The sequence below is a fragment of the Mauremys reevesii genome, linkage group 5, assembly GCF_016161935.1.
Source record: "Mauremys reevesii isolate NIE-2019 linkage group 5, ASM1616193v1, whole genome shotgun sequence".
Lineage (NCBI taxonomy): Eukaryota > Metazoa > Chordata > Testudines > Geoemydidae > Mauremys > Mauremys reevesii.
In genome coordinates this window covers 4,525,455-4,669,633 of record NC_052627.1, presented here as the reverse complement: position 1 = coordinate 4,669,633, position 144,179 = coordinate 4,525,455, and the positions used below count along the sequence as shown (strand labels likewise).

Genomic DNA, 144,179 nt, shown 5'->3' with positions numbered 1-144,179 from the left:
CCAGCTGAGGATCTGGCCCATGTACTGGAATTTACATTTTGAGATAGGCATTAAAAGATATATGACAACAGAGAGAAGGGGCTGTGGAGGGTTTGTCATGATTCCACAAAGTTGCCTTGACATTGGTAGTGAAAGTAGGATTAGAGAAAATATACACATTCACTTTTCATTCTACATCAGTCTTCAAAAGTGTATCAGTATGTTCAGTCCTGGGTATGCAATTTCTGTGTAGGCCTACTCTCTATTTCATGCCGGCCGTAAGACAGGACAATCCAAGAGAATTACATGAGAGAGAAAAGAGAAGGAAGGAAATGGCTAGTGATGCTTTATAATACATGCAGATTTTAGATAGCAATACTCTGATTTGCAGCGGTGCTGGTTGTCCCAAATCTCCAATTGACTTAAATGGGGATTTTGGGTGGTTGGCATCTCTGAAATTCAGACCACACATTCTGTGAGGCACAGACTGTGTCTGGCTCTAGGTCAGATTTTCAAGCGATTTAAGTCTATAACTGTACTTCTAAATTGCATGCTCAATTCCTATGACCATGCATGTTGGGTAATTGCATGTGCAAATCAGGGGTGTGGTTGTGCTCTTCAGTCATTTGAAAATCTGCCCCTCTGTTAAAGTGCTGTGCCCAATTTCTACACCTTATTAATATTTAAGCAAAATAATGCTTACAGGGAGCAAGTTGTGTTTGCTTTAGTATGTTTCCAGGGACCCCAACTAATGAATATTTAAGCTCAGGTCCCTTTGTTTAATGGGATATATTAGATTTTTTTTCAAGCTTTCCATTTTTGCTCTTTAACAAAAAGATGTTGTAATGAAAACCATACAAATATCTAGCAAAAACATGCCCATGCTTACGGTAGGCCTGGAGATTTAAAAAATGTGGATTTATTTTCAGAAGTGCTGAGCTCCCCACTTCTATTCCATTCCATACAGGTCTATCCCCCTCCCAGGAATTCTGTTGTCTTGGCTGGAGCAAAGTTAAGGTCGTGCTTGTTTTCTGAGGCTATGTCTACACTATTGCGGGATTGACGCACCGGCGATCGACACACCAGGAGTCTAGTTAGCAGGTCTATTGAAGAGCAGCTAAATCAATGGCAGAGTGCTCTCCAGTCAAACTCGGTACTCCACTGGGAACGGGAGCAGCAAGGTAAGTCAAAGGGAGACACTCTCGTCGACCCAGCCTGGCGTAGACACAGCTGTAAGTAGACCTAAGCTACGTCGACTCCAGCTACGTTATTCACTTACTCTGGTAGGGTAGACATAGCCTGAATGTGAGTTGGTGGCTTGGTGGAACATTGTGCCCTCATCTCTGGCTTGGAAATGTACCGTGGGTTTAACTCTAATGATCTTGAAAAGCAAGGTCCACTCGAAAGCACTTAACTAAGTTTGCCTTAATCAAGATGTTTTGTAGGTTTTTTAAATTTAAAATAATGGGACGCCAGATATTGTCAGAGCTAATGTGTTGTAAAATAATGGCTCACAGTCCGATAGCCCTCACGTGGATTAAAACAGTAAAAAAATTATTTATTTAAGTGGACATGCTCTACATTAATCCCATTCAGTCTTGTATCAAAACTCAAGCTTGCTGCTGGCTAGCTTGTGGGAATCTATTTCATTATTAGAGAGGTGCCGATCCAGTTCGCCCTAGTCCTTGGGCAGAAAACCTAGTGGTATCCCGTTCAACGCATCAGTGAAGGAAATGGCAGTAACTCAAGGGCGAGCACACAGTTACTGAGCCCAAGTGTAGAGGTTCATTAAACATACATGGAATTTCTATGAAACACATATATAAGCAGAGATTTACATTCACCGGACTCTTTGTCCTTTTAATCAGTGCGAGCAACCATCAACAATGCTGATTTCTACAAATCTGTAACCCTGCTCACTTGCTTGACTCAAGTCTTTGGGAAGAAATCTGTTCTTTCGTAGCTGCATTTTAAATCCAAGCCTCTGCCATGCTTTTCTCAGAAGCCATGAATTTTGTATGCTGGGTACTGCCCCGTGTAAGAGTAGCTGCTGTGTGTGTTTTGTAAGCATGGCTTTTTAAATGTTTTCCCCAGTATTCGGTTGCTCTAGAACCTGTTTTATGGAATTCATCCTTTGCCATCACAGTTCATAAGGTGGGACTCAGCCAGAGGAGAAGCATGTATACAGTGAATTGCACTGCTGGAGATCACCAAGAAACACCCCTTTGTGTAAATAACTGGTTATGCTTCTGGTGGCACATAGAGTGCACACTGCAGCCAAAGACAATGGCTACATGCTGTAATGAAAGGCTCTGGCAGCAGGAAACTTCTGGACTCCTTCCTTGCTGCCTCTCCCTGCAAGACTCTTTCCCCCTTGCCAGAGCCTTTCTCTGCAGTGGGGAAAGGCTCTGGCAGCAGAACACATGTACTGCTAAAAATAGCAGTATAGACAAGGAAGGTGCTGCTGGGGTGAGTGAAGAGCATGCAGGGCATACACCCGGTGGGTTCAAGCATGTTGGGCAATCTACTCTACCCACTGTGTTAGCTGGGCATGCAGCATCTGTACTCTCCACATCACTAGAGGAGCAGACTTACCATAGTTCTCTATGGGGCATTCAAGGATAATCAGCCTCATTCACACAGTCGCTAGGGGCTAGATTTTGTCACACAGATATAGCCCATAATAACGTGCCCCAAAGGACCCAGCCCAGAGTAGCGTGTAGCTGTGCTTCTTCATCCTCCTCCCATCTATTGGCTCCTTGTGCCTGGCAAGAAGGGGTGCATGGGGCAGGAAAGTCATTAGTGATTTACTGCTAGCCTGTATTAGCAGCAATTTACTGCTCTGCCCCTTTCCCTATGCTGGCTCAGCTGTGCTGGCTAGAGACTAGAAGTTGGAGCAAGGGTTGTTCCTTTCCCAACTGCTCTGAGGGGCCTAAGAGCTCTGCTTACCCCTGCACGTCTGGACCCAAGGCTCAGATAGCCTGCACAGGGATGCATAGAGGGGTCTTACTCCCTTGCACAGACATGCAGTCCAAGTCACAGTCCACCCCCTACATGAATGGTCAGCTACAGCTGTAGCTCACTGCTGCTGGGATGATGCAAATGTTAAGTGAGACAGTCCAGACAGAGACAGATCTAAGTGCGTGAGATATACTATGTCTACCAAGTATGTCGTAGGCATGGAAACACAGAGTCAATATGCAGCACACACCCTAGATTAGGGTAGACAACCTATGGCACATGTGCCAAAGGCGGCATGCAAGCTGATTTGCAGTGGTACTCACCACTGCCCGGGTCCTGGCCACCAGTCCGGGGGGCTCTGCATTTTAATTTAATTTTAAATGAAGCTTCTTAAACATTTTAAAAACCTTATTTACTTTACATACAACAATAGTTTAGTTATATATTATAGACTCATAGAAAGAGACCTCCTAAAAACTTTAAAATGTATTACTGGCAGGCGAATCCTTAAATTAGAGTGAATAAATGAAGACTCGGCACACTGTTTCTCATAGACTCATAGACTTTAAGGTCAGAAGGGACCATTATGATCATCTAGTCTGACCTCCTGCACAATGCAGGCCACAGAATCTCACCCACCCACTCCTGTAACAAACCCCTAACTTATGTCTGAGTTATTGAAGTCCTCAAATGGTGGTTTGAAGACCTCAAGCTGCAGAGAATCCTCCAGCAAGTGACCCGTGCCCCATGCTGCAGAGGAAGGCGAAAAACCTCCAGGGCCTCTGCCAATCTGCCCTGGAGGAAAATTCCTTCCCGACCCCAAATATGGCGATCAGCTAAACCCTGAGCATGTGGGCAAGACTCTCCAGCCAGCACCCAGGAAAGAATTCTCTGTAGTAACTCAGATCCCAACCCATCTAACATCCCATCACAGACCATTGGGCATATTTACTGCTAGTAGTCAAAGACAAATTAATTGCCAAAATTAGGCTATCCCATCATACCATCCCCCTCCATAAACTTATCAAGCTTAGTCTTGAAGCCAGATATGTCTTTTGCCCCCACTACTCCCCTTGGAAGGCTGTTCCAGAACTTTACTCCTCTAATGGTTAGAAACCTTCATCTAATTTCAAGTCTAAACTTCCTAATGTCCAGTTTATATCCATTTGTTCTTGTGTACACATTGGTACTAAGCTTAAATAATTCCTCTTCCGCCCTGATATTTATCTCTCTGATATATTTATAAAGAGCGATCATATCCCCCCTCAGCCTTCTTTTGGTTAGGCTAAACAAGCCAAGCTCTTTCAGTCTCCTTTCATAAGCCAGGTTTTCCATTCCTCGGATCATCCTAGTAGCCCTTCTTTGTACCTGTTCCAGTTTGAATTCATCCTTCTTAAACATGGGAGACCAGAACTGCACACAGTATTCCAGATGAGGTCTCACCAGTGCCTTGTATAACGGTACTAACATCTCCTTATCTTTGCTGGAAATACCTCGCCTGATGCATCCTAAAACCGCATTAGCTTTTTTAATGGCCATATCACATTGGCGGCTCATAGTCATCCTGTGATCAACCAATACTCCGAGGTCCTTCTCCTCCTCTGTTACTTCCAACTGATGTGTCCCCAATTTATAACTAAAATTCTTGTTATTAATCCCTAAATGCATGACCTTGCACTTTTCACTATTAAATTTCATCCTATTACTATTACTCCAGTTTACAAGGTCATCCAGATCTTCCTGTATGATATCCCGGTCCTTCTATGTGTTAGCAATACCTCCCAGCTTTGTGTCATCCGCAAACTTTATTAGCACATTCCCACTTTTTGTGCCAAGATCAGTAATAAAAAGATTAAATAAGATTGGTCCCAAAACCGATCCCTGAGGAACTCCACTAGTAACCTCCTTCCAGCCTGACAGTTCACCTTTCAGTACGACCCGTTGTAGTCTCCCCTTTAACCAGTTCCTTATCCACCTTTCAATTTTCATATTGATCCCCATCTTTTCCAATTTTAAAATAATTTCCCATGTGAATCCGTATCAAATGCCTTACTGAAATTGAGGTAAATTAGATCCACTGCGTTTCCTTTGTCTAAAAAATCTGTTACCTTCTCAAAGAAGGAGATCAGGTTGGTTTGGCGCCATCTACCTTTTGTAAAACCATGTTGTATTTTGTCCCAATTACCATTGTCCTCAATGTCTTTAACTACTTTCTCCTTCAAAAATTTTTCCAAGACCTTGTATACTACAGATGTCAAACTAACAGGCCTATAGTTACTCGGATCACTTTTTTTCCCTGTCTTAAAAAGCTTCTGAAGGTTGCAGACCCCTGACCTAGATACTAGGGTGTGTAGGACACATGGGATCTGATCAAAACTGAATTTAAGTCAGTGAGAGTCTTGACATTGACTTCAATGGCTTTTGGATCAGGCTTGGCAGGGAAGGGATAGCACTGCCATGCACAGCTCTGCTGAGATTGCACCTTACATTCAGTTCCCTGCACATCCAGAAATGTGAAGCGTCCCTGACTCACGAAGCCACACTATCACCTCTTTGTTCCTTGCATTCTCTTGCAGAGGAACAGCATTCTGCAGTGCCTTTATTATGTTCTTTAGGAGCCTCCATCTTTCTTCTATGTAACAGCTTACTTATCCCTCCATTCCACTGAGATCACGAGATTTCTTACGTTTCTGAAATAGAGTATCCATTTACTGCTGCTTTCTGTGAACTCACTCCTTACTCTGGAGAGCTCTGTTAATCTGGGGTTGCTAGCATCAAGCCTTCCTATTATTCTCATATACTCAATCAATGCCTAATTGTTTCAAATAAAAAGCTATTTTAGGGTGGATTCTTTCGATGATTGAAATCTTAGATCATAAAGTTGTCCTCTACATGGCTTAGCAATCAGCAGAAGTAGACTTCTGTAAGCTTATATTTACCACAAGTAAAGTCAACGCCTGAGATTTGCAAAGGAGAGTTGTACAGTTGATTCATGACAAGGGCCCAGTACAACTCCTTTTGATGATGTTGGGCATCTTTCCATTGATTTTAATCAGAACTGAACTGGATCACAAGCCAACAATGTCCAAATGCATCAACCTTCTGTTAACTGATTGTCTTGTTCAAAGATACCAAAATGTACAACTAGAATTATTTGAGTACAACTATAAACAAAACAAATACATAATAAAAATACCAGTATAATATTTTCTGCTTCATTTTTAACCACTATGTCATCACAACTTCTTGGAGCAGTATTAAGGTTGTGATTGTTACTTAAGTTTGTTAGCTCCTTCTCTGGGAACTCTGAATTTCCTGTGTTTAACTTTAATTTTGTTTAACATACTTATATAATAATATGCATGCAAACCACTATGATGTGATTGTACCCTTAACTTCATCTTTATAAAAGCTTTTTTTGGGGGGCGGAGGGGGGATAATTACGTGAAAGGAAACAAAGATGCACAGATTCTCAGATACATAGTTACATAACTGTCCAGAACAATGTTGCTTGTTCAAAACAAGAACATGTTAAACCTACGTGATTGAGTTTATTTAAAAACAATGGAGAGAAAGCAAAACCTTGCACACACAGGGAAATCAGAAAAAGACTGTAACATACTGAACTCATCCCGAATGACCTCCCATTGTACCTTTCGTATCAGCAACTGTCCCTGACTGTATGCAGAGAAGGTTTACATTTACTTTTGTTTCATTTGTTTCCCTTTCAGCCTGCAGTGTGAATGGGAATGCAAGTTAGGTCTGGCAAGCTCTGAGAGTTCATGCTATTCTGCAACATGAAATAAATCTCAAGACCCATGGGCAAAATTTTCAAAAGTAGCCTCTAAAAATGCTCTGAGAAATTATGGCTTCTCACTGCATCTGTGAGATCAAGAGCCATGTTTTGAAATGGGGCCATCAAAACCACACTCACAGCATCTTGAATAAGTGAAATAGATAGATGCAATGGGGCTCTGCAGCGGGCAGGAGAGATTAGAGAGAGAAAGTGTACTAATAGGAGCCAACCCTGACCAAAGTTGCACACACAAAGCTCTCATTTGTAGAGCTAAGTAAAAAAAAAGCACAATTTCCATCATGCGAGAAATTCTGATATTTAAAATAAAACTTGAAATACCATTTTTTTCAGAAAAAATCAATTCAGAAATGTAAAAATATTTCAAGTCAATTCAAGATTAAGCTGCATGTGCCAATACTGTTTTAGTGACTCATGGGAGCTGTAGTTCAGATATCTCTTGCCCCATTTTCTCCTATAGATTGGGCTCTGTGGCTGGACTATGTCTCCCAGAATGCACCAGCAGTCATATGACTCCCATGATGCACCACATAGCTTGGTCAGACAGGCAATTGCAGTGGAGAGTAAAGAAGAAGACACCTGATATTATTAAATTTGTGGAGCCCTGGAGGGAAAAAAAACCAACAACTTGAGGTGTGAGATGGTGTAAGAGACCTATTGAATGGTAGGAATCTTCAGCAGTTACCGCAATGATGTGATGCTAACCCTAACTTTGGTGTATATGACTGCAAGAAGATGACATGCCATTAAGCCTAGTGTACATGATTTACATGTTTAACAACATCCTATTGCTATTTATAAATTTGCAACAGTTTTAATTAGTCATGCTATTAATGATCCCCCACCATGGCATTCAAATATACCGGTTTTACTCTGCCCCAAATTATGGCATTAACATTGGCAACAAATCAGTTCTTTGTGTCATCTTGTAAACTTAATTGGGAATGCTTCTCACTAAGAAAAATTAGTTGATTAAGAAAAAAAAATCCTGCATGTATGCATAGTTAAGGATTGCATTCAGCAGAAGAGCGGTGCTACCAGGTAAGGATAAAATGCCATATGTTGGCAATAAAATTGGCACCTCTCTGTTTTAATGTTATCATTCCTCACTGTCACCTGGTGGCTACTAGCAATAAATGAATGGGAGCGCACAAGGAGCAATCCCTCCAGGACCTAGCGTTTGGAGTGGGAAGGCATGTACTCTGGGAACAGAACCTGTCCTAATCACTCCATCAAAGCACTAGTAATATAAATCTGAAGTGGATGCAAGTTACTGCAGTACATTTACTACTTTCTATCAATAGGGCATTGATAACAGCAGAACACATTCGCCAGCATGTACAGCTTGTTCTGTGCCCATGGAGACCCCACTTTAACAAGGGAGCTGCAAAAGAAAATATAAAATGCCCTTAACTGCTCCTTTATGCTTTTTTATTATTTATATTACAGTAGTACCCATAGTTCCAATTGAAATCAAGGCTCCATCATGCTAGGCGCTGTACAGACACAAACTGAGAGAGAGCCTCCACCCTCAACAACAATTTACATATACAAGACCTAGGAAGGATTATCATCCCCATTTTACAGATGGGAAAACTGAGGCACAAAGTTTAAGTAACTTGCCCAAAGTCACAGAGAGAGTCTGTGGCAGTGCTCAACACAAAGGGAACCTCATGAAGATTTCCCCCAATTAAAAAGATGGTGTGTGTATGGGGAGGTATTTTTCTGCTTAATTTTGACTTGGTATCAGGAAATGTCAAGAAAGAGGAAGCTTCCCTCCTACTGCTCCCCCAAGCTCTTGTCATGAATTTGCCCTAATAGAAACAAACATAAAATGTAAAGGACCTGATGCTGATTGTCACACCAGTGCAAATCCATTGACTTGTAAATCAGGAGCGATTCCAGTTATCAGTGTGAGTCAGAGCAGAATCAGGCCCAGAAAGCTTTAAACAATCTGACTGCACAGCCGTTCTCTTGTCAACTTGTCTGCCTGAATCTGTTGTCTCTTGTGGCGCCATGAGAAAGTCCATTTTCCAGTCCTCTAAGGAGTCCTCCAGAAAAAAAATTCTTCTGTAATGCTCTGCAGAACTGGCTGTACTAAACCTTCTTTTTTTTTCTTTTTTTTTGGTAAACAAAATGGACAGAGGGGAATTAAAAAGCAATTATTCAAAAATCTAGACACAAGCTTTGTTAAAAACTAGGAGCCTGACTTTAAGCTCCTAAGTCCATATTTAGGTACCGAAATCAGTGGCCTGCCTTCAGAAGTACTGAGCACGTCATTGGGAGCTGTTGGATGATCAGTTTGCTTAGCCCCTGACTTAGCCATGTACAGCATTTCAACACACGAGCAGCCCCTCTGACGTTAACAGGACAACTTGTGTACTAAGGGCCAGGCATATGTTTACCTGTCTGGCTGAAGCAGTTTGCTTGTTTAGGAGCCTAACTGAGGACCTTTAAGTTAGGCTGATACTGACCATCTTTTCCAAGGTATGTCTCTAGTTCTCACCTGAACCTCCAAACATTTTGATCCTGCCTCCCTCCATGACTCTCCAGGCTCTCTTCCACCTCCAAGAACATCCCGTCCACGAAGGTGCAGATAGTCTTCCGATGGAGATGGGATGGCACTTACTTTCCATACAGAAAGCCCCATTGGCTCCTCTTCTCCTATACACAGACACTCCATCAGCAGCGGTTCCTTTGAGGGTGACCCAAAATACACCACTTATTGCCATTCCACAACCCCATGCTGAAGTCCTTGAGATGTGGCTCCAGGGACTGAGAAGCCTGCGGACACATTCTGTGGGACATGAGCACCAGCAACTCCAAGAGTGTTCCTAACATTCGAAAAAGGCTCCAGATGGACCCAGCAAGAAATGACTGTGTCCCACAATCCAGATCCTATTGTGAGAAGGACACCCAACCATCTCTCCTTCTGAAGAGCACCCACAGTGCAAGTAAGTGAAGGAAAAGGGAATGGGGGCTAGATAGTGTCAGGGGAGAAACTCTCTGACTCTTAAAATTTTTTGGTTCAGCTTACGTTAAACACTGGGAATTGCACACAAAAAAATGATGGGTCTTGTCTTGCTTGTCCTGGTAACGTTCAATTGTCTCCACAAGCAAGCTGTGCTAATACTAAGTCTCATGCTTCAGAGCATAAGCTGGTGATCATTTCCAAAGGAAGAAATAGTGTGCCCAATATGCAGCACTAAGCCATAACTAAATCAATCAGCTTTTTATTTTCCAACTTCCTCAGAAGTAGCAGACCACTATCAAAGGGGGGAATCTAAATGAAATAGTCCTAGGTACTCTGATCCTGAATGGCTGAAGTCCTGCATTCCTATTTTTCAGTTACCTTTGTGAACATAAGAACAGTTTCAAAAGGAGGGGAGACTAGAAAGCGAAGGATAAAAATATTGCAAAGATGTACAATTTGGAAGTAAATAATCGAAGCGGGCAGCAGCGGGGTTTTGATAAATTCTTCAAGACTCACATGTGATTTGAAATCATAAAAGTAACTAGAAATCATGTCAGCAGTGCCTAGTTTTGATGTTTTCTTTTTCTAAGAGACAGCACGCTTAGAGACAATAGATATATTGCAAGAGAAAAAAAACAAAAGGTGCAGGTATATGGTGGGGTAGATTCACCACTATTCTCTGCCTGCTCACCTGCTTAGTCAAGTCAGATTCAGTTACTTTGCATCACAATGACTGGAGCATGCCATTAAATTTGCCCCAGATCTTGCAATTGGATCCACATGGTGACAGACCACATGGGTGGTCTGATAACATGGATGCAATTGTAGGACTGGGGCCCAGGTGAGCAAAGATTGTTTCTCCACACACACGTGCTACACCAGCTTTGATAACAATAGATATATAGGGCCAGAACCTCTGTTAGATCAGCTATGCCAATTTATACCAGCTGAGGATCTGGCCCTGTGTTTGTAACTTTGTATTTGTTAGTTGTAAATGTTAGTTTACCAGGTGTGTTACTCCTTGCAGGACCTGACGCCTGTCTACGGACAGGAAATGTTCCTAGTGTGAAATATCTGGGAGTTGCCTGAGGGTTTAAACCAATGTGATGTGGATCCTTGATTAAATCAGCGTAATTAATTTTTTTTGGATATGAATTGCACTCTGCTGGCATGGCAGGTACAGATTTGGCTATGCACTGTTAGAAACCTCTCTCCACCCTAGGTGACACAGCTCTATATCACTGCTATGGCTTGAGAACATGTCGTAAGCCTGCAGATGCTGACAGAATAGGAGCTCTTTCTCAAGTTTCTGATAACTATCTGTAGACTCTGTCTATCTTCCAGGTCCATATATTCCTGAACTGTGTAGGATACACTTATATCCCTTGTGGCATGTTTGCTTTGATCACTGGATTAAAGATAACCTGGTTTTTTAATGTCATCGTGGTCTCTTCTTACAAGCAAATTTTTACAACCACGCAGCTGTCACAAGTTCAGTAACATTCAACTAATAAATTAAGGTAATTTATGTCCCCATTAATTCCTTGCTTCACTCATGGAGATGATGTAGCCTTCAAGCCAACTGCAGTACTGCCCTTTATACCCCTGCTGTTCTCTGCAACTTAGCACCTACATACCAGAGACAGTTTCCTTGTAAACAACTTGACAGACAGACACACACACACATGCTCCTTGGGCTGAACCATCTCCACCCCTCCATCTTCTCACAAGTTACAGTCTCTGTACATGAGTTTCCCCGTCCCCCATGGAAGCAGCAGTGGCAGCATCTTGCTGGGAAGTGGCAAGATTTGGCTGTGGAGGATGAGAGAGCAGGAGTAGTCGGGAATGCCCCCCTCAGGAGGAGCCCCTGAGGCGATGGGGAGAATGGTGGTGATACCACTGTGCCAGAAAGAGGGGGAGGGTTTTGGAAGAAAGCGCAGGTGCCCACTCTTGGCCCGTGTCTGGATGCTTACGGCAGGCAGGCTGCCTTCCGCGGCTTGCCTGTGGACGGTCCGCTGGTCCACGGCTTGCTGCCCCAAGCACGCGCTTGGCGTGCTGGGGCCTGGAGCCACCCCCGATGGTAGTAAACGAGTGCCTTACTCCAAAACAGTGTAATCCATTTCAGGAGAGGAGTAAATGAATTTGGAAAAAGGCACTCTTATTCCAGACTAAGAACGCCCGCACAGGGCATTGATCAGGACTAGTTAATCAGAACTAGCTATTCCTGAATAATTTGAGCAGCCTAGCTACAGCGGAATAATTATTTCACTCTAGCTATGCTGCTATAACTCCTCCATGTGGACACTGTGGAATAGAGTGTCCACATAATGGATTTATACCAACATAGCTACAGTGAAATGATTACTCCACTCTAGCAATGCCAGTCAATGTCCCCATGTAGACAAACCCTGAGACATTTCAGAAAGAACCCTTAACAAACAGCTACAATTTCACCGAGTAAAAGAAGTGAAAACAATAACACAGTATGAGAGGTATCAATATCCTAAATCAAAGAGTCTTCGAGGACTAAGGACAAGGTAGTTCCAATATTTCCACATCTTAGAGACACAGCCCAGAGGCTCACCTAAAACTGAGTTATCTCACAGACCACCTTCCTATACTTGACCCAGGAATGGAGTCATGCTCCTTGGCCACACTGAATTTATCAAGATCCAGGGTGAAGTTGCAAAGAACTTTAAAAACGGTCTTCTCAGCAGAGTGCCGTGGGCTATGGAATGTGTTAACAGAAGACTAGTAGACCCATAACGCCTTATGGGTACCATGGAAATCAGACTGCACTCAGTCAACTCCAATAGTGCCCAGGACAAAAGGAAAATTATTTCCTTGGTTTGGCCTTTCCCAAATGACAACAAGCAAGAGAATTGGCATCTCTCTCTCTCTCTCTCTCTCTCTCTCTCTCTCTCTCTCACACACACACACACACACACAGAAGCCTGTTAAAAGTGTGGAGTCCCCTTTTGTGAAGTCACTTAGATGGAATTTTCCTGTGTCCTTTAATTTCCTGTTATGTCACTTAGGTACCATGTTGATTAGCACCTGGATAAACTATTTGAGCAGAACAGAATTAATATTTTTAATGTTATCTGCCGTATTAATGACAAGGAAGCACATGAGCTTTTTATGTTTCAACTCATCTCCCTCAGAGGTTAGTGGCCATACTTAAAGAGCTCATCTTTTTTTTAAACTATAGAGAAATTTGATCAGGGTCACATGATGTCACCTAGAGTTATTGAATCAAATTAATAACTGTACACCATTTAGCTGTAGCCATAAGTTACTATTTAAGGAAGTGACACATTACATAAACATGGATTCTGAAGGAAAAGATCGGGTCATATTTTGAAGGGCGGGTTTTAAAATGTCTTATGAATCCTGTAAGCGTGAGGCAGGATCTTACACCATTCTAGGAGCCAGAGGCTGATCTTGTGCTGGTATTAACCTGTGGGAATCTCCATTGACTTCAGTGCAGTCAGTCCTAATTTATACCAGTGTAAATGAGATCAGAATCAGGCCCGAGGTGACTTTTCCAGATTACTTTTGCCTCAGTCCTTCATTCCCCCTATTTTCTTGAATTCAAATTATCCTGCCACTAGACTGAACACCGCACACCACATAGCTAGGATCACATATACATTCTCACCCAACAGGGTTTATCATTATGTCCTGTGTCAATAATGGATCAGGGTGGCTCAACAAAAGCTCCCGGGTTCATCCCACCCTGAAGGGTTCACATTGTAACAGTGCCCTCCTGCCTCACACAGGAGAACAAAAGCCATATCATAGCTGATAAAAAACCCAGCAAAGACTAATGAATTGAAGCTACCTTTCAGCCTCATCCAGAATCTGCACTTCAACATTTGCCATAATTGGTGGGTAATTCCATAATTTCAAATAAAGATTATTTTTAATCCACTGAAGTACTTTCATAATTGGAAACAACATAGTCAGTTATTATTTGGGGGCTCGTCCGGTTAATGCCCAATCTTTTATTAATTTTGCTACATACTAAACAATTGCACAATCAGTTCACCCCATCTGCCATTGCTTTCCATGCAGGCAACATTTGAAAAAGGACCATCGCCTTTTAAACATGTTTCCTCTGCAAAAGCTAGTGACTATTTTACTAGAATTACTATTATTTAAAGATTACATGGAAAGTCCGATTGCTGAAGAGTTCAAGATTGTGCTAAGTTTGGAGACCAAATTCAAGAAATGAAGTGTGAAACAGTGGATCCCACAGGAACTCTGCCAGCCAATCACCTTATTCACATAGGATTCCAAAAACCCTCTCACACAGGGATAAAGTCACAGAGCCCTCAGTGACCGCCCTGCCAGCTGCCCCCTGTTTTATAATGAAGGGGATGCAGCCCAGGTGCCTGTGCTGAGGACAGATGTGGCAGTACACTTGAGGGACAGAGCAGATGCCTTAGGTCCCAGGACATTTAGGGCTTTCCGGGTCATAACCAACACTTTAAACTCTACCCGTAGGCCAATGGGATAACTGGCTTGAGAGCAGCTGTGCTGAGAAGGGTCAGGAAGATGTGGTGGATCACAACCTCCATGTGAGTCAGCAATGTGATGATGTCACAGAAAAGGCCAATGGAATTTTAGGTTGCATTAACAGAAGCATAGCATGCAAGTCACGGGAGGTGACAATACCACTCTACTCAGCGCTGGTTAGGCCTCAGCTGGAGTACTGTGTCCAATTTTGGTTACCAGTATATAGAAGGGATGTAGAGAAACTGGAAAGGATCCAGAGGTGAGAAACAAAGATGATCGAAGGGATGGAATGCAGCCATATGAGCGAAGGCTGAAGGAACTAGGTATGTTTAGTTTGGACAAGAGGAGATTAAGGGGGAGATATGAAAGCTGTCTTCAGATATTTGAAAGGTTGCCATAAAAAAGATGGAGAAAAGTTGTTCTCTCTTGCCACAGAGGACAGTGCAAGTGGCGATGGGTTCAAACCACCACGCAGCAGATTTAGATTAAAGCTCAGGAAAAAACTTAATAACTGTCAGAACAGTAGGACAATGGAACAGATGCCTAGGGAGGTTGTGGAAGCTCCTTCACTGGAGGTTTTCAAAAGGAGGCTGGACAGAGCTACCTGTCTTGGATGGTTTAGACACAACAAATCCTGCATCCTGGCATGGGGTTAGACTGACCCTTGCGGACCCTTCTAACCCTATGGCTCTGTGACTCTATTCTATGATCTTGAAGAAACAAAAGCCTGGGGATCAGTGACAGGCATAGGTGGTTCTTTTATGCATTTAAAACCTTGGCAATTCGAAAACTCTTTGCCACTAAAATACTGATTTAACTGAAACTCTCCACCCCACTTCAGCACAAGAAGAAAAGAAATGTATGAAAAGAAACTTGCATTGAATTCCAAATGCAGTGCAACTGTATAGTACCTAAGTGTTTGCAATGGAATGTCATGCATCCTCAGAGGACATAAAAGAGATCTCATTTTCTTCTTCTTGCACAGGAATGACGAGGGAACAAAGGACTAGTCCTGGCAGAGAAACTTCATGCCAAAAAGGGAGCAGCAAACCTTCACAGTTCAGCGTCTGTGCAGTTCCACTAATGTCATGAAGAGACAAAATGAGCAGACTTGCCAGAAGCTGGGCAGCAAAGCCTGCAAACCTTGCCTGCCTTGTATCAACAGAGAACAAACAATGGGCTAGGAAGTGAAGCAGACTGGCTGGTGCTAGGGACTGGCACCCATGGCAAGCACACCCAGCTCTATCCAGCACCCATTCCCTATGTCTATCCCCTTCCTTAGCTCCTTAACAAGCTGACCCCACAGCGCCAAATGTCACCCAAGGCTAACCTGTGCAGCAACAAGTCCACTGCTGCACACCCCATCCCCCTCCACGTCCTTCCCGACCCCGCTTCCCATTTCCACCCTGTGCCAGTGCCAGAGCCGGGGATGCCATTGAATGAAATAATCCCCACACAGACCACCGGGACAATCCATAGGCCAAGTCTGGAAGGCATTTTGGGATGCAGCTGGAGGACAGGGGCTGTCTACACCATCATTAGCTCCCCCTTCTGTCATGTGTAACATTATTATTTGCAGTTAGAGCCCCAACCTGAGACCGGGACTCCATTCTGTTAGGCCCGGTACAAATACATGGGGAGGGACAGGCCTGGCCCTCAAGAGCTTAATCTAAATGGTGAAGCCACAAAAGGACTTAGGCGCTCAACTACCACTTTCGATCTTCAACCCTCCTGCTCAGCTGCTGTCCAACCCTGCAGGCTCCTCAAGTCACTTGGTGCCTAAATTTTCACCATGATGGTTTGGCAGCTGGGCCCCGACCCTGCTGTCCCAGACCCTGCCCGGAAGCTCAGCACCTATCTCACACGTCCCATCGGATCCTCAAACGAGGCCTTGGCCTGCTGATCTTGGCTGCTGGACCCAGTCCAGGAGTTGTGCCTAACTCCCACAAAAACGTGTGCAGGGGTGGAAGAAGAGGAGGAGGAGGAGGTGGACAACTCTCTTATCGCTATTAGCCCAGCAGTCAGGGCTCTCTCCTGAGAGGTGGGAAACCTTAATTCTAATCCCTTGTCCACATCAGTTGGGCGGGGGCGGGCGGACATTCACTCAGAGTGCTGGGCTAGAGTTTATTAGGGAGATCTCCTCCTCCACCCCACCCCCCATGCTGAGCATTGCAATGCCGGTGTCCTGTTGTGGACTGAGCCTGAAGTGACTTGCCCAGGATCACAGAGCAGACCAGTGCCCCCTTTAGCATTACATATGCCTCTCAGACACCTTTACATTGTCTTCCTTCGCCCAAAGCAGCCGTTTTCACACAGAGAGAGCATGTGATATTAGTCTTCCCTCCCCCAGTGGGGTAGAAGAATTATACTTCATTGCTTTAAGACTTTGGACCTACATACTAGATTAGGACTAATGTTTTTAATGATCAGCAGGATTAACATCCTAGTTGCTCATATTAGTTCTTTAATGCACTTGGTTTAAACAAAATCCCCAAATGCTATCAATTAACTCTGAGAGAGTAACAGTCGATACCCATGAAGCTTAAGCAGGCCAGGGAACAAAGATGGGAGAAAAAAATGAACAAAAAGGAGGAAGAGCACTGTTTTGTCTTTTGCTCTTTGTACAAATGATCAAAACTTTTCAGATGTGAATTAAGCATCATTGTCATTTACAGTCTGTTCAGGAACTTGCATCGGTGAAAATAGTGATCTTAGCATTCCCACTGTTTGTGATAAATTAGGTGAATTGACACAGAATATTTGGGGCATTTAGAATGGGCATACATAGTCCAGAGTAGTCAACATGGATTCACTGCCACAGAGACATTGGCTAGTGTGGGGGGGTAGCTCAGTGGTTTGAGCATTGACTTGCTAAACCTAGGGTTGTGAATTCAATCCCTGAGGGGGCCATTTAGGGGCCTAGGTCAAAAATCTGTCTGGGGACTAGCCCTGCTTTAACCAAAGGGTTGGACTAAATGGCCTCCTGGGGTCTCTTCCAACCCTGATATTCTACAATATGTAGTGTTTGCTGACCTCCTTGCCATCTTTTTAAAATAGAGAAAGAACAAGTTAAAAATTTCTTAGACAAGTTAGATGTCTTCAAGTCACCAGGGCCTGATGAAATACATCCTAGAATATTCAAGGAGCTGACTGAGGAGATATCTGAGCCATTAGCAATTATCTTTAAAAAGTCATGGAAGATGGGAGAGATTCCAGAAGACTGGAAAAGGGCAAATATAGTGTTTGTCTATAAAAAGGGAAATAAGGACAACCAGGGGAATTACAGACCAGTCAGCTTCACTTCTGTACCCAGAAAGATAATGGAGCAAATAATTAAGCAATCAATTTGCAAACATCTAGAAGATAATAAGGTGATAAATAACACTCAGCCTGGATTTGTCAAGAACAAATTGTGTCAAACCAACCTGATGGCTTTCTTTGAAAGGGTAACAAGCCTTGTGGATAGGGGGAAGTGGTAGTTGTGGTATATCTTGACTTTAGTAAAGCTTTTGATACTGTCTTGCATGACCGAGAAAGCGGGACAATCAGCGAGTTATCTTAAGTGCCTATACACAAATGCAAGAAGCCTGGGGAACAAGCAGGGAGAACTAGAAGTCCTGGCACAGTCAGGGAATTATGATGTAATTGGAATAACAGAGACTTGGTGGGATAACTCACATGATTGGAGTACTGTCATGGATGGATATAAACTGTTCAGGAAGGACAGGGAGGGCAGAAAAGGTGGGGGAGTTGCGTTGTATGTAAGAGAGCAGTATGACTGCTCAGAGCTCCGGTATGAAACTGCAGAAAAACCTGAGTGTCTCTGGATTAAATTTAGAAGTATGAACAACAAGGGTAATGTCGTGGTGGGAGTCTGCTACAGACCACCAGACCAGGAGGATGTGGTGGAAAAGGCTTTCTTCCAGCAACTAACAGAAGTTGCTAGATCACAGGCCCTGGTTCTCATGGGTGACTTTAATCACCCCGATATCTGCTGGGAGAGCAATACAGCGGTGCACAGACAATCCAGGAAGTTTCTGGAAAGTGTAGGGGACAATTTCCTGGTGCAAGTGCTGGAGGAACCAACTAGGGGAAAAGCTCTTCTTGACCTGCTGCTCACAAACAGGGAAGAAATAGTAGAGGAAGCAATAGTGGATGGGAACCTGGGAGGCAGTGACCATGAGATGGTCGAGTTCAGGATCCTGACACAAAGAAGAAAGGAGAGCAGTAGAACAGAGACCCTGGACTTCAGAAAAGCAGACTTTGACTCCCTCAGGGAACTGATGGGCAAGGTCCCCTGGGAGAATACCATGATGGGGAAAGGAGTCGAGGAAAGCTGGCTGTATTTTAAAGAAACCTTATTGAGGTTGCAGGAACAAACCATCCCGATGTGTAGGAAGAAAAGTAAATATGGCAGGCGACCAGCTTGGCTTAACAGTGAAATCCTTGCTCGTCTTAAACACAAAAAAAAAGCTTACAAGAAGTGGAAGATTGGACAAATAACCAGGGAGGAGTATAAAAGTATTGCTCAGGCATGCAGGTGTGAAATTAGGAAGGCCAAATCACACTTGGAGTTGCAGCTAGCTGGAGATGTTAGGAGTAACAAGAAGGGTTTCTTTAGGTATGTTAGCAACAGGAAGAAAGTCAAGGAAAGTGTGGGCCCCTTGCTGAATGAGCGAGGGAACCTAGTGACGGAGGATGTGGAGAAAGCTAGTGTACTCAATGCTTTTTTTGCTCTGTCTTCACAGACAAGGTCAGCTCCCAGACAGCTGCACTCTGCAGCACGGTATGGAGAGGAGGTGACCAGCTCTCTGTGGAGAAAGAAGTAGTTCAGGACTATTTAGGAAAGCTGGACGAGCAAAAGTCCATGGGGCCAGATGCACTGCATCCGAGGGTGCTAAAGGAGTTGGCCGATGAGACTGCAGAGCCATTGGCCATTATCTTTGAAAAATCATGGCGATCGGGGGAGGTCCCGGATGACTGGAAAAAAGCTAATGTAGTGCCCATCTTTAAAAAAGGGAAGAAGGAAGATCCAGGGAACTACAGGCCAGTCAGTCTCACCTCAGTCCCTGGAAAAATCATGGAACAGGTCCTCAAGGAATCAATCCTGAACCACTTAAAGGAGGGGAAAGTGCTCAGGAAGAGGCAGCATGGATTCACCAAGGGCAAGTCATGCCTGACTAACCTAATTGCCTTCTATGGTGAGATAACCGGCTCTGTGGATGAGGGGAAAGCAGTGGATGTGCTATTTCTGGACTTTAGCAAAGCTTTTGATACAGTCTCCCACAGTATTCTTGCCAGCAAGTTAAAGAAGTCTGGGCTGGATGAATGGACGGTAAGGTGGATAGAAAACTGGCTAGATGGTCGGGCTCAACAGGTAGTGATCAATGGTTCCATGTCTAGTTGGCAGCCGGTATCAAGTGGAGTGCCCCAAGGGTCGGTGCTGGGGCCGGTTTTATTCAATATCTTCATTAACGATCTGGAGGATGGTGTGGACTGCACCCTTAGCAAGTTTGCAGATGACACTAAATTGGGAGGAGTGGTTGATACGCTGGAGGGTAGGGATAGGATACAGAGGGACCTAGACAAATTAGAGGATTGGGCCAAAAGAAATATGATGAGGTTCAACAAGGACAAGTGCAGAGTCCTGCACTTAGGACGGAAGAATCCCATGCACTGTTACAGACTACGGACCAAATGGCTGGGCAGCAGTTCTGCAGAAACGGACCTAGGGGTTACGGTGGACAAAAAGCTGAATATGAGTCAACAGTGTGCCCTTGTTGCCAAGAAGGCTAATGGCATTTTGGGTTGTATAAGTAGGGGCATTTCCAGCAGATCGCGGGATGTGATCATTCCCCTCTACTCAGCACTGGTGAGGCCTCATTTGGAGTACTGTGTCCAGTTTTGGGCCCCACACTACAAGAAGGATGTGGATAAATTGGAGAGAGTCCAGCAGAGGGCAACAAAAATGATTAGGGGGCTGGAGCACATGACTTATGAGGAGAGGCTGAGGGAACTGGGATTGTTTAGTCTGCAGAAGAGAAGAATGAGGGGGGATTTGATAGCTGCTTTCAACTACCTGAAAGGGGGTTCCAAAGAGGATGGATCTAGACTGTTCTCAGTGGTAGAAGATGACAGAACAAGGAGTAATGATCTCAAGTTGCAGAGGGGGAGGTTTAGGTTGGACATTAGGAAAAACTTTTTCACTAGTAGGGTGGTGAAGAACTGGAATGGGTTACCTAGGGAGGTAGTGGAATCTCCTTCCTTAGAGGTTTTTAAGGTCAGGCTTGACAAAGCCCTGGCTGGGATGATTTAGTTGGGTTTGGTCCTGCTTTGAGCAGGGGGTTGGACTGGATGACCTCCTGAGGTCTCTTCCAGCCCTGAGATTCTATGATTCTATGACCTTCTCATAAACAAACTAGAGAAATGCTACCTACGTGGAGCTATTATAAGGTGGGTGCAAAACTGGTTGGAAAACCATTCCCAGAGAGTAGTTATCAGTGGTTCACGGTCATGCTGGAAGGGCATATCAAGTGGGGTCCCACAGGCATCAGTTCTGGGTGAAGTTCTGTTCAATATCTTCATCAATGATTTAGATAATGGCATAGAGAGTACACTTCTAAAGTGTGTGGATGATAACGAGATGGGGGTCGGGGATTGCAAGTGCTGTGAAGGATAGGATTATAATTCAAAATGAGCTGGACAAACTGGAGAAACGGTCTGAGGTAAATAGGATGAAATTCAATAAGGACAAATGCAAAGTACTCTACTTATGAAGGAATAATCAGCTGCACACATACAAAGTGGGAAACAACTGCCTAGGAAAGAGTACTGTGGAAATGGATCTGGGGGTCATAGTGGACTAAAAGGTAAATATGAGTCAACAGTGTAACGCTGTTGCAAAAAAAGCGAACATCATTCTGGGATGTATTAGCAGGAGTGTTGTAAGCAAAACACGAGAAGTAATTCTTCCACTTTACTCCACACTGATTAGATCCCAACTGGAGTATGGTGTCCAGTTCTGGGAGACACCTTTCAGGAAGGATGTGGACAAATTGGAGAAAGTCCAGAGAAGAGCAACAAAAATAATTAATGGTCTAGAAAATATAACCTATGAGGGAAGATTGAAAACATTGGGTTTGTTTAGTCTGGAAAAGAGAAGACTGAGAGGGGACATGATAATATTTTTCAAGTACATAAAGTACATAAAAAGTTGTTACAAGGAGGAGGAAGAAAATTTTTTCTTCTTAACCTCTGAGGATAGGACAAGAAGCAATGGGCTTAAATTGCAGCAAGGGAGGTTTACATTGGACATTAGGAAAAACTTCCTGTCAGGGTAGTTAAGCACTGGAATGAATTGCTTAGGGAGGTTGTGAAATCTCCATCATTGGAGATTTTAAAGAGCAGGTTAGACAAACACCTGTCAGGAATGGTCTAGATAAATACTTAGTCCAGCCATGAGAGCAGGGGACTGGGCTTGATGACCTCTCGAGGTCCCTTCCAGTCCTACAATTCTATGATTTGTGTATCAATTACTGGCCACCCCACAAAACTCTTGGGAAGGACATCTACTTTTACAGTCACCAAATGGTCTGCATGTAAATTCATGGTGAACATGTGACCTAAGATTCATAGAAGAACTCTGGTGCTACATGCTGGAAATGGCTGTGTGTGTGCATAAGTCCATCCATTCAGCGTAACGTCAGACATATTAGCCAACTCAAGATCATTAGGTTTGCATTGGAGCCTGGCATTTGTCCTGGACAAGGATTCAACTTGTGCCATATAGAACATAGCCACTGTCTCTGGTCCCATTCAGTATCCTGCTGTTTACAATTGCAAGAAGTCTGCATTCTCTTGTTGGTTGGTGCCCTTGAACTGGATAGCGTAACAGTAAGCACCCAAGAATATTGCCCATCTCTATAACTGTGCTGCAGCCATCACTGTTTCTCCTTTCTTTGGCTTAAAATTTCACCCTAGTAGTTGATGATCTGTGACCAGATAGTTTTCCAGGAGATATTGGCAAATCTCTAACTCCCCAGACTAAACTCAGAGTTCTCTATCAAATTGAGCATAGTTGCAATCTGCAGAGGCAATAGGACTTTCAGTAAGCTCTTCCATCAGATGAGAAATTATTATTCCTATTCCATATGGAGAAGCATCACAAGCTACCGTCACAAGCACAGATGAATTGCAGCGTGCCTGAACCCTTTCAAATGCTGTTAGCTTCTTGGCCTCATCAAAATCCATGGTGCGCTGGGGACCAACACCACTTCTGCCCATTTTGTGTCAGCTTATTTGGAGGATGTAACACTGTCACTATGTTAGGTAGGAAGCTATGGTAATAGCGGATCATTGCCAGAAAGGAGCATAATGGGGACAAATTTGTGTCTGAGGTGCCCTAAGGACAGCTTCATCTTTGTCTTGTGATTTAAGCAACCCATCTCTATCAATGGTCTGATCTGGTCCTCACTCTCTATCTGTAGATAGACTTGGGCTACGTCAACCTTGGAGAAATGTTTACCACCAGCTAATGGGCAAATCTCTCCTCTGTTCTAGGTCAGGGATACTGGCGTGCGTGCAATACTGGTCTAAGGATAACCTTGAAATCACCCCAGGTGTGGACCCTATTGTTTTTTTCATTATTGGCACTGTAAGGATGCTCCACTTACTCCAGTTAACTTTGAATATCATTCCTGAGTCCTGTAAGTGCTGAAGTTTGCTGCATTGCAAGAGGTGATGGACAAATTTTTGACAATTTAGGAATTGGTTCTTTTCAAGCATAGATTTTGCTTTCCAATATTTTAAGGTTCTGATACCATCCTGGAAGACATCAGCCACCTTATTAAAAAGTTCAGCTCCTTTTTGTTTTATGCTGGAGTTCATGAAACCTGCAGGCATTTTATGATTTGTCAGTGCAGGTGAGTCCCTCTCAGACATTCTCTGCCAAATAATGCATGAGCCCCTCGCTTCACAATATAGAGGTTTAGCATAGGCCGTTTACATGTACGTTACCTTCACTGTAATAGCAACCAGTGAATCAAGGACTTTTAGCAGTACTGAGGTTTTCTGCTACTTCATCTTGCTATGTAGCCTCTGATAATTGTGTGAAATTGCAGAAAACAGCAGACACTGTACTGAGCTCCATTTAAAAATCTTATGCCTTCCTCTTGTTTTTTTAAAAAGTCCAAACACCACTTCATTTATTGTCTTCGGAATGAAAGAGCTGTAGAAACACTACAGCGTTCTCAGTGGACTCCATGTTGTCAAGAGTGACTTGATCACACTCTATAAGTACTGACATGAGGAATAGAAAATTGATAACAGAGGGCTCTTCAATCTAGCAGACGATGGCATAACAAGATCCAATGGCTGGAAGTTGAAGCTAAACAAATTCATAGAGCCCTGCACGGAGACAACATTTGTATCCGCATCCAATCCACAAAAATGGTCCATGGATATCTGCAGCCTGCGGATATACATGAATATAAAGCAGATATCTGCAGATTTGCAGGGCTCCACAAGTTCAGATTAAAAATAAGGCAGGGGGTTTTAACAGTGAGGGTAATTAACCACTAGAACAAAGTATTAAGGGTGGTGGCAGACTCTCCATCACTGGCAATTTTTAAATCAAGACTGGATGTTTTTTTACAAGATCTACTCTAGTTCAAAGACATTCCCATTAGATGCTACTGCTATGCTTTGGCTTTTATATATCAGTAACAGGTTAGCATCTGGTCACAATCTATAGTTCTATTGATAAATCCCATCAACATTCAACAGCATTAAATACACAATGCACTTAAATTTGAAGTGCATATCTAAGCCCCTACACTGCAAAACTTAAGCACAATGCTTAACTTTACTTACATAAGTAGTCCTATTGATGCTATGAGTAAAGTTAAGCATGTGCTTAAGTGTTTGCAGGATTGGGGACTTACACTTTCTGGAGTGCTGAATATACAGAAGTTATTTTTTAAGCATACCCCCATTTTGTCTGACCCACGTATTGATCCCAGTTTTTATGCAGTTACAGTAACAATTACTTCAGCAGACATCCAGAACAATTATATGCAAGCTACAAAAGTGCCCACATTTTGATTTTAGCACATGTTTAATATTTGATCTGATATGTGCAATAAATGACTTTTATTGCATGCAGTAATTAATTTTATTCACTGATATTTATGTGTGAAATTAAATATTTCATACATTCATTAATTTTATAATTTTAGAACCCAGCCACTCTAAGGTGCACTAATCAACTTTTCCATTTGTGTGAAAGCTAATTCTTTAATGGGTAGTAATAATTTTCTCTGCATAATGAGTCACGATACGTGCCCTGAATCCTGATTCCTTTAAATGTAGACCCATCTTTTTATCAACTTCAACAATATTGTCTTGCGCTTGTATTCACTGAAATTGATTAATCCCTTCAGCACCCTCCCCTCACTTCAATCTCTAACTAGATTAATCAGATCCTAAAATGGTTTTGCCTTAATAAGTTTCTTGTTTTTACCATGCGTTCATCCCCAAGTGCTCTTGTTCATCTGTCATATATTCAGACATCTTGTTTGATCAGGAGCATTATAGATATCTCTCTATCCCAACAGCGTGAGAACAGTTTAAGGCATTGGATGGGGAATCAGGGGAGTTCAATAGCTCGCTCTGTCATACGCCCTGGGTGACCCTGAGCAAGTCTCTAAGGCTCCATTTACACGGTCAGTTAGGGGAGTGAGTCCCCTGCTCATGTATACACCCTTGTGCTAGTATAAATAGCAGTATAGCCGTGATAGCGCGGGTAGCAGCAGCGGAGGTACCGCTGAGCCGTACCAAGAACAAACCTGCCTGAAACCGGAGGGGATGTACGCAGCACAGCTCAGCCGCACTACCACGGCTAGGGTGCTATTTATCCTCATGTTAGCTTGCTAAGAGCTAGAGGGAGTACATGCACATGAGCAGGAGAATCACACCCTTCACTCACAGTGCGGCTACAAACTAAGGGTGGGAGTTTCAGAGCTCTCGGCATTGGCCCAGTTCCACTCCCATTGGCTGCACTGAGCCCCTTAGAAAATATATGTCCCATAATGAAACAACCACAGCAGTGTATCTGCACACATCATTTACATCCGAATACCCATAAAAGGGAAAAAGCTAGTGGGGGTCCACCAGGGTCATAACAGAGCAGGAGAAGGGACTGCAGAAAAGGCAGGAAAGATCTAGCAAAAGATGTGGTGTGGACTGAGGATGGACCTTAACTGTTCCATCTCCTCAATCATATTACATCATATTTTTTCAACAGAGACACGTCAAAGAGGAGATTGCTCACTCAGAGAAATTAAAACTGACTGTCAAAGCGGGAACCGTGTTCCAAATCATCTACCACCTTCCTGCCAGGAAAAAACAAACCAGCGCTCCGTGTCCATCACTCTCCTGTACTCCCAACATTTGAAAAATAAAGAAAGATCATTAATTATTGGTTAGAAAATAAAATGCAACCTCAACACACAAGCAGATGGGTTTTAACAACTCTGGGGTGTCTTTCTAAAGAGTTCCCTCCTCGCATATGCTTTCCATGCTCTCATCTGATCCTCTTGCAAGTAGCCACCTGGAGATAGTGCAACTAATATAGTAAGCTCCATCCTCCTGAGCCCAAACAAAACCTTTGTGGCTGCAAACAACAGAATGGAACATACATATACAACACTGGGGAGAGCAGCTAGGACCTTTGTCCCCAGAAGTACAGGCCTTCAAGGTTTATATCCTGTGTAGATTTGCCACTAGGGGGTGACACAGTCACATATACCTAAAAGCATGTCACCTTCCCTCCACTAGATAGTGGTAAATATGAACCACAGTAGACAGCATACTGCAAAAGAGGCTACGTGGCCTAAGCGAAACCAGTGGGGCTAAAAGGTAGGGAACTTGACTATAACTCAGGGAACTTGGGTTCTATTCCTGGCTCTTCCATTGGCCTGCTGTGAGACCTTGGGCAAGTCGCTTGATTCCTCTGTGCCTCATTTTCTCCAGCTGTAAAGTGGGGATAATGATACCAAAGAGCAGTTTGAGATTATCTGTGCTCTATAAGAACTAGGTATTATCAGCTGACTCCTGCATTCAGAGACAAAAGATGCATATGTGGAGCATTTGGTCTTATCCTTGGAAATCTGGCCCTGTGCAATCTGGAATCCTAGAATTGATGGCAGAGCTATTGCAGTAGCTTGGATGACTATTGCAGGATACGACATGTCTTTTAACAAGGGATGAGTCAGCAGGCTCATATGAAATGATTTGCACATCTTCACTCTTGCAGCACATACTCACAGCAAACTATGGTTCCCTTTTCCCCTGGAGGTAACCACTGAGCTGGTTGTTCTGCTTCTTTTACATGCTTTGCCTTCTGCAAGTTTTATTAGGCCTGGTCGTTTCACTAGCAGTACTGTATCTATGGACTTCAGTTACCAACTGCAACAACAAGCTGCAGGTGCAAGTCTGTGATTTGAATTTTTCACGTGTGTTGATGTGGGGAGCTAACTTATGCAGGGCCCTGTGCAGAGCTGCTTGGCTCATAATTAGAGCTATGCTCATACCCTCTGGTTTTTGTTTTGGGTTCAAATAGCCAAAAATTCAACACAAAACTCCACCAAAATGATGAAGTTTTGTTTGGATACAATCAGACCAAATCCCCAAGTTTATTATCATTTCCATCTCAAACACAATAATTCATCTCATGTTTTCTAGAAAAAAAAAATCAAAGCAGATTCACTCAAAGTCTGCTAACTGCAACAAATCTGGGAGCAAACCTAATACAAGCACTGGGGTCTGTCACGAAACTGGGAAACAGGCGAGGCTGACCTGATTTCCAGTTCTGCACAACTTTGCTCAAAAGCTAATTCTTTCTCTGTGCTGCTTTGTGTGTAGCACTGGAATTGAATAAAACATACCCCCAGATAATTAATGAAGATATATAGCAAAAGTAGCTAGGGCAGGGAATGTGTCATAAAAATATCTTTTGTGTTGCAAATAAAATCTCTTTTGGAAGTTTGGTCTGCTAGGAAGGAGTGTCTCCTGTTATAAGAGGCTCTATAAAAGAACGACGGCTGTATATAGTTAATCGAATGAGCACCATCTACTGGTACATAAGAATAGGGAGCATTGTGCAGAAGTTGTTAGGTTCATTAGAGTTGTTATGCCCCACAAATGGCTTCCAGTGTGCAGCTCTAAACATGCACCTCCCTCTACAAAGCTACACCGTAGTAGCAACCTGGGGGAAATAATCCAAAGGAGGCGCATCATTAGCAAGACACCAACACTCATTACAAGCTCTGCACAGAGAGAGGATGTTTGTTCAGAGGCTGGCTATTCTGCCCACATCTCTGAGCTAGATGTGACAGCCAATAGCCCTGCACGGCCATGAGTGCATTGTTTAGCGAGTGCACTGGGGGACAGGGATTTTTCATTTCATACACCATTTGCAACAAGCGGTAGTGATTTCACAGGCATCATTGAGCTCTGGAGAGCTAATGATAAAGCAAAGCATTTGTTGTTCTTTTGAAAGCTCTGTGTGTTGAAGGCCAGTACCCAGCTAGGGCAGCTTGGTCCACTGGGGACTGCCTGTCAAATGATCGTTACTTTCAGTGCACCTCACTGGTGACAAAGGCATTTATCATAAGTTTGTAAATACACAGGGACTATCAGAGCATGTGAAATATATTACGTTGGTTTGTAAATCTTGGCCTGTCTAAGGGCTGGCTCATTCCGTGTTTCCTGACACTGATTTTGCAGTGTTGCCATACTCTGAGCATAAGTCAGGCCTCAAATGACTATCGAGACTGGCTCAAAAATCATGATTTTCTTTTAAAATAATACATTTTAGGTTATTTTTATTTGCAGTTGATTTTTTGGCACTTTAGGTCACATTTGGCTCATGTTTTGAAGCTTTTCTTCACAACCAGGAGGCCTAAGACATTTTTTTAAAATGAAAACTGAGGTTCTCTCCTAATCACATGACTCCAGGAGCTGGAGCTATATGAAAGACATTGAATATCACAAGACTTGGGTGAGTTGGCAACAGCATGAACCCATCAACACTAGTCTTTTATGGTTAATATAGTGAAAAAAGAAGAAATAGTAGGAAATGTGTTGTGTTTGAACCTTCCCTAATTGCTAGCTTAGCATATTTCTGGAAGTCCACATACATTATGCTCACCAGGGACCAGGGGGTCAACATACTACACCTATGAACGAGGATTAGAAACTGAGACTCTGTGAATGATAAACTAAAAGCCTTTACTACTCAAGTCAAATGAAAAGTGATATTAATTTTCCTTGGTGTTAAGGGACTGATTCCCCACTCTGTTATTAAATCAGTAACATTAATGTATCCTCGAGTAATGCTATCATGAATCAGGCCCCTAAGCTTTTTATCTCCTACAAGGTCCATAGGCTGCTCTAATTTATGCTGAAGGCCAGCCAGGCCTACATCCAGCCAAGGATCAGGTGACCACAAGAGCCACTTTTGTGTCTCCTTGGCCACCTGAGCTTGTGTTGTGAGCTTCTTAGCTATAGCCAAGGATCTGGGGCCAAGACTTAAGAAAGTTAGGGGCCTTTTCAAGAGTGCTGAACACCCACAACTGAGGCTAGATACTTAATATTCCTTGGCACCCAACAGTGCTCCGTGAGGACAACTGAGTGCTGAGCACTTTTGAAAATCTGACCAAAGTTGTTTAGGTGCCTCAATGGGGAGCTCTGGGATGGCTGCTGAAAACCTGGCCCCTAAATTTAGAAAAGTGCTGAGCACCCAGCAACTCTAGTTAACTTCTAGAGAAAAAATAGGTGCTCAGCACTTCAGAATATCAGGCCATTTATTTAGAATCCTAAATATGGAGTCTATTTTTGACAGTATTGGCCTGCATGATTATTTTTCTTTTGTGCCAGGATGCCTGTATCCTATGTCTAAATCTTGAGCAATTTTCTCGGCATCAGCTGTACTTTGTATGAGATTAGCCATACAACTTTCCAGGAGACTGCTGCCTGAAATACCTCCAGTTCAAAAGTCAATTGGTGATGCTGCGGCAGGTGCTTTTTCTATCAAATGAAATTACTGACACTTCCTAAAACTGTAGTGTGAGAGTGCTTCCCACTTGCGAGGTGATTTCTGTGAACTTGGTAATAATATAGCCCAAGGTACAGCTAACGATCTTGGGTTATTAGAATGAAAATACTAATTACACCTCTACCCCAATATAACACGAACTCGGATATAGCGTGGTAAAGCAGAGCTCCAGGGGGGGTGGGGTGGGCTGCGCGTTCTGGTGGATCAAAGCAAGTTCAATATAACACAGTTTCACCTATAACGCGGTAAGATTTTTTGGCTCCCGAGGACAGCGTTATAGCACGGTAGAGGTGTATATAAAACAAATTAAGTGAAAGAAGCAAAAATAGAAAAGTCAAAATGAGATGTGAAACTTTAGAATCACTCTAAATAAATTTATTGGAATGTCCTTCCCCTCCCATCATTGGCCTTTCATCCTGCCTCAGTTTCCATTCTCCCTCTTCTCCCCAGAATAACAACTCTATTTTTGTTTTCAAAATTGAGTTGGGAGGAAGAGGCTGGGATTCTCCCAAAGTAAACAGCATTAAGACTAGGGATGATTGAAAAATTTCCACCAAACCTGGTTTTGAACAGAAAACTGGGTTTTTGATAAAATGACATCTTCATATCTGGAAAATTTTGACTTTTTGAAAGGGGGTGGGTGAAAACCTTTTGGCTGAAAACTCAATTTTTTTGGTTATTGAACACATTTTCCACGGAAATTTTCAATGGAAGTGAATTTTTTCTTCTTTTATTTTCCTTCAAAAAAATTCAAAAAAAAATTCTTACTATATTTAGTAAAGACAAACATTGTCTCATTTTCGCTAGCCCCTCTTTACACTGGAGGTCTCAAAGTGGGTGTAATGTATTATTTAAGGAATGCCAGAAAAACGTAAAGGGACTGTAGTGTTAATGTTGGACCATTTATGCTTATCTGTAAGGTGAGGAGTAGAAATGAAATTTGAGGAATGAGGGAAGAAAGGAAAGGAGTCTCAAAGGGTCTTTTGTTATCCTAAAGCTCTTTACCTCTCAGCTCTCTGACAGCTCAACTTCCCTTGTTGCTTCGTAATAGCTGTTTTCTTCCCTTCCATGTCGATTCTGAACTTTTTTCGTTTCAGCTGAATGGAGCAAGACACTGAGGTAGCATCTTTGTTCTCAAAAAGGACGTGTATAAGAGCCATCCAGCGCAGAGGGATTACATTAGCCAATCAGTGGTTAGAGATTTGCATAGTCACAAAACAATTATTGAGAATAACCAAGCAAAGAGGATGCAGATTGCTGCATGGTGATTGGCTGACTGTCATTATTAGCCAATCAGAATACAGGTATTTACTTACTGTATGATTACTGAAAAAATAACTGGCCAGTGATTAGGTAAATTGGACACTCACAATGCGAGAGCATGGTATTCCATAACCCAGGAGGTCAAAGTGCTGTGTTAACATTTATGGACTGAGCATCACAACATGCTTGCAAGGCAGTTAAGTATGTTGTGATCCCCCAGTTCTGGGACAGGTGACCAAGGGGACACCAGGGGTGGGGGTGATACAGAGCTATGCTTAGAACAGTAGGACATGGGAAGGCAGAAAGAAGGAGCACGTGGACCTGTGGCACAAGAAGGGCATAGCGGGGGAAAGAGAAAGCTTTACATGCTTACAGTTTCTCTCTATAAAAGCATTTTATATAGTTTCTCTGAGATTCAAAGCCTTGCACCCCTTCACCACTACCACCACATCCCACCCAAGTCTAATCCTCTTCTCATGCACCACCTCTTTTGGACAATAGGAAGATACCCCACTTTGGTGGGCCTCCTAAGTTCTATCAGACCAATCTTGCAGTCCTTACAACAGCCATTTAAACTTTCATCACTCATTCAAACGTGCCAGGGAGAATTCCCCACTAAACACGATAACAAAAGAGCTATGGCTGACTGAATTACACCAGACACTATCAGCACAGTGCCAGCTGAATTATACAATTGGATTAAACGTTACTTACAGAGAAAAAAAAAGGAAAGGAAATGTTGCATCAAGATGAGTAATTTTAGACCATGTGCTTCCTCCTGATACTATGTCTCTTTTTCATGAGAAGACTGGCCTACATCCAACTTTAATTTGCCTTAAATAACGTTATTAAATACATTAAAAACAGACATATTGTGGGCAGGAGATGGTAGCCCTGTCGTGAGTGTAGCCTCCCACTCCATGCTAAGCATCAGAATGATTTGTTTTGTTTACCTTGGTGTTTCTCAACTGATGGGACACAGGGGATCGCAAAAGGCAATCAGGTGATTGTGAGGCATTGATAATTGTATTACAATAAAGCAAAGAAAGTCTCATTCCCCCACTCAGCACTCACACACACACACATGCATACATATGTTATATAGGCTTATAGAATCATAGAACATCAGTGTTGGAAGGGACCTCAGGAGGTCATCTAGTCCAACCCTCTGCTCAAAGCAGGACCCAATTAAATCATCCCAGCCAGGGCTTTGTCAAGTCTGACTTTAAAAACCTCTAAAGAAGGAGATTCCACCACCTGCCTAGGTAACCCATTCCAGCGCTTCACCAACCTCCCAGTGAAAAAGTTTTTCCTAATATCCAACCTAAACCTCTCCCACTGCAACTTGAGACCATTACTCCTTGTTCTGTCATCTGCTACCACTGAGAACAGTCTAGATCCAACCTCTTTGGAACCCCCTTTCAGGTAGTTGAAGACTGCTATCAAATTCCCCCTCATTCTTCTCTTCTGCAGACTAAACAATCCCAGTTCCCTCAGCCTCCCCTCATAAATCATGTGCTCCAGCCCCTAATCATTTTTGTTGTCCTCCGCTGTTTCCAGTTTCTCCACATCCTTCTTGTAGTGTGGGCCCCAAAACCGGACACAGTACTCCAGATGAGGCCTCACCAATGACGAATAGAGGGGAATGATCATGTCTCTTGATCTGCTGGCAATTCTCCTACTTATACAGCCCAAAATGCCGTCAGCCTTCTTGGCAATAAGGACACACTGTTGACTCATATCCAGCTTCTCGTGCACTGTAACCCCTAGGTCCTTTTCTGCAGAACTGTTCCCAACCACTCGGTCCTGCAATCATGTATCAATGATACTTCTTTTTTTCTCCTTTATAGTAAATGTAAGGGGGTCATGACAATTTCTGACTTTGAATAATGGGTCACTGACCTGAAAAGACTGAAATACACAGGTTTACCTCTTGACCAGAGGAGCAACCAGCGATCCCTTCTCACCAGAGCAGCCTCCTGTGATCTGGGCATAAGTCCTATTTCTCTGCTTTGTTGTTACCCATTGTATGTTGGTTCATCTCCACTGAAGTCAGGAATTATGCCAGCAGAAAACTGGCAGACCTGAGTGGAGAATCGGGCATCTAAGGTAGAATCCTGCTAAGATGATAATTCCTTCACTCGGCCATAAAGGCAAATACTTGAAAACAGGAAAGCTGACAAAGATGCAAAGCCAATAGCAGAGTTTTTCTTTGTCAGGCAAAGCAAGAAGAAAACTAGCACCCAATTGTTGGGCAATGGCAGATCCTCCCTTTTCAGGGATCTCTGTCTGCGCATATGCAGACAAATCAGAGCAGTTAAACATGGAGTTCTCTGTGATTTGTAGCCAATCTCCTTGGAAAGGGGTGGGACTGGGGCAGGGGAAGAGCTGCCTTTTAGAAACTTTTCACTTTGCTCCCTTCATTATACAGGGACCTGGAGCCTTCCAGTTCAGGCTCTGACTTGCTGTGTGGCCTTGGGGAAGTGTGTTTTGTCTCTCCCACTTTGTTTTACCGTCAGATAATCACGCTCATGGGCAGGGGCTCTCTTTTATCCTGAGTGGCAGCTAATTGCACTGGGGGAGGGCGCACCACAATACAGTTAAAGTTACCATTAAAGCGCCAAGAACCCCACTGTACGTAAGACTCAAAATTTGAAATCACATTATTAACTGTGACTCCTCACTGTGGGCATTGTCTGATGTTTTCTCAAGCTGCACAGTCTAGCCAGTTACCTGTGGGCAGAAGGAGAATGTTTTATGCCTGTAGGTTGATGCCAGCAGACTTATCATCCATCTTAATTTTCCAAGACATGTTTATCTACTTAATTCATTCTAGCATGAAGGGGAGATGAAGATTATCCACTTCAAATGTGCCTGACAAGAACCAATGTTCTCTCCATGGCACCTCATTAGGTCTTTGCTAATAAAAAATATTATTTCAGAATGGAGTCATTGGAGAATTCACTTTTAAGTCACTGTCAGTACAGCTGGTCATCAAAAGTGGAGACACCTAAGCTGGCGTGAAGATTCAGCCTAAGAGCACTGACTGCATACTCAATGAGCAGCCCTTTACAGAAATCCTGCAGCCATTAAGGAGAGCCTATGGTAAGCAAATTCTGTATGGTTTCTTAGTCACAAATACTACAGCAGCTGGTAGGTGACATGCTTTGAAAGGCATTTGAGCCTTCATCTCAGCAGTATAACTGCAAGTTCCCAACTGCACCAGGACATATTATACTTGTCACTGGTGAAGGTAGAGGTGAGAGGGGCTTTCTTCAGTGCTTGATGAAAATTTTGCATGACTCTTGCTCGGCCTAAGCAGTGCTAGGGTTACTGCATAGATCCTTTCAATGTTTTTGAAGTACAGGCTTCACACCCCTTAACTCTGAATTCTTCTCTTTACACGCAGAATTTCCAAACATTGCTGCACCAACGTGCCTGAACTTCTGGAAGGTCCACGGCTCAGGGCAACAGGGAAACTAAGCTTCCATGCCCATTCCTTCTGCACATCAGGCCAGGGGCGGCTCTAGAAAGTAGGCTGCCACGGCTCGGTTGAGCTCCTGCCGGCATGCCTGCGGCAGGTCCACTGGAGCCCGAGCGGACCTGGGAGCTCCAGTCATGCCTGCGGCCCAAATGGCCATGCCGCCCCACGCACCTGCTTGGCGCGCTGGGGTCTAGAGTCGCCCCTGCATCAGGCACAACCCGCATGCTCTCAATCAGGTGAGAGTCCAGCTGCCCTCAAAGGCCTTTCACCACACGTCACTATATATGGAGCACAGCTACATCAGATGACACTTTATAGTCCCCTTTGTAACCTCTCCCAACGGCATCTTTGAGTTCTCCCACAAGGGGCAGCTGCTACAGGAAAGCCATCCTGAACCAGTCAACCATGCCTCAGCTCTTTCCACCCAGACTTTCTCCAAGAGACCTCGAATGATAATTGACCAGATTTCCATTTCATGGCAACTGTCAACATTTCCAATTTTATTTATGCCAAAACCTTTCAATCATTTTCAAAGGAAATTATGTCAGTGCAAAAAGGTGCATAGTGGATATTGGCCTAGGAGACCCAGGTTTACATCCCCACTCTGTGTGATTCACAGCCAAGTTTTTCATTCTGAATCAGGAAGGACAGAGACCTGAACCTCAGTTTCTGACATCTCAGGGCAGGGTGCGGACCCCCAGGCTATAGATAGTCAGTGATATGCTATCACCCACCCTACTCCACCAGACCCAAAACACCTTCCTTTGAAACACTTCATCACAACCAAAATGTCTCCACTAAATGTTTTGGCTTTGACCAAAAAAACCCCTAAATATTCCATCAACATGAGTTTTTGGCTGAAGGATTCTGACCAGCTCTATCTAACCCCTTCAAAGAGGTGAGTAACAAACAAACATGGACAATGTCAGTGTGGCCAACTCTAATCAGAAATCTCCTGACATTTGTTATATATAAAGCCCCAGACCCTAGAGTCATGGAATTACGAGAGAATAGCAGCAGCTTTATTTTTTTATTTTTATATTCTATTCCTTGTGGTTACAGAGAAAACCATGAAAACGTGACCCTAGTGCACTCTCCAGGCTTAAAGAAGAAGACCGAAGCTGGTACTACACCATGCAGCACATCCACCCCACTGCACAGCTGTGCTGTTAGTGGTGAGTTTAGCCCAGGGGTGGCCAGCCTGCGGCTCTGGAGCCACATGCGGCTCTTCAGAAGTTAATATGTGGCTCCTTGTATAGGCACCGACTCTGGAGCTGGAGCTATAGGCATCAGCTTTCCAATGTGCCGGCGGGTGCTCACTGCTCAACCCCTGACTCTGCCACAGGCCCTGTTGTATCCTTGGGGCAGCCGGTGTAGGAAGCAATCACTTGAGGCCAGAGAGCAGACAGCTAACCAAAACCTCCATTTTATTTACAGAGACAGAGAGCTCACTCAGCCGGTTGAAACCGGCTGAGCTATCCCTTAATAGTCTAACTCAGTTGCCATAGTAACAAAACCCATGACAACCAAATACACAACATATTCCTCCCCCCCTAATAAGAACATCCCCTAAATAAAACACACACTAAACTAGAGAAGGAGGGTAGACTGCCTCCATTTCTGGCTAAACCCTGGGGATTATTTTGCCCCATAACCGTGGGTTCGCCCTAACTAAAGATCCAGCCGATGAGGAGGCCTTCTGTCTCTAGGTGGATTACGGCGAACTTCTGGTGTTGTTGCACCCGAAAGTACTAGGGGCTCAGGGTCCGCAGCACGAATAGGTGAGGAGGTAGGTATCAGCTCGTGCTGGGCAAAGGGGTATCTCAGCTGCCGGCAGTAATGGAGGAGAACAGTCAGGAACAGGTGACTCATGATTCGGTGTCTCACCAGGAGGGGTGAAGTCAGACCCCTCAACTGCAGATGGGTCCTGAAGACTGGCATGACCTGGCAACAGCTGATCTACATGTCGCCGCCAGGTAAGATTCTCTGCAGTCCGGACTGTATAGGAAACAGGTCCTGTTTGAGTGATGACTGTGGCTGGGACCCATTTAGCTCTGGAAGTATAATTCCGAGCCAAAACTGGCTGCCCTGGGCTAAAGGTTCGGTCTTTTGCTCTGGGTGCCCGTCTGATGACTTGATATTGCTGCTGATGTTGCACAGTTTGTCTGGGTTCAGAAGGTTTCAGCAGATCAAAGCAAGTGCGCAGCTGTCGTCCCATCATTAGAAAGGCTGGGGAAGCCTGGGTCGTAGCATGAGGTGTGTTTCTATAGGAAAGTAAGAAGGTATCCAGATGCTTTTGAATGGAGTGTTGTCCCTTTGCTGATTTCAAAGCGTTTTTCATTGTTTGCACAAATCTTTCAGCTAATCCGTTGGTGGACAGATGATATGGTGCTGACATGATGTGGTGTATCCCATTTGCCTTCATAAAATTTTGAAACTCCTGAGAGACGAACTGCGGTCCGTTGTCACTCACAAGTTGTTCTGGCAGACCAAAACGACTAAAGAGTCCTCGTAGTTTTTGGATAGTACTCTCTGCAGTAGTGGACTGCATTATAGAGACTTCTGGCCATTTAGAATGGGCATCTACTGCCACCAAGAACATGCTTCCTTCAAGGGGGCCAGCAAAGTCAACGTGAATACGTTGCCACGGGTTTTCAGGCCAGTCCCATGGGTGTAGGGGTGCCCACTGGGGTGCATTTCTTACACCCTGACATGACATACAAGCTTTTGCCTTCTCTTCAATAGCACTGTCCAATCTAGGCCACCAAAAATAGCTTCATGCAATTTCCTTCATGCGCACTATTCCACAGTGACCGGAATGTAGCTGTTCTAACATCTGTGATCTCAGGGGTGGTGGAATAATGACACGCCTCCCCCACAACAAACAACCAGATTGGACCGATAACTCCGTCCGCCTGGACATGTAGGGAACAAGGTCGGGTGAGACCGGAGAGGTTTGTCGAGATTTTCCATGCATCACCAGGTCCATAACTTGGGATAATACTGGGTCAACGCGGTTGCCTTCTTTATCTGAGCAGCAGTGATGGGTGTATTCTCTACCTGTTCAAAGTAGAAGATTTCCTTTTGGGCACTATCTTGATGTTTGACCGGTAAAGGCAACCTTGAGAGGCCATCTGCATTGCCGTGCAGAGTGGATTTCCGATATTTGATTTCATATGTGTGTGAAGAAAGTATCAATGCCCAACGTTGCATACGACTAGCAGCTAATGGGGGAATGCCTGTGTAGGGTCCAAAAATTGATGTCAGAGGTCGATGGTCTGTAAGAAGAGTAAACTTTCGCCCAAACAGGTACTGATGAAACTTCCTAATTCCAAAACAATTCCTAATGCCTCACGTTCGATTTGGGCGTAGTTAGTTTCTGCTTTGCTTAGAGTGCGTGAAGCAAAAGCAATAGGTCTTTCTTCTCCCGAAGGCATAATGTGTGACACGACCGCTCCCACTCCATAAGGGGAAGCATCGCAGGACAATTGCAGGGGTAAGGATGGATCAAAGTGCGTTAGAACTTCAGAATTTAACAATGCATCCTTAGCTTTGTTAAATGCAACATCACAGGCTTCAGTCCACTTCCAGGCCTTGTTCTGCCCAAGGAGCTCATGAAGTGGTTTTAGCAGTGTGGCTAACTGTGAGATGAACTTTCCATAATAGTTCAGTAGTCCTAGAAATGAGCGTAGCTGGCTTACATTTTGAGGTGTGGGAGCCTCCACAATAGCTTTAACTTTTGCAGGGGCCTTATGAAGACCTGCAGAATCGATGATGTGTCCCAAATATTCAACAGAGGGCTTGAAGAATTCACACTTGTCTTTGCGAACTCGTAGGCCATACTCTTCCAGTCTTTGTAGGGTAGCCTCTAAATTCTTTAAGTGATCCTCTTCATTTCTTCCAGTGACCAGGATATCATCCAGATAGCACTGAACTCCTGACAAGCCACACAAGATCTGGTCCATAGCCCTCTGGAACAGGGCGGGAGCCGATGTGATTCCGAAGGGTAGGCGACAGTATCGATAAAGCCCCTTATGAGTCACAATAGTCAACAGCTCTTGGGACTTTTCATCAATGTGCATCTGTAAATATGCTTGACTCAGATCAATCTTACTGAACTTTTGTCCCCCAGCCAGGCCTGCGAAGAGGTCATCGATGCGGGGAAGCGGGTATTGCTCTGGACACAACACTGGGTTGACAGTGACTTTAAAATCACCGCAAATCCGGAGAGAGCCATCTTTCTTCACTATTGGAACGATAGGAGTGGCCCATGAGCTATGGGTAACTGGTATTAGGACTCCATTGATGACCAGGCACTCCAGGTCTGCTTCAACTTTTGGCCTGATGGCATATGGCACAGTTCGGGCTTTCAGATATTTTGGTGGATTGCCAGGTTTAATGTTCAATGTCACAGTGATTCCCTTCATACTTCCCAAATCATCTCCAAAAACAGCAGCATGTTTCCTTAGTATAGGGGTTAGACTGGTTTCTTCTTTAGTCATCCGGTGCACTTCTGCCCAGTTCAGCTGAATCTTCCCAAGCCAAGACCTACCCATTAAGGCTGGGTAGTCACCTCTCACCACAAACAGTGGCAACTTAGCCGCCTGTCCATTGAGCTCCACCTTAACATCAATAGTGCCCAACATGGGCACAGCTTCACCTGTATACGTCTTCAGAACAGTTTTTGTTGCCTTAAGCGGAAGATGCTGTAGCTTTTCCTTATACACAGTCTCCGGAACCAGCGAGACAGCTGCACCGGTGTCTAGTTCCATGCGTATAGGTTTGCCCTCCAATAAGGGGGTTACCCAGTATTCACGTGAGCCCGCTGCCAAAGACAAAACATGCAGTGGCACTTCCTCTTGTGAGGAGGTGTCACCTTGATCATCCTGGGTCTGCTCTAGGGTATGCAAGGTTCATCTTTTTGTCGGCCAGACCACAGGCCTCTTTTTCTTTTGTTTACAGGCATACTCAATGTGTCCCTTTTTGCCACAGTGTCGAAACACCAGGTCCTTACACCAGCATTCTGATGCCTGGTGACCCAGCTTACCACAGCGGTAACATTCTTGACTCTGCACCGTTTTGTGGGTCAGTTCTTGTGACACTTTTTGCACCCTAGGGGATGCACCGATTTATTGTGCCTCCCTTGTAGCCAGTTCCATGGAGACAGCAATATCAACAGCCTTCTGTAATGTAAGCTGAGCCTCTGTCAGTAGGCGTTTCCGTATAGCTTCACTGCAGAGGCCACACACTAACCTGTCACGCAGGGCATCATTTAACATCTCTTTAAATTCACAGTGTTCTGCTAGCTTTTTTAAAATGGCTACAAATTGTACAACTGTTTCATCTTCCTTTTGGTCTCTTTTGTGGAACCTATATCTTTCAGCAATTACCAGTGGTTTTGGGGAGAAAGGAGACCCCAGGATTTCCACAATGTCACTGTAAGATTTAGTTTCAGGCTTAACAGGGTGTAGTAAGCTGCGTAGCAGAGAGTAGGTTTTAGCCCCTACAACACTTAAGAATATTGGCACCTTCTTCGCTTCTGTAATGTCATTTGCAATACCAAAAAGCTCAAAACGCTCAGTATACACATGCCACTGCTCTGTATTCTCATCAAAAGGCTCCAGGGGCCTGGTCAGAGTTGCCATGATTTTTAGTTTCACTTTCACAGTCAGTGCAACAAGCAGCTTTTTTTCTTTGTTTGGTCTTTACCTTGACTTCTACTTCCTTCTGTTACTGGAGCAGCACCAGGATCCCACCCTCGTCGCCAGTGTAGTGTCCTTGGGGCAGCCGGTGTAGGAAGCAATCACTTGAGGCCAGAGAGCAGACAGCTAACCAAAACCTCCATTTTATTTACAGAGACAGAGAGCTCACTCAGCCGGTTGAAACCGGCTGAGCTATCCCTTAATAGTCTAACTCAGTTGCCATAGTAACAAAACCCATGACAACTAAATACACAACAGGCCCTGACCCCACTGCACCCCTTTCCCCCTCCCCAGCCTGCCGTGCCCTTGCTCCTCCCCCATCCCACTCCCTCCCAGAGCCTCCTGCATGCCACGAAACAGCTGATTGGGAAGTGCAGGGAGAGAGTGGGAGGTGCTGATTGGCGGGGCTGCTGGTGGGAGGGAGGAAGCAGACGGGGGCTGCTGATGTATTACTGTGGCTCTTTGACAATGTACATTGGTAAATTCTGGCTCCTTCTCAGGCTCCGGTTGGCCACCGCTTGTTTAGCCCCATTAGCACCTAACAACTTCCTGCCTCTAGCAATGCTCTTTACACAGTTTTACATCTAGAGGACAGGATTCAAGGCAAGAGCTGTTTCCTTTTTCATTTAGAGACATAAGTAACGTATGACATCCACTTTTCACTGAGAAATGCGAATGACATATTAAAATGAAGACAAGATTTGTCTTGGAATGATCCAAGACATATCAAAGGAAAAGAGCTTCATGCCCACACTCAGTCCAGTGTAAGAGGTGAAGCCACTTTTATACCATCAAGTTCAATCTGCACCATCTGTGCTGCTATGACATATCCCAAATATGTGTCAGTTTACACTGAAAAGCAATTATCTAAGTGGTGGCACAGACAAAAATGAAGAAGGAGCTTGAGTTCCATTTGCATTTGTGCTGATTTATTTGTCTATCAATGGACCTCAGGCTTATTTTATGGCTTATCTACATTACAATTGCTGTCAGATCATAAACAAACTAGGGAAATACAACCTAGATGCAGCTACTATAAGGTGGGCATATAACTGGTTGGAAAACTGCTCCCAGAGAGTAGGTATCAGTCATTCAGACAAGCTGGAAGGACATAAAGAGTGGGGTCCCACAGGGATAAGTTCTGGGTCCTGTTCTGTTCATTGTCTTCATCAATGATTTAGATAATGGCATAGAGAGTACACTTATAAAGTTTGTGGATGATACCAAGCTGGGTGGGGTTGCAAGTGCTTTAGAGGATAGGATTAAAATTCAAAATGATCTGGACAATCTGGAGAAAAGTCTGAAGTAAATAGGATGAAATTCAATAAGGACAAAAGCAAAGTACTCCACTTCAGAAGGAACAATCAGTTGCATACATACAAACTGGGAAATGACTGCCTAGGAAGGAGTACTGCGGAAACGGATCTGAGCGTCATGGTGGATCACAAGCTAAATATGAGTCAACAGTGTAACACTTCAGAAGCAGCAAACATCATTCTGGGATGTATTAGCAGGAGTGCTGTAAGCAAGACACGAGAAGTAATTCTTCTGCTCTCCTCCGCACTGATTAGGCCTCAACTGGAGTATTGTGTCCAGTTCTGGGGCGCCACATTTCAGGAAAGATGTGGACAAATTGGAGAAAGTCCAGAGAAAAGCAACAAAAATGATTAAAGGTCTAGAAAACATGACCTATGAGGGCAGATTGAAAAAAATGGGTTTGTTTAGTCTGGAGAAGAGAAGACAGAGGGGTCATGATAACAGTTTTCAAGAACATAAAAGGTTGTTACAAGAAGGAGGGAGAAAAATTGTTCTCTTTAACCTCTGAGGATAGGATAAGAAGTAACAAGGGAAGTTTATGTTGGACATTAGGAAAAACTTCCTGTCAGGGTGGTTATGCACTGGAATAAATTTCCTAGGGAGGTTGCGGAATCTCCATCATTAGGGATTTTTAAGAGCAGGTTAGACAAACACCTGTCAGGGATGTTCTAGATCAGTGGTTCCCAAACTTGTTCTGCCGCTTGTGCAGGGAAAGCCCCTGGCGGGCCGGGCCGGTTTCTGCACCTGCTGTGTCTGCAGTTTCAGCTGATCGCGGCTCCCGCTGGCTGCGGATCGCTGCTCCGGGCCAATGGGCACTGCTGGAAGTGGCACGGGCCAAGGGACATACTGGCCGCCACTTCCAGGAGCTCCCATTGGCCTGGAGCAGCGAACAGCGGCCACTGGGAGCCGCAATCGGCCGAACCTGCAGACATGGCAGCTGCACAAACCGGCCTAGCCTGCCAGGGTCCTTTCCCTGCACAAGCAGCAGAACAAGTTTGGGAACTACTGGTCTAGATAATACTTAGTCCTGCCACGAGTGCAGGGGACTGGACTAGATGACCTCTTCCAGTCCTACGATTCTATGAATATTACAAAAGTTCTTATGTTGGGTTTTTTTGAAAACCAGTATAATTCACAGAACAAGGTGTTAATCATTTCATTTATTTAATGCACCTTCCTGGTGCTCTAGGCACAGAGAATCCCAATTTCAAAGTACATTGACCTGATGTCAGGACTAAATGCATCAAAATTAACCTCCCACCACACTCAGTTTCCTCCAGTGCAGCACCCATCCCTCCCACCCAGAGACAGTCTGTGTAAACAGATGAACCCTGCCATGTTCCCTGAAGTTCTTTTCCACAACTGAGGTCTGTCTGTCAATAAAGCCCTTCTCCCACCCCCAAAGTGAATACATATGTGGAACTGTCAGCTCAGGCATCCATCATCTCAACTATCTGGGTAAAATATTATGAGGCAACATGGCCCAGATTCACAAAGGTATAGAAGCTAGGGGCCTAAATACCTTTATGGATCTGCACCCATGTCTCTAAAATACACAGGACCCATTCTTTATAGGAAGATCAACCCTTTCACTTGCACTGTGGTGCTAGCTGGAAGCTATTGTAGCCGCCGAAGCAGAGGTGGCATGTGCTAGCAATGAGAAGCCCTGCTAAGTGCGTGGGCAGCTACATTCTCACAGCTGAGGATTCTGGGGGTTCCAGAGGTTTCCCTGGAGTCATTCCCATTGTGGTAATCCAGTCTGAGGGTGCCAAGCGCACGAATAACTGGGAAGCTCCTCATTCCAGTGGAAAGGAACCACCATCCTGCCTGGTGAAAATGTATTCTCAGTCACTGCTGCTGTCTGGGCATCTAGAGACAGCCAACCAACCAGCAAGTCCCCTAACGAGCTACAAAAGTTGGGTGAACTGCCTCAGCTGAAGGGGCAGGTGACACTTCTACCCCTTTTTCCTGCTTTCTTTTCCCCATTTCATTATTGTTTGCTGTAAATGGCAACTCTGTCCACAAAATACTGTGTTGATCTCAGCCTCCAGGAGAGAGAGGCCACGTCACTAACCCACTGTGCTTCCTGGGACATCTGCTCTCCCATCTCTTGCCAGCAAGTGTGTCATTTGTTATCTTCCAGGGGTGTAGTCACATAACAAAGCCACAATGTGATTCAGTCAAACACAGAAAAGTTCACATCAGGTAAAAATTCACTGTTCCAAACTCACCTTTTCAGCTTTTCATGCCCCTTTGTAAATCATGCTCTGGTTTGCAATAATATGAACAATAGGAGAATGAGGCTCATACTGATTATATCTCCATTGCTGAGCACTGCAATTGGCAAAAATTATCTAAATTAGCAGTGTCAAAGCATTTTCAGACATTAGCATGGCTAAATTAATTGTCTTGTGTTCTTGCCTGATCAGTGCTACCCATTCATACAAACAAAAATAGTTTAAATTGCTAGTGTCTAGGCGATGCACTAGATAAATTAGTTGCTGAGTTTACTGAAGTCAGGCTGCTAATAAATGGGTTCTCTCAACAATATTTGTAAATTAAATGTGCCTCACAGAGAGTCAGGGATGAAAATTGAGAATTGCTTTCTTCTTGTACCAAGACATAGGGTAAAACAAACAAACCCTGGCATGTCATCTCCCTTTCTGAGGTTGTGGATCATGCATTCATTTAGAGAAACTGTTTTAATTTTCCAGGTCTGTTGGAGAAAAAATAACTGATTTCCTAGGATGCTTTAAGGAATGTGAAACATTTGCAATAGGCCAGCACCCTGAAAAACCATGTGATATGAATAATATATTCCCAGACAAAAGCTTTGTTAATGTAGAGTTAATGGTGAGAACATCTTGTCTTCAGCAGGTTGTTATAATTAAAAAAACAAAAACAAAAAAACTCACCTCAACACTTAGAAACTCAGGAAAGTTTCCAGTCCTGAGCTTCAGTCTGTCTACAGACCCTGCCTACCTTCCATCTAGAAGAATGTTTCCCTCTGAAATGTAAAACTTGTCTGTCTTTTTTTTAAAGCACATTAAACCTATCATCATAGAGTGGGAGTCTCAAGAGTTCTCTGTGGGGCCTAAATCTACTTCCATTGAGAGTAAAACTCCCACTGACTTGAATGGGAGCAGGTTTAGGCCAATGCTGAGTGTTTTTGAAAACCTCACCTGGGCTCTTAATCTGTATAATAATAGAAGCCATGCTAACCCATCCAGTTGGCCCTAGATATAGCACATCCTCTGCCATGAGGGTTTCAGGCGGGATTACAGACAGATCGTTGAAGTCTGGTGCCACAAAGGGCATCTGATTGCAAGTGCTTCTGAGTAGTTTGGTGGTAGCCACCTGCCTGCTGCCATGTGCAGGACCCAGAGTGAGTGCTCAGAGAAACAGGGGATGCCCCCTACACTGAACACTGCCTTAGTTTGTTACCAGGCATGTGCCTTCAAGAGAGACCCTATTTCTTGCCAGTTCTACAAAAAGTTTCCTTCTTCCCACTAGCATCACCTACTTATGCCAGGGACTTTTAATCCAGATACCAATTTCTGTGAGATGCTGGGCTAAGTGGGACACACTGCTTTTATCTGAGCTTAATGAGAAGGAGATGGAGAACTATAGGTCACCTATATACAAGCAGCATCTTGTCACCTCCCAGTGATCTAAATGAATATGCATGTTCCAGTACAGCAATATGGACCTGCGTATGAAAAGGTAGCCAACAATACAGAGAAACTTTGAGACAATGAAAATGAACATTGCCGATACATTGTCTTTAGCAACTCTGCTTTGCTCATCTGAGTCTGCAAGAAACACATTAATCAAGTTCTATTAAACACTGGAATTAATGCTCATTTTCTCTCCCTTGCTGCATACTTTTGTTCTGAGCATCGAGCTTTCAGAGTTGATCAGGATGATATTTACATGACTTTGATCTACTCTCAAAATTATTCAGTGCTCAGGATGTAGTGTTGTATCTGACATCCCCATGAATAATACCAAAATAATTCATCATGATTAATGCTTTTACAGTCAATCCCAAATGAAGTACAAGTAATTTGCCACTTGTTGTAAAGTGTTACTGGATTATCTCTCAGTAATATTATGATCGTATACATAACAATACATTCTTCACCATCTGTATAAATGGAACGATAAAATCCAAAGTGCAGGTATGGACAAGAAAGGCAGACGTGCTGAATGGATGCTCTGAGTTCTCTTCTCTTCTCGGTGCGGATTTGGTGCTTGAGAAATTTGTCAGCCTGATAACCTTGAAAACCATGGAGGAGACTTTTAAAAGTGTGTATAGGATTTAGAAGCATCTGTCCTTTTGAAGATCATTGGGGCTTGTGCTTCTAAATCCCACAGATGCTTTTGAAAACTCTCTTGAAAGTTGTGTAGGTATGTTGGTTTTTTTGGAGGGGGGCTGTTCTGGTTTTAACCATAGATTAATAGGTCCAGCATGATGACTGGCAGGGCAAGCTGCCTATATGGACCAGCCAAAAATGACTTAAAAATTTGACCATGCTTAAAGATGAAAAACATAGTTCAGCCTTCATTCCCAGTCTAGTCAGTGGTCTCCCTGCTGAAACCAGAGGTGTCTGTTTACTGCCCACTATGTTATATGTGCTCAGTGCCTCTGCTCACTAGTAAGTGGATTGACACTATTCATTCATTTTACCCAAGCCTGTGAACAAGGACTAGATGAAAACAGCTCCTAGCACCTACTGACTGGGGTTGGCTTTCAATGAGCATTGTGATGGTAAAAGGCTGGTAGTTGATTGCCAGTGTCAACCCGCTAGGATGCTCAATCCACTCCCAACAGCCTTTTTTTCTGTCTTCAGTGGGGGAAGGTTTAAAAGGCACAAAGGATAGGTAGGCACCCAGATCCCACTGGATTTCAATGGGAGTCAGACATCAAACACCTTTGCCAGTATTTGCTAATCGCACTTCTAGCAGAGCCCTTAGATAAGCATCTAGGATGACTCCCTAATAATCAGTGATCAAAGGCAACCCCCGCAGTCGAGTTTGGGGCTGAAGAGCACATATGTAATGGAGTCGATCTGCTCCACACTAGGGGGGTAGGGGTTCTGCAACAACTCTGACTCAGGAAGCCCCACCCCAGCAAGCCAACTGGGCATGCTCCAGTTGGAGGAGGGGCTTAAAGGGGAGGCACTGCAGCATAGGGAGACAGAGCAGTAGTCACTGCCCTAGGGAGACTACACTAGGAGGGTGCATCTCCACTGCGGGATTCCCTAACCTGCACATGCCTGCGGGCCGGGATGCAGGGGTCAACCACACGGAGGGATACAGCAGTAGCAAGAGTCCCAGGAGCGGGTATTAGTCAGATCGCAGGTAGACAACACTATCCTCATGGGACTAAAGAGGGCGTCCTGAGTTGAAACCCAATGGAGTGGGAGGGACCAGACTCCCCTATCCCCTACTGCTAGTCAATCTTGCCGCCAGCAACTCTAACTACTAGGTGGGGCTGCCACTGTGAGACGTGATCTAGATGCTGAGAGGAGTCGACGAGGGCTCATCCATGCACAACATACTTTGCACTTCAGGATACCAAAGCGATGAGCAGGGGCACGTGCAGGAATTTAAATTTGACCGCTTTTGGAGAGGCACATTCTGTGAACTCACAAGGGCCCCAGGTCTGGGGGAGTTCTGTGCCCCCACCTACTATTGGGGGGGCAGTGGCCCTGCTTGACACCTCCTCCCCTTGCGCACACCCCTGCTGATGAGAATTGGGGTTTAGCTCACTCCAAGTTAGCTCACTCCAAGTTAGCTCCAATCACTCTTGGAGTTGCAGCTAACAAGAGATGTTAGGAGTAACAAGAAGGGTTTCTTCAGGTATGTGAGCAACAAGAAGAAGGTCAGGGAAAGTGTGGGCCCCTTACCGAATGAGGGAGGCAACCTAGTGACAGAGGATGTGGAAAAAGCTAATGTACTCAATGCTTTTTTTGTCTCTGTCTTCATGAACAAGGTCAGCTCCCAGACTGCTGCACTGGGCAGCACAGCCTGGGGAGGAGGTGACCAGCCCTCTGTGGAGAAAGAAGTGGTTCAGGACTATTTAGAAAAGCTGGACGAGCACAAGTCCATGGGGCCGGATGCATTGCATCCAAGGGTGCTAAAGGAGTTGGCAGATGTGATTGCAGAGCCATTGGCCATTATCTTTGAAAACTCCTGGTGATCGGGGAGGTACCAGATGACTGGAAAAAGGCTAATGTAGTGCCCATCTTTAAAAAAGGGAAGAAGGAGGATCCGGGGAACTACAGGCCAGTCAGCCTCACCTCAGTCCCTGGAAAAATCATGCAGCAGGTCCTCAAAGAATCAATTCTGAAGCACTTTGAGGAGAGGAAAGTGATCAAGAATAGTCAGCATGGATTCACCAAGGGCAAGTCATGCCTGACTAACCTAATTGCCTTCTATGAGGAGATAACTGGGTCTGTGGATGAGGGGAAAGCTGTGACTTTAGCACGGTGTCCCACAGTATTCTTGCCAGCAAGTTGAAGAAGTATGGGCTGGATGAATGGACTATAAGGTAGATAGAAAGCTGGCTAGATCGTCGGGCTCAACGGGTAGTGATCAATGACTCCATGTCTAGTTGGCAGCCGGTTTTGTTCAATATCTTCATTAATGATCTGGAGGATGGTGTGGACTGCACCCCCAGCAAGTCTGCAGATGACACTAAACTGAGAGGAGTGGTAGATATGCTGGAGGGTACATAAGAACATAAGAACGGCCATACCGGGTCAGACCAAAGGTCCATCTAGCCTAGTATCGGTCTACCGACAGTGGCCAAATGGGATAGGATAGAGAGGGACCTAGACAAATTAGAGGATTGGGCCAAAAGAAATCTAATGAGGTTCAACAAGGACAAATGCAGAGCCCTGCACTTAGGACGGGAAAATCCCATGCACTGCTACAGACTAGTGACCGAATGGCTAGGCAGCAGTTCTGCAGAAAAGGACCTAGGGGTTACAGTGGACGAGAAGCTGGATATGAGTCAACAGTGTGCCCTTGTTGCCAAGAAGGCTAACGGCATTTTGGGTTGTATAAGTAGCATTGTCAACAGATCAAGGCATGTGATCATTCCCCTCTATTTGAAATTGGTGAGGCCTCATTTGGAGTACTGTGTCCAGTTTTGGGCCGCACACTACAAAAAGGATGTGGAAAAATTGGAAAGAGTCCAGCGGAGGGCAACAAAAATGATTAGTGGGCTGGAGCACATGACTTACAAGGAGAGGCTGAGGGAACTGGGATTGTTTAGTCTGCAGAAGAGAAGAATGAGGGGGGATTTGATAGCTGCTTTCAACTACCTGAAAGGGGGTTCCAAAGAGTATGGATCTAGACTGTTCTCAGTGGTAGCAGATGACAGAACAAGGAGTAATGGTCTCAAGTTGCAGTGGGGAGGTTTAGGTTGGATATTAGGAAAAACTTTTTCACTCGGAGAGTGGTGAAGCACTGGAATGGGTTACCTAGGGAGGTGGTGACATAGCCCTGGCTGTGATGATTTAGTTGGGAATTGGTCCTGCTTTGAGGAGGGGGTTGGACTAGATGACCTCCTCAGGTCCCTTCCAACCTTGATATTCTGTGATTTTTGACAATTGGGCTCTATGACCCAGCTCCTAGCTCCCACTGAAACCAATGGGAGTTGGGTATCTAAATACTTTTGAGGATCCGGGCCTAGGAGCCTAACTTTAGGCCCCCACTTTTGTAAACCTTTAGCCCTGGTGGCTTGCTAAGAGCAAATGCAATCCCTTGTCCTCAATCAAGTGAGCAATCTGACCAAACTGTCAATCTCTGGAGATCCGTAGCAGAAAATCCATCAACAATGGTGCTGGAACAATTCAAGTGAGAGCTAATGCACACGTTTTAGAGTTTGTGGCGGAGAGAAAAGGTCAGTCTTGAGATATTTCCCTGGTATTAATACAAGATTTTAACAACCTGGATGCACTTCAAAAATGTCAGTGCCACAAACTCTATTATAAATACCAACAGGCAACATTTCACCTAAAAATTGCTGTTAAAAAGGCAGTTTAAGTGAGAATATGGTTTTTAACAATAATATTTAGAGACAGCTTTTGCACTGAAAATATAGAGTTTATGCACTTCAGGCCTTGGATAAAAAGAAAGAGTTGTAGATCTGTGAGTGAGTGGGCATCTTTTGGACTTAGAGTGGGATTTTCAAAAAATGCCTCATCGCCCATCTACACCACAAAAAAACCTCAAAAACCTGACTCAGCTCGTGGGCGTCGTGCTATGGATAGCATTGTAGACATTCCCACTTGGCTGGAGCCCAGGCTGGGCTTCAGAGCCGGGTCACCTAACTCGGCTTGTGGGCGTCGTGCTATGGATAGCAATGTAGACATTCCCACTTGGCTGGAGCCCGGGCTGGGCTTCAGAGCTGGGTCACCGGACTCAGCTCGTGGGCATCATGCTATGGATAGCAGTGTAGACATTCCCACTCAGCTGGAGCCCGGGCTGGGCTTCAGAGCTGGGTCACCTGACTCGGCTCATGGGCGTCGTGCTATGCATAGCAGTGTAGACATTCCCACTCGGCTGGAGCCTGGGCTGGGTTTCAGAGCTGGGCTCCTGGCTGGGCAGGAATGTCTACACGGCTCTTTTGAACGCTGTAGCATGAGCACGAATCAGGTGACCCAGTCCTGACAGTTGCTGCCGCAGGGTTTTTTGTGGTGTAGATGTAGACTAAGACTGAGATCCTCACAGGTATTTTAACCAATGAGAGTTAGGCATCTACATAGCTTTGTGGCTCTCAGCATCAACTCCCATTGATTTTAATGGGAGCAAAGCACCTAATGCACCTGAAGAGCTGGGCCTAAGTGACTTAGGAGCACAAATCCTATTGATTTTTCAATTAACTGTTCTCACACATCTGCCTGCTGTGGGGCCTTCCCCCCTCTCCCTCTGAAGCAGCTGGTACTGGCAGTGTCATGGGCAGGACACTGGTTTAACTGGACTTAGGAAAGGCCAGACTGGAGAAGCCCCAGTGTATTGTGTAGCAGCACAAGGAAGAAGTATCTCTGAGTTCAGTGACGGTCCCCAGTAGCAGCTGGACCATGCAGCAGGGAGAACGGTTACACCTCCGGATACTATAGGAGGAGGAGGCATCACAGAGACTGAGTCAGGGATGGCAGGAGAGTCATGCAAGACAGACAGGGATCAGTGCAAAGCTGTTCTTCCTTTTCAGTCCGTGGGGCCCCTCCCACCACAGATTTCATATTGAGCTCGAGTTCCCTCCAAAACCCCAACAGAATCCCAAGGCAAAACTCATGCCAAACTGCTGGGCTTGACATGGAAACTCTGCCTTCCATGGGAAATCGTAACGAGCCCAATCTCATACCCAGTGCAAACTGGCTCCCTGCAGCAGCCCTCGGGGGCATTTCACCAACCGAGGTCTGAGTAGGGGCATTGTAAAGGCACCTAGCCACAGCCCTATTTCATGGGACTGTGGGTGCCATTACAAGCAACTTACGCAAGGCTGGGAAGTAATTTATGGATGACCAGAGCTCTACAGGGCAGTTCCTGAGTGGTGCTGAGCACCTAGCTGACAGTATAAGCCCACCCAATGGGGCATGCTATCACCCTCTAGTGGTGGCTGGGCCACACAGCGGTTGATGAGTCTGCTACAGCTTTGACAGAGTTGGGTCTTTTAGCTCAGCTAGTGGAGGCTTCTGCTTTTAGAAGCTGTGGTCCCAGACTCAGTCCTCCCTGCCAAGGATGCACCCAGAGTGCAGCGTAATACTCAGCCCCTACCAGGCTCATGCACAGCTCATTAATGCCAAGGGTATCTGGATGTGCTCAGGAGTAGTTTCCCAGGGCCCGATCCAGCTCCCAATGGGCCAGATTCTGATACCCTTGCTCTCCCATTGAAATCAGTCAATGAGACTATTCACAAGGTGAGGTACTACTAATTGTCAGTAAAGGTGGCAGTACCTGGCCCACTGGGAGCAGGATTGGGCCCTAAGGATTGAAAAAGAAAAAGAATAGGGGGAAAAAAGGAAGAAGCAGGAACCTGCCATCATGCTGAATGGTTTGTTCAATCATTTTAATGGTAATGATTTGCTAACCCTTCAGCATAGGTACGTTCTGCATTTTACACATTTGCCAATAAACCGGTAACGATTTTGGAGCCTATGAGCCATAAATTTCAAAAAGTCATATAAAATGTTAACGTCGTCCGTAAACAAAAACATTTTTAAAAAATCCTTCCAGTGGGTGACCCATTAAAAATGAAACCGCTTGGTCTGTTCATCTACTTATTAAAATTAATTCTGACATTAATAAATAATTGACATAATATATTATTCAGGTCCTTAGGTACAGAATTAAGTAGGATGTAAAGTGAAGGTAATTTATTTAAAAGGAAGTAATATATATAATATAGTGCTGTCATTCTGAAATAGCAGCAAAGTTGCAGATATATTGAACTCTAGCTAGCCCTGTTCTAGGAGGCAGGCCAGGTTCTGTGCTATTTAATGATCCCTTTTTAAAGTGTTAGGTAAGGAAAGAATCTCAGGTCCAGCACTAGGAAATGCACCAGTGCAACTCCCTTTGCTAAATCCTCCCTCCAGAATGCTGGATGAATTCTGGAAACTCATTAAGGACGCCAGTATGACTTTTCCAGAAACTCCTGGCAAGAGACAGTGCCTACCCCATATCCGTAGGAACAGATCAGGGGCCATTTGTCACAGTTTAGTCTCTCCCTTCCCACGTGACCCGGGGTGGAGCTAATACATATCCTTCACCCCACCCAGGAACCAGTTAGTGAGCTCCTCTGAGCTCTGCCAGTACTAAACAGGCCCACCTGCAGAGCCTTCTCCCTCGGAGGAAGGAACCTTAAAAGGGCAAGATTGTCACAACAAGGGGTAGCAACCAGCAGGAGAATATTTAATGGCCCACAGCTGGGCAGATTGTTGCCAGTACCAGTGAAAATTTGGATTCAATTTGCTCAATGCACAGCAGTTTATTGGAGAAAGAATCACACAAGCAGTAAAAGGTTATATAATATGTCTTCCTAATAAGGCTCAATTCCCCAAGCATAAACCCTCAGTAACTATGTTGGCCTTACACAGTATTGTGATTGGCAAACAAAGCAGGTATAGCTACCACTTCTAGATAGAGACTTCTTCTCTTCTCTGCTCTTCCCCTCTCAAGTACTTGGTCTGTCAATGTCCCCTGAAGCAGGGTTACCCTGAGGCCCTCTGGTTCAAAAGTCCTAAAAAAGTCCCTCATAGCAGGGTGTTGGCTACCCTAAGACCTTCTGTCTTACAGCATCACGGACCTCTTCAGATGTAAATTGGGGAACTAACTAACTCTGCTTAGTATTTATACCTCTGGCTCTCAAAGGAGTCACATGTCCCAGAAATAGACCCTGTGGGTGTTCCATTACTTGTTTTTCTAATTAATCTTTTAAAAGGGACTGCAAAACAGACAGAGACCAAATACCTGCTGATGTTTACTTTTTTTTTTAAATAATTGGAGATATACACCAATCTCCTAGAACGGGAAGGGACCTTGAAAGGTCATTGAGTCCAGCCCCCTGCCTTCACTAGCAGGACCAATTTTTGCCCTAGATTCCTAAGTGGCCCCCTTGAGGATTGATCTCACAATGCTGGGTTTAGTAGGCCAATGCTCAAACCACTGAGCTGTCTCTCCCTCCTCTCTCATCAGTCATTCACTTGGGCTCTTAGTGTGACGCTACCCAAAAGGGTCATTTTGACCTAGGTCAGCCTGTGCCAAGCTCACTGATGCTGTGTTTTTGCATTTTCTTTACTTGGTGAGCTGGCCACCAAGTCCTATGCTGAAACACACACACAGATAGAGCCTCTAATCACTCTCAGTAAATTTCCGTATCAACTGTCTGATGCCAAGAGAGCCTTGCTCCCAGAATCTTCTAGCAAATGCAGATGTACCAAGCCACACTGAACTCATGCTCACCACATTCACTCACATCAATCACAGTAATTTATAATAATAATTTGGCACTGTCCCAACACTGCCCCAGAGTTCGCTGCCCCTTGCCCAGGGCCTCTGGGGAGAATACTGCTTGCAAACCTCTGCCACCCCCAAGGACCCACCAGGGCAGCAAAAACCTGATTGCAGCTGGGAGGGATTGAAGATAAACTGTGCCTGGGGTTCTAGCTGTATTCAACGTTCATTGATAAGCCTCTTCAGCTTAACAGACAAAGGTCCAACGGCTGAAAGTTTTGACATTTGAACAGACTAATTAACCATTGGAACAAACTACCAAGGCTTCTGGTGGATTCTGCATCCCTGGGAAGCTTGAAACCTAGACTGGGTGTTTTTCTAACAATTCTGCTCTAGTTCAGCCACAGCTATTGGACTTGAAGCAGGAATAAATCTGGGGAAGTTTTCTGGCTGATGTTATGCAGGAAGTCAGACTTTTGGATCACACTGAACCCTTCTGGCCTGGGAATCTATAAATCACATCCCTTTACTCTGAGTTGGCTGGCACATTGCCTACTCCCCATCCACCTGTGTGGAATAGGGAATATTGCTGCTCTGCACTCTAACTTGGCATGTGGGTAGTCCACTCTTTTATAGGGCCGTAGACCAAGACACAATCTCACCCTAAAGAATCAACTCCCAGTTAAACAAAGAGACATATAAACCATGCAACAGCATTAACAGGATAAATGCAAACCATATGGATCTAGCCCATAATGTGATAAAACTGCAGTGCAACTCCTTCTTGAGAGGTGGATGCTATTGCATTGTAAAAAGGATAGTCCAAAAGATTAATAGCCCAAACCTGCTGGCATTGAAATCAACAGCAAATCTATTTGCTTCTAAGGAAGATGTATTGAATCCTAACCCCAGGGAATATTTCATCTTCTGCAACCCAGCCCACAAACAAAAGGAATATTCCATATACTGCAAATATACTGTGAGCAGTTGTAGTCTCCATAAACTAGTGGGAGGGGAACATTGAGAAATACAGGGGAGGGGCAGCTCAATTATTAGGCTCTAGACTGGCAGATGGGAGACCTGTGTCCAGTTCTCTTCTCTGCCCCAGAATGTGGGACCTTGGCAAGTTGTTTAGTCTGTTTGTGCCTTGGCTTCCCATCTGTGCAATGGGGCTAATGGCATTTCCCGATCTTACAGGGGTGCTAAGAGGGTAAATACAGGGGTTTGTAAGGGGCTCAGATACTGTGGTAATGGCTGCCATATAAGTACCTAAGATATGGGAAAGAGACACAGGCCACTGGAAAGGAGATGCAGCTCTTGTCCAGTGTTTCTTTCATCAGTACTGGTGGGGAAAAGGGAAATATATTTCCACAAATTAAAGATTTAATATTCTTCCAGTGGTTCTTTTTGTTTTTTCAGTTTCTTTCAATGGGTGTGTGTGTGCTTTCACTCTCCCCCTCAGGAAAAAGAGGCAGGAAAGTTTAATTAACAACAACAGCAACAAACCGAGGAACAGTGGGCCCCACCAACACACAAGGGAAAAAGTCAGAATTTCTCCTTCTGAAATGTTTGTCTAACATTGAAAAATGTGGATGACAATTTCTGACCAGTTCTAATTCCAAATGCAGAGCTCAAATTGACTGAGCTGTTTCTTTAGCCACCGATAAATCAAAACTACCCAAGGAAGAGTAGCCTTGAGGGCTCGGCTACTGTCACTTGTATCATGGCATGCTTAGCTAGATGAGGCAGCAGGTCCATACTAGACATTTAGTTTCTGCCTGTGGATTGCTGCCTCGCTCCAATAATGCCCAAGCACAGCTCACTAGAGCAGGGGAATAGTGTTAGTGTTCAGGTTTTCTGGTGGTTCCTGGTGGTTCTGGACTGCACAAAACGCTGTACACCAGCAGGCTGCAGCATATTCGAAGGTGCCCAGGACTGGTTACCGCCAGCCAGACCCACTGTGGGTGATGATACTTGAGGAATAGGAAGCATAGTTTTACTCTTTGCATTCATTATTCAGAGGCTCCTTTTAATTTTTGATTCCTGCCAGGATCTCAGAGAGCTTTACACATTAATGAATTCATGCTAAAATTCAGTGATGACTTGGTCACTGGAATTGAAGCTGAATAGACTGACAGGTAGGCAGGCAGGCAGACAAATAAGCAGACCAGGCACTCTTCTGAGGTACCAGTAGGTCAGTAAATATTATTATACCTATTTTTTTGACTAGCCGAGGGTCGCACACCATTTGCCAGGGGTCAGTGGGTTTCCAGCACTGTGCTCTAACTGCTAGGTGTTGTTCTTGTCCACTCCGATTCACGTGTCTATATACAGTGAAAGACACCCAGTGTAACTGTCACCAGACTGTGAAGAATGGGTCAGAACCTGCTCTTTGTCTTGGTGAGGAACAAGGACAGTTACACTGAGCCTGTGGAAGAGAGTAGCAGAAAGTCAACTGAAAGGGAGGGGGAAACTGGGTTGAAGAAACAAGAAGTATCTTATTCATATCTCCACAGACATAAGGCTCATTGATCAAACGCCTGTCACTACACAATGGGCGATTTTTGAGTGTGACCCAAGTCTAACATGGGTCTCATTAGGAAACATGCCAGGATCTGGGAAGAAAAGCTGATGTGCACTGAACGTGCTGCAGCAGTAATACAGCGCCGATGGAATGAGACTCTTGACTGGACATCTGTGGCTCTTGGCTAACATCCTCCTTTCCCCCTGCTAAATACGAAACCATATTTACCTCCTTACTTTCCATCCATGTCCTCTCCATCTCATGTCTTTGTTCTCCTCAGGCTACAGCCATGGCTCGGCATGCTGATGAGGTGGAGAGACGCTCTTCCTGAGCCAGGCAGTTTTAGATTGTTAGATTGACTACTGAACGTCTAACTTGCTTGGACCCAAATCAGATCAGGTGACCTGCAGATGTTTCCCTGCTACCTGGAACTAACACACATTTAATTCTTGATATAAATAAAATAATTTCTTCATTCATCTCTGTTATCTCTTTAATAAACCAAATTATCAACTCAGAAAGATAGAGGGAGGTTAAACTAAACAGCGTAGTGTGCTTTAAACCTCACAGCTTCAGCTGTGAGTTAGAGAGGCTGGAACATTGTAATTATTTTGATTACCAGTTATAATTATTTTAATTACACCAATCTATCTGCCATAAATCCCTTAAAGCTGAAACCTGAAAGATCAATTGGATTTCTTCTTGCTCTGTTTAGATGGATTGATTATCTACTTCAACAAATCCAAAATCCCTCAGATTAAATCTCAGGAAAAACTTCCTAACTGTAAAAACAGTAGGACAATGGAACAGATGCCTAGGGAAGTTGTGGAAGCTCCTTCGCTGGAAGTTTTCTAAAGGAGGCTGGACAGAGCTACCTGTCTCAGATGGTTTAGACACAATAAATCCTGGATCTTGGCAGGGGGTTAGACTAGAGGACCCTTGTGGTCCCTTCTAGCCACATGGTTCTATGATTCTAAGTCTTTGCTGTTGATGTCACATTGAGTGTGTGTTGTAGTGCTGACTCCCGCGATGAGAAAACCCGTGCTATACTCCCGGTATAGGTATTGAAAGCACCTTTTGCACACTCTGATATACTCAACCAGGGAAAACAAATGCAAGACTATTTGGGACTAATTGTAATATTATATTTATAATATTTCATGGACATTAGGGAATACTGATGCATACACTGATGCATACACTTTGTTTCAAGAATGCTCCTCACAGAGGGTGAAAATCCTGACCCATGCGGTGTAACATGCTGTCCCTTTACCTTTCTTCTGCTTTTCTATAGTCTATATCCCATAGAGAATCCTCTATGGTCCCATGGCTCAGGCATGAGCCTGGCACTTTAAAAACCTGAGTTCAAGTCCCTGCCCTATCACAAACTTCCTGTATGATTCTGGGCAAGTCACAGAATCAGAAAGATAGGACTAGATGGGACCTTGAGAAGTCATTAAGGGCAGCTGCAAGGCTCAGTGGCCCTGGCAGATGTTTGTCCAGCCTGTTCTTAAAAACCTCTTATGACAGCGGTTCCGAAGCCTATTCCAGAGCTTGATTACCCTGATAGATATGGGGGTGGGAAGAATTACTAATTTACATCTCCCTTGCTGCAGATTAAGCCTGGTATGTCTCCTCCTACCTTGAGTGGACACAGAAACCACTTGATCACCATCCTCTTTAAGCCAAGTTACTTAATCTCAGCTTGACTCGATTCCCCCATGTGTGCACTGCCCTGCTTCACAGGGTGATGTGAGGGTGAATGGAATGAAGATTGCGGAGTGCTCAGATACTGTGGTGATGGGGCATAGAAGTACCACTGAGAGACAGACAGAGCAGGGTCAGAGCAATCAAAGCGGTGAAATAGCCTAAGGCTTGTAGAAAAAGGCTGTATACCACCAGAGGTGACCCTACAAGATAGATGTGCTCTCTTCAAGCAAATATTCATAGCTATTAACCAATGGGAATATTAATAATAAGCAAATCAGGCAGCTAATTTCAGCCAAACATTTTTTACACCCAGTGCTGCCATGAGGAGGTTTAAGCAGACTTTCCAGCAGTAACAAACTTCTGCCATGGGGGAGGAGAGCCTACTTTGGAGCCATTCACTGAAGGCCTGATCCATTGCCCACTGGAGTCAATGGAAAGACTCTGACTGACGTCATGGGGCTTTGGCTCAGAGCAGTAACAGTGAAGACTGCATGCTCAGACCCTGAGTTACTGACACTGTCCAAAGACAAAAATTCTAGGCAAAGTACTAGGGTTATTTAAAGGAGACGTGATGTTTAAAATAATCATTTCTGAGGGGCAAGGCATCAGGGTCAGTGCCTTCAACATTCAGGCTGGTTGGAGAGAGCAAGAGTCTCAGACAACCCTAGAACCAGAACACACAGAACCAGCTTTGGTGGAAAGAATTGTGTAAAGGGCCCATTTCTCATTTAGGTACCTGTTATTGTTCTCAGTGAGAACTGCTGCGGGCCGAGCACTTCAGAAAATCTGACTGTTTCATTTATGGAACTGTTGAAAATGTGGCCCATGGTTTGCAAACATCCTATGGGCTAAAATTTATTTCCACTTAAAGTACCCATGGAGCATTTGAAAATCAGATAAATGACCAAAAATCAGTCTTTTCATAGACAAAAATGTGTGTGCGGGGGGGAGGAGAACAGAGAATGTGTCCAAAAGTATATCTAGGTTGAAAAAAGAACAGATATGTTCATGAAGAACAGGTCCATCAATGGCTATTAGCCGGGAAAGTCAGGGGTGAAACCCCATGTTCTGAGTGTCCCGAAAGCTTCAACTGTCAGTAGCTAGGATGGGATGATGAACCACTCAATAATTGCCTCGTTCTGCTCATTTCCTCTGAAGTATCTAGCCCTGGCTACAGGAGGGAGGGATAGCTCAGTGGTTTGAGCACTGGCTTGCTAAACCCAAGATTGTGAGTTCATCCTTGAAGAGGCCATTTAGGGAAGTGGGGTAAAAATCTGTCTGGGGATTGGTCCTGCTTTGAGCAGCAGGTTGGACTAGATGACTTTCTGAGGTCCCTTCCAACCCTGATAGTCTATGATTCTACAGTTAGAAGACAGAATAATGGGCTAGATGGACCATTTGTCTGACCCAGTATGGCCATTCTAATGATGAAATTATTCAAATAAATTGTTCTCAGTAAATACCTTGGCCATCTCTGCACTGGAGGATGAAAAATGCCCTGCTTACTTTTCCTTCCAATGCTATAAAAACCTGTTTACACATGTTCTGTATGGTATGCAGGTGTCTGCTATTTGGTTTGAGTAAAAGCTTTAGAATACCTCTGCTTCAATGATTAGTTTAAACTGCAGCCCCATGCGGTGGAGATGGCTGGAAGGGAACGGACAATGGAAGCACTGGTGTTAGTTGTAAGCATGATACGTTTGATCATCTCAGCCTTTGATTTGTCCACAGAGTAGCATACCTGGCATTGCTTGAAAGCATCTCAGTGTCATGCCAGAGCCAATCCTTGTACAATAGACCACGAAGAAAAGAAGGACTGCATTTTCTTCAGAGCCTGGGGAGGTATTAAATGCCTGGGTGGAGCTGGCTTCTATGGAGCCAGTGATAATGCAGGGAGCCCAAGTGGCCCCTCCCCTTTGCCAGTGCAGAAGCTTGTGGTAAATTGTGGCAGTCAATGGAGCCAATTTTGGAGCTCTGGCTCCAGGATGCTATGTTCACCTCCTCACCCCCTCATTCATCTTCCTTGCTTCCTCCCTCTCCGCCTGAATGTCCAGCTGTCCCCAGTCTGTGCTCTGGGGACGAAGCCCTAACTCCTATCCCCACAGTCTGCTGCGAGTTTTGTGTCACAATAGCTACAGGAAGGACGGATTTCATTCCTGGACATGTTGGATGGAAGGGCTGTTGGTCATGCTGGGATGTCTTTCTACGACTGGTAGCAGAGAGAAAGTCCAAAGGTTGGTTGTTTTTCTAAACCAATGGGGCACCTCTCGTGGTTATGTCCCTGTAACCTATGACTGCAATTTCCAAAACTGCAAAGGGAATTTTAACATCCAGTTCTTGTTAATTTTCATAGGAATTGGGCATCCAAACCTGTTAGGCAGATTTGAAACTCCCAGCCTATGAATTCATGTTGTATGAAGTTCCTTCTCCCTGCCCTTAGTGTTTTTGCTAAGTCTGCCACATTTATAGACCTAGCTGAACCTGACTAAAATCAGCAGATAAAGTGGAAACTGGGGGTGGGGAAGCGGGGAGAGGAGAAATAAGACCAGTCTTTAAAACAGTGCAAGATGAGTCTTTAGAGCCTGGACAATGCATGGACCTGGTAGAGAGTCATTTAGGGACGGATTCAAAAAGTTACTTTGGTGCCTAACTCCCCTTGCAATTAACATGGCTAAGGATCTTTGTGAATCCCAGTCTTGTTTGTTTACTCTGGTACCGGGCTAAAAAGGCTTCAGATTATCTGCCAGATTCACTACTGCATTGCTCTGGCTAGTGTTGCGATTGAAATCCACAGGCTTAAAAGGGGAGTGACCCAGTGGTGAACCAGGCCCTTGTAAGTAGAAAACCATGTTGCTGTGCTCAGTATTCAAAATTCAGGCAAATCCAGTTCAGATTTCCTTAACTGAATGTCCAACTTCCTCTGCTTTCTGTCTGCAGATTAACGAACATTGCTTTAATCTCCACACGGTAGCACCTCTGAGTTACGAACACCTCAGGAATGGAGGTTGTTCATAACTCTGAAATGTTCGCAACTCTGTACAAAACGTTATGGGTGTTCTTTCAAAATTTACACCTGAATATTGACTCAATACAGCTTCAAGACTTTACTATGCAGAAGAAAAAGCTGTGTTTAACCATCTTAATTTAAGTGAAACAAGCACAGAAACAGTTTCCTTACCTTGTCAAATCTTTTTTTTTTAATTTTCCTTTTATTTTTTAGTAGTTTACATTTAACACAGTACTGTACTGTAATTGGTTGTGGGTTGTTGTTTTTTTTTGTCTCTGCTCCTGCCTGATTGCGTATTTCCGATTCCAAATGAGGTGTGTGGTTGACGGGTCAGTCCATAACTCTGGTGTTCGTTACTCAGAGGTTCTACTGTATTTTTCTTTTTCTTTGCCATTATAGAACAAAGGATTTGTGTGTGTGTGTAGGCACTCCCCATCTTGTTGATTATATTCAGTTTAGAAATTCCATTTTGATCTAGCTAACTAGAAGTTCCATTTAACATTCCAGCCAATGGTAGAGTGCCTGCATAGTCACCATTCTGTGCATTCCATGACTGTTTCATCTTTGTCCTCTCAGAGATATAGCGAAACCAAACATGGGCTAACCAGTTTGGACGGTCTATTTTTTTTAATGTTTCATTTGCCCAAAGGAAGCCCAATTCTGGTATATAGGTCAGTTGCAAAATCAAATGTTATTTATAGTTTATACCAAGCGAATTAGACATAGGTCAAATAATCAGAATACTAATTAACTTACCAGAACATTTATCTGGCACCATGATCCTGACATAGTGGTATTTGAATGCCCCTCTCTCCTTTAGCCGGGCAAGGCCTAGGAACTCTGGCAGGTGGGAAAAAATGTTGAACCTGTTTTTGAATGGAAGATTGGGTTTTCAACAAAATGGATATTTTTGCAAAAAGTGTCTGGTTTCCACAGGTGGTGTTTTTTTATTTTTTTTGGTCAAAAACCTGAATATCCAAAGAATGAAATATTGCTGTTCTAAAATAAGTTTTGTTTAGAACAGTCTCCTCCCTGGGCTGGACTTGCCGGCTGGACTTCATCTCCCAGGAGGCACTAAGAGACAGCCATGATGTACTGCGCCCACCCACCAAGAGAAGAGAATGTAGTGCATCATGGAAGATGTAATCCAACAAGTGACCCTGGCTTATAGAAGAGAAGGTGAGCATGAGCGGGAGGCGCCGTGGTGGACGATAGGGGAACGGTATAACTCATAGTACAGACATACCTAAATTATTAAAAGGGTGTCATTAGTTGTCTTCCTGGCTGCAGGAACTCCCTTGGTGCTCACCAGCTTGTACAAGGATATGATTCTGATGTGACCTCACAGAAAATAGGTAAGATCGTTAAATTGTTGAGCGCCTTCAATTACCAATGAAGACAGCGGGGAACACTTTGCTGGAGTGTTCTGCACCTGGAGGATCAAGCCCTCTGTGAGTGGAGGAGAAATATTGAGAAAAGGCTGAACAGTCACACAAGAAGCCCCAACCAGGGGCTCTCTACCTTTTTTATTTGTGATATGGCAGCACCTAAAAAAAGATGCAAGTTCCAGATTTAAACAAATGCAGAATTACAAAGCCAAAATTAGCCCCAAAATATCACATTTCCTTAGCTTTGCATCAAAATAATATAAAATGAGAAAATTAGCATGGATTTATTGCAAAACTATAAATCAGCCTAAAAGTTATTTGAGTTTGGGGATAGAAAAGTGAATTTGTTGAGCTGTGTTCTGAGTTCCATGCCGGTAAATAAACCTGAAAGAAACCCCATGCTTTAGAGTTTCAGTGTGAATGTTTTGCACAGCTCTTTTGATAGTCTTGAGTGAGAGGCCAATTTTCTATTATCTATAGCCTTCGCAGCCACAGCCCTGATTCCTGATGGCTTCCCAAGGAGTAGAGCTCTTGACGTGGGTGTTTTTGAGGATGACATTGATTCAAGGTCAGGGAATAGTATCTGGATTCTGGCCCATCTCTAATCAGTGCTAAAAAGTGTCACTTTGCTCTGCAAAGTTCCTGTTCACTTGCAGAACTGTATTTATTGTAACAGAACCAGAAGTATCTCCTAGGCAACGCCAGCAAACAAAAGAGGAAAAAGTAAGGAATCAATACAGGGCAATATAGGAGACAGTCAATAGCAAGAGGCTGCTGCAACGCAAATGGAGATATGGCACATATGCAAAAGAGATTACACTTACCCTAGTCCTTGAAGAATAATCCCTACTTTGTCAAAGTACTAAATGGGATTTTAGCACAATCCCCATTCAGATCAGGGGAGGAGCACGTGACTAGCTGTACGGTGTGAGGTTTTGTAGTAAATGTCAATTCTCAATAAAGAAATCAGAGTCTTTTATTCTCCCATAAAAATGTTAGGTCTTTGGGGCTGGCGCTGTCATTTTAGCACATGTTTGCCCAGTGTCTAGCACAATGGGGTCCTGATCCTTTTCGTTACTATTCTAATTATCATCATAATTAGTACAAGAGAGAGCACAGGAATGGTGACATAACCAGCTCATGCTGACTGTATTCCTATTCATCAAAGGCAATGGTACTGTGAAGATTCCCACTCCTTACTGGGCACCCCCTGTGGCTGGGTGCCCTAATACCAGGGTTACCATCCCAGTTCCTCTCTCAGGCCCCTAAGCACTCCCTGACAGGTTCACTTGCATCACTAATACCTCTCCTTGGGGCCAGTTTGTGACAAAAACCTAGTGCAAATAAATAATCCATAACAAAAGTCCCCAAACATAGTCTATTTATGAGCCCCAGTGCATTTAGCCCTTAAAATCCCATCACATCTAGTTCATCAAAGTAGCACATACCTCACTCTGGTGTCTTCCACCACACCCAGGCTCTTCTTTGATCCTCTCCTGTCCCTCTCCAAAGACAGCCAGCTCAGCCCTTCCAGCTGGAGTGCGACCCCCCTCTTCGCTCTGAAGCCTGCAGCTTCTTTGCTGGGAGAGGGTCCTCACCAGGACGCTCCCTCCCATTAACCTCATCTCCAACAGGCCAGGGGGTATTTCCCTGGGCCATGCCCAGCTCACTGCAGCTCTCCAGCATGGACACATCAGTGAGGAAGCCCCTTTGCTGCTCTCCCGCTTTCAGCCCTCTCCAGCCCTCAGCTCCAGTTGTCTAGCTTGGCAGACAGCCGGCAAATCCCTCTGCTGTCTTCAGCCTTCCCACAAGAACATCCTCTAGCTTCCTACAGGGACCTCTTCTTCTCCTTTGTCTTCTTGGATTTTCTGGCGGAGCAGACTCACTTCCTGAGTCTATGACCACTGTGCACTGTACTTCGTATCTTGTTCATGACTTAGAGCCTTGCACAGTTCCCAGTATTCTTAAAGAATGGTAGAAGAGCTTTTTTATTGGGCTCCATTTTCCTTGTAAGCCTCCTCCTCTCAGATTCTCCCTGATCCTTTACAGCCCCAGGTGCTGCCACATCCTTTTAATTGGCCAAAGTAGGAACACCTGTACTGGCACAAGAGCACTGGACCTGCTTCATTAAAAGGGACCAGCCACCCTTTAAATGACAGGGGCGTTTATACCTTCTGATCTTCTTTCAGATAAAATGTTAAGCTAATGCTACTGGAAGGTAAATATCCCATGATGCTTTTCAAAAAGATAACCCAGGGATAATGATCTGCTCGCCCTCCCTGAATCAAAACACCTTGCATCCAAAGCGGGGCGTGAGCTGTAGCTGAGCACAGAACTGGCATTTGCATACAGTTATAGTATTATCATAATTTAAGTCATTCATTTGTGAAATTCTTTTGGGGTGCGTTGCATATGAAAAGCTCTATATAAAACCAGATTCCACTCTGTCTTAGTACAGAGGTCCTGAACAGACCATAAGAGAAACATTTAAAGACATAGGTCCCCCCTTGAAGTAAAAAATGTCTGACATTCCTTTCCCTCTCCCTCTGTGTGAAGAAATGCCTGTCAAATGCTCAACGTGCTGATGTATGTCTGTTTGCAAGTCTGCTGGAGTTTCTGCTGTTTGGTACTCTGAGGAAGAACTTTATTATATAATGAAGACTTTCCACCGACAGTCTGTGCCTGAACAGACATGCCTGCTGCTTATGCACTTCAGTCAAGCAGTGGAAGCAGTAGAAGTTGGCAAAAATACAGCTTTTAGGGAGAAATCACACCTGAGTGGTTGTAAAGATGCACATGTAAAGATGCACATGCACCATTTTTGAAGATATCTGATGACTCCTGGAAAAGTTTGAAAGCCATTCTATTTAAAAGCAATTCTGCTTGGATGTCCCATATTGTATAATTCTCTCTCCAGATCGTTTGGTTTTGTGACTATGGGGCATTTGCATGCAAACTGGATGTTTGTTGCTTAGGAATGCATTTGCTCTGGCTGCTTATTTCTCACCTGAAGTCATAATCCTCTCTTCCCAGCATCATAATCATCTGCACAGCAACCAATGTTGATGTCACCAACCAACAGGTTATGACTTCAGTTGAGTGAGCAGCAGGAGCAGAAGGGCTGATCTAAACAGAGATCCTGTCTGCATGCAAATGGAACTGCTTGAGGCTGGTCTTCAAATGGAAAGAGGTTAATTAATAGAGTGGTATATTAGCAGAATGGCATCTTATTTTTCAGATCCCACAAAGTGTTCAGTGGGTACATATTGGGCCCCAAATCTCTGCTGTCATAAATTGGTACAGATCACTTGATTGAGGCCCAGCTGCAATCTGTACAGTCAATTGTGGTTTCTCTGTTGCTCATTGTACTTGAAGACTATGGATTCACATGGATGTATATATCAGTCAGTCCCAATGCTAATGCCTCTCATTATCTGAAAACCCTGTGCTCCAGGGCTGGCGTGTGCCAAAAAGTTACAATACAGCTTGGCATCATCTGAGCATTCATTAAATAGAGTAGCTGAGCAGCAGATGGGCATCAGAGGCATGGCCTGCTCACAAGGCTAGTGCCACGTGAACCTTAATGCCGCCGTCTATCTAAGAAATAATGTGTAATGAAGCTGGCAGTGATGGTCAGGCTGTCATTCTCACTGCTTTCATTCAGATGCAAGGGCTGTAAGGAATTCCCATGAACTTGAGAACATAACCCTTCTTCAGTCACTTCATCCTGATGCCAGTAGAATGGATGTGCCCCTTCCTGGCTCAGGATGAGATAAAGAAGAGCCCTTTTCATGAGCACTATCATTAACCCTGTTCTACAGAGAGGGAAACTGAGGCACAGTGACTTATTCCAGGTCACCAAGCAGGCCAGTAGCAGAGCCAGGATTAGAACCCAGGTGTACCAAGTTTCAGCCCAGAGCACTACCAAGCGTTTCCTACCTGCTATAATGTTTATTTCTGCAGAGCAAGAATACTGTTATATTGGAACCTGCGAAAGCCATATTCTTTATTGTGAGAGGGCAGGGGCTCTACAACCACAGGACTGGGAACTGCCTCCCTGCCTTGCAGCCTCTCACGGCACTGTCCGTCTAACTGGGAAGAATGGAATGGGACTCCTCCGCAGAGCCCTTTGGCTTCATTAATCAACCTTTACTATAATAGAAAGATCGCTGTTGAGACATGCAAAGCACTCCTGGGTCCTAGGGTGAGTTCTGACCAAGCAACAAAGCTCTGAAGGATAATAAATTCAATCCGATATGGGCAAATAAATCTTGTAAGTACCTTTGAAGAACCCAGCCTGAGGTTATTTCAGTGGGTTTAAGGAATTTAAGTATGGTTGGTTGAAATTTTTCCATGAAAACTTTTTCCATTGGAAAATATGATTTTATCAAAATTTTCTGTGGAAAAAAATATCAATGCTGACAAATACTTTGATTTTTCTAGTCAAGAGAAAGAAAATGATTCTGAGTCAACATTTTGGAACAATTTTCATTTCAGAATGTCATTCCAAAATGAAAAAATTCAGACTTTTTCACCTCTACATTTCCAATTTGAAATTTTTTGGAATTTTCATTCTCAAATTTTGGCTTTGCATTCTGATTTAGAACAGAAACTAATTTTGAAATGTCAAAAGTTCCATATTATAGGAATACCTATTTATTTAAGGCCTAGCAACTCATGCCTTCCTGATAGTCATAAAAGTAGTTGGAATTTTCTAAAGTTTGATTTTTCAAGGAAAATTTGTGTCCAAATTCCAATGAGGGGAAACACAGAGAGAGAGAGAAAATTTGGAGAAGTTTTGAAGACTTTTCATGAAATATTTTTCCTGTTTTTAGAACAGCTCTAATTAGTTGTTTTTCCTGCTACTTGACTTCTTTGCAGCCACTTAGCGTGTATATTACATCTTAAGCTCCTTTGGATTTAGTAATACAGAGGTGATGTGGAAGAGATGTAAGTTACATATAGTAAGCTGCAGAAAATATAAATGATTCTGAGACTATCAGCTTTGCCTGCAAACAGTTTTCCAGCTGTCCAAGAAAGACAGACAATCCCTGTGGGAGATTCCATACTCAGAAGAATCAAAAGAACAATCTGCAAGGGACAGGTGAACAAGAAGTTGGTGTGCTACCAACCAGGAGCCAAGACACAGATGTCATCTAAGATTGGGTAGGCTTTGGAAGTCAATGGTGAGGATCCATTGGTGATGGTTCATATTGCTATTAATGACATGGTGTCATGGGATCTCTCACAGACAGTAGATGGCTTCAGAGAACTCGGAAGTGTGCTGAAGAAGAAGTGAGTCCAAGCGATATTCTCTGAGATCCTTCCTGTCCCACAAGCAAAGGAAGACAGAAGGCAGAAGATTCCAGAAGTGAATCACTGGTGAAGTAAGTGGTTTTGGTTTTGTAGAATGTTGGTCCACTTTCTGTGGGGAAAGGGAGCTGTATAGTTTGGTTGGCCTCTATCTCAGTAGAAGGGAGACCGATCTGTTCACGAACAGGCTGGCAAGAGTAGTCAGGAGGGTTAAACTAATAGAAAAATGGAAGGGTAAAAAAGAGGGAAGATATGAGCACTCAGTTAACACAAAATCAAGATGTTGAGAACAAAATGAGTCAAGAAACCAAAGGACATAAGGAGAAGGAATTATTGAATTGCCTGTACACCAATGCTAAAAGCCTGAGTAACAAACAAGAGGAATTTGAATTGTTCATTTATGAGCATAAATTCAATCTATTTGGTATTACTGAAACCTGGTGAGAGATGATGCAGACAACTGGAATGTTAAAATCAATGGTTCTAATCTATTAGAAAGGATTGATTGGGCAAAAGAGGAGTGGGAGTGGCACTCTATGTAAAAAATGGCATCACCAGTTTCCGAATTATTGATAACTCAGAGAAAAATAATCTTGAATGCTTATGGATCATGTGCTAACTGACACAGTGCGATATGGAGTATTAGCTTGTGTCTGCTACAGACCAGCAAATTCAGAGAAGAGCCACGAGAATGACTAAAGGATTAGAAAGCAGCTCTTATAGTAATCGACTCTAGGAGCTCAATCTATTTAACTTAACAAATTAAGGGGTGACTTGAATACAACCTATAAATACCAACATGGAGAACAAATATTTAATAATGGGCTCTTCAATCGAGCAGAGAAAGATATACCACAATCCAATGGGTGGAAGTTAAAGCTAGACAAATTCAGAGTGGAAATAAGGCATAATTTTTTAACAGTGAGAGTAATTTGTGATGAAGTGGGAATTTTTGCAATATTTTTATTAAGCCTCTGTGTGACTCAGTTTCCCCTATATGCCAGATTGTTACTTAGTGGTTGAAAAGGGACTGATTGCTCTGAAGGCAGGCTAAGACACAGCTGTAAACAGTGCCTAGCTGTCTGAGGCCTTAGGTCATATATCAATGGCACTCGTGAAAATACAGTGTCACATTCTACTGCCCGGACATAGACGCCGAGCAACCAACAACCATGGATTGCCCCACTTCTCTGCAGGAAGCTGAGCAGCATGTTCCCTGGTGGAGAACAAAGGGATATGGGGTGAGAGGTGGGTGTATAAGTGTTGGCTGCTAAAAGCAGCCCAGGGACACCTGGGAGTCTGACTGAGGAGGCCAGACTGAGTGACAGAGGGACAGATAGACTTATGTGTAGTGCTGGGGAGAAGCCGGTGGTCATGGTACATGTAGGTACCAATGACATAGGGAAGGGTAGGAGAGATGTCCTGGAGGCCAAATTTAGGCTGCTAGGAAAGAGACTGAAGTCCAGGACCTCCATGGTAGCATTCTCTGAAATGCTTTCAGGTCTATTCGCAGGGTCTCAATGCATGGATGAGATGATGGTTCATGGAGGAGGGGTTTAGATTTATTAGGAACTGGGGAAACTTTGGGGAATGGGGGAGCCTATACAGGATGGATGGGCTCCACCTAAACCAAAATGGAACCAGATTTTTGGCACTTAAAATTGAAAAGGTCATAGAGCAGTTTTTAAACTAAGTTGAAAAGCCCACAGGTGCGGAGGAGTACGTGGTTCAGACAGATCCCCTTAGGGAAGGCTCTATTAATGGAGATTCTCTATGTCCTAGTAAGGAGGAGAAGATGGAAGATGACAAAATACAGGTAGGATCTGTAATGGCAGACAGCTGAAAAGTGACAAGTTTTTAAAGTACTTACATATCAATGCTAGAAGTCTAAATGATAAGATGGGTTGACTAGAGTGCCTCATATTAAATAAGGATATTGATATAATAAGCATCACAGAAACTTGGTGGAATGAAGATAATCAATGGAACACAGTAATACCAGGGTACAGAATATATCAGAAGGACAGAACAGGGCGTGCTGGTGGGGGAGTGGCACTATATGTGAAAGAAAGGGTAGAATCAAATGAAGTAAAAATATTAATTGAACCAAACTGTACCATAGACTCTCTAGGATAGTAATTCCATGCTCTAATAATAAGAATATAGCAGTAGGGATATATTACTGACCACATGACCAGGATGGTGACAGTGACTGTGAAATGCTCAGGCAGATTAGAGGGCTATTAAAATAAAAAAACCTCAATAATAATAATAATAATAATAATAATAATAATAGATTTCAACTATCTCCATATTGACTGGGTACATGTCACCTCAGGATGGGATGCAGAGATAACGTTTATTGACACCTTACTTGACTGCTTCTTGGAGCAGCTAGTCCTGGAATCCACAAGAGGAGAGGCAATTCTTGATTTAGTCCTACGTGGAGCACAGGATCTGGTCCAAGAGGATCTGGTCCATAGCTGGACCTCTTGGTAATAGTGATCATAATATAATTACACTTAACATCCCCATGGCAGAGAAAACATCACAGCAGCCCAACACTGTAGAATTTAATTTCAGAAAGGGGAACTACACAAAAGTGAGGTCAGTTAAATAGAAATTAAAAGGTACAGCACCAAAAGTGAAATCCCTGCAATCTGCAAGGAAACTTTTTAAAGACACCATAATAGAGGCTCAACTTAAATGTATACCCCAAATTAAAAACATGGTAAGAGAACCAAAAAAGTGCTACATGAGAGGGAAAATGGCATCCTTTAAAAAGTGGAAGTTAAATCCTAGTGAGGAAAATAGAAAGGAGCATAAACTCTGGCAAATGAAGTATAAAAATATGATTAGGAAGGCCAAAAAATAGTTTGAAGAACAGCTAGCCAAAGACTCAAAAAGTAACAGATTTTTTTAAAAGTACATCAGAAGCAGGAAGCCTGCTAAACAACCAGTGGGGCAACTGGACAATCGAGGTGCTAAAGGAGCACTCAGGGATGATAAGGCCATTGCGGAGAAACTAAATGAATTCTTCGCATCGGTCTTCATGGCTGAGGATGTGAAGGAGATTCCCAAACCTGAGCCAATCTTTTTAGATGATAAAATCTGAGTAACTGTCCCAGATTGAAGTGTCGTTAGAGGAGGTTTTGGAACAAATTGATAAACTAAACAGTAATAAGTCACAAGACCAGATGGTATTCACCCAAGAGTCCTGAAGGAACTCAAATATGAAATTGCAGAACTACTAACTGCAGTCTGTAACCTATCATTTAAATCAGCTTCTGTACCAAATGACAGGAGGATAGCTAATGTGATGCCAATTTTTAAAAAGGGCTCCAGAGGTGATATCGGTAATTACAGGCTGGTAAGCCTGACTTCAGTAGCGGGCAAACTGGTTGAAACTATAGTAAAGAACAAAAGTGTCAGACATATAGATGAATATAATTTGTTGGGGAAGAGTCAACATGGTTTTTGTAAAGGAAAATCATGCCTCCCCAATCTACTAGAATTCTTTGAAGGGGTCAACAAGCATGTGGACATGGGGCATCCAGTGGATATAGTGTACTTAGACTTTTAAAAAACCTTTGACAAAGTCCCTCACCAATGGCTCTTAATGAAGGTAAGCTGTCATGGGATAACAGGGAAGGTCCTCTTATGTATTGGTAACTGGTTAAAAGATAGGAAACAAAGGGTAGGAATAAATCGTCATTTTTCAGAATGGAGAGAGGTAAATAGTGGTGTCCCTCAGGGGTCTGTACTGGGACCGGTCCTATTCAACATATTCATAAATGATCCTGAAAAAGGGGTAAACAGTGAGGTGGCAAAATTTGCAGATGATACAAAACTAATCAAGATATTAAGTCCCAGGAAGACTGAAGAGCTACAAAAGGATCTCTCAAACCTGGGTGACTGGGCAACAAAATTGCAGATGAAATTCAATGTTGATAAATGCAAAGTAATGCACATTGGAAAACATAATCCCAACTATATGTATAAAATGATGGGGTCTAAATTAGCTGTTACCACTCAAGAAAGAGATCTTGGAGTCATTGTGGATAGTTCTCTGAAAACATCCACTAAATGTTCAGTGGCAGGCAAAAAAGTGAACAGAATGTTGGGCATCAAAAAGAAAGGGACAGATAATAAGACAAAAATATATTGCCTCTGTATAAATCCATGGTACGCCCACATCTTGAATACTGCGTGCAGATGTGTTCGGCCCATCTAAAAAAAAAAAGATATATTGGAATTGGAAAAGGTTCAGAAGAAGGCAACAAAAATGATTAGGGGTATCGAACGGCTGCTGTATGAAGAGAGATTAATAAAACTGGCACTTTTCAGCTTGGAAAAGAGATGACTAAGGCGGGGGATGTGATAGAGGTTTATAAAAACATGACTGGTGTGGATCATGACTGGTTCATAACACAAGAACTAGGGGTCACCAAATGAAATTAGTAGGCAGCAGGTTTAAAACAAACAAAAGGAATGATTTATTTACAAAACTCACAGGCAACCTGTGGAACTCCTTGCCAGAGTATGTTGTGAGGGCCAAGACTATAACAGGGTTCAAAAAAGAATTAGATAAGTTCATGGAGGACAGGGCCCTCAATGGCTCTTAGCCAGGGTGGACGGGGATGTTGTCCCTAGCATCTATTTGCTAGAAGCTGGGAATGGGCGACAGGGGATGGATCACTTGGTGATTCCCTGTTCTGTTCATTCCATCTGGCATTGGCCACTGTCGGAAGACAGGATATTAGGCTAGATGGACCTTTGGTGTGACCCAATATGGCCGTTCTTATGTTCTTATGAAATCTATCTACGCGCACAGGCAGAAGGTATGCTGTGATTCACATTTTCACATTCTTTACCCCTGGATTGCATTTATCTTTGATCTCTATTTGTGTGGATGGCTTTAAACATAATACACCAAATACAGGGTTTGACTACTTCCTCTCAACTTGCATTCACTTATATTCATTGCCTGTACTTTCAGCTGAATCTTGCACTGCCTTAAAGTGTTAGAAAATTAACTGAAATACACTATATCATTTTAACTGGAGAAGAAGCTCCCTCTTTAAAACATGCAGGTCCCAGGCCCTACACAAAGCACTAACAGGTGACAGTAAAAGGGGAAAAAATGAGATGACTGGGACATCTATTTTCTAAATGAAGGACATTACAAGAGATAGTAAATGCTAATGTATGCAATGGACTCTGCTGATGTAGTGCCCATAAAAATAACAGTGAAGTACTCTGTGTACCAAAGAAATGTTAAACCAAGGGAGACTGTTAGAAAAAGATATGTATCTCAGGACTGAGATGTAGTATGCAAGAGATATACCTTCAAGGCCATAAAAGTTTTTCCCTCTAGCACATTAGCTGTAAACCTTCTGTGGAAGAAAGGGGCATTATTCCACGCATCCCAGGAAGACTATGCTTTAAGGGTATGTATTTCCATGTTATCTTCTGGAAGCAATAAAGGAGCTGTCACTGTGGGTGATTCTCAGATCTGTTAAAAGACATTGCCTAGCGAGAAGGAGGTCTCGTCCTGGGATACAATACAGAGAGGAGAATCCCTGAGAACTGGAATGCTACCATTAGTATTCTCCCAGGAGAAGCATTGGGAAACAACTGAAGAGCTCTGTTCTGTCTGTTGTCTCCACTCAGAAAGAATTCATGGTTTTCTATAATGTTTCAATGTTCAACTGACTCTCAGAAATGCTGGATTTTAATCAAAGAAGGAAGGAAACTTTTCACAGAAGATTAAAGACTTCAAACATCAGAGTTGGGCTGAAATGTCTGCTGTCTGCTTTGCCAAATTTTTGTGGGGAACAAAGCAGTGTTGTGAATTTCACTCGATGTTTTTGTGGTGTGAATGATCACAAATTTGTCCTCCCCCCCATTGCAAATGGAGGGAGTAAGGGCCAGATTGTGATCTCAGATAAGCCAGTTTTTATCCAGCATAACTCAACTGACTGGATATGCACTTCTGTAAATGAGAGAAAATCTGGCCCTTATTTTTTTGAAAATGTCACTTTGGGGATGTTTCCATTCCCTTCAGTGCTTTAATTATTAATTATTATCATTATTTTATTATTTGGCAGAAGAAAAATATTCCTTTCTGGAAAAAAAAGAATATTAATGGTGTGTCGGAGGAACAAATGCAATGGAGATTGTCAAGGAGTAACAGATGAAACCAAAGGAAAAACAGAAACAGAATGACAGGCTGGAAACAAAGGCGAGCAATATTTCTGGTAAATAGCACGTAGCAAGAAGTGGATGACGATGTGGTCATAAGCAGAAGAGGAAACATCCAGGCAGTCACACTTGTTGGCAGTCTTCACAATAGTAAGTCATGAGCTACTATGGACCCATTCAGAAGACCAGGCAATGCTGAGTGGGAATGTATTAGCTGGCCAACTGCTTTCTTCCTAGACAGATCCCAAAGAGCCCTGCTGAACAGCTGTTCCATTTCCATGAATCCTCCCACCTGTGGGGTCCCATAGGGCCTAATCTTGTTCTCCCCATTTACTCAACATACTCAGTAATATCAGTGTTTTCCGCCTAGCATCACAAACCAAGAAGCGAGTGTACACTACTCCAGTGCTTAATGCTCTGCAAGGCATTCCCATATTCACCCCCAAAGCCTCAGGGTCCTAGTGCTACTCTCAAAGGCCTTATTGAGCTGCTATCTTGCCAGAGGCTACATCACTCTCTCTGTGTATCCCGCTGCACCAGCTGAGATCCGTATCAATACTGTAGCTGACAGGGCACAATTAAAGCTTTTGGAAGATGAGTCATTTCAGCAGCAGGCCCCTGACTTTGGTCTGCCCTGCTACTGGACATCATGCAGGTTTGTATAATTTTTGGTGGTGCCCAGAATGGATCCGAATCCAGCCCCCCAAACACCTGCCTAAGGCTCTGGGAGGGAGTTTGGGTGTGGGAGGGGGGTTGGGGTGTAGGCTCTGGGGGGAAGTTTGGGTAAGGGAGGGGCGCAGGCTCTGGGATGGAGTTTGGGTGCTGGGTGCAGGCTCTGGACTGGGGTAGGAGTTTGGGGTGCAGGACGGGGTGTGAGATGCGGGCTCTAAGAGGGAGTTTGGGTACAGGAGGGGGTTTGGCTGCTGGGTGCAGGCTCTGGGAGGGGGGCTGGGTGCTGGGTGCAGGCTCTGGGCTGGGACAAGAGGGTTGGGATGCAGGAGGGTGTGTGGAGTGTGGGGCTGGGCCGGGCCTGCCGGAGATGAGGAATTTGGCGTGCAGCAGGCAGACTACCCTGGGGCTGGGGGCCAGAGAGGAGGACTCCCCCCAGCCCTCTCCCCACCGGCAGCAGCAAGCTCCGGGGGAGGGAGGTATCGGGGAGGCCCTCCCCAGAACCCCTGGCATGACACTCACCCAAGCCCTCCCCCCCAAGGCTGCTGCTCAGGAGGTCCAGCCAGGATAAGCCTCCCCATCGGCGTCGACTCAGAGTTGCCTGCTTGGAGGGTGGGGGTGGCTTCCATGCACCTCCTCCCCTCCTCTCTCCACAGGCACAGCTGCTGCCTCAGCCTGTCCCTGGCGCTGTTCCCTTGTAGCCAGCTGTGGCAGCAGCCGGTGAGGGAGCGCAGTGCGGAGCTGCAGGGGGCAGCTGCCCGCTGCCCAGGGCAGGGAGAGACGCCTGCGGGGAGGCGTGCGGGGGCAGCAGGCTGGGCCAGGGGAGAGACCCGGCCCCAAACATTGGTGGAGCAGGGCCCTCCAGGCCCTGAATTTGCTGGAGCCCAGGCACCATGGGCCCATACAACTCGCTGCCCCTGAGATCACGGCTTGGATCCCACCACATTTAGGATGCAATACAAGACTCATCTGTATGGAGAAGCCTTTCCACCATGACTGGCCAATAACATACTTCTCCTAGATGCAAACAAGCAAGAGCAACCAGTCTGTAAAGAATGAAAACAACAGAGGGATAGAAACTATAATCCATTTGGAGGAAGTGGTGTTTCCCCTAGCTGCTCATGTGCACTGATTCCTGCACTAATGGACACATTAGATTAGAGTGAATAGACTAGAAAACAACAAAGGAAATTAGATTATCACCATTCAGTGGGTAAATTTTTAAAAGCGACTAAGTTGTACTTTCAAAAGAAACATAGGCTCAGTTTTCTAAAGGTATTTAGGAGCTACTCCATCAGCATTGCAAGGACTGAGTAATTTAGATGTCCAAGTCCCATTTTCAAAAGTGGCTTAAGGACTTGGGGCTAGATTTTTAAAGGCATTTAGGCACAAAGGTGCTTTTGAAAATCCCACTACAATCCTAAATACCATTAACAAATCTGGCCTAACAACCTCCTAGCAGCTAGATCCACAAAGGGACTTAGGTGCCTAAAGTGGCAGTGAGGCACCTAAGTCCAGCATGGGGGTGTCATGGAGATACAAAACTAAAGATACAAAAAAGTTTTGATACAAAACTACTCAAGATAGTTAAGTTCCAGGCAGACTGTGAAGAGCTACAACAGTACCTCTCAAAACTGGGTGACTGGGCAACAAAATGTCAGATGAAATTCAGCGTTGATAAATGCAAAGTAATGCAAATTGGAAAACATAATCCCAACTATACATATAAAATGATGGGGTCTAGATTAGGTGTTACCACTCAAGAAAGATCTTGGAGTCATTGTGACTAGTTCTCTGAAAACATCTACTCAATGTGTAGCGACAGTCAAAAAAGCAAACAGAATGTTGGGACTCATTAAGAAAGGGGTAGATAATAAGTCAGAAAATATCATATTGTCTCTCTATATAAATCCATGGTACACCCACATCTTGAATACTGTGTGCAGATGTGGTTGCTCCATCTTAAAACAGATATATTGGAATTGGAAAAGGTTTAGTAAAGGGTAACAAAAAGCTGCTGTATAAGGAGAGATTAATAAGATTGGGACTTTTCACCTTAGAAAAGAGACAACTAAGCGGGGATATGATAGAGGTCTATACAATCATGATGGGTGTGGAGAAAGTAAATAAGGAAGTGCCTCATAACACAAGAACTAGGGGTCACCAAATGAAATTAATGAGCAGCAGGTTTAAAACAAACAAAATGAATGATTTCTTCACACAACTCACAGGCAACCTGTGGAACTACTTGCCAGAGGATGTTGTGAAGGCCAAGACTATAACAGGGTTAAAGAAAGAACTAGATAAATTCATGGAAGATAGGTCCATCAATGGCTATCAGCCAGGATGGGCAGGGATTGTGTCCCCAGCCTCTGTTTGCCAGAAGCTGGGAATGGGTGACAGGGGATGGATCACTTGATGATTCCCTGTTCTGTTCATTCCCTCTGGGGCACCTGACAATGGCCACTGTCAGAAGACAGGACATTGGGCTAGATGGACCTTTGGTCTGACCCAGTATGGCCAATCTTATGTTCTCAAAACCCTTGTTTAGTTGCTGCCTAACCCTGTAGACACCGACATTTCCACTAATGAAGTCCTCTTGGTACCTAGTTTCTGCCAGTGGGCTCACACAAAACCACTGAAGTCCTGAAGCCCCCGAGCTGCTCAGGGCTGTAGCTCAGACCTAAGCCCCAGGAGGATTCACAAACTGGGTATGTTCTCACCTGTTCTGCCCACTCTGGTAGCTCAGAGCACACCCAATATGCACAAAACACTGCTTGAGGTGAGCAGTTCGGCAATTCGGGGGGGGCGGGGCGGCGGATGTGTGTGGTTATACCAATAACCCATGGCTAGAGCATTCATCTAGGAAGTGGGAGACCCAGGTTTAAATCCCTTTGTTGTCTAATTTGGAGCAGGGATTTGAAAGCCAATCACCCACAGGTCAGTGAGTGCCCTACGCCCTGCGATATAGGGCATTCAGGGTGAGGCTGTCATAATCAGTCTTAGTGAAACTGCTCCACTGTACAGTATCCAGTGGGCTAGTGAATGAGAATGACCCTGTAGCCAGATAGCTAAGGCACTCAGCTAGGTACCCATCCTTGTACCAGTGAATCCTTATTTACTTATACACAATGGAGCAACTCCAACAGGAGAGACCGGGAGAGCACCACCACTGTGTAACCAATCGCCTGACGGCTAGGGCACTTCTCTGGGCTGTAGGAGAGCTGGGCTCAAGTCTCTGCCCCCAATCAGGCAGAGCAGGGATTTGAAAACAGGTCTCCTGTGTCCCAGGGGAGTGCCCTTTCCACTAAGCGAATGCCTGTAACGAGTGGGGCTGTCTCTCCCCTGTGCTGCTTCACAGGAAAAGCTGACCTGCTTTAGGCATCTAACTCCAGGAGATGGTCCTGGCTGAGACTCCAGAATGGTGGGATATGTCTGTGATGCTGACAGGCCAGCTCAGGTCAGTGTCTTGGAACAATTCACTTAGGTCTGAATCTCAAAGAAGTGGTAAGTGTAACCTTTCAGCTCTTAGTCCAGCTTGTCTTGACTGGAGAGCCTAAGGAGGACAGTTTGGGACTCCATGGTACGACTAATACAGTAATCCAGGAGTGCACAGTTGTTACTGGCTTGGTGAAATCTAATTATCGAATATATCACCAGTTTGGGGTCTCTGTCCTGTTTTCTGACAGTCTGCTCTGAGATTGGCACTCTCAGGTGTGAGCCACGGGGCACGTAGGGCGGTGCAGTCCGCGACACAGTACCTGTACGATATTTATAGCCAGGACGCCGTACCGGAAAGACACAGGAGGAGCAAAACGTGAGGCCGCTGGGCGACCCCACACCGGCAGCTCCTCCAGTGCGGCTGTATCACCCCAGCCCTGCCCCCCCAGCCCTTTCATGCAGCTACGTCTCCAGAGTCCTGTCTGGGGTCCGTACAGCAGCCCCGCTGGAGGGCAGGGTTGGGGGCGGGGCTGGGCTGGAGGTGGTACAGCTGGGCCAGAGAAGCTGCTGGCAGTTCCCTGCTCCTTTCGCTACTGCAGTTCCTGGAAGAGCCCTACACCACTGTGGAGAAAGGAGCAGGGAACCGCCACGGCAAAAGGAGAACGTGGGACCGCTGCAGGTCCTCCTGCACAGCTGTACTGCACCTATCCCAGCCTCACCCCCAGCCCTGTCCTCTGAGGTACAGACCCCAGACAGGAGATGCAGCTGTGTGGAAGAGCTGGGGGCGGTACAGCCGCACCAGAGGAGCTGCCTGGCATGGGGCCGCCCAGCAGCCCCACGTTCTGCTGCTTTCGCCGCTGCAGTTCCGGAGAGCCCTGAAGTTCAGAAGTCTCCGTCGCAGTGGGAGGAGGACAGAGATCCCCCTCCAGGTAACGTGGGATGGATCATAGGGAGGGGAGGGGGAGAGTGCAGGGCCCCGGGAATGGGGCAGGGCAGGGTGGAGTCACGGGGGGAGTCACATGGGCAGGGCACATGCCCCTGCCCCCCCATCCCTTAGCTGGTGCAGCATACTGCTAAGAAATGAATTCTACTTGCACCACTGCTCATCCGGACAGCGTGACAATGTCTCTCTCTGGCCTGGGGCTAAGCCGGGCACCTAACTTGGGGCTGAGGATTGCACTGAGCTGTGGGGTGCCTAGGAGTTAGGCGGTGCAGAGTCTACATCCCTTTGTGGCTCTAGCCCCAAGTGCTTATGTTACTTTTGAAAATGAGACTTAGGCTCCTAAGTCAGTTAGGCCTTGCAACACAGAGCACAGAAATGCCTTTAAAATACTTGTAGAATTCTGGGCCTAAGTCTTGTGAAAATAGGCCTTAGGCACTTTTGAAAATGCTATCCAGTGTGTTTTGAATACGTTTATGAATCAGGGTTAAACTCAAACTTGTCTTTAAGAACCTTGTCTTTAAGAACATATGTATGATCCGTGTTCTTATTATCCTGCCTTACAGGGGAGAATTAGCCGCTTTTATGGCTGTACAATGCCATAGGCTATGCTCACCACTGATTTAGGAATAAGAGGTGACATTTTTTCCATGACTTGCACACAGGACATTTTCGAGACTCGTATGGGAAGTAAAAAAAAAAAAAAACCTGGGCCAGATCCTCATCTGGTATCAATTGGTGTAGCCCCACTGCAATCAATGGAGCTACGCTGATTTACATCAGCTGAAGATCTGCCTCTCTGGCTTTCCACTAATGAAGAATTGCCATAGATGCGGATACATCATTTCTCACCTGTAAGAAAATAAAGTACAAGAGCTGTTGGGGAGCTCAGCTGTAAAAGTCAGGGAGTGGGGTGGCAAATGAAGTTGAGTAAAATGAAGACAATGCAGGAGAATGACAGACCATCTGAAATGGAGATGTGACTGAATTAATGGGCAGAAATGCATTTAATTCAGATAGACACTGAAACGAGAAACCAACCCAAGGGACAGAATACAGCCAGACACGGATGAAAGGACCAAGAGAGTGAAACTCCAATAGGCAGATCATAACCTGAAGGACAAATAGATTTAGACATTGCAACTTTCTGGAGACAGGGTATCTATGAATGGAAACATCAAACAATGTCACCCAAATACTTTAGGTGGTGAGCAGTACTGGAATAACTTGCAGGTGTAGAGTGATGGAAAAGAGGTGAGTGGCTAACAGTGGGGAGGCTCCAACAATGAACTAACAGGTGATTTTCACAGCATGTTTGTTTCACATGGGAATGGTTCTGTTCTCCTCTAACCACATGTGTGTAGGGAGTGGATTCCTGCAGTTTAGTGATAATGGAATGGGGAGGGGGAATAGAATGTGTAGTATGTGTATTGTAAGGTACCTTGGGGTGAATATTATTAATTATTTATATCAGTGTGGTGCTCAGAGGCCAGTTCCAGCCAAGAGAAGAGCCCCATTGTGCCAGACACTGCACAGACTCATAGGGTGGGACAGTCCCTGCCCTAAGAGTTTACACTCTCCACAGGCAAGTCAGACAATGGGAGGGGAAAGAGAAGCACAGAGAGTGGCAGTGATTTGCCCAAGGTCACACAGCAGGTCAGTGGCAGAGTCAGCAAAGAAGCCCGGGTATCGTAACTCCCCGTCTGCTAGGTCATGCTAGGTCCCTCTAGAGCAGCGGTTCTCAAACTGTGGGTTGGGACCCCAAAGTGGGTCACGACCCTGTTCTAATGGGGTCACTGGGGTTGGCGTTAGGCTTGCTGGGGCCCGGGGCTGAAGCCTATGCCCAAGCCCCACCACCCGGGACTTAAGCCAATGGCCGAGCCTCACACCCTGGGGCTGAAGCCGAAGCCCAAGGGCTTCAGCCATAGGCAACGGGGCTCAGGTTACAGGACCTTGGACTTTGGCTTTGGCCTCCCCACCCACAGCGGTGGGGCTCGGGCAGACTCAGGCTTGGATCCCCACTTCTGGGGTCAAGTAGTAACTTGTTGTCAGAAAGGGGTCATGGAGCAATGAAGTTTGAGACCCTCTGCCCTGGAGGAAGGGCTGTCTATTCAGGATAAATCCAAATAAATTAAATAACATACAATTTTCAATCTCCTCTTATACAGTCACTTTGCAGCCAGGCCGGGGTGTGGGGTGGGGGGGCAGAATGTTCTCAAATGAACGGCTGCAGAAATATATTTTCTGCACATAATTTGATTTACTCAATTGGGCTAATCCAATGAGCTAGAGCGGTGCCCCTGCAGTCTGTACAAAGTGGACTGTGCTTGGCTTCCATGTTGGAGTACATGGGTAGGGCCCTTGTGCAACATCCTGTGACCCTCTTGTGATGAACCCCACACTGGTGACGCAAGGGTAAGGAGTTGCTCTGCACACAGAAGGCCCCACCCCGCTGCCCCTGCTGGGCATGCTCACAGTGGAGGCAGAGTTCGAAAGGGCGGCTCAGCTCAGTCTGGGTGCACAGAGCAGGAGAGCAGTTGGGTGGTGCAGCCTCCTGCAGAAAAGCTGCCGAGGCTCCAAGTGGCCGGGACCAGGCCTTACAGTCAAGCCACCACAGACCCTTCAGCTGCAGAGGCTGAGGATGATGGGCTATCGCAGATAGAGGGAGACCAGAGAGTGGCCCAAGAGATCTCAAAGGGGGACCCCAAGGCAGATCAGTGGCACTCAAAGAGGAACTGAAGCCGGGATAGGAAGTGGCCCAGAGAGCAGGCGGAGGGGTGCCCAGCTCCTAGGCTGCACATTTCAAATGACTGTTTCTTTGGGCCCTGGGTAGAAACCTGGTGGAGCATGGAGGGCCGAGGTACATCTATCCCTAGCTGTTGACTCTCGCCATTGGGCAACACAGCCACAGGCTCCAACTGCTGGGCGAAGCAGCTACTGACTCTCAATACTGGGCTACGCAATCCAGAGTATTCTCACTCGGCGGTCTGGCTGGCCTTGGATCAACCCCCCCGCCCTTTGATATGTGGTGGAGAACGTGGGCATTGCCCATGTCCTGTTAAAAGGACCACCGTAGTACTGAGGGGACAACGCTAAAGAGAATCATGGATACGGAAAAACTGCTGAAACAGATGCTGGAGAGCCAGCAACAGCAGGTGGCCCAACAACACCAACAACAGGGGCAGATATTGCAGCTCAGCAACAACAGCAAGCAGCCCAAAAGTAGCAGCAACAGCAAATTTGGGAGCTGGCGGCCCAACACCAGGCACAAGAAGAACACCTGATCCAGCAGGTGATGACACTACTACAGCCCCAGGGGCATCCCACACCCCCCTACTAGGATGCCCGTATGGCTCATGAAAATGGGCCCCAGAGATGACACCAAGGCTTTCCGGGTCACCTTTCAATGGGTGGCTACTGCGGCATGTTAGCCACCAGAACATGGGCTATCCTGATTGCCCCATACCTGACCAGCCTTGCACAAACACCATATCAAAGCTTGGACTCCACTGAGGTGCTGGATTATGCCAAAATAAAAATAGCCATCCTCGACTATCTAGGTATCAACCCTGAGAGGCTTTGCCAGGAGAGATACCTACCAAGAGCCCTGCTCCAGGTAGTGGCCCAATATCTGCAGGACCAGTGTTGGTTCTGGTTAGACATGGAAAAGCAGACTGGAGTGCAAGTAGCAGAAGCATTTATATTGGAGCAACTAACCCAGATTCCCCCAGGCAGAGGAAGGGAGTGAGTGAGGTTCCACTAACCATTGACCCTCATGGAGAACTATGTATCCGCAAGCATCCGGCCTCACCAACACTGAAGTCAGGCACCCCCGGAAACAAAACTCCAACCCCTAGTGGAGGCCAGGCAAAGAGGGAAAATCAAGGACCACTAAACAGGCTAACACCATGAGAAGTGCCTTTAGCCAGAGAGCAAAACCTGACCACCAAAGCAGAATGGAAGGGGGACCAGGGCCCCAGAAGAGAGGGATATATGGACCCAGAAGGCCCACTGCCTAAGAACTGAGCCAGCCAGCTGTGACCTTGAAAGGCCCATGCTTTGAGTGTGGACAAAGGGGACACTTTAGATAAGACTGTCCCTTCAGGGACTAGTTATGGACAGGCATGGGTGGCAGGCCCCTGAGCCTGGAAACAAGGCCCATCCAAACTGTTGCTGCTGTTACAGGTTAATATCATCCAAGTGATGGACCTGATGGATTGTCCAGACAAGCTTGGTACGGGGTGCTCCTATCTACCTCCAGTGTATCCATGGTGAGGTGTGGCCCCACCTAGTGACCAAAGTATGAATGGAAATAGAGGTCCACACAGAAACTTGCTGAGTTGGTTTAACAAGCGCCCTGGCCTGCCCTGTGATATTGGGGTGAGACTGGAAGTGGTTTGGGGAGCTCCTGAAGTAGTGGAGAAGAAATCACCCCACAAAAACTGATGAAATCCCATCTGTTGAATCCAGCCACTACACAAAGCAGCCACTGGTTCTCGCCACTGGGCGACACAGTCTGAAGTATCGCCACTAGGTGGCATTGGACTCAAAACCCCCTTTGGCACCTCTAGGTATCTAACAGGAAGTAGGCTAGAGAGAGACATGGCTCCAGACAGTGTTTAGGGGCTGTCTGGCTCAGACACTGAATACACAGTCATCCATGTTGTGAATGTAATTGTTGTCTGAAAGCACTTCCCTGAGACTCCTGTCTTCCTCATTCCACCTCCGTGCACCAGTGCGAGACTGACACAAACATTTTGATTCCTGGAAGAGAGAAGAAAGGACATTCCCTCTGCATGAGATGTTAACATAGGCATAAAATAAATAAATAAATAAATAAATACATAAATACATAAAATAAACCCTACACAAGGGACCTGAATGACAGAGGAACATAAACCTGCCAAGTGAAATCACTTCATGAATGCCAGCAATTGTTTTTCATCTTATTTAAAATGCATGGGATTGGAAGGTTTGAACCTTTCTCAAGAAAGACAATAATTATTTTGGAGTCAAACAATGAACATTAGGCAGCCAGTGGGCTTTTATGAAGAACTAAATTTTGTTTCCTTCCTGTAGCTGACAGTTTATCTACACCCTGTTTGTTTTGGGTAATCTGAGTGGTTTCTCATTAAGAGGTAGGAAAACACTATTTACCAGAAGGACTCAAATTTAATAAGAATAGCTGAGGTAAACTGAATCTAGCTGTACACAGTAGTTTCCGCACCGCTATCCCAGTCTAACTCTGCATTGCTTTTGAAATGTGCAATCACTTCCAATGCATACATTCATTACACAAGAGTCCAGGATATAAATAGTGGTACAAAAGTGGGATGCACTTTATGGATTCATTTTGGCTGAAACATATTGATCGGTGTCTACACATTGTCCTCTGACATTGAAATTGATAGTACGTAACATAGGTGGTGGGGGTCCTGGGGTGATTATCAGTAAAGAATTTTCCTTCTTATACTCGTGAACTGCTTTTTTTTCTTCTTCCCTGTGATTGCTAGCCTACAGCAATGATTGCACAGTGAGCACTCTGTTAATTATCTTCATTCACTGCTGTGAATGGTGCGGGTTGTGTGTATTTCTGATGCTTTCAACTGTTATCAACCCTGAAGGAGAAAACAGCAGGGAAAAAAGGAAACTTTTGTTAAAAGCCTCTGACAAAATGAAGAACATATTTAATTAATTATTTTGTGATTACCCTCTTTGAGAATAATATGCAAGGTCAGCAGCTATATGTCCCTGAGAATCAGAAAGAGGCACTGTGGATCTGGAATAAATTGAATAGTCTTCAAATGAGACAAAGAGGTTAAATCCATGCTTTACATCAAAATCTCAACTAAGTCTTAACTTGGGAGCTGTGACTTGCTGCTCATAATCTACTCATATGCAAAAGTTTCCTTTATTTAAAATAGGAGGAAAGGAGAGATGTGTTTCGCAGATTGAACAACTTCCTTTGATTATCAGGAATGAAAAATATATTACGGTGGCACCCTAAGGCTCCAATTGGGATAGAGACCCTGTTCTAGGTGCTGCACAAACATAGATGGGAGACAATCCCTGCCCTGAAGAGTCCACAATGTAAAAACCCCTAGTGTACACACAACTATGCTGACCGAAGTACTTTTCTGTCAGCATAGCTGATATTGGTTGGGAAGATAGTTTTTCTTTCAGCTTAGTAACACCACTTTTGCCAGCATACACAGGATCTGCATTGTGGAGCATTGCTGATATAGCTATGGTGACATATCTATGCTGACAAAGCATTTGTAGTACAGCAAAGGTGTGACATGGTTCACTCACTGCTCATGGCGCCTCCTCCTGCCTGTCCTGGGAATTAGCTCTGCCAGGTGCTGGGCCCTCCTCAGCGGTCTCTCTACCTGTCTTCTTCTCTCAGTCCGTAGCCTCTCGCTCTTGGAGCGGCAGCTTCTGGTCTGTGGCTTGGCCCTCTGGCCAGGCCACTAAGTTCCTCCCCTTCTGAGGAAATCGCAGTCCTTCTGGACCAGCTGTCCAGTCACATCTTCAACGCCCTGTACCACTACCCAGTAGCTGGTAGGGGAACCCAGGCCCACCCTCTACACTGGGTCGCAGTCCAGAACCCTATAACATGCAGCCAAGGCCTGTATTATCATAACCTTTGCTGCTGTTTCCCTGGGCTTCTTCCTACATAACTGGCTCGCCTCCCACTTTGGGTTTACCAGCCCTCTCCCCTCCTCTCAGAGAGTGACTGCAGATTCCTTCTCTGCAACCCCCCTTTGCTGCTTGCAGCTCCTGGTCTTTACATGGCCCCTCCTGTTCCTGCCCAGCTGAGCCTGCTTTTAATTAGGAGACTGCTTGTAGCCTGCTTTTAATTTGGGGCTTGCTGGCCTGGCCTAATTTACCCTCTCAGGCCCAGTGTGGGGAATACACCCCATAACAGAAGGCCCGAAACTAAAGCTATCCTCAGCTTGAAAATTCTCAAAACCCATTCCAGAGACACACAGGGCAAAAAACTAGTACATTAAAATCAGTGCAACCCATCGAGGGAACTTTTGGGTAACACATTCTGGGAATTAAACTCAACACAAAATCCAATTAGTATCTATTCTGTTCATTATTAGCAGCCTGTGCGGTAAGCCTGGTGTCAGTTTCTAAACAATCAAGTAATGAAACAGCAACTCAGGATCTGTCTGTCTGCGCCTTTTAACAAAGAGGAAAAAAATCTTTCAAAATGCAAGTGCTTAGTTATAGCGTGTAAAGCAAGGAGTCTGGGGAGCTCCCCCTCTGTCTCAGTCTCACCTCACTCTGCCCCTGAGCAAAGGCAGACATGCCTTATTAACTGGGTTGCTGGTTCTTGATTGGTCATTATTTCCTCTGGCCCTTCTAGGGCTCTGGAGGACTGTCTTGTCGTTTGCCCAGTCTGAATGGATTTTCCTTTGGAGAGAAGTGTCAAGGTGCTGATGCCTCCAGCAGGGGTCAGGAAAGGCCCGATACAACCCGTCATACTATGGTAAAGTTTGAGTGGGTAAAATGGCAAGGTTGATGTGCAAGATAGCACAGGCCCTGAACCTACACGCTCTAACTGGGAACATCTGAACTGAGGGGGATGAGGAAAGACAGTCCCATGGAATCATGACTCCAGCTTTCCCCCGTGAGCAGGAGAGTATGATCCGTTCATTAGAGGGTGCAGTACTTTATGGGTTTCCACCATGCATTGGGAACTCAGGATGACATTCTGCCTTTCTGAGTCAGAATACCCATGGAACTAGCCCTGGGGAAACATGGGTCTTTACAGCCCCTAACAGGACTGTGCCAGCCTGGCATGATCTAGCCCTGTGCTAAATGGCAATATCTAAAAGGTGGGAACACAATTTTGCAATTATGAAAATGGCTTTGCTTTCCTATAACACAGGAAGTACCTCCATTAACAGAGTGGGCAAAGGCATGACAGCATGGCCAATGGCTGCCTCTACTGTATCCCCCTTCTGTCTCATATTGGTCAGTATTTCCTGGTAGCAAACTGGGAGAACGAGGCTCTTTTGGAGTTGGGGGAGGAGATCTCCATTTTCCTCCCATTTGGGATAGGAGCCAGACATAATAGGAGACAGCAGACAGATCACAACTGGGCTCAGCCTCCTGCCAACACAGAGAGAGTTTATGGGTAAGTAATTAGTTCCTGAACCTAAGTGGCTGCCAGCTAAATAAATACAAATGACATTTCCTATAAAAAACAATGATAGTTTGGGTTTGGGTATTTTCTAGATGTACGGTGATGAATACCAGGCATTTATTAGATTTTTCTCACACACACACACACACACACACACACACACACACACACACACACACACACACACAGCAACATTAAAAAGACAGCAGTGAAAGAACACAAAAAGCTTTGTGTTACTTTCTTTGGAAGCTATCTTTCTAAAGCATCTGAAATCTAAATTAGCTCCACTCCATTGATTAAAAATATTGCTTACTGAGATTTGCCAAAAAAATGTGTTCTGAAATTTAAATTAGGTTAAGTATTTTGTAGCAGACTGCCATAATAATTTTCCAAAGCAATAAAATCAGTTATCAGAATTAATGATACATAAAATTCATTTTATGATTTTACTTACATTACCTTGCTCCCCTCCCGCATCTGTTTTCAAACCAAGTCCCATTGCTTTCTAATGTGCCTTTACACTGTTTGGTGATCCTGCTTGAGGGTACATGGACCACAGGATTCACAACAGTGCTTTTAAGATCACTGAGTTATACATTTATGATGAAGTCATGGGGAAATGCAAAAAGCAATAGTGGCAACTTTACAGAATTTCTGTGCTCGTACTACCATTATATGGTCTTTGAGGTGGCAGCTGTCAAATCAAATGAGTTCCTTTGATGTCATAAAGATAATTCCTGGTTTCCCCAGTGCTTTTAACAGAATGGATGAAGCAGCTGCTACAGTAGAGGGATCAGTGAATTGGTATCCAGTAGAAGAACAACTATCTGGGTTGCAACTGGATTTTCTCTCTGGCAGGAAGTGGTGGCTGCTTCTCCACCACTGTAGAAAGCCTCCTTTCCAGATAGTCCATAAATGGAGACAATGGATGTCTTTATTACTTGACATCCTGATTCTGGCTTACAAGTGAAACTAAATGTTGAGAAGTATTTCTGAAATAATCTCGCATTTGCAAGATGTAATGTGAGTGCAAAGCTCCCCGAAAAGATGGCCAGAGTCTCAGAGGCACTGCTATAAAACTAGTTTCAAACCCTTGAGAGGAAGATCCATTGGTAGACAAAGATAGTGAATCATTGGGCTCACAATGATTAGCAATAATGGTCCATACTTATCCCTGATGGGACTCTGTGGTCCATACTGATAAGCGATGTTGGTAGGATAGGGGAAGCAATAGATATGATTCTACCTGCTCCTTTAATTTACAGTGTTTCTTTCCCAAAGCCACAATGGCTTCCAGCAGCGGTTCTCAAACTGGTGTCTCCTTGGTTTAAGAGAGTGAGTTGTTGGCCAGAATATTAGGGTCTTTCTCTTTTATTTTTCAAAAGTATCCCAATGGGCTTTTATTTGTCACCAGATCATGGAAACAACCATTGTTTAATGTCTCACAAGATTAACAAATACAATTTACTGATATGGAACTTTTCATGCAAGGACCTTAGAACATCTTCCCAACAGAATTGATGAAGGGCTATGTTTTCTGAAGTGACTAGTAATTTTGGGGGCTACATTTCTGGGGATCCAACTTTAGTCACATGATTTTCGGAAAGTGCTGAGCACATGGTCTCAGAAAAAACCAGAGGTATCTCAAGCAGGGTAAAATCACTGCACAGCTATGGGTTTCAGTGACCATTGGAAGGGTGCAAAGTGAGTCAAAGGCAGAGTTGAGAACAGTCTATCTAGTTCCCAGGAATTTTGATTCCCTACTCTCTAACCACTAAACCCACTGCCTTCCACAATACCCGCAAAGGGCAAAAGGTATTTGTACATGAGTAATCTGTCACCAGAACATCTCAGTTGGAACTTTGGTAACTAAATTCAACACGTTGCAATACCTCTGTAGTAAAGAAAGGAAGAGACATCAGATTTACGTAGTTTTTGTACTGAAGCTCACATGAATTCCAAGCCTTTGTTTCTTATGAAGGTCAATGGATCTTAATAAAAGTTAGGACTTCTGTTTTAATAAAATAATAATAAAAAGGCATGAGTACAACATGTATATCTTTTCTTACAAAATCAGATGGCAACTATTTTCCCCAGATTGCAGATAATTCTAATCTTTGTGAATTAGTTCCATGATGATACTTCATTTCATACATTTGATGATACATTTTACATAATGATAGCCATGCTTCTTACTTCTATGGCTGTCACGGGTGTGACTCTAAACTACTTTTTCCAGCTGGCTGGGTAGATCATTTCAAATACGTTTTTTTTAATATTCAAACAAATAGATAAAATAAAACCACCAAGATAAAAGATATTGCTTCAGACCTCATGAAAGAGCTGTTGGGCTGTGACCCTTCAATCTCAACTAGGACATGAGTCTAATAATAACCAGAGGTGGGATCCTTTATCACCTGAACTACTTCCGCCCAGACACAAAAAAATACATAAAAATTTGGAGGGAATGGAAAATCTGACCTAATTTTTTTGGCAGGTTTGACAGGTTTTCTTTTAAGTTAAAAACAAGATGAGACTGAAGTCATTCTGTGAGATGTGTTACAGCACTGATGTTTCAATACAGCAAATTCCAAAAGATACTTCGGTGGAACAACTCCAGTATGAGTGCAAAGCTACAGCTTGAAGGAGGCGGAAGGTTTAATAAACCATGCCATATATCTATGGCGGGGGGCAGAGGGGTGGATTATTTTTTTCTGTAGAGGAGGGCTAAAGAATTGGTGAGGATGAGACGTGTAGATAGGGATCTGTGCTCAGGGCCGCCCAGAGGGGCCCCAGGCCCGCGCCCTGCAGGGGCCCCACGAGTGTTTTCTGGAATTCTCTGGGCGGCCCTGTCTGTGCTTCTGGCTACATGTAGACCAGGGCAAATTGGGGTTTACACATGACTTTTATATAATCTCACAAAGGACTCACTGACTTTGGTGTGAGTTAAAGTACAGTAGATCAAAGCTTACTCATCTTCTGATCTAGTTCTGGTTCCAACCAGAATACTTTTGAGTCCTTCCAACCCTTTTAACCCCTAAAGTACTCAATTTTTTAACTAATGCAGAGCAGAAAAATACCATATATTATATTGGGAAAACTTGCATACTGCCTGTGTATTTGTATTCATTTCTCAAACTCTCTCTCTCTCTTTCCGTTCACCCTGTGAAGGCTTAATGGTTTCACCATGAATACTTGTCCATTCGCATGCAGATTTAGTATGCAGATAAAATATGACAATTTTTCTACAAAGAAGAGATTATATTTTACGCTGTGACATTTCTATTCTTTTCTTCCTAGGATGTTAGTAGCTTTACTGAGATAGAATAGATAAATGTAATGAGAAAACTTTTGTTTCAGAGGGGAAACGTTGCTGCCTCTTTAAAAATGAAGGGAAATGTTAAGATAAAGAAGAAAATAATTAATAATACTTTGCATTTTTAATACAGCTTTCATCCAAGTATTTCAAAAGCACATTGGAAATAGTCACCAAGCTTCACAACAACTGTGTGGAAGGCAAGAGTTCTTTGTAAAATGGGTGATCTGTAGCCTCAAGAAGTTGTGGCCTACATTTTTGAAAGCTTATGGGGTGCAACAAAATGGAAAATGAAATTTAATGTGGATAAATGTAAAGTAATGCACATTGGAAAAAATAACCCCAACTATACATACAATACGATGGGGGCTAATTTAGCTACAACGAGTCAGGAAAAAGATCTTGGAGTCATCGTGGATAGTTCTCTGAAGATGTCCACGCAGTGTGCAGAGGGGGTCAAAAAAGCAAACAGGATGTTAGGAAGCATTAAAAAGGGGTTAGAGAATAAGACTGAGAATATATTATTGCCCTTATATAAATCCATGGTACGCCCACATCTCGAATACTGTGTACAGATGTGGTCTCCTCACCTCAAAAAGATATTCTAGCACTAGAAAAGGTTCAGAAAAGGGCAACTAAAATGATTAGGGGTTTGGAGAGGGTCCCATATGAGGAAAGATTAAAGAAGCTAGGACTCTTCAGCTTGGAAAAGAGAGGACTAAGGGGGGATATGATAGAAGTATATAAAGTCATGAGTGATGTTGAGAAAGTGGAGAAGGAAAAGTTATTTACTTATTCCCATAATAAAAGAACTAGGGGTCACCAAATGAAATGAATGGGCAGCAGGTTTAAAACAAATAAAAGGAAGTTCTTCTTCACGCAGCGCACAGTCAACTTGTGGAACTCCTTGCCTGAGGATGTTGTGAAGGCTAGGACTATAACAGCGTTTAAAAAAGAACTGGATAAATTCATGGTGGTTAAGTCCATAAATGGCTATTAGCCAGGATGGGTAAGGAATGGTGTCCCTAGCCTCTGTTTGTCAGAGTATGGAGATGGATGGCAGGAGAGAGATCACTTGATCATTGCCTGTTCGGTTCACTCCCTCTGGGGCACCTGGCATTGGCCACTGTTGGTAAACAGATACTGGGCTAGATGGACCTTTGGTCTGACCCGATACGGTCATTCTTATGTTCTTATGCAATTCCCCATTAGAGCACTTATTCTGGATCCCCCATACAGGACTGGAAAGAGTTAAGGTGGCCAGGTAGGCCTATTAACTCTACAGGCTGCACCTGGAAGGAGCACCAGAGAGGAGGGAATTGATTGCAAGCAGGTGCAGCTGTGCAGAAACAGGTGGGACCTATAAAGCCAAGAAGCTGGCAACAGACAAGGGCTGCTGCTGGGAAAGGGCAGTCAATCTCTGGGAAAAGGGTGGAAGGTTGTAGGAGCTGCAGAGGTGTGTCGGCTGTAGTCACTCCCTGGGAGGAAAGCAGAGGGTTTGGAGCTGATACACCCAGAGAGAGGAGGGGAACCAGGAGTGGTAGGAAGCAGTTCAGGTAAGGAGCAATGAGGACTGGGATAAGAAAGCCCAGAACTGTGGATTTAGGGTCCCTGGACTGGGACCTGGAGAAGAAGGCAGGACCAAGTTCCCCTACCAGCCACCAAGGGTGTGGCATAGAACCAGCGGGGCAGTGAACGGGAAGACTGCCTGGGTCACTGTGGTAGTGACAGAGAATTGAAGGACAGTACCCCAGAAGGGGGAGAAATATGGAGTGACCTAGCTGGAAGGCTGAGTCACGAAGAGGATGCTGAGGGGTGAAGGATGGTGGGGGCGGAGGACCTCCATGACTTTAAGATTAAGCTGGATAAGTTTATGGAGGGGATGGTATGATAGGATAACGGGTTTAGTCAATAGGTCAATAACGTGCCACACTGGTAATTAGTACAAAGGGTCAATGCTGGGATATTGTTAGCCTTTTCCAGAGGGTCTGGCTGGAGAGTCTTGCCCACATGCTCGGGGTTCAGCTGATCGCCATATTTGGGGTCGGGAAGGAATTTTCCTCCAGGGTAGATTGGCAGTGGCCCTGGAGGTTTTTCGCCTTCCTCCGAAGCATGGGGCAGGGGTCGCTTGCTGGTGGATTATCTGCTACTTGAAGTCTTTAAATCATGATTTGGAGCATTCAACAGCAGAGTCAAGGGAGAGAATTATTTCAGGAGTGGGTGGATCGGCTTATGTGGCCTGCATCTTGCAGGAGGTCAGACTAGATGATCATAATGGTCCCTTCTGATCTTGAATTCTATGATTCTATGATTCTAGGTTCCAGGGCAGAGAGGACCTGCAGACCTCTGAGATAGAGAGACGGAGCGATGGTGTGCAAACCACGGAATGGGGTGTTGACCTCAAGAGCTGGAGGAGGCACCAGACATGGTGAGTGGAATATCCTGTGACTGGGTGCTCAGGGAATGTACGTGCTGAAGGATGGACATCTGCAAGGCCGGATTGTGAGCATCACCATGGCGATAAGCCAGTTGTGTGAAGATCATACGGGCTGCTTTGGGTAGCAAATGCTGTAGTTGTGCCAAGCTATCCAAGATCTGTGCAGCTCTACCAATGCAGTTTTAAACAAATTCTTTAATATGCACCTCAGTCCACTAATTAATTTGCATATTTGCTAATAATTTGCATGTGACCATCAACTCCAGTGTAAATCAGTACTTCCTGTCCCTAACAATGGCAAGGGTAGGACATGAAGCTGCCCCAAACCTGGTAGCAGTGGTAGGTCATTGGGTGCCGAAGAGTTTCTGAGGAGGAGGTGAGTGCCGGGTGGGGGGACACGCCCAGGGATCTGGGTTTGTGGGGGTGTCTGGGTGGCAGGGGCAGCTCTAGCCATTTAGCCGCCCCAAGCACGGCGGCACGCAGCGGGGGCACTTTGCCGGTCGCGCGGCTCTGGTGAACCTCCCGCAGACGTGCCTGCGGATGCTCCACCGAAGCCGCGGGACCAGCGGACCCTCCGCAGGCACGTCTGCGGGAGGTCCGCTGGAGCCGCGAGCCGTGCGACCGGCATAGCACCCCCCACGGCATGCCGCCCCAAGCATTTGCTTGGTGTGCTGGGGCCTGGAGCCGCCCCTGCTGGGTGGGTAGTTATTTGGCCATGGCTGAGGGTAGCTAGGTTGGTGGTTTGTGGTAGTAGCTGTGAGAGTGGCATTAGCTGGTAGAGAAGCTGGGGGAAATTAGGGAGTATCCAGGGGGTAGCTGGTGAATGGGGGTAGAAGCTGGAGAGAGCTGGATTTGTGAGGAGTGTCTGGGGCGACGTTATAGAGCTGGTGTGACATCTGGGGAAGGTGGGAGTAGTGGCTTGGACCTTTTCAGAAGGGGCTGGCTGGTTGCTGTGCAGAGAGCCTGGGTCAGAACTGGGTGCCCCTCCCTTTCCATACCCGCTGCAATTTGCCTGCTCCTTCCCCACTCAGATCCAGCGTGGGGAGCAGGGAGGTGGAGCCTGCATAGCTGCCTGGCCTCTGGCAGCTGTGGCGTAATTGCAGACCATTCCTGTAGCCCTGCTGAGCATGTGAGATGCAGTCAAGCTGTGGGTGGGGACTGTGAGGACCAACTGCATGCATGAGTGTTGCACAAAAGACCTAACACACGGCAGGTCCAGCTTTGGCCAGAAGGTGTAAGCCAGGCAGCACAGCGGGAGATGGTCTCAACTCATCCCTCTGCAGGGATAACCCAGTACAGCTCCAAAGAGACAGCACTGGATGGGAGAGAAAGGAGCAAAGGGTGATCTGATGCTGCATGAAGGTCTTCTCTGGAGGAGTCTGGATCAGAGGTCTTGACTGGTGTGTTCGGACACACTTGCGTAGTGTAGAGAGGGTGAATATTAATTCCTGGCACTGCTCCGGCCTGCTGTTTTTTGTGGCCAGGGCCAATGGGCATATGTTAATCATTCATTAGTGGATACTAATAGAACTGCCACAGACATGGCCAGGAAGACATGGACAGCCAGGTTCATTGGTGCCCACAGGTGCCTGCAAGATTGCTACACTGGTTCCTCCATGGGCAGAGTTTGCAGGTCAGCTGGCTACCCAACAACCATGTAACAAAGGGGAAAAACTGTCCATTGATCCACAAATGCAAAATGGCCATTTTAATCCAACAATACACTCCCAGGAGAGTTCAGCGGGATGTCTACTTTAGCAAAGGCAGGTGCTTTGGCTTCTTCCGGTGAGGTCCCAATTCACACTCTGCTCTCAGGCAAAACTCCTGTTGGAGTTCAGGACAGTGAGTGTTTGGCCTGCATAAGGAGTGCACTAAATGGAACAGGTCAGAAAATAATTTTTTTCCATCAAAAAATTCTGACAAAATCTCGTTTTCATTTTTTTGTTTTTTGTTGTTGGAAATCTGAACATTTTCAATGAAAACATTTTTTTTGGAAAAAACAAACTTATTGTCAAAAAAGCCATTTTCTATTAGAAAAACATTTTTAATGGAAAACTGATGATTGTCTCTAATACTAAATACTCTACCTCACTCCATCATCTCTAGTAACCAAGGGAGTACAGGTGTTCACCAGCCACCAGCATTTTTATCACTCTGTCTACTAGACACAGAAAATTCTAGCAAACAGTTTACAGTATTGCCAACACCAGTTGTTCAAAAATCATAAATCAGGCCCCAAAATCATGAGATTGGCTTAAAAATCATGAGACTGTAAAACATAACTTGGAGGTGCTTTTTATTTGTTTCTTGGCTTCTAAGCCTTTCAGGCACAGTTGCTTCACATTTCCATGCTTTTCCCCACAACCACAAAGGCTAAACACTCCCCTTTTTAAAAAATGAAAGCTGAGATTCTTCTTCAATCTCCTGATTCCAGAAGCTGGAGCTTTAGGAAAAAACACCAAACATCTTTCTCCCTCTTCTCACTACAGTCTTAGCCCACGTGAAATAATTAAGTAGGAAGATTAGAGTCAGTATCAATAGTTCTTTTTTGTGTACCAGTGATAATTATTTGTTTGTATCACAGTGGCACTTAGAGGCTCCTTCTGAGATGGGCGCCCTGTTGGGCTAAGGTCTGTACAGACACATAGGGTTTGTCTACACTGTGCATTAGTCCGCACCAGAAGGGTATAAATTCTAATGCACATGAGGGTGTTGGACACCACCTGACCCGCGTGGACCCGGCTGGCATTCACTAAAAGTTCCCTAGTGCACATTAATGTAGTCCAATTTTAAACAGAACTACATTCATTTGCACTAGGGAACTTTTAGTGCATACTTGCAGGGTCCACATAGGCCAGTTAGTGTGTGACTTGCTATCATGCACTAGAATTTACACCCCTCTAATGCAGACTAACACACCGTTTAGATGAGCCCGTAGTTGGAAATGGCTCCTGTCCCAAAGAGCTCACAATCTAAGTGGACAAGGCAGAAGGTGACAAAGTGCTGTTATCCTCGTTTTACTGATGGGGAGATGGAGGCCCAGAGAGGTCAAGTGACTTGCCCAAAATGACACAGGATTTCTGTAAAAGAATTGGGCATCAAATCCAGATTTGCTGAGACTCAGTCCAGCGCTTGAAGCACAATACCATGCTTTGTCTTAGAGGGAATCAGTGAACCAGCCAGAAGACTAAAATCCCTGTGGCTCCCTTGTCTGATATGAGCATGCTGCTTTGCCTTCATTATTATTCTTCATTTTTAAAAGAGAAGGGAGTTCTTCCCACTATGTATTTGTGGGCCTGCAAGTAACTACACAAGAGAGCCCAGAGGAAATGGGCAGAGCATGCTGAAATCCTTGAGATTTCAAAATACAGATCCTCTCTGTATTTTGTGTACATCAATGAAAATGTTCTGTTAAAATTGACTTCAAAACATAACTTGGAGGCTGTTTCTTGGCTTCTACTTTCAGGCATTTTTATTTGTTTCTTGGCTTCTAAGCCTTTCAGGCACAGTTGCTTCACATTTCCATGCTTTTCCCCACAACCACAAAGGCTAAACACTCCCCTTTTTAAAAAATGAATGCTGAGATTCTTCTTCAATCTCCTGATTCCAGAAGCTGGAGCTTTAGGAAAAAACACCAAACATCTTTCTCCCTCTTCTCACTACAGTCTTAGCCCACGTGAAATAATTAAGTAGGAAGATTAGAGTCAGTATCAATAGTTCTTTTTTGTGTACCAGTGATAATTATTTGTTTGTATCACAGTGGCACTTAGAGGCTCCTTCTGAGATGGGCGCCCTGTTGGGCTAAGGTCTGTACAGACACATAGGGTTTGTCTACACTGTGCATTAGTCCGCACCAGAAGGGTATAAATTCTAATGCACATGAGGGTGTTGGACACCACCTGACCCGCGTGGACCCGGCTGGCATTCACTAAAAGTTCCCTAGTGCACATTAATGTAGTCCAATTTTAAACAGAACTACATTCATTTGCACTAGGGAACTTTTAGTGCATACTTGCAGGGTCCACATAGGCCAGTTAGTGTGTGACTTGCGATCATGCACTAGAATTTACACCCCTCTAATGCAGACTAACACACCGTTTAGATGAGCCCGTAGTTGGAAATGGTTCCTGTCCCAAAGAGCTCACAATCTAAGTGGACAAGGCAGAAGGTGACAAAGTGCTGTTATCCTCGTTTTACTGATGGGGAGATGGAGGCCCAGAGAGGTCAAGTGACTTGCCCAAAATGACACAGGATTTCTGTAAAAGAATTGGGCATCAAATCCAGATTTGCTGAGACTCAGTCCAGCGCTTGAAGCACAATACCATGCTTTGTCTTAGAGGGAATCAGTGAACCAGCCAGAAGACTAAAATCCCTGTGGCTCCCTTGTCTGATATGAGCATGCTCCTTTGCCTTCATTATTATTCTTCATTTTTAAAAGAGAAGGGAGTTCTTCCCGCTATGTATTTGTGGGCCTGCAAGTAACTACACAAGAGAGCCCAGAGGAAATGGGCAGAGCATGCTGAAATCCTTGAGAAACTGCTCTCTGTGTTTTGTGTACATCAATGAAAATGTTCTGTTAATGAGTCTTGGCTAGAGTACTGAAAGTTGGTATACTTCCCAGATTGCTTGTAATTATGTGCCCTTATTATGAATAGATATGGAATTATAATGTGCCTAATCACAGTTCAGTTGCTGATACAGAAATGTATTTTCTTCTATTGTCTTCTTGAACATTTAGTACTTTATGGGTTAGCTACTAGTATATTTCCACTTAGCAAAGGGTTCAATTAATGGGTCAATGAAAACAGAGCTAATGGATGACTGTAAAACTCTACTTATTATAAAGCATGAAGAGTGGGTTCCATGCTCCAGTGCTGAACCTCAGTTCAACTGATGTCATTTGTTAGGGCAACAGTTCTCTGGAGCTTCCATGAGATTAAATCCTTTTAGAGGCTTTAATTAATTTAAACAGCCTTGTGATTAATTTCTAATCCATCTCCCAAATGGCTTGTTACCAGCAGCAGGGTGGCGTAATTAGTGTCACCCTAAGAATATGAGAATGGCCATACTGGGTCAGACCAAAGGTCCATCTAGCCCAATATCCTGTCTTCTGACAGTGGCCATTGTCAGGTGCCCCAGAGGGAATGAACAGAACAGGGAATCATCAAGTGATCCATCCCCTGCTGCCCATTCCCAGCTTCTGGCAAACAGGCTAGGGACACCAACTCTGCCCATCTTAGCTAATAGCCATTGATGGACCTATCCTCCATGAATGTATCTAGTTCTTTTTGAACCCATTACAGAACATATATAATGGATTCTGGGTGGGAGTAATCAGTGACAGGGCAAAAATACCGGGGATCTTTATTTTTGGTTTACGGAACTCATCCAAGAAGGGGAGTGTGATGGGGCGTGCTGAAAGGGTTAACTCCACTCTCTGGCCCGAAAAGGCCCTCGGCCCTGCTGGGCATACTTCAGCTAGAGACTAGGTATAAAGGCTGACCGCCGAAGAGTGAATACTCAAGCTGTGAGCTCCAGCCCAGGAACCCCAAAAACCCCAGGCGGCAGAAGCCAAAGATGCTGAAACTCCAGCGGATGCCCACGGAGTAGCGGAGCTGCTGGGAGCTGCACTGCCTAAGGAGCCGAGAGACCAGAGAGACCCTGGGACCACGGCATCAGGAGCCAGGTAGAAAGTTGCTCAAAGAGACTAGTCGTGGTGCTGAGTGGGGTCAGCGTGTTTTGGGGGGATTCCCTGCTGACCTCGTGGTGGGCATACTTGCCACTGACAGGGCCTGCACTGGGGACCAGTGAAGCAGGGAGGGCCTAGGTCCCCCTACCTGACTGTCATACATCCCGGGATGGCGGCCCATTCCCCTGACAGGCCACTAGACTACGCAGCCCAATGGAAGGGGCAGTTGTACTGATTCAGGCCACTAGGCCACACAGCCCAGAGAAGGGTGACCTTACTGACTCTGACCATTGTGCCAAACAACCTTGAGAGAGAGTGTGGCCATATTGACTTTTACCATTAGTCCACACAACCCCAAGACAATGGGTGGTCTATGTCATATTATGATATGATGTCAGATTATGCATTATTCCTACTGACATATCATGAAATAATTTAAAATAATAAATATAAAAATGAAATAAGTAAAATAAATTTAGAAATGAAAATTTTGTTTTAAAATGAAGTTGTGAAATTTTCCCAAAATGAAACTTACCAAACAAACAAACAATCATTTCAGCAGAATTTGTTTTCATGATATACTTTGTCAAAAATAGATATGATTTAGGAAAAACAATTTATTTTTGTGAAAACAACATTTTCCAACAAAGACTTGTTTCAACAAAAAATTTCTAACCAGGCCTAGTTAATAGTGATGAAAAAATTGGTATTGTCTGAAGACTATTGATTTCTGAATAGTGATGCATATATTCTTCAAATAAATGAACAAACCTGGAAATGTCAGGTTTAATTTTTAACTACAATTTTTTAAATTGTTTGCTCTCATCTCTGTGATTGCTTTTCACAAATTCAGAGTTTACTGACCGAAATGGTTGCCAAAAGAGTGAATTTTGAGCCAGTGTTGCAGAAGTTTAAATATAGCATCAGGAGTAATCACACTGGAAACCTGATGCTCATCCCATCAGGAAACAGAAACATACCATGTATTCTGTGTGTCCAATGAAATAAGCTCAGATTTACAATGCACTACTGGCGAGCTATAATAAACCAATAATTATTCATAGAAACTACTCTGTGAATAACGTTTAATATCAAATACAGTTGAGAGACTCACCATCAGTTTGTGCACAATGCAGGAAAAGAGGTTACAAATTGGATGTTGTTCTAAAAGAGATGCTCTTGTTCAAACAGAAATTGTTTAGGGGCAGTTCTCTGGCCTGTGCTATACAGGAAACGAGACTAGATGACCAGAGGGGCCTTGAAATCTGTGCATTTGTCAAATAACTGTTTGTGGTGAATTATTCACCCAGAACTAGCAAGGTATTGTTGATTTTAGCTCAGTTTCTAATAAACTCAGCTGAGATTTTTGAAAGGGCCAAAGAGAGTTAGGTGCCAAAATGCCATTGAATAGCAATGGGAATTGGGTGCCTAACTCCCTTAGGCTGCTTTGGAAATCCCAGCCTTTTGTCTAAATCACAAAACACTGCCACCACACTGGCAGAGGTGCCAACTTATCAAGTTCTCAGGGGGTGCTTGACCCCTGCTCTGCCTCAGGCCCTGCCCCCACTCCCACCCCACCTTTTCCTGCCCCCACTCCTTCCTCTCCCCCGCTGCACCCGCTGCATGTGGCTGAACAGCTGATCACGGTGGGTGGGAGGCACTGGGCGTGGAGGAGCTGATCGGGGAGGCCCGCTGTCAGGTGGGAGGGAGGGGGAGGAGCTGCTCCATGGGGTCCACTGTCAGGTAGGAGTGCTGGGGGAGGAGTTGATTGGGAGGGCGCTATCGGGTGGGAGGGCCGGGGGAGGAGCTGATCGGGGGGCTCTGTCGGGTGGGAGGGAGGGGAAGGAGCTGATCCGTGGGGCTGTCGCTGGGTGCTGAGCACTCACTATTTTTTCCCATGGGTGCTCCAGCTCCAGAGCACACACGGAGTCGGCGCCTGTGACACCTGGACTACGTGGCTGTACTGGTTCCGTGGGGTGGGGTGGACTAGCAGGAGCTCAGAGCACGCTTAACGAATATGGAGAGCATGTCATTGTAACCCAGCAGCCTGCTGTTAAAGGAGACAAGGGCTGGGGCTAGCTGGCACTATTCCCTCAGCTCCTGCTGTGTCAAAATCAGCTGTCTGCAAGCCTAAGGGTCTGCACTGATTGGGGTCAGCTGACAGCCCGTTAAACGCCTAGGCCGGATAGGAGGGCTTGGAAAAGGCAGTTTGTGAGGGGAGCCATGGGGACCTAGCCGGGCTGGTGTGCGGAGCCCTGAGGTGGGTCTGAAGGGCTCTAGGGAAGCAGCCTGGGGCTCTATCCCAGAGTCAGTGACAGGGCCGGCTCTAGAGTTTTCGCCGCCCCAAGCAGCGCGCCGAATTGCCGCCCTTGGCTGGGGGGTGGGGGGGCAGTCCGTGTGCCCTTAGGGTGGCAGGCGCGTTTCTGCGGCGGCGGCAATTCGGCGGCAGCGTCTATGTTTAGCTGAAGCCCCCCGGACAGCTAAACATAGAATCTGCCCCCAATTGCCGCCACCGTGGAAACGCGCCTGCCGCCCTAAGGGCACACAGACTCCCCCACCCACGAGGGCAATTCGGCGCGCTGCTTGGGGGCAAAACAACAGGGACTGCCGCCCCTTGCAGATTGCCACCCCAAGCACCAGCTTGGAATGCTGGTGCCTGCAGCCGGCCCTGGTCAGCGAGACGTGCTAAGGGAGGGGGAGCTGAGCCTGAATGCAAGAGGAGCACAAGTAGGGCAGAAGACCCTTTGGTTTTCTTGCAACTTCAGTTACTACTGAAAGGGGATTGGACTCTTCTAGTTCAGTCATGTGAATTGCTGCAAGAGATGGAAAACCTGGGTGTGGGAAACTGGGGCAGGGAGCGGCTTTGATGCTGGCCTGCAGGGGAAGCTATAAGGCTGGCACGCCCTGTGACAGTAACATATTGTCTTAAGGCACGATCCTGTTCTTATTGAAATCCATGGCAAAGCTCCCATTGCCTTTAATGGGAGCAGGACCAAGTCTCCCATTAGTGCTCATGTCTCCCGCTAGCAGCTTGGTGCAGCTGCTAGAACAGCTAGCTGAGTTTCCTTTACTTCAGCGGCAGCTGCCTTTGCTTTTGGCGCTGAATATTCCAGGTTTGACCTTTGCAGACAATGGTCTATATAAATGCAGCCACAGGACACAGTTCCCATGCTCCATGTATGGATCGTACATGGTTCACCAGAACTTGGGCAGCCTTTGTGGAGCAGGTTACAGTCTTGACTGTTGACATCTGTGAAAATTGTTAACTCTGTCACCCAATCTGCATCAGTTTAAATAGGTTACAAACTGCCCACAAACAAGCTGATTTGAATACTATAAATTCCTGTGTGTCATTAATAACGTGTATCCCTGTAATGCCCCATTTATGATTATAGCAAAATAATAGGGCCTGACTCTCTAGCTTCTCCTTTTCTCACTGCCCATCAGCCAGCAAGATACCAAAAGGGTAAATCATTGCATAAACCCCAGTTCCATAAATCACTGTGCTGAATCAAGTAGCTTCAATTTCAGCAATCACCCCATGCACTGCATGCAAAACGCAGCAAATGCAGCTCAGTTTACTACCTGGGATGTTAACTATACCTTTACTATAAACCTGGATATCTGCAGTGTTGCCTATGGCAGTGCATGTGCTGTGTAATCATCTTAGAGAAAGACCCTTTTGTAAGGGTAATGAATACATGCCAAGCTGATGAAGTTACTGCAAGAATCCTAGTACTTGCTGGGGCAGATTAGCAACAGAGCTCAGTAACCACTAGCTCCCATTGACTATAATAGGATCTATTGAATGCTGAGCCCTTTTGAAAATCTGGCTCTTTGCGCCTGATTTTTCCCATTGCCGAGCACTTTGTGCACACTAACAACTGTGCAAAATGGATTTGGCAGTAACTCATACCCACTTGCAAAGTTGCCTTTCAGAAGCATACAACACTCTTTGTATTCATGGCAAAGAGCTGTTTGCTTAAACAGATGACAAAGTAACTTTGGGTTTCGGTATATGACTTGGCTACGTCAAAACCTTTGCCTAGTTAAATCTGTTCATTTTTGTCCTTGAATACTTAGGGTAAACCTCCATCTAGCTGCAACAACCTAGCTGCAAGTGCTGCTGTTTTGCATGCAGTGTGACCTCTGAAATTTAAGCTCCCTGATTTGGCAGAGGATGGAACTAGTGTGGGAGTCTGTGGCTGGGGTGCGGGGGAGGGAAGTGATACAAATCTGACATCTCTTACAATGTGGTTGCCCTGGGTAGGCTTTGTATGTGTCTGTGGGATCCAGGAATTTCAGCTGCTGACCATTTCTAAATTGTAGTTTGTGGTGAGTGTGTGTGGGTTGGTGGTGTTTTTTTTTTAAAACATCTTTCATTATCTCTAGTTCCTGCCTTATTTTTTTAACTGGAAGTCAAAACAAGAAACATTTAACCTGAGAAGTTGTCCAGATTCATTTAACGCAATAAGACATTCAGCACTGCTTGTACTAAGTAGGTCAGAAAATTCCCCACGGCACTCAACATGCGTTTTGAGTAAACACGGGATGGTGGGCAAATGAGCTAAATAAAAAAAAGGGACACCGAAGATTTATCATGCAAACATTGGGCTCTGTCCTTGGAATTAGAGGGGAAGACTTGGTATACAGTCACCAAACTGATACTGCTGCAGGGAAGCAGTTTGGCCTGTTGGACAGGAACTCAGGACAAAGTGGATTTAATTCTCAGCTCTGCTGCTGGGTGAGCTTCGAAAAGTTATTTCACCTTCCTGTGCCTCCATTTCTCTATCTATACAAGGGGGATAATGATTGTGCCCTCCTTTGTAGAGTGCTTTGAGAGATCGAATGATGAAGAGCACCAGCTAAGAGCTAGTGGTTACTGTTATCCTACTTCCATGCACTGGAAGTGTCTCTGAAAAGAGCCAGGGCCTCTCTCTGTGTGTGTAATACATAAAATATCTACTTTGTTAAAGGTTCATCTCCACTATGCCATGAGTAGAGTGGAATGGCCCATTGGATAGACAAATTAAACTAGCCATAAAGGGAACCAGTTTTTTCACTTCTAAGAAGGAATTATTTTCCATCTTATTTTTCTCATGGGGAACAATATGGTGAATCTAAGAGCATTGTAAACAGTTAGCCAGGGCTAAGCTTCTCAGATGTTAAGGCAGCGGGAAGCCATTAAGGTCATGTAGTCTGACTTCCTGCATTACACAGGCCAGAGAACTGTACCCAGTCATTCCTGCAGCCAGCCCAATAGTCCTGTGGTTGAGCTACTGCACATATTTTAGAAAAACTCTCAGTCTTGATTTAGACTTCAAGTGATGGAGAATCCACCACATCTTTTTGGAAGCTGCTCACAGCTTAATCATTCACTGTGCCTTATTTCTAGCAGACGAAGGCATAATGCTTTCTCCCTTTGTAAGTGATCACATTGGTTTTTTTTAATCCTTTTCTTCAGTAAGGGTTTGTCTAGATGAGCAGTTAGTCTGCTGCAAGTTGGGTGTGAATCTACCCTGCAGCAAATGGCCATGCATTGTGTCCGTGTGAACCCTGCTGCCGTGGACTAACTATTCATGTAGACAAGCCTTTAGCTAGATAGACTGGGCTCCTTTAGTTCCTCATTGTAAGGCAGGCTTCCCTTGAATCATTCTTGTAGCTCTTCTCTGAACCCACCCAATTTATCAACATCCTTTTCGAAGTGTGGCTACCAGAGCTGGACAAAGAGTCCCAGTAATGCTCTCACCAATGCCATATACATTAGCCCACTGACATGAGACTCACTCTGCTTGGAGTAACCTCCTGCAGCATGACAGGGCAGGTGCACCTGCCTTAGTTTCCCCTTCATTTGCCCCTGGAAAGGAACATAGTCTCCATGTCCAATTCAAAGGCCTGCTTCTATGCATAATTTATTTATGTACACTAGTCCACAGAACCCTTCTGATAAAATTGTTCTTCCCAAAGAACAGGTAACATCCCAGAAGATTTTCATGCCTCCTCCAGGCTCATCACTTCCAGCTTGCCCACCCAAGCATCCATCTCCAGTCTGTCCCCAGCGCCTTTGCCCTGTTCCAGGGCTTCACTTTCCAGGCACCCACCAGAGAGTTAACAGAGTCTCTTCTCTCCCATGACTCTGCTACCACATCCCCCATGACAAGTCCTCCTCTCAGAGGGCTTCCCACAGGGTTCCATACACCAGCCCTCCCTGCCGGCAAGTCCTACCCCTGCTCCTGGGATCTACTCTCCAGCATCAGCACTCTTTTTCCCAGGCTTGGCTTCCCCTGACCAAGCTACGTTTCCCCTTTGCCCAGTGACCTCTGCATGAGATTTCCTGCACCTTAGCAGGGTTCCCCAGCTCTGGCCAGTCTTCCCAAGCAGCTTTCTTCAGCTCCTGTTGTTTCAATAGCTGCCTATACCAGCTCGCCTGGGACTCCTGTGGTTCTCTGCCAGTAACTCTTGCCAGTTGTCCATGGTTCCACCAGCTTCTTCCTGGTGCTTCTGGAACACTAGTTGCCACAGCAAAGCACTGGGAGCTCACAATTAGTGTATCTACAAGTAGAGGGGAACAGAAAAAGTTTTGGACAAATAGATTATTAGCTGAAAATGCAGTTTGGGGTCAACTGTAACTATTCACAAAGTGGGGTTGATTTGGCAAATGGTTTCACAAAACAAAAGGGGGAAAGACAAATCAGTTCATTTTAACCTTTTATAAATGAAACCTTTTGAGTTTTTTGTTTTGAAATGACATTTCATTTTGAAATCTAGCTAGATTTGGTTTAAAAAAACCCACCCCAAAACTAAAAGAAATTAGATTTTTGGGGGGTTGAACAAAATGTTTTCTTTGACCTGCAATGCATGTTTTTTTCCCCTACTTTGATGAGATAAAACAAAGAATGTCTGTTTCAGGTTCAACAAAAATACAACTTAAATTTCTTTTTAGGTTCAGCCACCACACCAAAAAAAATCACCTATTTGCTCAGCTCTGTCTCCAGTGGTCCCACAATCCTTTCCAGTGGTTTCCTGCTTTTCATAATATAGTTCTGTAGTTGTGGCCTGCATTCTTTGTTCCTAGATGTCTGATCTTCCACTTAGCTGTATTAAAATGCTCATTTGATTGCATCCAGCCTACCAGCATCACCCCTCTGGCACTTATGAAAATAAGAATGGCCATACTGGGTCAGACAAAAAGTCCATCTACCCAGTATCCTGTCTTCTGACAGTGGCCAATGCCAGGTGCCCCAGAGGGAATGAACAGAACATGGAATCATCAAGTGATTCATCCCCTGTTTCCCATTCCCAGCTTCTGGCAATCAGAGGCTAAGGACACCATCCCTGCCCATCCTGGCTAATAGCCATTGCACTTAAGTATAGCAAAGGAGTTGGAAAAAAACTGCAACACACATTCATAGACTATCAAAGTTGGAAGGGACCTTGGGAGGTCATTTAGTCCAATCTGCTGCTCAAACCAAGACCAATTCCCAGGCAGATTTTTACCCCCGTCCCCTAAATGGCTCCCACAAGGAGTGAACTCATAACCCTGAGTTTAGCAGGCCAATGGTCAAACCACTGAGCTATCCCTCCCCACAATCTTTCTGTCACAGGAAAGATTCTTGAGGCTTAATTGTGCTCTGTGCAATTAAGCTGGGATTTTTTGAAGCACCCCAAGAGAGTTAGGCACCCACATCCCATTAATCTTCAGCTATAGCCCCTTGTTATTCAAACAACTCAGTCTCAATGTTTCCCCTTTATTCTTCCCTCCAATTTATCCCTCGTATCAGTCACTCTTCTAATTGACTTGCAATATCTTGAAAAAAAAGACTTACATTTTGGTCTCTTCTGGACAAACAATTCCAAGTTATCAATCACTTGCAGACAAGCTGGAGAGTGGATAAGACCACAGCAGGTAGGTGTGTGTGTGTGTGGTGGGGGAGGGAGTTATGTTTTTCTTGGACATATTTCTATTTTTTCCCTAGGAACAGTTTCTTCACATCTGAATTTCTGGGGGAAAGAAGTGGCTTGGCTGACATGTTGTAATATGACATATCTTGTCCTGTTTAATATAAGTCATCTCAATTTTATGTTCCTTCAAGTGACACAAATGGAGTTGATGATTCACAAAATGATGCCCTGGTTTAGAAAACCTGAAAATATGTTTTGTTTTTCCATCACTCAGACAAGTTCTTATATAAGCTACAAAAATTGGAGGAATAAGGAGCTGGAATTGCCCAAAGAGGGCACAATTCAGGTAAGTATCACTCTTAAGACTTTCAGCACATTCTCAAGTCCTATTGGAGTTTATTGGACTTAAGCATTTGCTTAGTGCGCTGTCCTGAATTGGGGTTTGGATATGTTTTTTCCTGAACCAGGGCTGGAATTGTAGCACTATGTACCCAACCATGGAAGATCAGGTGGGTAGATGAAATTAGTTGTAGGAAAGTGGTAACTAGGGAAAGCTTGCTTGGTGGCTCCACTCTTTTTGTATGGTAGACATTACAGCTACAATATATAAATACAGGAGCGCACTAAATCCCCAAATGGGGAAGAAATGCATCCGAATGCATCCGAAGAAGTGAGCTATAGCTCACGAAAGCTCATGCTAAAATAATTTGTTAGTCTTTAAGGTGCCACAAGTACTCCTGTTCTTTTTGCGGATACAGACTAACACGGCTGCTACTCTGAAACCAAATGGGAAGGATGATCTTGTGGCTAAATCAGAGACCTAGTAGTCAGGAGAATTGTATTTTACTCCTGGCTCTGCCCCAGACTTAGAATCATAGAATCTCAGGGTTGGAAGGGACCTCAGGAGGTATCTAGTCCAACCCCCTGCTCAAAGCAGGACCAATCCCCAACTAAATCATCCCAGCCAGGGCTTTGTCAAGCCGGGCCTTAAAAGAGATTCCACCACCTCCCTAGGGAACCCATTCCAGTGCCAAATGATTTCTGGGGCAAGTCATTTGATTCCTCTGTTTCCCTGTCCGAAAACTGTAATGATCCTGCCCTACTCTCCAGGGTGTTGTGTGGCTTAATTCATGTTTGTAAAGTGCTTTTGAGATCCATTTATAAATGGTGTGTTTGTGCTTGGCAGAACTGATTTTTTTTATAATTTTCATGGGTTTGTCAAGCATTTTTTAATTTTTATTGATTTACACTTCCACAGTTGCAGGAAATTATGCTGGTTGTCAGGCAATAATTATTTAATGACAAACACTGAGAATAAAAAAGTTAAAGCTCTAACTGTTTAAAACACACATTGTCAACATCACATGTCAAAATAGACAAAGTACAAACCCTTACATCAAATCAAGCAGCATTTTTCTTGCTTTGTCTATCCGTTCATTTCTATTACAATGGAAATATTATGCATGTGTGTACGGTGAAATTGACGTTTACTGATAAAAATCTAATCCTTCCAATCCTAATTATATATGTGTATGAATATTCATTATGTTTTATATCCCTCGTTCATATGGGTTCTGAAGCATGGGCCTAACTTGAACCACTTAAGTACATGCCTAACTTAATGCAACTTAAATAACTTGCTAAATCTGGGGGCCTGTTACTGCTGCTGTCCATAGTCACAGTATAGTAAATACTGCTTTCTCTATGCGTGGCCTCCCAGCACTTCCCAGTAATGGACAAGTTGAAACCAGGCATTGACATTGGCCCCCATTGTTATACCTGGAGCAAGGCAGAGACATGAACTGATTGCTACACAGGCTGTTGCTGTTTGTAGACGGGTTGGACTCACCCCTGCGGCGCCTCCTGCTGGTTGCTCTCTGAAGTTAGGCCAGTCCAGCCCTGGAGCACCCTCTGCAGGCTGGTGATCCACCTGTTCGTAGGCCCCCGTGTCCCTCCCTGGACCCGGTGCCCTTTTACATGGGGTGCTGCCCCCTAGCAGTAACCCCTTTCTCTCTGGGTCTCCCCTTCTTAGGTAACCCTCACCCTCTATCCCTACCTTGCCTCAGTGTATGGCTACTGCCAGTCATTGTCTAGCCCCCACTCTAGGCAGACTGCAGTCTCAGCCAACTCATCCCTGGCAAGGAGGGTTTGGACCTGCTGCTTTATCCTACCCCTGGGATGCCCTCTGCAACCCCCAGTACCTATTGGCTCACTGCTAGGCCGCAGCCTGGGGCTCTCTAGGCTGGAGCTTCCCGGCTCCTCAGCCTTCCCCAGCCCTGCTGCACTCAGGTATCCAGTCTCACGCTCTAAGCAGCCAGGCCCATCTCTCTCTATAGCCAGAGAGACACTCTCTGGCTTCCTGGCTGATCCGGCCTTTTATAAGGCCCTGCTACTCAGTTTGGGGCGTGGCCCCCAGCTGTAGCCACTTCCCCAATCAGCTCAGCTCTGTCAGGCCACATTTTAAACCCCTTAAAACCCTGGAGCAGGGTCCACCCTGCTACACTGTTATACTTTTAAATCAGGTACCTATCGTGATGACAGCAGTAATGCCAACTGCAAACATTCAAAAATCACAAGTTAGGCCTCCCAAAATGATGTGATTGTATTAAACCATAATTTTCTTAATAATGAATTTGGGCTTTTTAGTTGTCTTCAGGTTTTTCAACCTTTAGGGGTTACAGATGGGTTACATTTTCAAGTTTTTCTCTTCAGCCATGAGAATGATAAATATACTTCTGTTCTTTAAAGTGATGCTAAGATTCTCTCTCAAACACATGATTCCAGAAACTGGGGCTTTAAGAACATAGCCAATATCATGAGACATACAGTAAACTGGTGAGAGAGGGCAACATCAAAAGACACTTTATAAACACTGATAGATAGGGCTGGTTGAAATTTTTTCAAACAAAACTTATTTCATGGGAAAATTGGGGTCTTGAAGGAGCTAAATGGTTTTGCAAATAAGTGTCTACTTTCTGCAGAACTTCTATTTTTTGCTGAAAAAATGAGTGCCCCCAAACTGAATTTTTGGACAAACAATTGGAGGAGGGGGGTCAGAGGGGAGGAATACCATTTTTATTCAGATTTCTGTTGAAAAAATAAAAATTTTCAGTGGGGAGGAGGGAAATTCTGACCAACTCTGATAGATACTTGACTTTACATCTGTATTTCTGGGAGATACCCTAAAGTTAGTGTGGAAGATTGTTCTGAACTATTGTGTTCTAAGGGGAAAATGTGTTCTATTTCTGAAACTGTTTTCCCTAGAGAATCTGCTCATGACATGCATTGTACAATCAGTGCAACTGATCAAATCAATAAAAATAGTTTCTTAAACAATTAAATATTGGAAAATCTGAGAAACATTTTGGCTTGTGGTGCAGAGCATGGGCTTATTTCCAAAAGGCAATGAGCAACTTCAATTCCTATGAGAGTCAATGGACATCCAGGATGCTCTACACATCAGAGGACTGAGTGAAGAGAGATTTGAAATCAGCTGTTTGTGAAGCAAGAATTCTATTTATTTCTTTGGTGTACTGTTCAGGCTTGTTTTGGCAGTGCATTCAGCAGAAAGGCTGCAGATATGATGGATAGCTGAACCTGGCCTGGACAAAACAATCTAGCAAAAGTTATCATTCTAATTCAGAGGGATTTTGTATTTGTAAATTATTCCAAAATCAAATAATATATGATGGCTATCTCTGTCACACAACTTTTAACATTATAATAACACATTTTCTATCCACTGGAGCTGCAGCAGAGTTCATCCAAGATCTGAATTCTGGGAAACAAGCAAAGCTGAAAAGTGCATTGTTGTTTCCCTGCTTGCTCTTGGGGCGTTCAGGGTGGTAATAAGAATATACTTAAGTCTGGACCTTCAAAGGCATCAGGCCCAACAACTGGGGCTAGAGTTTCAAAAGAACTCAGTGAGAGCTGCTCTGTGAAGCTCTTTTGTAGGTTTAGTTGCCAAAATAAGGGCACTTAGGGATTCAGATCTGAAAATCTGGCCCTATATGTTCAGCTATATTTTAGCGGTTTTTTCTCCTTATGAAGGAAGCCCAGGCTGGATTTTCCCCCTCCTTAGCATCCCAAATCCTAGCAATGTGAAGGAGTCTTTCGCCATACTAGAATAGAAAGCCAAAGTCTTGCTCTCTTCTTAATAAAAACTACCTGTGGTGTGTAATCAGCCAAGCCATCAGTTGTAATTGGAATATAACCTTTTCAACACCATTTTGTCTGCCTGCAAGATGTGTTTATACATCTACTGCTGAGCCCTGGAGAGACAATCAGCATTTAGCATGTTTGATTCTGCAGATTTTCAGGGAATTCCTCACTGAGAACTTTTCTTCTAAATGGAGATGCCATGAACCTCCCAGCAGCCAGGCTTGTCCTCTGTCTGTGCCTCATGAGGTATTGGTTCAACGAGAGATGGTCACTCTTTTGGAACTCTAAAAACTCCATTTGCAAGTAGTCCCTTCTCTGCCACAGACGTGTGTGACCTTGGGCAAGTCACTTAGCCTCTCTGAGCTTCAGTTCCCCTTCTGTACAATGCAGATAACAGCCTGCCTTACCTCAACAGGGTGCTCTTAGGATAAAAACATTACAGATTATGAAGTGCTCAGATACTTATATGGATGCCATTATTGTAGTAAGATCACTAGCTAGATCGAAGTAATGAGTAGAGCTGGGTGATTTTTTTTTCAACAGTGAATTCGCTGAAATTCATTCTTCAGAGCACAAACTATTCACAAAATGAGGTTGAATTTGGCAAATAATTTTGGCAAGAAATACACAATATCTAAAGTCCAGATACTGTGTTTCATGTCAGCCATGTTGAAACAAACTGTCTCAACTCTTCATTTCAAAATGGCATTTTGTTTTGAAACTTAACTAATTTTAAACAAAAAAATCACCCAAAAAGGGGGTTAAATACCTGAAAACCAAACCTAAAACAAAACATAGTTTTGGGTCAAATGAAATGTTTCGCTCAACTCAGAATGAAATATTTTCTTGTTCCTTTTGGTGACAAACTAAAAAAAATAGAGTTTTTGGCTTCTCGGTTCAACCCCCAAACTGAAAAATCCCAAAGACTCACTCAGCTCTAGAAATGAGCCATTGACAGGAAATAGTCTTGTGGTAAAGGTTGCTAAATACAATTACAGACCCTTACCTGTCATAAGTTAGGTAGCCATATATGGAGTCTTAATACTTGCTATTGTGTGTGTCTCAAGGAAAAGCTACAGTAAAATCTCAGTTTGGGGACAATAAGTGACGCAGAAGGCCTGAGCCATTCCCCAGCCTGAGCCATCCGGCTGTCACCGGGAGCGTTCGGTGCTCGAGGGAATTACTGTGGTGCTGATGATTAGAACACAAAGCCATCCCATCAAGGAGAAGCTAAAAGCTCCACTACACGTTAGTACCTACTGCTCCTCTCATTTTCTCTTCAAATCCTCTTCTCTCCCCCATTTCAAATCGCACAGGCTGAGCACTGGGCTTAAACGAGAGTATTTGCTGAGAACAAAGTATAAACATTTCCATAACCACCTGATGTGGGGCTTCCTCAGTCTTTCCTGCTACAGCAGTTCCACTGTGGATAAATAATTAAAAAGTCATTAGAGCAGTGGGCCTGGATCCTGTGTCTCCCATGTGAGTGATCAAACCACCGGGCTAGAGATTCACTTTCCTGCTCTTTCTTGCACCTTCTCTCTCTCTCTCTCTCTTTCTCTCCCCCCCCCCCAAAAAAAAAAGAAAAAAAAAGATTCTCTTATTATTTAGCTCGGTGGAACAGCTTTTCTCGGAAGAGACTGAGAGGACACCCCTCCACACACACATCACAATATCTCATGCCCAGTGGTTAGGACACTCTCCTGAGAAGCAACAAAGCCCTATTCAAAGCCCCGATCCCTCCCATATCCCAGCACTGTGCTAAAGGGTGAGGGACATCCTCCTGCTGTGGCCATTTTGTGTAAGCTCACCGATAAGGGCCTGATCCAGCAGGTGAGCTCTGAGCATGCTTACCAGAGTGGGCCCCACATTCAGGTAAGGTGTAGGAATGCTCGTCTTCCCCCAGTTCTCTTTCACCCTGGTACTGAGGTATCTGGTTGCCTGGCGTGGGGCTGCAGTGCACATGTGCGCAGAGAGAAACATAGGCTCCTAGGGAAGGCTTTCTGCAAATATGTAGGTGCTGAGTGAGTTAAGGTGTTGGGTGGCAGCTGAGCAGGGATTTTGTGAATCCCAGTGGGGCCTGATTCTGGGATTTAGGTGCCTAAAGTGGCAAGTAAGTGCCACGTCCTCTTGTGAATCTAGCTCCAGCTGCCAAGCCATTGTGAAGTGTCTTGGAGGCATGCCGGCAGAGGAGGGGGTTACGGAGAGATTTAAAGGACACAGGTGGCTTTGTGGATTTTTACAGAGGGCTCCTTCCAAATATGAAGGGTGGCCTGGCATGATGGTGCTTAAAGGAAAATGTAAAGGACAGTCACAGCTGGCATCTTGGCTGTGTGGAAAAGTGAATCTGTGTCTTGCGCTACACCTCAAATTTAGGTCAACATGCTACAGCATTCGGGGATAGGAAAAATCTGCACCCTGAGCACCATAGGTAGGACTACATAGCCCCTGGTGTAGACACTTCTAAGTCAACGGAAGAATGCTTCTGTCGAACTTGCTAGCATCAGTCTACAGGTGAGGTTCCTACAGGGACAGAAAACTCCCTTCTCTTGTATTCTGTCTAGACTACGGGGCTACAATGGCATAGCTACAGTACCATGATGTTGTAATGGCTATAGTGTAGACCTGGCCTACCTCTCTAGAGTGTATGAGAAACAATGGGGTGGGCAGGGACAGGTCTTCAATCTGAAGACCAATAGGTCTGTGCTTGGTGCAGTGGAAAAAGGGAGCCTTGTACTCAGCTTGAGCACTGACACTCTCTCCAGCTATCAGCCATGGTCCAAATCTTACATTGTGGGATAAGGTTATGGGAACAGTGCCAAGACAGCTCTCACTGTACATTAATGACTGTGGTTTCCTCAGTCTTTGCCTGTCTAGATTCTAACCTCTGCATGGCACAGAGGCTGTACTTGTCAAACCAGTCTGGTGGTTTGTTTTGGTTGGTTCGTTGGTTGGATTTTTTTCCCTTCCTGGCAAAGCATAAATATTAGATGTCCAAACCAATATTATTAGATCTGTTGCCTGCCTCTGATACTGTGGATTATGCTGTGCTGATGCTGGTACATCTGTGGGCCTTATGGGAAGTGCATGGAACTGGTCATCAGTCGTCTTGTTCCTGTCTTGGGGTTTGATCACTGAGGGTAGATTGGGGCGGTTGCTCTTCTGCCTGACGGGCTGTCTCCTGCGAGGTACCATGCCATCACCCCACTGATTCAATAGGTATGCAAGGCCCCTAGGAGAACATGCAGGCAGCAGCAGTGCTTTCAGTATAGTGATAGCTCAGCTGGGCTTGTGCAGCGGAGCAGCTCTTCCAGGGTCTGGGTCAGACTGGGGCACAGATAAGGACAAACTGGCTGAGACTCATAGAATCATAGAATCTCAGGGTTGGAAGGGACCTCAGGAGGTCATCTAGTCCAACCCCCTGCTCAAAGCAGGACCAAACCCAACTAAATCATCCCAGCCAGGGCTTTGTCAATCCTGACCTTAAAAACCTCTAAGGAAGGAGATTCCACCACCTCCCTAGGTAACCCATTCCAGTGCTTCACCACCCTACTAGTGAAAAAGTTTTTCCTAATGTCCAACCTAAGCCTCCCCCTCTGCAACTTGAGACCATTACTCCTTGTTCTGTCATCTTCTACCACTGAGAACAGTCTAGATCCATCCTCTTTGGAACCCCCTTTCAGGTAGTTGAAAGCAGCTATCAAATCCCTCATTCTTCTCTTCTGCAGGCTAAACAATCTCAGTTCACTCAGCCTCTCCTCATAAGTCATGTGCTCCAGCCTCCTAATCATTTTTGTTGCCCTCTGCTGGACTCTCTCCAATTTATCCACATCCTTCTTGTATTGTGTGGCCCAAAACTGGACACAGTACTCCAAATGAGGCCTCACCAGTGCTGAATAGAGGGGAATGATCACATCCCTCGATCGGCTGGAAATGCCCCTACTTATACAACCCAAAATGCCATTAGCCTTCTTGGCAACAAGGGCACACTGTTGACTCATATTCAGCTTTTCGTCCACCGTAACCCCTAGGTCCTTTTCTGCAGAACCACTGCCCAGCCATTCGGTCCCTAGTCTGTAACAGTGCATGGGATTCTTCCGTCCTAAGTGCAGGACTCTGCACTTGTCCTTGTTGAACCTCATCTTATTTCTTTTGGCCCAATCCTCTAATTTGTCTAGGTCCCTCTGTATCCTAGCCCTACCCCCCAGCGTATCAACCACTCCTCCCAGTTTAGTGTCATCTGCAAACTTGCTAAGGGTGCAGTCCACACCATCCTCCAGATCGTTAATGAAGATATTGAACAAAACCGGCCCCAGCACCGACCCTTGGGGCACTCCACTTGATACCGGCTGCCAACTAGACATGGAACCATTGATCACTACCCGTTGAGCCCAACCATCTAGCCAGTTTTCTATCCACCTTACCGTCCATTCATCCAGCCCAGACTTCTTTAACTTGATGGCAAGAATACTGTGGGAGACTGTATCATAAGCTTTGCTAAAGTCCAGAAATAGCACATCCACTGTTTTCCCCTCATCCACAGAGCCGGTTATCTCATCATAGAAGGCAATTAGGTTAGTCAGGCATGACTTGCCCTTGGTGAATCCATGCTGACTGTTCCTGATCACTTTCCCCTCCTTTAAGTGGTTCCAAATTGATTCCTTGAGGACCTGTTCCATGATTTTTCCAGGGACTGAGGTGAGACTGACTGGCCTGTAGTTCCCTGGATCTTCCTTCTTCCCTTTTTTAAAGATGGGCACTACATTAGCTTTTTTCCAGTCATCCGGGACCTCCCCCGATCGCCATGATTTTTCAAAGATAATGGCCAATGGCTCTGCAATGTCATCGGCCAACTCCTTTAGCACCCTCGGATGCAGCGCATCCGGCCCCATGGACTTGTGCTCGTCCAGCTTTTCTAAATAGTCCCGAACTACTTCTTTCTCCACAGAGAGCTGGTCACCTTCTCCCCATACCGTGCTGCAGAGTGCAGCTGTCTGGGAGCTGACCTTGTCTGTGAAGACAGAGGCAAAAAAACCCTAACCCTAACCCTAATCCTAGCCTGGAGAAGCCTGAGATTATTTGGGTGGGTCGGGAGGAGTCAACTGGAGGCTTTGTCTGAGGCTATCCCAGCCCTAAGAGTGGAGCTGTTCATTCAGATATATAGAAATGACCCAAAGGAGCCTGCATATAACTTACATACATCATAAGTGCAGCTGTACGCTCAAAGACAGCCTGCGACCAGTGAGGCAGGAAGTTTCAAATCTCAAATTCCCTCCCTCCACTAACAGCTCCCTAGCCTTACAGCTCCCAAATACACACAGAAAAACAGAAAGCTCACAGTTCCTTTAGTGACTAAGGAAAAATCAGCTGTTTTCCCTATGAACCTTCCTAAATATGAATGAAGAAAGAACAGGTGGGGCAGTCCAGCCCAAACAGCCCTTTTTAATTGTAGTGGTTCAAATTAGTAGAATAGTTACCCCATAATTATCTCAGAGTCAGATGTTTCCTGGCACATAGCGACTGTGTGAAGGAATGAGGCCCACGGTTCAGCCAAGCTTACTTCACTGATCTGGTCATTAGCTGCCAGGCAATGCCTGACCCAGAGGGCATCACAGCTATTATACACCACGAAAGTATAAAGATGTAACGAAAGAATAAAGCAATTACCTTATTTCGTGAAGGAAAGCTAAAGGTAGAACTGCTGGTTGCCATGGATATGGGGTTCTGTTGACCCTGCTGGTGTCTCCTTTGCAGATAGAAGCCAAGGGTCAAGCTGTTCCCTGTAGACCTGTGTGCAGCCAAAGGGAGCCTGGGTTCCATGCAGCAGCTGGCCGCATCGGGGAGTGACACGGTAACTCAACCTGGCCAGAAAATGTCAATTATTTTTGTAGTAAATCTTTAGAAATTAAAAAAAAAAAATCCTGAGAAGTGTTTTGAGTGGAGGTGGAGAGAAGAAAAATTTCGGGTTTTTAGAAACCCAAACTGTGACCATTACCACCAAATAACTGCCAAAATGAATTTTTTTGTATCCAGAAAGCCATTACGTTTACTGAAAATACCAATCAAATATCTGTTGGCAACATTTTTCTTTTGGATGAAAAGCCAGTTTTGATCAAAAAATTGTTGATCAAATATTCTCACTAGCTCTGGGAGGAGCTAATAGGACAGTAGGACTCCATGCTCATTGTTTCATTTGTTTAATCCGGTTCTGGTGAGGCTTGCGTGTGCCTTTGCCTTTTGACTGGTACAGGCTTTTTGCAGTTGGAACGATATGCAAATCAAGTTAGTTTTTTCTGAGGAAACTATCTCCCTTTGAATTCTGGTCCCAGTTTGATTCTCTGTGTTCTCTCCTATTCATCTGCAACGGTTTTAGGAAGTTGTTTTGTTAAATATATATTTCGTCTGCTGATTACCATAGGCACATGTGGTACAGTATTATAGGGCAGGTGAAACATTTAACTCGATCGCTACTTTGTGCTCTGTATTTACAACGAAAGTTGCAGCGGCAAGAGGAGATTGAAGATCCCGGTTATTCTAGCAGACTCCCCATAGCATTGCCCATTACATACTAAGCTATGTGCTTTCCCACTCCCAGGTAGTATTGCTGTTGATGGCTGGTAGCAAATCAGGAATGGGAATGGATATGTGCAGACTTTTAACATCGAGGCTCAGGCTAATATTCTAGTGCTGTATTGATTTTCTTTTGTATAGTTTCAGTGTTTTGTACACTGTTGCAAAGAGATAATGGGTTTTCACGGGTGGATGTCAGAATTACACTCATGCTCAGCTCATATAGCTGTGAGTCAATGAAGCAGACAACCATTCTGACTAAGACAGTCTCCTAGAAGTTTAGAAATCCTGTAAATTCCAGAAAGAGTGGCCCAGCCACTCAGCTGGAATAAATCAGTATAGCTTTACTGAAGGCAATAGAAGCTATGCTGATTTAGTCCAGTTGACAACCTGACCAGTATTAGCCTAGCAGATCTAGTCAGTTTGGGGAATAATCTCTCCATGACCCAGTCCTTTAATCCCTTCACACATATTCTGGAGTTCAGAGTATAAGTTTTGCACCAGATCATTAATCTGAAAACGTTTTCTAATTCAGATTTACAGGCTGCTATAACTCCCCACCAAACCAAGTTGTCCCAAATCACAATTTTAACAGTGGGGAAGGGAGGAAGTAAATGTCAGTCCATTTGTAAACTTTAGCCGTCTACCTAATCCTCAGTGGTAATGCTGTGTGATTTAAATTTGGCTGGAAAGTGTATTTGGACCAAAACTGTGTGGAAGCTTCAGGCCAAAACTTGAAACCTGCTGAAAATCCCTGAAGTTGCCAAGTTTTGGCCCAGGTTCAGTTAAATGTCTAGGAGGGCTCAGGCCCCTCCCCCTTGCTGAACTTCTGCAGTCCCTTGAACAGAAGTGGGGGTGGTCGGGCATTAAAACTGTGCTAAAATTATTAGCTATCACTCTAACTTGCAAACTACAGGGCTCTGAAGAGAAGCATGTGATCAGTCAGTCTGCAGAGTGAGCCTGGAGTAAAGTGGGGTGAGGTGTACCTCTCTGTTTTAGGGAGCAGCCTGTTTTGTCTCTTTTTGGGGTTGAGGTTATTTCTTAGAATTCAATACACAAAAGAAAGTAATGTTACATTTCAACCTTCAGCAATAATATATGTTTTGATCTAACTTCTGTGTGTATGCCATGAGCATAACAGGGACCTTTCCTCACCCTTCTTTCCCAGGTGTTGCAGTGCTTTGTGAAACGTATTAAGGCTCTTCTACCTGTCTGTTTCCAGTGGTATGAAATGCTCTCAATTAGGGCCAGATTATGGCACAAGAGATGAGGAGAGTGCAAGGAGTCTTCCTTTCCTTGCTCTGAACCTGATCACAACTGGGTACCCTTGCACTCTCCAGTGAGAGCTGAGCCAGGGTTGGTGCTGCTCCAAAAGGGAAAAGGAGGACAGGGTGGAAATGAGGTTATGGCCTCACTCCTACTCCAAACTCTGGACCAGCTAGTAGTGCAGGCTGGCTATGGAGGGGAGCGCACACTCCGGGCAATGCCAGCTGGAGCTCTCTTTGGGGTAGGGCAGTTCTGCACCATGCCTTAACTGAATAGTCTGATCCTTAATGTCTGGGTGGCTCTGCAGCAGTGCTTGCTCACTGAGTGGTGTTTGGTATCACCCAGCCAGGGCACAAGGGCACTTCACAGTGCAGGGGAACACAGCTTCCTATGAATGCATATTACAGTAGTGCTGAGTGCTCAGATACTGCCGGGCAGGAGCAAAGCCAGGAATGGAGTCCAGGAATCTTGATCCAATGGGGCTCATTGTAACCATTAGACTGCACGGTGCATCACAAGATGAAATCCCAGACTCCAGCAATGTGGGGTTCCGCTTTGTTTCCATTTGCAGATTCAAACTCTAACTGGGGCGGCGGCATGGGGGACGGGGAGTGATTAGAAAAACACTTACAATGGAGCTTTAGGAGGTATTTAAATAGGGCAAATGCCCTGTGCTGGCCCTCTCCATGGAGTAAATTTCAGCCATGGTGTTTATTCATAGTCTCCTACATTCCTTATAAACACAATGCACTTACAGGCTCTCTGGGGCGCTCTCACTGTGGGTTACAGAAGCATTCCCAGAATTCTTTGCTCCACACAGGCCTTTTACTGTATAAAATGTCCATCACCTTCAGCATTGTGAGACACTCCCACAGTGAAGATGTATTTCTCCAAATCCCTTGTTAGTAAGAGTTAGGCTCAGATCCTCAAAGGTATTGAGGGCCCTAACTCCCATTGAAATCAATGGAAGTAGAATCCCAAATACCTCCCCCATCTCAGACTAAAGAGGTAAGAAAGAGGAATACAAAATCTTACTTAAAATGGGTAGAAGAAAAGCAGGCAGGAAATCAGCCACAGGGACAACATCCAGGGAAGGGACAAAGAGACTGAGAGATTCAGCAATGAATGGAGAAATCAGCAGCAAACCCACAAGCCATCAAACGCAGAAGGAGGAAGAATCAAGAGAGTTTTTGTGAAAAAAAATGGCTGCCATGAAATGCTGCTTCTGGAGGCTAAAACCAACAGAATTAAATTCAAGCAGCCCAGTGATGCTAGTCTTGCAAAGTCTGTCACACACAGGGCTGGGATAACTAGGTTGCATGATGACCAGCTACAACAAAGTATTGAGACCAAATCAGAACCTGGAGAGAAAATCTAGGGGAACAATTCTAAAAACCTCCTGGACATTTTTGTGTAATTGCTATTGTCCAAACAGAAAGTCAATTGATCTTTGGATAATCACCATTTTTTAACTTCCAGGTTTAATCCACACTAAGGCCTGGTCCACACTAGGACTTTAATTCGAATTTAGCAGCGTTAATTCGAATTAACCGTGCACCCGTCCACACCAGGAAGCTATTTAATTCGACCTAGAGGGCTCTTTAGTTCGAATTCGGTACTCCACCCCGACGAGGGGAGTAGCGCTAAATTCGACATGGCTATGTTGAATTAGGCTAGGTGTGGATGCAAATCAAACTTACTAGCTCCGGGAGTTATCCCACACTGCACCACTCTGTTGACGCTCTGGACAGCAGTCCGAGCTCAGATGTTCTGATCAGCCATACAGGAAAAGCCCCGGGAAAATTTGAATTCCTTTTCCTGTCTGGCCAGTTTGAATCTCATTTCCTGTGTGGACGTCGTGGCGAGCTCAGCAGCATTGGCAGCGATGCAGAGCTCTACAGCAGAGGAGTCCATGCAATCTCAGAGTAGAAAGAGGGCCCCAGCATGGACTGACCGGGAAGTCTTGGATCTGATCGCTGTGTGGGGCGATGAGTCTGTGCTTTCGGAGCTGCGCTCCAAAAAACGGAATGCAAAGACCTACGAGACAGTCTCCAAAGCCATGGCACTCAGAGGATACAGCCGGGATGCAACACAGTGCCGCGTGAAAATCAAGGACCTGAGACAAGGCTACCAAAAAATCAAAGCGGCAAACGGACGCTCCGGAGCCCAGCCCCAGACATGCCGCTTCTACGAGGCACTGCATGCCATTCTCGGTGGGTCTGCCACCACTGCCCAACCAGTGACCGTGGACTCTGAGGATGGGATAGTGTCGACGGGCAGTTTCTCGGCGATGTTCGCCGATGGGGAAGATGAGGAAGGGTTTGTGGAGGACAACGCAGGCGACAGCGGTTACAATACTGCTTTCCCCGACAGCCAGGATCTCTTCATCACCCTCACAGAGATCCCCTACCAACCCTCCCCGGCCGTTAACCCGGACTCCGAATCAGGGGAAGGATCAGTCGGTAAGTGCTATAAACATGTAAGCATTTATTTCTTAACAAAACAGGAATAAAAACTATATAAAAAGAAGGTCAATGCATATAGGGATCGAACAAAAATCCTCTTGGGACAGTTCAACGAAGCTCTCTGAGAGGTACTTGAAAAGCCTCCTTAGGAGGTTCCTGGGGAGAGGTGCCTTGTTGGGTGCTCCGTGGAAGCACACTCTTCCGCGCCAGGCCATCAGGAGGTATAATGGGAGCATCGCCTCGACCAGCATGGCAGCATAGGGTCCTGGTCTGTGCAGGGATTCACGCAGCATTCGCTCTCTCTTTGTCCTGGAGACCCGCCTCAGGGTGATCTCGCTCTGCGACTGCTGCATCTAATTAGGGGAATTACTTTAATGTTACTATTGTGAATGCTTGACTTTTCCTTTGCATAACAATGACTGTCGTTTAACAGCCACGTGTTGTAGGCTGCAGAGGAAAAGCATACAGGGATCTTTCCCGGGGACAGCCGCGAGGGGCTGGAACAGGGTCAGACTTTATGCTTTCCAGATTGACTGCAGCAGGAGGGCCCTGCTATCCATTAACTGTTAAGCAGCCTAAAGTTTCCGGCTTACCAGGCCTGGCTGCTACACGGATTCTGCTGTCCTGCCCCGCTTGTCCGATCTCCAGTGCAAGACCCCAGGCAATGAAAGCGAATGCCGAAAATTTGAACTTGTCCTGAGAGCACATGAGATTAGGTGCCCTGTATGGTCTTGTTCACAGAAACTGAGTAGACTGTGTTCAGTGTTAGCAAACATGTATCTTTGGAAGGAAATCACTTCCTTTTTCCCATCACACAGCTGCGGCTCTTTCCCGAACTGCCCCGGCATCCCCCTCACAGAGGCTGGCGCAGATTAGGCGGCGAAAGAAAAAGACTCGGGACGAGATGTTCTCTGAACTGATGGCCATCTCCAGAGCCGAGGTGGCACAGCAGAGCCAGTGGAGGGAGACCCTCTCTCAGCAGCAGCGCTCACACAGCGAACGGGAGGACAGGTGGCGGCAGGAAGACCAGCAGGTGACTCAAACGCTGCTTGGACTAATGAGGGAGCAAACGGACACGCTCCGGTGCCTTGTGGATGTTCTGCAGGACCGCAGGCAGGAGCAGAGAGCCCCCCTGAACTGTATCTGCAACCGCCCTCCCCCGCCACAAAGTCCTGTCCCCCCCTCACCCGAAATCACAAGAAGGAGGGGCGCTAGGGGCCGTGAAAACTGTCACTCCACCCCAGCAGAGCGCTCATGTACCAAACAGCTCTCATTCCCTAAAGTATGAGAGTTCCTTGCCTTCCTGGCTCACCCGATCCCAAATCCCAGTTTCATCCCCCAACTGTGTAGTTGAGTATTAAAAATAGTTTGCTGTTCATTACTGTTTCCGTCATGTTTCTTTGCAGAAGACTTTGTGTGAAGGGTGGGGGAGGGGTTTGTTAATTGCATAGGAGAGCCACCATTAACAGGGTACAGACATGGGGGCAGGATCAACAGCAGGTCACACACAGAGTGCAGTCACTAGGCACCCGGGTCACTGTGCGAGGTGTCTGCTGCCCCCGGTCAGTCTGGGAGGTGTATGTTGCCCCAGGGTCCGAGCGCCTGGCATCCACAAATGGCAAGGCAGGCTGCCCTTACCATGCCCTTCCACCCTAGCCATGAACCTCTCCGATGCCCTGAGCCCCAGCCAGAGCCATCATCCAACCACACCTACTCACCCTTCCCACACACCCCTCACCCCTTCCTGCAAACCCACCCCTTCCTGCACACCCTCCGGTAACCGTCCTCCCCCCAGAGACCGCTGTAGGAGCAGGAGCCTGTCAGTCCTCGAGTGTAGAAGCGGTATGTACATCACTGCACACCGTACCCACCACAGTCTGCGTCCCTGTTGTAACCCTTGAACGAGAATTCGTTAGTAAAGAAAACTTTGTTAATTAAAAATGTTCCAATAACTTTATTTTTAAACGTCTGTTGGAAGGGGGGAAACCTGGTGAACGGGGTATGTAACCGCTGAAAAAAGACAATAGTAACTGAAACAGGGGCAGGCTCAGCTTCTCTGTAAAGAGACTGGACAGTCATAGGTTACCCTGCTCTCTGAGGAACCTAGCTTTCAAAGCCTCCCGGATGCACAGCGCTTCCCGCTGGGCTCTTCTAATCACACGGGTGTCTGGCTGAGCGTAATCAGCAGCCATGCGATTTGCCTCAACCTCCCATCCCGCCATAAAGGTCTCCCCCTTGCTCTCACAGAGATTGTGGAGCACACAGCAAGCAGCAATAACAATGGGGATATTGGTTTCGCTGAGATCCGAGCGAGTCAGTAAGCTCCTCCATCTACCCTTGAGACGTCCGAAAGCACACTCCACCACCATTCTGCACTTGCTCAGCCGGTAGTTGAAGAGCTCCTTGTCACTGTCCAGGGCGCCTGTATAGGGCTTCATGAGCCAGGGCATTAGCAGGTAGGCTGGGTCCCCGAGGATCACTGTAGGCATCTCCACATCCCCAACACTTACTTTGTGGTCCGGGAAGAAACTACCTTCCTGCAGGCGTCTAAACAGACCAGAGTTCCTGAACACACGCGCGTCATGAACCTTGCCTGGCCACCCGACGTAGATGTTGGTCCACCAGTGCTTGCAGCACCATTGAAAAGTAGCCCTTTCGGTTAATATACTGGCTGGCCTGGTGGTCCGGTCCCAGGATAGGGATGTGAGTGCCATCTATAGCCCCACCGCAGTTTGGGAATCCCATCGCGGCGAAGCCATCTATGATGACCTGGACGTTTCCCAGGGTCACTACCTTTGAGAGCAGTAGCTCAACGATTGTGTTGGCTACTTGCATCACAGCAACCCCCACGGTAGATTTGCCCACGCCAAAGTGGTTCGCTACTGACCGGTAGCTGTCTGGCGTTGCAAGTTTCCAGAGGGCTATGGCCACTCGCTTCTGCACACTCAGGGCTGCTCGCATCCGGGTGTCCTTGCGCTTCAGGGCAGGGGACAGCAAGTCACACTGTTCAAGGAAAGTGCCCTTACGCATCCTGAAGTTTCGCAGCCACTGTGATTCATCCCAGACCTGCAGCACTATGCGGTCCCACCAGTCCGTGCTTGTTTCCCGGGCCCAGAATCGCCGTCCCATAGCATGAACGTGACCCATTGCCACCATGATCTCCATGGCGTGGCGTACCGTGCTTTGTGAGAGGTCTGTGCCACTCTCACACTTCACGTCCTCACCGTGCTGCCGGAGCCTCCTCGCCTGATTTCTCAGCAGCTGACTGTGGAAGAGGTGTTCGATAAGGTGCGAGGAGTTGACAACAGCCATAAGTGCAGCGATGATCGCAGCGGGCTCCATGCTCGCAGTGCTGTGGCGTCCGCGCTGTCACTGACCAGAAAAGTGCGCGAACAGAGTTCCCGCTGGTGCTTTCAGGGAGAGAGGGCGGGAGTGACGGTTGAATGATGACAGTTACCCAAAACCACCCTCGACACATTTTTTCCCCAGAAGGCATTGGGGGCTCTACACAGCATTCCAATGGGAAGCGGGGACTGCGGGAACTGTGGGATAGCTGCCCAGAATGCACCGCTTCCAATGTCGACGCTTGCCCCGTTAGTGTGGACTCACAAATTCGAATTAGTGTCCTTAGTGTGGATACACAAATTCGAATTCATCAGGTCGAATCCACAAATTCGACCTAAGTTAAATCGAACTACTCCTGTAGTGTAGACATACCCTTAGACTAGCCCATTTTCTCTGCCCTAGTGCACTGCTGCCTTTGACTTGGTGGCTACGTCAGATCTCTCATGCTGACAAATGCATCACATCATAGAAATATTTCCATGACTAGATTGTTACATCAGTGATGCACCAACTGCTAACTCCTTTCTCCGGGAGATCAGTTGTAATGTTAGTGGGATTGGTGCTGAGTGCTTCCAAAGCAGGAATTCTAAGTTTTGACAGCAATATTTCGATGGGACTGAACTTGATTCAGTACACAGCGTATTTCTATCAGACTTCTAATTTCAGTTCCTCCAGCCACCTGAAAGTAGCCACAGTGGGCCAGAACTCCAGCTAATATTAATTTGCATAGCTCCATTGAATTCAGTGCATCAGCTGAGGATCCAACCCAGTGTTTCCATTTGTCTCATTCTGTACAATAGTCAGACAAATGCCCCTCCTATACTGAGAGGTTCATGGAAAAATCCTTAAAATGCCTTTAGCCTTTTGCTGACCCTGACTAGGAAAGAAGGAAATATAAGAAATCAGAGTAGTCACAACTGGCGGCAACAGCATCCTCACCCTTAAGGATGGTGCACTCAGCGTAACAGACCCCTGAGAACAGAGACCCTGAAAGAGGAGACATTTTGTAAGATAAGAGGCCTGCCATTGTGAGATGTGCTTTACATTTTCAGTATGTGCCCTGTGATAGTGTTTGTTTACAGGGGAAAATACCTTTCCCCTAGCATCAAAATTAGAGCTGGTCAAAAAAAGCAAAAACCCTGTTTCTGTAAGATACCTGGAAATGTTGAGGCTTTTATTTCAAACGTTTTGAAATGGGCCCCTTTCATTTTTAACTGTTATTGATTAATAGCCATCTTGCTGGTTTTGATTAAAAAATACTTGAAAAAACCCAGGACATGGATTGTCTTTGTTTTACCACCCCTCTCTCCCTCCACCAAAAGTCCACGTTGTGTGGGGCATGGGGCGGGGGTGGTGAGACCATTTGTGGGGGAGGGGGAAAGACCCCCTTTCAACACACATTTTTGTTCAAAACATTTTGACCAGCTCTAGTCCACCACAGGATTAACCCTTTGTCACCTGTGATTTATACCCTCTGCTTTGCATGGCTTGTAATAGTAATTGGCCCAAGCTGGAACCTCCTATCCAAACCCTTTTGAATTTCATAGGGATTCTTATTTGAATCCTCACATCCAACCCTCTTCCTAAAATCAGATCCAAATCTGTTTTCCATTGCACCTCAGATGAGTCCAAAATCTCAGCAGAGAGGATGATATTTCCACCACTGGGGCCTTAATCTCTCAAGAACAGCTAGTGAGATGTCAGAGTTATTGAATCTGAATCTGAATGTGAGCCATTTTCCTGATTTACCCTCAGCCTCAAAATACCTAACCCTGACCTCACAGCTCTCGAGTAATGGAGCCAGCTCATGGTGCTTCAAGCACATCCTTTACTTACAAGCTGTAAGATTTTTGGAAGCTTTGTTTCTCATCATTCTTAGTTTGTCCCCTATCCCTGAAATGTACCCACTTTAAAATGCCACTTACAAGACTAAAAACACAAAGGCAGGGAGCATTCTTCTGTCTCGTTGACTCCTCCAGAGCAGCAATTCAATTGAAAGGCTTTAGCTCCCATTCCCCTCTTGGAGTGGGCCCATAACTCTCTGCATTTTAGAATAGCTGAGGGTTTGAGGGGATGATAGCAGCATCTTTGCCACACATTTGATTCACTAGTGTTCTTTTATCTTCTGTCTGGATTGGACAGGCATAATAAAGCACCAGGGTTTAAAAATACTGAGAAACATACATGGTAAAGACTATATGTTCATTTTCTTCTTTCATATGATGTCCCTACTCCCTGTGTCACAGGAGCTTCTGTCAGGATGCCTGAAATGTCCTGGCTTGTCATTTCGTCAATTGAAACATCTAGCTTTTTAAAATTATTATTCAAGACTGCACTCAGCGGAATTGTATTTATAAGGAACAACAACCAATTGTTGAGTATTCAGGGTGATGGGCCGTGTTTGGAATGAAGAGAAAAGCATGTAGAGTAGAGTTGGGTCATTTCTCTTATGCAGACAACATCTGTTGTGGTACCCAGGCCTGGACGTTTCACAAACTTGATGCCACCTTAAACCGGGACATGATAAAGTTAGCTGACCACTGTAAGACTTGGCGCCTCCAGCCAAATGTCATAGAAACAGTCTCCAGTTTGTTCCACCTTCATCACATCAGCGTAACCTGAGAATTAAATGTTTATCCAAATGGCTAGAAGGTGAAGCATAAAGTAGAACTGGTCTATCTAGGTGTGACCTTAGACCGTACACCGAGTTGCCGTGCCCACCCGAAAAAGACAGCAGCTAAAGTTCAGACATGCAACAATCTTCTTAGCAAACTGGCAGGTCCGTTATGGGGTGCTCATGCTCCAACTTTGCAGACGTCAGCTCTTGCCACCTCGTGTTCAGTTGGAGTCCTGCACACTGGTTTGGAGTCGATCATCACACACTGAACTGGTGGATACACAGTTACATGCTGCCATGCGCATCATCTCTGGCACCCTGCGTCTGACTCCACTCTCATGGCTCCTAGTTCTGAGCAATATTGCTCCTCCTCAGATCAGACGAGACGTTGCCTCTGGCAAGTTACTAGAGAAAGTACACGCCAATCCAAGCCTGCCACTGCACAATGACCTTTTTAAACCACCAGCTGCACATTTGCGGTCACGTCGCCTATTGTGGTCTCATCTGCCACGCCAGGATGTTGGGGTGGAAACACTCTGGCGAGAGGAATGGATCTATTATAATCCCTCATCGCCGACCCCACAATTTGCTCACCTGGTTTTGACCTGCCCCGTCACCAATGTCCCTGTTGAACAGGTTCGGACCGGGCAAGGTCTCTGTGCAGCCAACCAGTATCGCTGGGGCCTTCGTGACAGCCCTTTGTGCAGCTGCGAAGCAACACAGACAATGACGCACATTCTTGATGAATGCCTGCTGACTAGGCTCAGCAGTGGCCTAGAAGAACTGCATCACACCACTGAAGATGCTATCGCTGTGCTAAACAACTATGCACACGTTAAATACATTTATCTTATGCAAAAGTATTTTTTTTAGCTGAAAATGTAGATTTGCATTGAAACAATTTGTGAATTTGGTGGTCGATTTCAGTTAATTGTTCTGGCCCAAAAAAATGGAGGGAGGGCAGAATTGTGGCAGTTTCCCTGTTCAAATACCTTCTCATCTGGGGGAAGGCGAGGGGGCTTGAAACAGTGTCCCTCACATGCTGGGTGAGTCTCCCTAATCACTGTGCAAAAACTTAGAATGGAGTCCCTCTTCTTTCCCTTCCGCCATGTTGTGTGGAGTTGGACAGCCTCTGTGCATGCCTATGGCCTGGGGCCCACAGGTGAACACCTGTCTCCCATGGCTTAGCAATCATTCCAGGCTTAGGCAGGAGGTAGGCATTGGGCGGGGCATTCACTCAGGCCAGGGCTTTATAAAGCCGCGCACAAGCGACCAGGGAGCTTTGCGAACAGGGGCTGCTAACAGGGAGTTTCGCAAGGGAGTTTGAGAAGGGGAGTGGGAAGGGAGTGGGAGTCCCTCGCCAGCCCTAACCCCTTCCCTGTGGTCCCCCTAAAACTTATAAACCGAACCACATTTCAAAACCCCTTTCTGTAAACCACCCTACCATTAACTAGGAGACAATGCAGGCAGAAGTCCAGCAGCAGAGTGGGGGCTATCCAGTTTATTGCGCTGAGTGTTGCATGTATGATTACCTGCCCTGTGGGTGGGTGGCGTATGTGTGCAGTCGGTGCAAGGAGCTCCTGGCCCTCAGAGACCATGTACGGACCTTGGAGGCCAGGGTGGCGGAACTGGAGGAGCTAAGAGAGGCAGAGAGGTATGTTGATGAGGCTTTCCTGGACACTGTAGAATTGTCCCACCTCCAGTCAGACAGCCCCTGCGCTGTTGAGGAGGATGAAAGGCCCAGGGAAGCAGAGCAGTCAATGGGAGCAGAGGGAAACCTTCCCATAGTTGGGACCGTCCTTCCAGATGGTGCTGGGGTTGCCTCTCGCACTGAGGTTGCCTCTCCGTGGGAGGGAACTCCAGTTTCTAGGAAAAGGCAGGTGTTAGTAATGGGAGATTCAATTATTAGAAACATAGATAGCTGGGTTTGTGATGACCGGGAGAAAAGTATGCTGACTTGCCTGCCTGGTGCGAAGGTTGCGGATCTCTCGAGGCATCTAGACAGACTTATGTGTAGTGCTGGGGAGGAGCCGGTGGTCGTGGTACATGTAGGTACCAATGACATAGGGAAGGGTAGGAGAGATGTCCTGGAAGACAAATTTAGGCTGCTAGGGAAGAGACTGAAATCCAGGACCTCTATGGTGGCATTCTCAGAAATGCTCCCATTTCCACGTGCAGGGCCGGGTAGGCAGGCGGAGCTTCAGAGTCTCAATGCGTGGATGAGACGATGGTGTAGAGAGGAGGGGTTCACATTCATTAGGTACTAGGGAAACTTCTGGGATGGGAGGGGCCTATACAGGAGAGATGGGGTCCACCTAAACCAAAGTGGAACCAGACTGCTGGCACTAAACATTAAAAAGGTTGTAGAGCAGTTTTTAAACTAGGAGATGGGGGAAAACCGACTGCTGCAGAGGAGCGTGCGGATTGGACACAGACTTCTCTTAGGGGAGAGTCTGATGATAGAGAATCTCCAGGTTATAGTCAGGAGCAGAGGACTGAAGAGTATAATGTAAGGGCCGGATCAGATGATAAACAGTCACATAAAAAAGAATCTGGCACATCAGAAAAAAGCGGGCTAATAAACAGGGACAAGTTTTTAAAGTGCTTGTACACAAATGCCAGAAGTCTAAATAATAAGATGGGTGAACTAGAGTGCCTTGTGATAAAGGAGGATATTGATATAATAGGCATCACAGAAACCTGGTGGACTGAGAGCAATCAATGGGACACAATCATTCCGAGGTACAAAATATATCGGAAGGACAGAACAGGTCGTGCAGGGGGAGGAGTAGCACTATATGTGAAAGAAAGTGTAGATTCAAATGAAGTAAAAATCTTAAGCGAATCCACATGTTCCATAGAATCTCTATGGATAGAAATTTCATGCTCTAATAAAAATATAACATTAGGGATCTATTATCGACCACCTGACCAGGACAGTAATAGTGATGATGAAATGCTAAGGGAAATTAGAGAGGCTATCAAAATTAAGAACCCAATAATAGTGGGGGATTTCAATTATCCCCATATTGACTGGGAACATTTCACTTCAGGACGAAATGCAGAGATAAAATTTCTCGATACTTTAAATGACTGCTTCATGGAGCAGCTGGTACGGGAACCCACAAGGGGAGAGGCAACTCTAGATTTAATCTTGAGTGGAGCGCAGGAGCTGGTCCAAGAGGTAACTATAGCAGGACCGCTTGGAAATAGTGACCATAATACAATAACATTCAACATCCCTGTGGTGGGAAGAACACCTCAACTGCCCAACACTGTGGCATTTAATTTCAAAAGGGGGAACTATACAAAAATGAGGGGGTTAGTTAGACAAAAGTTAAAAGGTACAGTGACTAAAGTGAAATCCCTGCAAGTTGCATGGGCCCTTTTTAAAGACACCATAATAGAGGCCCAACTTCAATGTATACCCCAAATTAAGAAACACAGTAAAAGAACTAAAAAAGAGCCACCGTGGCTTAATAACCATGTAAAAGAAGCAGTGAGAGATAAAAAGACTTCCTTTAAAAGGTGGAAGTCAAATCCTAGTGAGGCAAATGGAAAGGAACACAAACACTGCCAACTTAAGTGCAAGAGTGTAATAAGAAAAGCCAAAGAGGAGTTTGAAGAACGACTAGCCAAAAACTCCAAAGGTAATAACAAAATGTTTTTTAAGTACATCAGAAGCAGGAAGCCTGCTAAACAACCAGTGGGGCCCCTTGACGATCAAAATACAAAAGGAGCGCTTAAAGACGATAAAGTCATTGCGGAGAAACTAAATGGATTCTTTGCTTCAGTCTTCACGGCTGAGGATGTTAGGGAGATTCCCAAACCTGAGCTGGCTTTTGTAGGTGACAAATCTGAGGAACTGTCACAGATTGAAGTGTCACTAGAGGAGGTTTTGGAATTAATTGATAAACTCAACATTAACAAGTCACCGGGACCAGATGGCATTCACCCAAGAGTTCTGAAAGAACTCAAATGTGAAGTTGCGGAACTATTAACTAAGGTTTGTAACCTGTCCTTTAAATCGGCTTCGGTACCCAATGACTGGAAGTTAGCTAATGTAACGCCAATATTTAAAAAGGACTCTAGAGGTGATCCCGGCAATTACAGACCGGTAAGTCTAACGTCGGTACCGGGCAAATTAGTTGAAACAATAGTTAAGAATAAAATTGTCAGACACATAGAAAAACAGAAACTGTTGAGCAATAGTCTACATGGTTTCTGTAAAGGGAAATCGTGTCTTAGTAATCTATTAGAGTTCTTTGAAGGGGTGAACAAACATGTGGACAAGGGGGATCCAGTGGACATAGTGTACTTAGATTTCCAGAAAGACTTTGACAAGGTCCCTCACCAAAGGCTGTTACGTAAATTAAGCTGTCATGGGATAAAAGGGAAGGTCCTTTCATGGATTGAGAACTGGTTAAAGGACAGGGAACAAAGGGTAGGAATTAAATGTAAATTCTCAGAATGGAGAGGGGTAACTAGTGGTGTTCCCCAAGGGTCAGTCCTCGGACCAATCCTATTCAATTTATTCATAAATGATCTGGAGAAAGGGGTAAACAGTGAGGTGGCAAAGTTTGCAGATGATACTAAACTGCTCAAGATAGTTAAGACCAAAGCAGATTGTGAAGAACTTCAAAAAGATCTCACAAAACTAAGTGATTGGGTGACAAAACGGCAAATGAAATTTAATGTGGATAAATGTAAAGTAATGCACACTGGAAAATGTAACCGCAACTATACATAGAACATGATGGGGGCTAATTTAGCTACAACAAGTCAGGAAAAAGGTCTTGGAGTCATCGTGGATAGTTCTCTGAAGATGTCCACGCAGTGTGCAGAGGCGGTCAAAAAAGCAAACAGGATGTTAGGAAGCATTAAAAAGGGGATAGAAAATAAGACTGAGAATATATTATTGCCCTTATATAAATCCATGGTACGCCCACATCTCGAATACTGTGTACAGATGTGGTCTCCTCACCCCAAAAAAGATATTCTAGCACTAGAAAAGGTTCAGAAAAGGGGAACTAAAATGATTAGGGGTTTGGAGAAGGTCCCATACGAGGAAAGATTAAAGAGGCTAGGACTCTTCAGCTTGGAAAAGAGAAGACTAAGGGGGGATATGATAGAAGTATATAAAGTCATGAGTGATGTTGAGAAAGTGGAGAAGGAAAAGTTATTTACTTATTCCCATAATACAAGAACTAGGGGTCACCATGACACGCCCCCACACTCGAAATACTGTGTGTACAGGTCTCTCCTCCCCCAAAAAGATATTCTAGCACTAGAAAAGGTTCAGAAAAGGGGCTTGGAAAAGAGAGGACTAAGGGGGGATATGATAGAAGTATATAAAGTCATGAGTGATGTTGAGAAAGTGGAGAAGGAAAAGTTATTTACTTATTCCCATAATACAAGAACTAGGGGTCACCAAATGAAATTAATAGGCAGCAGGTTTAAAACAAATAAAAGGAAGTTCTTCTTCATGCAGCGCACAGTCATCTTGTGGAACTCCTTACCTGAGGAGGTTGTGAAGGCTAGGACTATAACAATGTTTAAAAGGGGACTGGATAAATTCATGGTGGCTAAGTCCATAAATGGCTATTAGCCAGGATTGGTAAGAATGGTGTCCCTAGCCTCTGTTCGTCAGAGGATGGAGATGGCTGGAAGGAGAGAGATCACTTGATCATTGCCTGTTAGTTTCACTCCCTCTGGGGCACCTGGCGTTGGCCACTGTCGGTAGACAGATACTGGGCTAGATGGACCTTTGGTCTGACCCGGTACGGCCTTTCTTATGTTCTTATGTTCTTAGTGTGCGTGCCCTAAGGCAGAGGGGACTTTTACAATGAACATTTAGCTTCTGGGTGAGTTTAGGCATGTACAGAGTGAGGCGGCAATTGAGGGGTGGTTTTGTGGACCACTTAGTGCCTAAATCCCTAGGCTTTGGTGCCTACCTCCCTTTGTGGACCTGGTACTCATTTCTCTCTCATCCTGTGCAGCTTGAAAGCTGCTGTAAGAATGCACATTGCTCTGTTCAGCTCCCATGTCTGAAAATGATCCCGTTTGGTGTGAGAGAACCCATGTGGGGTTGTGCCACTTTGGCGGAAGAGCAGGCCTAAATGCGACTGTGAGCCCACAGATCCTTTACTCTTTGCTTTTCAATCCAAGGCAAAAGTCCCATGTCCTAGCTGAGGGTTGTTTTTCTTCCTGAGAGGCTGCTCCACTGACTCTTAATTAAGCTACTTTTTGGAAAGCTGTTCAAATAAGAAATGTCGGCTCTCCTGAAGGTGAACTCTGCTTGAGTATGGTGGGAACGAGTTAGGAGGAACCTCAAAATGTTGATTCAGGGAAGCATCTCTTTGTTTGGCTACTTATCTGAAACTGGACTGACGCCAGCCTTTCCAGGTTTTTGCATAGCGCTGTGAGGAGGACAAGAGTTCTGTTCATGAAGGGTTTCGAGATTGCAAAATCTGGTTTTGTTCCCAGCTGCAATAAAACCTGAAAATTTCAAATTCTCCATGAAATGAAGCTTGGGGGTGGGGAGAGTTTCAGGTAAATTGATTTAAAAATAAAATAAAATCAGAATGTTTCTTGATTTTAACTTTATTTCATATTATATTATCATACAAAAATTTTGAAATGAAAAGTAGCTTCACAATGAAATATTTTGGTCTGAAAATGTTGACATGGAACAATTCTGACATTGTCAGAACTGCTTTTCTGTTTTTTTCTTCTTTTCTTTCAATTGTGCTGAAATTCACCTGTTTTTAATTTAGGTGGGCACACCTGTTCCAACAGAGCATAGCTCTGTTGACATTCTTCCATCAGCTCAGCCCTTGGCTCCTCTCTGCTCCATCCACATCTTCTACCCCTAAGCAGTGGCCCTCTGTTGGACCAGGTACTGCCTTTATGGGCCAGATCCACAAAGGGACATGGGCACCGAAAAACTAGACTATGGTATGCTCTGACGCTGGAGTCTCGAAGCCATTCCACTTTGTATTAAATATTAAGTGGGCCACAGAGTGTGTGGATGACTCTCTAGCTCAGTGGTTAGGGCACTTAGTTGAGATGTAGGAGACTCCTGTTCAAATCCACTCACCTCACCAGGCAGATGGAGAGATCGAACTGAGGACTCCTGTGACAGGGTAAGTGGCTCCTTAAATTATATCAGGCCCAGCTCTCCTGTTCCAGTCCAGGCTCTCCCTACTTGGCTGTAATGAGGAGGGCAGCACTGCCCCTGACAGTTATAAATGAGACAGCCCAAAAGGCAAGAAGGAGGTTCGAGTTTAGAGAGAGCATGCACGAGAAGGGCAGAGTTAAGGTGAGAGCTTTAGGGAGGGGATGCTCCTGAAGGTGGGAGCATGGTGAGTTCCCTGGTTGAGCAGTGGTGCTAGCTCAGGTTGGTGAAAGCAGAGGGTGGTTTAGGGGTCACTTATGAACTTTCCCAGGCCATATTGTAAAGGTTGAGGGAGCTGCCTGCGGGAGGGCTGGAGAGGGCTGAAGGCTGGGGGATGATGAAAGGGTGAGCCTATTTACATCTCCAGGCAAGAATAGGGAACATAGCTGGGAAGGAGACGGGGTGGAAAAGCAGCTGAGTTAGAGGGGTTTGGGTGAGGTGGTGAGAGATGCCAGAGCAAAGTGGGAGATGCCAGAGTTGTTGTGGGTGTGCTGATGGCCTCTTGGGACTTGCAAGACAGAACATACTGCAGGGAGTGGGCTGAGAAGTTCTGGACTCTGGTTGTGGGGTCAGAGGGTTGTAATAAATTAACCCTGCAAAGAGATGTTCATAGTGTGGAAAGCTCGCATGGCGTTCCTGGGGCTCCAGAAGAAAGGGGAAGTCAATTGAGCCAGGCTCTGAGACTCACCGACACTGGTGTGTGTGTTTTTGCTGTGTAGACATTTGCTGAGATTTGGGGCGAGAGAGCTTCATTTCCCAGCTTTACCACAGACCGTGTCATCAAAAGGAGTTAGGCACCTACCCCCCTGGGGCAATTCTGGAAATCTCACCTTAATCTCTCTGTGCCTCAGTTCCCCATCTGTAAAATGGGAATACTGCTTCCCTTTATCTTATCCATGTAAAACGTAAATGACATTTTACAGTGCCTAGCACAATGGCTACCAGGCATGGCTGGGCCCTCGGGCGCTATTGTAATACCAATAATAGATGAAATGTCACTGTTCAGGGCTGCCCTATGCATTCTGCACTCAAACTGAAAAGCAACCAAATACATTTGGCAATGCTGAAGTCCTTGGAAGAACATCTCCTAAACTTTTTTATTTGCCTAATAACAGGAAACCCATGTGCTGAAGTATAAAACAGAGGCCTAAGATGGTATTACTCTCACTGGGTATAGCGTGTGTATGGTTAAAAGGGGGCGGGGAGAAGGCTAGGGCTGTGTCAGAGTCACCAGCTTGTGTAGTGAAGCATAGATAATGATAACAGGACACTCACCAGCTGCTGCAATAAAAAATACTGCAGGGCAAGGCTTTGCTAAACTGCGAGATTGGACACAGGGCAGGGAAGGGGTTTATATACAGTGCAGCCCCAGTGAAAACAAATAGAAAAGCTAGGGTGGCTAATCAGAAGTAAATGATTTCTGAAGTCAGCACACCATGCTGAGCTAAATCATCTTTTCTGGCTTCTGCTTAAGGAATTTTAAATCAATAGTTCTAGTGGGCACTTATCTATACAATTTTCAGCAAAGGGACTTTACCTTGCAACGTCGTGGGTTGAAGCTGTTGTAGCAGAAAATTGCAAATGTTCCAGAAATAGAAAATCATAAATGACACATTCTGCATAACTTTGCCGGTAAAACTTGGGAGTTGGGTGGGGAGGGAGGGGATAAGATTTTTAGTGTTTTTTTTCTTTGGGTTAAGAAAAGTTTTGTGGGCAAATGTTTGTCTTCAGACACTTAGCAGTACTTAATGAGGACTTGTAACCTGCTGCGCGTACTTCGTTTTCCCTTTCAGTTGCCTGCTGCTCACATGTACACTCTCCTCGTGTGCCTGGTGGCCCCTTCTTGGGGAGCAGGGCTGGTGACATGAAGCCATGGCTGAGGCACTCCCTCGAACCACTGAGCTAACAGTTACAAGGGAGGTGGTCCCCCTCCTCAAAACTTCAAAGAGGGCCCCTGGCTGTGATTCACTGGGCCCCTGGCTGTGATGCACGTCCCTGCAGCCTGGATTTAGGTGCCTGTCTCTGAGAGAGGCGTAGGGCTGAGCACAATCCCCTGGGTTTGGCATCTCCTGTTAGCTTCTGGCTTCTGTGAACCCCAGTGTAATGTGCTTCTTCCTCCCCATTCATTGTAGTGGGAGCCTGCACATTCAGGCTCTGTGAATCTCAGTGCACTCCTGTGACTTTCTAGGCACCTGAGAGTTAAATGCTGTGGAGCTCAGTGCCAAACATCTAAGTCAAGTATCAGAGGGGTAGCCGTGTTAGTCTGGATCTGTAAAAAGTGACAAAGAGTCCTGGGGCACCTTATAGACTAACAGACGTATTGGAGTATGAGCTTTTGTGGGTGAATACACACATGTGCCTGACAAAGTGGGTATTCACCCATGAAAGCTCATGCTCCAATACGTCTGTAAGTCTATACGGTGCCACAGGACTCTTTGTCACTTTTTAAACATCTAAGTATTTTTGCAAATCTAGGCCCAAGCGACTTGCCCAAGGTCACATACGCAGCCCGTAGCAGAGCATGAAATGAAGCTGACTCAATAGTGTCTTTTGATCACTTAACATTTCATCTCTCGTTTATTGCAAGTCATTTGCTTGTACTGTATTTTTCCCCTGCCCTTCTGCACCTGCTTTTATAATTTTTATAATTTTATAACTTTTAGCAAGAATAAAGCACTTTTCATGCCACCCAACTGCTTTCAACCTGTGAGAGCTGCTTAATGAGTGGTGGGAAATCAGGAGCTCCAGCGAGTAGAGGCCAAAGGATCTTACCTCCCCAGGCTCCCAGGTGACTGATTTTTAGTGCCAGTTGACACCCATGCTACTGCGCAATCCAACCCCCCAACACTTTAGCTACAAAAGCCAGCAGACGTCCTAATTCATGGCTTAAAAACTCTCGTCTTTGTTTTCCTTCTTCCATGCTTCCCTTTCATTTCCTCACTGACAGCTTTTCACACACAATTTCCTAGGAGTTAGAAATTCTGAGACTGCAGTTGGATAAACTCAACAGGAAACAGCCAGCCAGTATAGCTAATTATCAAACACCTAGCTCAGCCAATATGATTTGAACCACAATTCCCAGCTCAGGCTTTAGAGGGCCCCTGCACTAGAATTGCATTCTGGGTTTCAGGCAGAGCTGGTTCTCCTGGGAATTATAAATTGGGTTGATATGACTATTTGGGGCCTCCAACACAATCAGCCACACCTGTTCAGTTTCTAGCCCTTTTTATTGCCCAGCACACACAACAAAGAAACATGGAACAACATAAAACCCTTTGCCAGGTTCCAACCCGGACTGTGGGCCTGCTTGTCTCCAGCAGCCTTAATGGTCAGGACTTTCCCCAGGCTAACAGGGTCTGCAGGGCCCATGTGCCCCCATGCAGCCTTCTGCTGAAGCTACAGGACAGCACACTCCCAGCCTCCCCCCATGGAATTGGAGTGTCATTTATATTCCCCAGCTGGGAACCCTCAGCCCCAATCACTAGATGCTGTGCAGCACCTGACAGCCTGAGCCAGGGTCTTCTCCATAAGGATGGCTTCTCCAGCTCTTACAGGCACACTGCCCTGGGACAGACCCCTCGTGTGTTTGTTTTCTTGGAGAAATGTTCTCCTGGGCAGGGAGCTAACACAGGGCCTTGGGCCCATTTAAGTCTCTCTGAGAGTGTAAGTGGGATTTAAATGGCATCGTGTGGGTAATCGGCATATGCGTGAATGGTGCTCTCGCTGAACATCCATGAAAGCAGGAATCTTGTTGACAAAAACTGTCTGCAGAAAGTACTGGTGGGAGCGCACTTGCTCAGTGCCTCGCTCATCCTGCGATTACTCTGATGTCACCCTGTGAGGCTGGGCATGAGGGTGGCGAGTCATGTTCTGCAGTGCAATCCAGACCTATGAGGGGTTGTCACCCCTGCCATGTAAACCTAGGTGCCTCCAATGCCCTGCTGTTGTGCTCACAGCCTGGACACCAGCAGACAAGCATGCAGATTCACACCCTGAGTGTCTGGGTGCTGACTCCAGCAGCCTTGCTTACCACTTGGATGGTGACTGCAACAGACTCCCACTCCCAAATTTCCCTAAAACATTCCCTCAAGCATCCAGACCTCCTGGACCACTTAGAGAAATAATATGAATTATTATTCACAACCTATTTGTCACTGTGTGAGTGACTGTTACCGGAAGACGCCCAGAGTACTCTGCGAAGCGAAAGCTTGTGACCAGGACTACTCTAACGCAAGCCCGTTATTCTGTTCTTTTTTAAACTAGACTATCCTATGAAAATATTAAACACAACAATTCTGGCCACGAGACAAACACCACAAGACAGGACATAGAACACAAAACATAATTCCTATTGTGCCAGTAAATGTATGGTATGTTAAATGCTGTTCAGCTGGCATCAGCTTTCTCTGATTATCTGAAAGACAAAAACAGAGGTCTACCCTTCTGGGCAGTCAATGATCGCTTAAAATATACAAATACCCTTGTTGATTTCAGGCAAAACAGAGGAATTACCCCATATTTTCTTGCATTTGTTTCATAGGCAGCCCAGGTTTCAGTGGCTTCTACCTTATCAGTTAAAATACAAGAAAATATGGGGTAATTCCTCTTTGAACCCCCATGGCGCCACATGAGAGGTATGAGGACAAGTGCAGAGTCCTGCATTTAGGATGGAAGAATCCCATGCACTGCTATAGACTAGGGACTGAATTGCTGGGCAGCAGTTCTGCAGAAAGGGACCTAGGGGTTACAGTGGACGAAAAGCTGAATATGAGTCAACAGTGTGCCCTTGTTGCCAAGAAGGCTAATGGCATTTTGGATTGTATAAGTAGGGGCATTGCCAGGAGATCGAGAGACGTGATCATTCCCCTCTATTCAGCACTGGTGAGTCCTCATTTGGAGTACTGTGTCCAGTTTTGGGCCCCACACTACAAGAAGGATGTGGATAAATTGGAGAGAGTCCAGCAGAGGGCAACAAAAATGATTAGGGGGCTGGAGCACATGACTTATGAGGAGAGGCTGAGGGAACTGAGATTGTTTAGCCTGCAGAAGAGAAGAATGAGGGGGGATTTGATAGCTGCTTTCAACTACCTGAAAGGGGGTTCCAAAGAGGATGGATCTAGACTGTTCTCAGTGGTAGAAGATGACAGAATAAGGAGTAATGGTCTCAAGTTGCAGAGGGGGAGGTTTAGGTTGGACATTAGGAAAAACTTTTTCACTAGTAGGGTGGTGAAGCACTGGAATGGGTTACCTAGGGAGGTGGTGAAATCTCCTTCCTTAGAGGTTTTTAAGGTCAGGCTTGACAAAGCCCTGGCTGGGATGATTTAGTTGGGTTTGGTCCTGCTTTGAGCAGGGGGTTGGACTAGATGACCTCCTGAGGTCCCTTCCAACCCTGAGATTCTATGATTCTATGAGACCTTTTGAATTAGAAATAGTGGTTCACAACGTATTTACCGCTGTTGCCCAATCAACACACAGCTGCAGCCCATGTGACATCCTCAGACAGTATTTACATTGCGTGTCTGCAGCCCACATAACACAGATTGCTGCAGATATGGCCCACAGCGGTAAATAGGTTGTGAACCACTGCTTTAAAGAAACAAAAGCACATCACGGTTTATTAACTTAACCGGGGTAAATATACCCTTCCCTTCGAACACAGCACCGAGTTGGCTTATTGTAAAAAGAAAGCAAGTTTTTTTAACAAAAGGACATAGGTTAAGTAATACCAAATAGAAGGAATAATGTTAGAGAGGGTTACAAACAGAAGTGAAAACACACCTTTTAATGTCTAAGACCTAACTTAACAGCCTTGGCTGACTGTAGATTTCTTACCAATCTTTTTTCTTTCTAGCCATGGCTGACTTTCCCTCAGTCAGAACTTCCCACAGAAGTACCTGGTTCTGGCTTCCCTTGTCCTCCTAGATGAAAGATCTTTGCTTAGGCAGGTTTCTCACCTATTTTCAGTTCTGAGAGACTTCAGCACTGCCCTGGTTGAAGGACCCATCTTTCTCAGCTTGCAAGAGCTTGGGTTCCTTGTCTGTCTAGTGCTGGATGCCCAAGATGCCTTTTGTCCTTGCTCATATCTTCCAAAATTCAGTGACTTTGTTTCAAGAGGCAAGAAGAACTCCTGCTCTTCTTCCCTGCCTGTGGTCTTCCCACATCCCTGCTGATTTCTATGTAAATGGGGCTTCCATTGTTTTTGGTCACATCTTGTTTGATTTCATTGGAGGCAAGGTAGATAGCTACTTTCCCTCCTGCCTGAGGAAAAGCCTGTTTCTCCCCTTGTTTGGCCAGACTGAAAAGTATAATATCAGTGAGTATCCATAATTGCTCCTAGTGTTAGTATATCTGCTTCACGATATTTCATAAAACACCCAGTCACTCATTATACGTTTATAATGCAGGAACTTTATACTATTTGTTGATTCAGCTGCTTATCACTTGAGGTTCAGACACCCTGTTCTTATAGACCCATAAACCTTTGCAGTTTATTCTTTGAAAAGGAAAACCCAGACCAAGCTTCACCCCAGCAGCAGAGAGAAGATTCCATGCTATCTCTTCCCTCCCTTGTTAGCTTTCTTTACCTAATATTAAATGGACCTTAATTGTCTCTGCCTGACAGTGGGGCTAATCAGAGAAGCAAACTTTTTCCTCTGTCTAGGGCAGACCTGATTACCAGCTCCGCAGATGTGACTGGTTTACACACATTTTAATGGTCATTCCAGCATGTATCCAGAACCTTTAATACATACTCCATACATACATCACACAAGGCTATTACTGATCAGGGAGTTAGTTTTCCAGTGATATTGCCTGGCAACTATTAGCTACGGATCGACATCAGTGAACTGGGGTACTCTGAACTGGTCAGACCAGCTGAAACTCATTACCTGATACCAGCAAGCCCCTTGCCCTCTGGCACTGGGATGCTTCTAGGGTCACAGGGGCACAGGCAGAAAGAGGGTTAAAATAAAAACCAGCATTGTGAGGCCAAGTAGCAGGGCCATGAGGGATGGCAGACATATTAGAAATCACAGCGGACTATGCTGGCAGTATCTCACTTGTTCAGAAAAGTCAGAATGAGCACAGATTCAGGGATGGGGTAAAAATCAATGCCTGGGAACAAACACCCGCTGGACAGGGGTGGCAGGTTATATGGGCTCGTGGTGCCCGAGCACCAGGAATATTCAAGGCTGGGGACTGTGCTCCACCAACATTTGGAGCTGGGTTTCTCCCTCTGCCCCACCTCGGAGCTTCCCTGCCTGAAATAAAACAGCCCGTGCCTCTCCCTTGCTTGTGCTGCTGGCTGCCTGATGCTGCTTCTGCCTAAGGGCTATAGAGAGCAGCGGCCGGCAGACTGTTGGAGCACCTCAGGAGGGGGAGGGAGAGAGGAGGGGGGAGGAGGCACACACGTACTTGGGAGCCCTCTCTCCCGTCCCCCGGCACCCACCTGGAGGAGACGCCAAGGAACTTCTGGCCAGGAGATGGACATCTGGAGTGGACCTCACTCACCTGAGCAGCTGCTGGGGCTTCGGTGAGGTTTGACCCTGTGATCCACCCCCTCCCCCCACAACCCCCACTCCTGCCCAATGCTGGGCAAGGGGCAGCCTCATCCCCAATCCCCAGTGAGGCTAGAGTGAGGGGCATCAGGCTGCAGCAGGGGAGGAAGGAAGCCACGTGATGGCAATCCCGTTCCCCCCCACCCAGCACCCACCAACCACAGGGGAGATGGGGGCGGGGGCTTCCTAGACCTGAGCAGCTGGGGCTTGGGTGAATTTTGTGACACCCTGCCCCCCACCCCCAGCCACCACCCTGCAGTCCCCACTCCTGCCCCATGCTGGGCAAGGGACAGCCCCATCCCCCATCCCCAGTGAGGCTAGGGTGAGGGGCAGCAGCAGGGGAAGCCACATGTGATGGCAACCCCCACCCCGCGGTACCCACCATAGGGGAGGCGAGTGGGCTTTCTGGACATGAGAGAGGCTTTAGGAGCATGTGCAGTGACCGTGGTGCAGAGTGAGTGTGCTGCCGGGATGGGGGTGGGGGGGAAGAGGAGGGGTCCTTCCCCTGGAGCTTGCTGCTGCCAGTGTGTGGGAGGGATCCTCTCTGGCCCTAGCCCTGGAGCAGCCTGTCTGCACCCCAAGTTCCTTATCCCCAGCCCTGCCTCACCCCAGAGCCTGTGCCCCCAGCACCCCAACCCTGAGCATCCTCCTGCATTGTGAACTCCTTATCCCCAGACCCACCCCAGACCCCTCACCTGAGGGGAAAAACACGCAACTTAAATTTGTAAAAGCAGCAAAGAGTCTTGTGGCACCTTATAGACTAACAGACGTTTTGGAGCATGAGCTTTCATGGGTGAATACCCACTACATGCTTCTGACGAAGTGGGTATTCACCCATGAAAGCTCATGCTCCAAAATGTCTGTTAGTCTATAAGGTGCCACAAGACTCTTTGCTGCTTTTACAGATCCAGACTAACACGGCTACCCCTCTGATACTTAAATTTGGTGGTCAGTTTGGAGTATCATTGTGTTTAGCACAATACTTGATTATTTTACACCCTTTAAAGTATATAGCTAGTCGTATACAGGTGTTACAAAGTGGGAATGTTCTTAATGTTTTCTCTGAATACTGTGTGGGTGCCTCAGTTTCCTCTATGCATTTCTCAAGGATCTAGATGGTGGGATAAGGGGGTGTGACTGTTGTAAAGCCCTAGAGGGCCAGTGTGATGCCGTCTTCACGTAGAATGACCAAAACCCTGTCTCCTGGTAACTGATGTCCTGGGCCACTCTCCTGCAAGGTGCCAACTGAACAAAGAGATCAGGTGGCCTCCTAATGTCTGGAAAAGAGACAAAGGCCAGAGGAGGGAGTGTCAGTGCCTGTGCGGACTTCCAGGAAGCGCATGGTGTGGAAGGGGCTGCTGGGATGTTCTGGAACTACTCCATACAAAGCCAGGCAGGATTCTGGGGGAGCTTCCTCTCTCTGAGCATACTGTCTGCAGGGCAAGAAGCTTACACCTTCCTGGGTCTGACCTCAGAGCATTCAGCCTGCCCTTCCACACCGTGCGCTTTCCGCAGCGAGTCTGCCCAGGCAGGTCCTGGGGCAGCCAGAGGTCCCTGCACCCCAACTCCGCAGTCAGACGTGACTCTCAGCCAGCCGGTAAAACAGAGGTTTATTAGATGACAGGGACACAGTCTAAAACAGAGCTTATAGGTACAGAAAACAGGACCCCCTCAGTCAGGTCCATCTTGTAGGGTGGGGAGCCTAGACCCAAGTTCTGGGCCTCTCCCCCTTTCCCCAGCCAGCTCCAAACTGACACTCCCTCCTCTGGCCTTTGTGTCTCTTCCGGACAAGGAGGCCACCTGATCTCTTTGTCCCCAACACCTTCGGTTGGCACCTTGCAGGGGAAACTGAGGCACCCACACAGTATTCAGAGAAAACATTAAGAACATTCCCACTTAGTCACAACAGGTGCAACAAAATATAATACTGTATATAGAAGCAGGCAAGTGCTGCTTCTGACTTTCCACTTATAATTGACCCTTGTAATCTTGTGGCACTGATACGTTGTAGCTTCATTTTATATCAGCTTACAGGACAGGAGCGGGGGTGCACCACCATTTTGGGCACCACCAAAAATTATACAAACCTGCAGCCTATGCCACTGGATGTACCTGAATCAGGGGCACAGGGAAATTCACAGCACTCAACCGACCCCCCAGCTCCTGCAAAGCTTGGGTGAGCTGTTCAGTCCCACAGCTATCAGGATGGGCAGGCAGAAGGAGAGCAGGGATTCATGCCTACTGCCCCTGACCATTGAGAGGCTGCTTGGCAGCGGGCTTGACAGAGCAGAAGTGCTCACCTGAGCAGAGAGAATGGAAACCTGCCAAGGCCCAGCGGCTCCTGAGGAGAGACTGAGGGAAGCTGCAGGAGGCCAATCAGTGGCTTGAGGAGGACTGGCAGCTCCTGAGGAGAGGTTGAGAGGCATTGCAGGAAGGATTTTGGCTGCTTGGAGCCCTGCCAGCAGCTCCGGCAGCAGGAAGAGGATGTCGGTTTTGATTTTCTCCCTGTTCGGGATAGCAATGCACAGGTTGTACCTGCTTTTCCTGCTGGTGTTTGTATTTTTAAAAGGGTAAATAGCACTTCTCCAGTCCCTTTGTCCACACTATTCATGATATTATAGACCTCGGCTCTATCACATCCCCCCTTAGTCATCTCTTTTCTAAGCTGAACAGCCCTACGATTTTTAGTCTTCCTCAGAAAGACGCTGTTACATCAACCTTATTCATGTTTGTTGCCCTTCTCTGAGCCTTTCCAGTTCTAGATCCTTTTGGAGATGAGGTGACCCGATCTGGACACAGTGTTCCAGGTGTGGGTGCACCTTGAAAGATGGTTTGGGGTAGGGACGTTCCTTGAGTTTAGTTCATTAAATGGAGAGTTCATGGGTCAGGGGCAAATTAAGGAATTTTTTGGTTTTCTTTGCTGATTAGTTCAGAGGCAAGATAGTCTGGTTAGGGCCTGGGATCCAGGTTTGAGTCCCTGCTCTGCTGCACTCCCAGTGTGACCTTGCATCTGAAAATATCACCCTTGGTGTCTCTTTGTCTAGTTACCATCTCCAAAATGGGGATCACAGCACTTCCCTACCTCCCGGGGTGTAAGAGGATAAATCTGTAGAAGCTGTGAGTGCTCAGACAGTGGGGTAATGGAGGGCCATATACATGTCACGGACAGACAGCTCTTCGGTGAAGGAACCAATCTTGTGTTGAGCAGTCAGAAGGGAACTGCT

The 144,179-nt window shown here is 45.3% G+C and overlaps 4 long non-coding RNA genes across 6 annotated transcripts; 3 read left to right on the top strand and 1 right to left on the bottom strand.

Moving 5' to 3' along the window:
- The first annotated feature begins 14,428 nt into the window (after positions 1–14,428).
- Positions 14,429–25,745, top strand: LOC120406947. Its single transcript, XR_005599684.1, has 4 exons — positions 14,429–14,572; positions 15,235–16,290; positions 22,809–23,170; positions 25,552–25,745. It is a non-coding gene; the product is annotated as an uncharacterized LOC120406947 (long non-coding RNA).
- Positions 25,746–64,813: 39,068 nt separating this feature from the next.
- On the top strand, positions 64,814–73,681 carry LOC120405603. Of its 2 annotated transcripts, none has more exons than XR_005598715.1 (5): positions 64,814–64,916; positions 65,690–65,930; positions 66,746–66,892; positions 66,978–67,113; positions 73,150–73,681. It is a non-coding gene; the product is annotated as an uncharacterized LOC120405603 (long non-coding RNA). The 2 variants fall into 2 exon arrangements; XR_005598714.1 differs by having other exon boundaries at positions 65,690–65,999.
- Positions 73,682–92,084: 18,403 nt separating this feature from the next.
- LOC120406644 lies at positions 92,085–116,025 on the top strand. Of its 2 annotated transcripts, XR_005599437.1 has the most exons (4): positions 92,128–92,195; positions 106,070–106,141; positions 111,024–111,204; positions 115,711–116,025. It is a non-coding gene; the product is annotated as an uncharacterized LOC120406644 (long non-coding RNA). The 2 variants fall into 2 exon arrangements; XR_005599436.1 differs by lacking the exon at positions 106,070–106,141 and having other exon boundaries at positions 92,085–92,195.
- Positions 103,696–115,648, bottom strand: LOC120406643. The gene is made up of 3 exons (XR_005599435.1): positions 115,624–115,648; positions 111,337–111,379; positions 103,696–104,445 (listed from the first exon to the last, which is right to left on the bottom strand). It is a non-coding gene; the product is annotated as an uncharacterized LOC120406643 (long non-coding RNA).
- Positions 116,026–144,179: the final 28,154 nt, after the last annotated feature.